Here is a 125,946-nt window from a genome sequence, read left to right on the forward strand (position 1 = left end):
TCAAACCTCCCATTTTTTTTCTTATCTCGGTCATTTTTCATATATATTTTAGACAGTTTTTCAAATACGTACCTTAAAGATATTTTTCTAGTAATGTATATCTAACGTGTTTCGGCGCTCCTTATCATTTGGCACGCTGTGCAATTGCACCGGTCACACCACTCTAAGACCGGCCCTGTATGCAACTTTACTCAATGTAAAAGAGAGAGATCGGAGCTCCAATGTATACGCACCTTAAGGAGAACGCGAAGAGAACTGTTTAAAGAATGAATATGGTCAGCTGAGTTTTGTCTGATCCAAAGGTGTTAAATTCCTCGAACGCTGTGTTTCGTATCTGGCAACGAATTTTATAAATGGCGCCTTTTAAACAATTGTTGTTTGTAAATAATGTCACACCTCTACGAATATTTGTTTCGCGGTTGTTTTCGGTAACACCCGTTCATTGCGGATTTTCAGGTTTCAAAATTCGCGATAAATTGTACAGTCGAAAAGCTGCTCAAGAATTTCTATTTCGCTTAAACCATTCCGAAAGAAGTATTTTGCTCGAAGAATTACAACGACTCGAAAACCAAGCATCGGCTGTACAAAGTTTGTTCATTTTGTTTATTGATGCAGTTCATCTATGTATGTAAAATGATCAGTGATTTAAACTGCATAATGCTAATTAGTAGTATGCAGCAATGCAATGTTTTAAACCGATTGTAAGATTTTGTAATAAATTTGCTGTAACGCCAGTTAGATGGTGATGATTAGAGCCCGAAAGTTAAGGCACTAAAAATGATCGAAATAGGCCGGCAAGAAGGCACTAAAATAGGCATTTATAATTTTTTAAGGAAGAAAAAATATCTAAAAACAAAGGTATTAAGGGTCCAAAAACTAGCTGAAAAATTGATTGCACTTTAATCCGTCTATTGTTTTAATTATAGTTTATAATAACTGCATTATTATCCGAGTTAAATTGATTTCAAACCTAAAATAAAATGTAATAACAGCTGCCCCTGTAATCATGTCGCCTCATGCCTGGCGCTGGTGACATCCTCCTCGAACATACTAAAGGGTTTACAAGTATTTAACATTGATGAGAGGGGCTGAAGAGGGCCACAGTCTGAAAGAAATCCCAGAGGGTAATGGGCACAAATGGGAAGCACCAGATTGGCTCATCTATCAGTGGAGAGTGATGCTTGATTACCACAATTGCATAGCAAGATAACAGCAGAAGCCCAGGAAAATTTTGTGGAATCACTTCAGATTGTTTCACTGCTACCTCAGGCTCTTTGTCAAAGCCACAAAAAGCAACAAGATGGGTCTAACAAGCACTCCATGCAAAGAACAACTGCAGCAAAACAAATGCAAAAGAAGTAGATGTAAGAACCTGATTTTTGAAAACAACAGGAACATAAAGGTTGGGAAAAAATAAAAAGGTAATCATTGATCATGATCGTTCTTTTGATTTGAAGAGTTTGAAGCTAGTGTTTTGTTTTCAGGAGTTGAAGATTGCTTTGGAATGAAAGACTTGATAAGAGTAAATGACTATCCTAGTTGGCTTGAAAGATGGAAAAAGGGAAAATATTTTCCATATTGGACTAGTCATCAGAGTTTGGGAGGCAATATAGAACTGTCCCTCACGAGAAAATAGAATAAAGTTATGAACTCATTCATTTGCCCTGCTATGCCAGACATTTCGGCAGTAAAAAACCACTGAAAGCATGAACAGACAAAGTGAAAACAATCTTATACGTCTTTTGAAACTGATTTTAATTTTAAGTTCGTCGAAATAATCAAAGTAGAAATTTTTCTCTCTCTATAAACTCTTATTTTGAAATTATTGTTTTTTAATGCTTTTTTTCCTTTTATTAATATTTCTCGTGCTTAATTTCCCAATGTTTCTCATCTTCAATATTTTTTCTCATAAATGTTTCATAATTTTAGGTTGTATTTTTTGTGATAATAAAAATCATTTCATAATTTCTTGATAATAACTATTTTTTTTTAATTTACAAATATTTTTCTTCCTTAAATATTTTTCATCATTCATGAACTTTTTGAACATAATGTATTTTTGTCAAAGCAAAGTTTGAAGATATTGATTTTAAACTTATTTTTTTAATAACTAGTTCAACTTGAGAAACAAGGGGTCCAAATTTGGAAATTAGTTTTCTAATTTGGATCAGTTTCATTTTTTCGGTTTTCATGATAACATTTAAATATGAAAGGAGATATGTTTTAAAAATCATATTTTCAAACAAATATAATACCTAACATCCCACTCAGTTTTTTGATTTTTTGACGAATAGTATGACAGTAATTTAGCGAAGGGAGTGGTCCAATTTAAGCTACTTTCCCTATTATTATGCATATTAATGAAACTTTCAATAGTTTAGATCCCTTGTTTGACTTGAGGGCCCACTTGTGAAGACACCAATTACTACAGTAATGGAATTTGCAGAAGCCTGTGTAAGAATTTTTTATGCTTTTGTTGTATGTTGATGGAAGTGTGAATTTCAAAGGGAACCCCTTTCCATCATTCTATAATGGGGGAAGCAGAGCTTACTTAATTTGGCTGACGAGAACAAGGGGAAGTTTTGCTTACTTTTGCTGACAAGTAGGAGGGTCAAAAATAGTTGAAAATATGCAGACGTTACACTTGAATGACCCCTTATGTTTGTAAACTGAAGTACCGTTCTGCAATTAAACAACATTTTTTACATATAATAAAAATATAGTGAAAAAAAGCACTGGGGAGGGAAGGGGCTCCAGGTAATGCTACCCTCTTATAAATGTGACGTATTTTAAGCCTACTGTATGATCTTTTTGATGATCTCAATTGAACAAAAACTTAACGGGAAGATATTTTTCCAAGCAAATATATCTGTGCAAAGTTTATTGAAAAAGAAAAAACATGGTTTAAAAAAGAGACCATGTCAGTGCCATCTTAATGCATGGGCCCACCCGGGCACCTCAAGAGAAGAGGGGCCTCACAAAAATGAGGTTCGGTTGAAATTTTCTAGAATTTACCAGGTAGGGCCTCAGAAAAACCACTTCGCCCGGGGGGGCCCCATGATGCTCTTAACACTAGAAAGACAGATGGGCGTCTTTATGACCCTGCATGCTGTTTAAGCTTACATATCTCTGCTAAGAATAAACTGAATCACCTGGAATTTCTCTACTGTTCCTGAATTAGCATGTTCTTATTGTATCCCAAAGTTTTTTGCGTTATCTTTTTTAATAACGAAGATACGAGCGGATATACCTAGAAAGACAGAAGGGGGTCATTGTGACCCTTTCTTAGGCCCTATATCTTAGCACATTATGTGGTAAATACTACTGTCATCGTCAATTGATTTCTAAGTAGGTTATCCTTCTGAAAGTCTTTTTTTGCATTTGACTTTCCGTGTGACCTTTCTTTTCCCCTCATTCTTATCTGCAAGTGGCCGTCATCAGGTGTGTAATTTTTGGTTTTTGTCAAGCATTTTTTCCATATTATCCGATAAATTGTTTGTCCTGGGACATAGAAACTTTGAGTGTATGTGATCATTTCAAATAGTTTAGAAATGGCGAGAAAACATATATTTACTGAAGAAGAAATACTCCAGGAGTTGCAAAGATTAGATGAGAGAATCTCTGGAAGCAGTCATGATGAAAGTGCAGAAGAGCATGAGATCCACCCTATGCCGAACTGTGGAGAAACAAGTAGCGGTTCTGGTGACAAAGATTTGAATCAAAATAAAATTATTTCTCCAATAGTGCATCAGTTGGTACAAAATAGAACACCATCGAGAAATAAGAAAAGTACAATCATGAAAAATGATACCTTGTTGAAGCCACAGAAACGATCTAAGATCTTGCTCTTGCATCTTTACTATAGAATTCATTTATAGGATTTCTATATCCGAGAGCTCAATCCATCTTTCGCTGGTCAAGAAACTGCAGCAGATGGGAGCATATGGAAAATCATAGCACCTTCCTCAACTTTAGGACGTCGAGGATCTCAAAATATATTGAGAGAAAATCAAGGCCCCACATTTTATGCGTCAAAAAACATAAATGAAAGTGTTCTGAGTTCGTGGCGCCTTATTTTCAGCGATAAAATTATGTGTCATATACAGAAATGTACAGAAGCTGAAGCTCATCGCCATCTAAATGAAACTTCTTGGTCAGTTTCTGTGCCTGAACTAGATGCAATGATATCCATTATGTACACATGAGGTATATATGGTGTAAAAAACTTTCCCCTGAATTCATTGTGGTCGTCGGTTTGGGGTCCTCCTTTTTTCCTAAACAATGACAAGAGATCATTTCAATGAAATTTTGAAATTCATGAGATTCGATTTTTAAGTTTGAAAGGTCTGAAAGATTGAAAACTGGTAAATTTGCTCTTGCATCTTTACTATAGAATTCATTCATAGAAAACAGTGCGGCTTGCTACAAACCAGGGCCCAATCTAACTGCCGATGAACAACTTTTACCCTCAAAAGCAAGATGTCCATTTACACAATATAACCCAAGTAAGCCAGATAAATTTGGGATAAAATTCTGGCTTCTTGTCTGCGTTGACTCCAAATATATTCTAAACGGTTTTCCTTACACTGGAGCAGATAACACCAGACCAGCAAATCAAAATGTCCATGAACATGTTGTAATTCAATTAGTCGAATCTTATCTAGGAAAAGGTCGAAACATAACAGATAATTATTTTACATCACTGAGATTATGTGCATTTTTGAAATCAAAATTGACAAGCTTGGTTGGGACCCTTTGAAAAGACCATTGTGAGGTGCCACCAACTGCAAAAAAAGGAAAACCAAGATCTATACTCGTCGATCATATTCAAAACTGGAACTGATATCACTCTGACATCTTATCAGGGAAAAAGAATAAAAATGTTCTATTTCTGAGTTCACTTCATACTGATGCAACTTTCAACGAAAACAAAAAAAATACCCCAGAAACAGTTGCCTATTATAACGAAACTAGATATGGAGTCGATCGTGGATCAAATGGTGCGATTATGCATGACCAAGACTGGAAGTCGTCGCTGGCCAAAGCATGTATTTTCTAACATTTTGGATATGTCAGCAATAAATGCTTTGATTTTGTACAAACAAGTCACAGAAAAAAAAAATCACTCAGAGAACTTACATATTGCAGTTATGTGAAGAACTCTGTGCTGAGTATTTCAACTTGAAACTTCAATTCAAAATGCGATAATATACAAAACACCTATTGATGGAGACAAAAAACGACAGAAATGCCAAGTAAGAAGGAACTGCAAAGACAATAAAACACTTCAATCTTGTACGCAATGCAAAAAACCAGTGTGTGGCAAATGTGCATGAGAGAGGTGATTTGTACAGAATGCTTTGAGTGCTAGATAAAAACCATAGGCGGAGATAGACTTGGAAGTCTGGGGGGGGGGCACGGTCATTATTTCTGGGGGGCACGATGATGATGTCAATTCATCTATACATATATGCATTAGATGAGTCGACTTCACCTTTGATGCTTGGGGGCAATGCCCTCCTGCGCACCCCCCCCCCCGTATCTTCACCCATGAAAAAAACAAAATATATTATTAAAAGGTCAGTGGTTTCACCCTTTGTTTTTTATATTATAACTCTGTTTTAAAGATGATATATGATGATTTGAAACATTAAGGTATCCGAAAATTGCCATAAAACTATGGGAGGTCATTTTAACCCCATCATCTTGTTTTTCTAGGTATACTCTTGCAATCTGTCTTTCTAGTGTTAAGATGGCCATGGATGCCAAAATTGAAAAATTGTTATTTGAATGTGTACCTTGAACAATTTTTTTTTTTCAGATGTTGGAAGCATTTGTCCACCCACATCGCAGCAGTTACGAGCAGTTGCTGCTCACAATGCAATGCCATTTATTGGTTTTGGGTTTTTGGACAATCTAATAATGATTGTAGCAGTAAGAAATACATTATTATCATTCACTTTGAAAATTATATCAATATTTTAATCTGTATTAGATTGAAAATTATACTTATCCCTATTTAATTAACCCTGCACAGAAATATGACAATGAGTAGAATCAGGGCCGCAACTAGATGCTTGATCACCCTGGGCAAGTGCGCATTTTGGCGCCTCCTTGTAATGTTGAAGGTAAAGTTTGAGAATGCAATTTGCCCCCCCCCTCTGGTCCAGCGCCCAGGGCACGAGACCCGCCTGTTCCCCCCTAGTTGCGGCCCTGAGTAGGATAGCTATTCAATACACACAAACCTTGGTGATATTTGTGCTGACTTGAAAAACATTACGTTTGAACAAAATGAAACAACTTAGATGCACTATATGCATTTTTTAATAATCTGAGTTTTCTTGAAATAAATAGAGACCCCAGTAGCACAACAACATATATAACAATATGGTCCCGATATTGTACTATCGGAATGTCAGAGGAATATCAGATGTCATAACTGTTATATAGGACGATCTTGTCCTAGCTCAGTTATGACAGTGCAAATTATTTATTGATTAAGTCTTTAATTTTTCAGTCGAATATGTATTTGGTTCCATATGAATATTCTTTGCTTTGAAGAACAACTTGGAATAATGTAATTATTTTAATTTAGTTTGAAATACATAGATCTATATCGTGAATGTGACAGATCTATATTCGGAATCTGACATAGATCTATATCGTGAATGTGACAGATCTATATTCGGAATCTGACATAGATCTATATCGTGAACCTGACAAAAAAATTTATATCTCATACACAATATCTTGATGATATATATGAAAAACATTTCATCAATTATAATTACTTTATCCGAGGTGAGACTGATTAAAGACGTGTGATTTTATTATATACTATTTATTAATGAAAACATAACGAGAACTAACTGGATTAATAAATGTATAGAATATAGACAAAGCCATAATGCAGCGACCTCCCCAATGTGACTGGGCATTGATACAGGACGTAAACACATAAACTGGATGGTCTTGACTACTGTTTTTACATCTTGTTGCCAGATACAAGAGTTCTCCCATGCTTAATGAGGCTTTTCGAATAGACATCATAATCATCATCAGCATCGCTCCTGAGGGACATACACTGGATGATCCCCATAGAGATCAATGTTAAAAATGCAGATTTTAGTATAGAAATGTAGAAATTCAGTCTTGTTTTCCGCCACATCAATAATTTTAAAAATTAAATTGAATCTTTGGTTTTCGAAATATTGAGCTCGCTTAGAGATATGAGGCCTAAAAAATTAAATATAAAATAATGAGCCAGACCCACTTTTGAGGTGGATATTCATGCAATAACATTGATTTCAAATTTATATTTATATCTTCTGAAGTGGTAAAATGAGAATTAATGTCTCTGTATTGTCTTATATTATCCAATTACATCAATCCATATAGTTTAGGATGTTTTTAAATTAATTTTGTAAAAATTAATACACCCAACGTATTTAGGTTTGTTTAGGTTAAATTTGTTGTTTAGTATTTTTTGAAAGAAAAAAAGGCAGATCGATAACTTGAAGTTAAAAAAGAATTCGAAATTTCTAGCTCCCATTAAAAAGAAAAAAAAACGATTCATTTCCATGTATCTTTAATTTAGATTTGTTTCTTTCATGAATCGCACAGGAAGTCGCTATATTGGTTACCTTGTATGTCCCTCAAAAAAAAAAGGAAAATATCACGTGATCCAAAAAGCCTCATTGAACAATTAATCTGTGACATACTCTTGCAGGTATGTGTTGCCATGTTGACCTTCGAAGCTGAGTATCAGGTTGGTCTGTGACTGGTACATCCTGACTGTTTCTTGGTTGCGGTTGAACATGTGAATTTTGGGAGTAATCAGGTTGTTGCTGATACATTCTTGGATAACAAAACTCTTGCCATCTGGGTTGTTGTTGAATCTGTTCGTCAGAGTCCTCATTGTCATTAAATTTTGTAGTTGCCATGAAGGAGACTGACTTTTTTGTTCTGACTTTTGTTCTTGACCTCTGTTTTTCTCAGTTGATCAATGTGCCTTTTGAAAGAATAGCCATCATCCAACTTCACTTGATAGTGAAGCTTTCCAAATTTTTGAATGAGACAGTACCAAGTTTCCATACAGTGCAATTGTTTATATAACAACAGGCTTGTATTCTGTCTCCCACGCTTAATTGTCTAGACTTGATTGTGCTTTCAGTGTTCTTAATGTGTTTCCTGAGTCGAAGAGCATGGAGTTGAATACAGATGTTGTGTTGCAAATACATTTCAGCTGGAGTTTTACCATTTGACAATGGAGTGGCTCGATATTGAAAAACTCTTTCTTTTTTGCGCCCCCCCCCCCCCCGAAAAATTTTGTGCACCTCCCTTGAGAAAAGATTATGGTGTATTTTTTCAGTAAAAAAAAAAAGAAACCCCTTTCGGGAAGAAAAAAAGTGGAATGCCCTTCCTTTCCCCCCCTCCCCATGAAAAAATCCAGCATACGATACGGCATTTGTATATGCAGCAAAACATCGCTACAACGATAATCGATAATAAATACATCTACAATGATATTTTTTTCAAATCTTGTTTGGAATTGCCTGGCTTAATGTTAAACTCTCAGTACAACGACATCATCTACTATGATAAACGCCTCTATAACACGATATTCTTAGGAGAATTTTGAAATCGCTACTACAATATTTTGCACTAAATGATCACCGAAAGCTAACGTTATTTGTATTGCTGCACTATGTGTACAACACAAAAGCACTATGCGGTAAGCTTCTGTACAGGAACAATACACATCTAAGTGAATTTTATAAATAAACTAATGAATTACAATTTTTTGTAATGAATAAATACATAAAAGCGCATTTTCCGATAATATTAACAATGCCGATATAGAAAAAAATGACAATAGCATACATTTGATCACACGTAAGGATAATGTTACCTCTTTAATCCCTCTACCACAATATTTTTTTTTTGATCCGTAGAATATTGTTATATCCAGGTTTCACTGTATAATGTTTCACTAAATAATAAAATATAATTGTGTGTGTGTGTTAAATATTATCACATTTCGAGATATGATTATGTGATTTGTATATAATTTTACGCAATACAATAGAGCTCCCCTATGGGCCAGTTAAAAGAACGAATTGGTTAGGCGATATGGTTTTCCCATAGAAATTTTTGATTGCCATTTTCACGAGGGTGGGGGGGGGGGGTTACGTTCTTTTTTCCAGCAATAATTTTATAATAATTTTCCCTATAATCTCGGCTCTGGGGGGGGGGGGGTTAGAACCCTAAACCCCCTCTGCATATGCCAATGGTGATCGTGATTCATGGTTGGCAGGCAGGGCCGCAACTGGGGGGGGGGGACAAGCAGGTATCTTGCCCAGGACCAGAAGAGTGCGTAAAATTAATCTTTTATAGCCTCTTCTTCAAAATTACGGGGGGGGGGGGAATGTCAATATATGTGCTTACCTCAGCTGATCAAGCATGTAGTTGCGGCCCTGATGGCTAGAGTTCAATGTCAAAGTCTCTCGATTAACGATAATACCTCTATTATGGTATTTTTCTTCGTCCGCAGAATATTGTTATATCGAGATTTCACTGCAGTTTTATCATGCATAATACTAGCTACAATACCCGGCACTGCCCATGTTTTCTTCATTTATTGGGAGGATTGGAAAAGTGACAAAACATTACAAAGGAATAAATATATAATACTGGCAGGATTAAAGAAGTGACAAGCCATTGTAAAGGGACATGTAAAACGCATTACTAGGGAACCACGGTAACCAAAGTAAACATTCCGAAAGTGATTGTTGAGGCCCAGAAATCATTGTTGCCCGACGATTTTTCGTCCATTTCAGGTGTCTGCCCTTCTCTGACGAACTTTTAAAGTAGCCTATCGTTCAATCCGGGCCCTGTTTGGTATATATCCAAATTTTGGCGACGATCGATCTAAAATTGTGGATTTGTATAGAGAACATACACACAGACAGAAAATCAATTATATATAGATGCTAGCTATAATACCCGACCGCTGTGGTGGTCGAGTGGTTATAGTGACGGACTCGCGATGCGAGGATCCGGGTTCGAACCCCACAGTAGTGGTTGGCTGAAGTTGGTTTTCTGTGGTTCCCAACTTCAAGGCGCGAATGCGAGCCGATCTCCCCGTTAAAAAGTCTCGCCACAGAGAGCAACAGGCCTACAACGTTACAAATATTCAATCATTACACTTCACTCACAATTTGAAGTATAGATGGCAGCACTGAAATATCATACACAACACTAGCTACACACTCACTTTGTTCCAGACTCTGCCACAAAGCTGGGCTGGAAGAGATCTCGGCAACGGGATAAGTCCGGTGGCAGAGACCCTGGCGTTCATTCATTCAGCTATAATACCCGGCGCTGCCTGGGTTTTCTTCAATGAGGCTGTTTGGATCACGTGATATCTCCCTCTTTCTTTGAGGGACATGCAAACCATGTCTAAGTTAACCAATATGGCGACTTCATGAAATAAACAAATCTAGATTTAAAGAAATATAGAAACGAATATATTTTTTCCCCTTTTTTTTAAGGGGCGCTAGGTATTTCGATCCCCCCCCCCCCTGAACTTTAAGTTATCGATCTGCCAGTTTCAGCTTTCAAAAATGCTTAATTGAAGCTGTGGAATTTCTTCGATGTACTTTATGGGCCCATAATTAATTTTAAAACATCCTAAACTATGAATTTATGCAGTTGAAATCAATGTTATTGCATGAATATATCCAACTCAAAAGTAGGTCCAGCTAATTACTTAATATTTAATCTCCCAGGCTTCGTATATCTCTAATTGAACTCAATATTTCAGAAATCTAGAATTCAATACAATTTTTAAAATTATTGATGTGACAGAAAACTCCACAAAATTTCAGCATTTCTACAGTAAAATCGGCAATTTTAACACTGATTTCTATGAGGATCACCCTTTTCTTGACCCTCAAAGCGATGCTGATGATGATTATGACGTCTATTCAAAAAAGCCTTGTTACTGGCAGGATTGAAAATGTATCAAACCATTATAAAGGCATAAACTATTATACATATGCATATACTAACAGAATTAAAGAAGTGACAAACCGTTGTAAAGGCATACACAAGTCTGAAACGCATTGCTAGGGAACCACGGTAATCAAAGTAAACGTTCGGAAAGTGATTGTTGAGGCCCAAAAACCATTGTTGCCAGACAGTTTTTTGCCCGTTTGGGGCATTTGCCCTGCTTTGACAAAATTTTAAAGTAGCCTATCGTTCAAGTCGGGTCCAATTTGGTATATATGCAAAATTGGGTGACGATCTATCTAAAATTGTAGATTTGTATAGAGAACATACACACACACAGACAGACAGAAAATGAATGTTATATATATAGATATATGCACAGTATCAAATTTATCCTTAGTTTCTCTCAGATAAAATATCCACCGCATCTCTATAGTTTCGTTGTTCCCCAAGCAAGCAAGTATACTCATACTACACCAAATGAAACTACTGTAGAATCTCTACACATGACGAACCAGTTTGAAACGTGTTTTACACAAAACAAAATTTCTATCCAAACGTTTAACTTCAATTTAGAACATCAAAGATTATTCCTATAACGCACGGGTTCTCAAACCTTTGTCATGGTGTGAGGTTTTCGAAAATATTCTTTGTTAAACAGCTCTGGAGAGCCGGTGGAGCTCGCGGATAAGCATTGAATAGGGGGAAAGGGTGCCTCAGGTGGAAAAAGTTTGAGACGCCCTGCTTTAACGTGAAGTTATTCCATGCAATGATTTTTTTGATAAAACGAAGCGATTCCGTTATGCCAGGCGATTCACTGCAGGCGTGCAAAAAGAATAAATAAATTTAGTGAATTAAAGAGTTAAAGTAATAATACTGAAAACTATTTTCATTGGCCTTGGTTGAAGCACCGGCCTGAAAAATTGTGTGTGAGAACTGAAATAATTCAAATATTTATGTTCACTTCATCTATTCAAATATTTATGTTCACTTCATCGTTTCAAATATTTATGTTAACTTCATCTATTCAAATATTTATGTTCACTTCATCGTTTCAAATATTTATGTTAACTTCATCTATTCAAATATTTATGTTCACTTCATCGTTTCAAATATTTATGTTAACTTCATCTATTCAAATATTTATGTTCACTTCATCGTTTCAAATATTTATGTTAACTTCATCTATTCAAATATTTATGTTAACTTCATCTATTCAAATATTTATGTTCACTTCATCTATTCAACTGAGCAACTTTACAATTCTGTTAGTCGTTTATACGACGTTCAAGAGGCCGAGTCAAAACGTTTTATGTATAAGTCGAAGTGAATATAACACATGGGCGGAGATACGGAGGGGGGGGGGCAGCATCACAGGTGGAGTCGACTGATCTAATGTATATATGTATATATGAGCTGACATCATCATCATCGTGCCCCCCAGCAATAATGGCCTTGCCCCCCTAGACTTCCAAATCAATCTCCGCCTATGATATAACAGCCTTTTTAAAAAATTATCCTCCCCTCATACATATAAAATGTTATAAAATTTTATGTGTGTAATTGCATTCCAATTCTGTTCTAAAAAAATATTTCATACTTGAGAGGAAATTAAATCAAATTTCAAATCATTTAAAGAAATAAAATTTGCCACAACATTACCTTTGGGACACGACATTGAGTACAAAATTGCAACAAAATCTTCTCGACTTGCGAAAATTTCCCCATCTTGGACTTTTTTTTTGGCAGTAGATGATTTTCAATCAGGAGCTTGCTCTTTGGTTGTTTCTCTACTTTATAATCGTTTCAAAAAGTTGAAACGAACATGTTCAACTGGTTTGCAAGCAGGGCCGTTATTTCAACTTTTTCCAAGGGGGTGGGCAAAATTCTTCCAGGGAGGGTCAAAACACATGTACTCAATGTATGTATATATATATTTGTACATATTTATACCATTTTTAGTGTATTTTCAAAAGCCAGGGAAGGCCGTTGCACTCCCCCTAAATGACGGGCCTGTTTGCAAGATGAACTTTCGTTATCAATTTAAAATTCTTCCAAAATTTCCAGTTTTTTTAGAGAGAGTGTTTTTTGTTTTTCCGACATTACGAACGATGAATTTGACACAGTCAGCAAGCAGTGCCGTCTGAACGCATGGACCCACCCGAGCACGGCCCGGGGGCCTCAAGAGAAGAGGGGGGTCTCACAAAAATGGGAAGTAATTGAAATTTTCGAGAATTCTCTAGGTTGGGCCTCAGAAAAATCAATTGGCCCGGAGGCCCATGATGCTCTTAAGACGGCCCTGTCAGCAAGCAAAGCACCACATCGAAAGAAAGTTCTACAGGAAATGATCGAAAGAACTTGCTGTGCATGTGTACCTATTTTCGGCTGACCTGTATCCCCCTAATGCTTACAGTAGACTTTCTCACCCTCTCGGGATAACGTTGAAAACATAGGGAGAGAAAAAATTCTGAAAGGTCATATGGCCGTCAAAACAATTGAAACCCATTTTTTCGGGACTCTCCACATCTGTGTATTCTCAGAAAGAGGCAATAAACAAATCACCTAAGTGTCCACTCTAAATGGTCACCAGCCATCTCACTGGCAATTTTCGTATATGTCAGCAATCACCCTAAAATTTATGTCTTTTGCGGTGACAATATGCTAGAACTGTTGCAGCAACGCTTTTTCACTGCATACAAAAATTTTGTGCGCATTTGATGGATATAAATTACGTTTTTCTTTTTTCAAAAGTTTCTGAGTTTTAGTCGAAGTGAAAACGTCAAATTATTGAGGTTTTACATTAAATAAATGAATGAATTATTTTAACATTAAAATGTATTTGTTGTGATGTTGTTTAAAATGTATTGTTACCAATTGCTACCAAAGTTAAACGTCGTATAAACATGAAAGTCATATAACTGAGTGATGTATGAACAAGATTACTCTGTAATTTGTAGATATGCCCTATTAAAAATAATCGTTTTTAAACTTTATGAAACACAATTCAACAAACATCGCAACTGGCCTTGATGCAGGGCCAAACTCTTCTGACATAGATTTATTATAGTTAACTCCTAATGCTCAAAATAAAAATTTAACAAAAATTCAAATTTTTAGCTTTGCTTACCGTTCTTTTGGGCTAGAACTGTAGGATTCATCCACGTGGGAAAAAAAAGCAATCCTTTATGTACACAAACTCGTTCAACTATTTTACTAAAAGATTTCGAACAACTGTATTTTTGCAGACGCGAACCATAAATATTTTTCTGTTCAACAATATCGTCTGTGAATAGAAGTTTTGAGGGGAGATGTGTCCTCAAGACAGTACAGCGAATAAAAAAGGCTGATGCGGAATGTAGCCTTTTTTTCAGAAGCAAGGAAAAAACCCCTTGATTTGTTCGGACTGGGAGAGGGAGGGGGTTACTAGAGGGGCCGTGAGCAAAATCATGTGATTCAGTACACACGTCATTACAGCCATTTCGTACAATACTTTTTGCGGGAAAACACTTTAAACGAGAAATCTCGAAGAGTATCAGTAATAAGAGTTGGCACCAGAGAGTCGCAGGACCCAAGGAGGAAAAAGTAATGCAGGGGCTGGCGGAGCTTCAGGCCTGAGGCCTGGACCATTCTGCAGCCTACGGCCCCTGTTCCAGGATGTGGGGGGGGGGTGGTTCATGTGCTTTATCGGCACCCAGAGGCAATTTCACTGTGGAATACGACGTCTGTTTACTCCAATTTTCATTCTATCAAGACATTATGGCCTTCTACGAACTGAAACAGCAGGGGTCGCATGGTAGCCCTGTAGGTCCCTACACACGCTCCACGACTAGATAAGGATTATTCTAGTGGCTATAGCGCTGAGTACACACAAAATGCTGGTGTCCTTGACGTCTCAGTAGCCATGACCATCACAATGTCTTTTCTTCCTTCCTAGGAGAACGACTGCCATGAGAGCCGGGGGAGGGGGCCTTGTACAATGTTCTTTTCTTCGTTTCTGTGTTTGTTTTTTTTCCATTTACTTGTACATGTGTATAGTTAAAAAAAAATTCAATGAGATCTAAGGTACGTAGTTCAAGATATCCGTCCATACGTGTACAAATTGGCATGATTGATATTAAAGAGTCCTGTCTATTTTCCTATGGGACATATCTGAAAGAAAACAAATCAAAAAGATCTTTCCACGGGCCCCCCCCCCTGACTCCCGGGCCCAGGGGATTGGAGCCCTGTCAGCCCCCCCCCCATGTGGGGGCCATGGTTGTATGCGTGTGTGCTTTTGAATCATCTGCCTGTAGATCATAAATATGTCACACATTTTTTCTTTTGTAATTTTTGTGTATACATAAAAATGAATAAATTTAATCTGATTTGTAATACAAGTTTAAAAACCATTACTTGTAAATTAATATTATAATAGTAAGATGTAACCAGTGATGTTGTGGGAACCAGTGATGTCGTGAGTGTTGTCAGTGGGTTGGAAGTCAGAGATAGAAAGTGTTCAGGGATCTGGGTTCAAACCCACCTACAGGAAGCTACAGCTTTTTATTTCTTCTGAAAGGGCATATGTTATATTCACGATATAGGTCTATTTATCTCTATGCGTTTTTTTAGCTAGAACGATATTGTCCCCTTTTCATTTTATGGGAGATATATGGACATTGGCGTATGCAAAGGGTGGGTTTTGGGGTTCTAATCCCCCCCCCCCCCAGAAGGAAAAAAAATCTGAAAACCCCCCTCGAGAAAATTCTGTGTACGCCTATGTATGTGGATGATACTTTTGTGCTTTGGGACAGTCCCAAAGATGACTTAGAGCAGTTGTTACTCATTATGAATGATATAGACCCTCTGTTCAATTCACAGCTGAATTTGAAACAAATAAGGAATTATCTTTCTTGAAAGTATTGTTAACTAAACAGAAATAACATTTTCAAACCTCTGTCTATCATAAGCCTTTCTTGGTCTCATTACCATCTCATTTTAGATCTTGTCATCCCATGCAACATAAACTCTCAGTGCTTCACACTTATGTAGCTAGAGCATTTAACATCTGCTCAGATAGAAACACACTAGACAGTGAACTTGAAACCATCTAAGCAATTGCTAAAGATGGGGTTCGACATGAAGATTGTTGACAAAATGACCAGAACATTTATGAGACTGGCAAGAGGAACCACTTTAGAAAATATCAGAGAGGCTACTCAATGAAAGTGTAGTTATACTCTAAGATTCAGTAATCATACTCAAGATCAAACTGTTTCTCAAAAAATTGAACTTAACAACTGTATATGTGCCTACTCACAACTTGTTTTAAACCCCCTAAAGATGCTATACCACAGCATAAACAATGAAGTATTTATTATTTTCCATGTGGTGATTGCCTGCTAGGTTACATAGGACATACAAGGAGACCCATAAAAACTAGATTAAATGAGCATGCTCGCTGTGTTAAAAATCAAGAATGTGAAAATGAGTGAGGCTCACTGCTGGCTAGAGCGATATAGATTCAAATTTCAGGAAGGGAGAGTTTTTCACAAAGTAAAGTCCTCGACCAATTTAGACTTCTATGAAGGCACATATATTTGGGCCTTCAAAAATAAAGTAGTAATCGACTATAACACACCATCCACACCACTGAGCGCAGCACCATGGCTTAAATTCATCATGAGTGGGAATATTGTAAGAAAATTCGAATAGACCAGTCGAATAGTTTCATTTTGCAAGCAGCTAATCATGATGTTGCAAAAGATTTACGTGCAGATGCTCTGCTTCATTCTGGTCACAACGTTTGACTTGGACAGACGTATGTATTTTTCATTCCGCTGAGCAACCATGATTGAAGATTTGGTAATCAATCCACAAGTGGGATACTTGGTCAGTGTGACATTTTTATCCTCTGAAGATGACACCCATAGCGTGTCGAAATACAAATACAACAACAAGCAAAATGCCAGCGAGGTGGCTGAGAAAAAGATGCCCATAATAAATATGGATGTCATATATTTCTCAAAAGAAATATACAATGCCCATAAGAATACTTATGGTTGTCTTATTCTAAGTATGGATAGCTTCTTGATTTACCACAACATATTTATCGTATTTCTTTTTAAACGTGTCAATTGTGTTAAGGGCCCTACACACGCTCAGTTATACCTGCGCAGTTATGCCTGTACAGGCCAACTGTGCAGGCATAACTGAGCGTGTGTAGGGGCCGTCAGTTGACCTGCACAGGCAACCTGAAGGGAATGGTTTTTCGATTCGGTATAACTGTGCAGTTATGCCTGCGCAGGTATAACTGACCGTGTGTATGGGCCATCAGGTATAACTGCGCAGTTTTTTTCCCCGCTTTCTTATATTCGCCCTTCTCTCTCTCTCTCTCTTTCTTCCCTCTTCTTTTTTCACTGATAATGTAATAGAACAACTGAATAACTTGTTTTGGAGAGGGATTCCATTTAATTAGAAGAAATTTTTCTAATGGCGTAATTTTCACGATATTTTCTTACAATTTCATATCGAATAAAAAAAATCGAAATAAAATTTTAGAAATATTTCGACCATTGTTGAAATTCGCAATTTTGTTTCTAAAATCACTCTTTTCAATAAATTTGCCCGAAATTATGCACCGAAACACACAAACTCTATATTCAAATAATGTGCTATGACTATTAATTGTTTATTGATTATTTAGAGAGGAGGTCTCTAACCAGGGTTCTTGCAGATTTTAGGGGCCCCGTGACATCAGATTATTTTAGTATTCTTTCACATGTACTTCCTTTAGAAATCAAGATTCCTAGAAATCAAGCAGGTGTTTATACAAGTTGGTTAATGTTTGCAATTTCAAACGCAGGATTCCCACTCCTTTCTTGACCGAAAACCAGCAAGCATCAATAGGACAAAAATCACTGTAATTTATTAGTTTCTTTTACATTTCTTTTGCATTTCTTTTACATTCAATGAATATCATTGAATTTGTTTTTTGGACACATCTCGTCAGATTGCAATGAATTTCAACTTTCATCTCAAACATTGAAAGAAAAAAATTCAGATGAAATTACGCTAGTTAAACGTAAGAAAACAATCGAAAAATTATTTGAGTGAGATATACGATTGATAATATAATTATATCATTGAGTAATACTATTAATATACATACTATGCTTAATAATAAGTCAATTTCTAATTGAGTTGAATTAATCGTAAGAGGTCGCGTGAAAATGCAGTTTTATTTCAAGGAAAAACACTACGTAAGTTGCATATAGAAATGTCCTCTCCACTTGTCAATACAAGATTCATCGAAAGACTGGTTATTTGTGGAGATGAAGATAACAAGGAAGAAACAAAGAAGAGCACTCGTCCGGCAAGCGAGAGACCAGGGTTCGAGTCCCCGTGGGGGGCAGTGATGAGTTTTCTTCCTTGTAATCTTCATCTCCACAAATAACCAGTCTTTCGATGAATCTTGTACTACGTAAGTTACCATAAAAATTTTCAAGTCAAAAAAATTATTATTTTTAAATCGACGCTATCGCGAGAAGCAAATGCTATCATACGATGCTGAAGGAGCATGTATCCCCTATCTGTATATTCAGAGGAGAAACGATGCTTGTTTTCGAAGATACAGTCGACGCTCGTTATGACAACTTCACGTTATAGCGATCATTCACGTTATAGCGACAAAGACTGGTAGGGTAAGTCCCAAATGTTTTATGTTTTACTTATATAACGACCGTCCCAATCAGGCGCGACCACAACCCCAAGTCTCCCCCTCGCTACGACCTTGCTCCAAATATAACGTCCATTCTCGATGGGACGAAGGGGTCGTTATATCAAGCGTCGATTGTAATACAAAAATTTCTCTTTTATTGCCTATACGTATTGTCATAATCACTGTAGATATGGATAGCATTCTTGATAAGCATGAGTAGGCAGTAGTGCCTTTTACTTAAGTCATGAAAATCGCTCATTATGAGAGGTTTTAGTAACATCAAAATACATTATTGTACTTATGGTGTAGATTCAACAAACATCTTCCATTACAGCAGTCTTCCTCAAAGTGTGCGTCGCGGCTCTTGGGCGTCACCCCCCTGCCCCTCCCCCACCCACATCCTGCCGCAGGGCACAGAGGCTATTCTCTTTGCCGAGCCGCCACTATAGTGAATTTTTTAACGTGGGAAAAAAGAATGATTGGAATCATCTCGGGCTCTGAAACCAGAATCCTGATAACAATCCCATCTTTGCGGGGGTTGGGGGGAAATGGCTCGAATAATGACAATATTCATTAGTAAAACCAGCCCCCGGGGATGCAGGAACCCAGATGGTGTGGAGATCTGTGACAGTAGGCTTTACCGATCAATTTACAGTTACAATACATCTGGGATGTACAGCGCACATTCAAAGGGAGAAAAAAACACTTCAGCTCTGATGAAACAAGTACGAATTTCTGTGTGTAATATTAGTTTTCTTTTTTTTTTTTTTTTTGCCCAAGGCCCATATTTACAAAGGCTTCCTTGGTAAAATGGTCTGAGTTTTCGAAAATTGATGTTTTCCTCTCGTCCCCCCATCACCCCCTTGTGTCCATTCATAGCCTAAATAGTCCTACTTTGGGAAACACCGATTTCAACACTCCACCAGAGTTTAGTTCAGAGTTCAGTTTAATTTTCATGACTCGAGGTTTATAATGACGAGTGATCTTCGAAACGGGCAGTGCGAATGTTTGGAAGAATTCATTGAAATGTATAGGAGTAAGAAAAGCTTGTGGCAGGTGAAAACTAAAGATTACCATAACAAAATTAAGAAAGATGATAGTTATGAGAGATTGGTGTGGAAAATGAGAGAAATAGATCCTCTAGCAAACATAGACAGTGTTGTTAAAAAAATAAACAGTTTGCGAAGCAATTTCCGAAAGGAATTGAAAAGAAAAAAGCTTTGAGTATCTTGATCCATTCAGAGAAAATTATGCCAATCTTTTGGTGCAAATCTCAATTCCTGTAATAATTTAACGTGCAAATATTGTTGCCTTTTTTTTAACCAATCTTTGTACCACGTTACCCGTTTTTTTATTTTTTTTTGAGTTAATAACTTTCAGTGCCATAACCAATCCAACTACACCCAAAGCATCATCTGTGGAAATCATACTAGAAAATTCCGAACTTTATAGACTATGAAAAAATTTGAACTGATCAAAAGACCGCGAAGACAGAGATCGAAGAATGAAAATATCCCCACAGATTGCCTAGAACCGGTTCCAGAAGCTTCACCTGCACAGGTATAACTGAATGGTGTGGATGCATCGAACCGTTCAGTTATGCCTGCACAGTTATACCTGTACAGGCATAACTGAACGTGTGTAGGCCCCTTTACAATTTATTACCTCCAGCGGTAAGCCAGGTCCGTCATTTAAGGGGGGGGGGCGACCAATTACCAATCGATACTGGTGTTCCCTTGTAAAAGCAGTCAATTGACGGTGTACTAATAATTTATGGTTCATCCTATCCATCCCGCTGAAAATTTTGAACACTTCGATCATATCTCCTCGACACCTGCATTCATCCAATGTAAACATATTCAAAAAATGAAGTCTCTCTTCATAACTCAAGCCCTGTGTGCCAATAAGGATATGCATAGCTCTTCTCTGCACCCATTCAACCAAGTCAATGTCCCTCTGTAGGTATGGTCTCCAAAACCTTACAGCATATTCCAGTCCAGGACGAACTAAGCCTCAAAAAAGCAGAAGAATGACTGTAAGAGAACGCGAAGATGCTTGAAAATGAGACCAAGCATTCTATTCACTTTTTTTACCACCTCTGAACAATGTTTAGAAAACTTAAGCCACTTTTCAATGAGAATTCCCAAATCAGTGACCCTAGTTTCATCCAGGATAGTGACACCATCAAACTAGCAAGAGAAACATGGGTTGTTCAAACCAAAATGAGCGACCATGCATTTGTCAATGCTAAACGTCATGCTCCATTCATTTGCCCATACGGCAATCCTGTTTAAGTTGGTCTCTTTCTCTCTGCAGCAACTCCCTATCGCTTTGATTCCAGATTACCCCTATTAGCTTCACGTCATCTGCGATTTTGCTAGCAATCCCATCGATACATTGATCAAGTTTATCGATAAAAAGTGAAAAAGTATGGCACCAATTACACTTCCTTGAGGAACTCCACTTGTGATGCCTGTCCAACCAGAGAATTCCCCGTTCACCATAACTCATTGTGACCTATCCCTTAACCACGATTCTATCCAATTCAGCAAGTTGCCCCCAATCCCAATCTCGTGTAAATGCTTCAAGAGTTTACGATGTAGGACCCGATCGAATGCCTTTTGGAAATCAAGGTAAACAACATCTACATTTTTGCCCTTATTCAAAGCCTTTGTCACGTGATCATAGAAGCAAAAGAGGTTAGTCACACACCCCTTCCTGAACCCATGCTGATTATCCGACAATACAATATTCTCGTCTATCCACTTCGCCAACTGCCTTTTGGTAATAATTTCCGAAATTTTCAACAGGGAGCTCATCAAACTTACTGGACGATAATTGGACACAGCTTCTCTACTATCCTTTTTAAATATCGGAACAACATTAGCAAGTTTCCAATCCCTTGGGACGATGCCCTCAGCAACACTACTCCTGTATATCTGTGCGACTGGCCCCAACAATTCATTAGCGCATTCCCTGAAGACCCTGCGATAGATATCATCTGGTCCTGGTGCTTTGCTTGCACATACATTTCTTAGAAGATTTAGGACCTCCACGTCTTCTACTTGAATATCTTTTATGGTATTTTTTATCCCAGTAACCATTGAATGGATGACAACAACGAAAGAAACAAGATTTTGATTAAACTATAAGCATTTATTCAATTATATATCAACTATTAATATAATGTTTTAACAACAATTATCACAATTAAACCTTTCTCTCAATATTATAACCGAACAATAAAACTGAACGGTCTCACTGCCATGTCCAGGTTTTCACGTATTAGTTCACATCGTCGATAGACACTCCCAGGTGTCTACCTCACAGCAGAAGACTCCCAGACACCAGCTTCAGACGGGTTTGGTAGCTCCAAACACACATTGAGGTCACAGCTCAGCCACTGCGTAGGGAAGTGGAGGCAAACGTCCACAGGTAGCTGGTCTGGCCACTAACCAATCCACAGGCGACGGGATCACGATGACATTGGGTTTTCGTGTGAAGTCCAGCGATGAGATGGGTGAGGTGCCAAGGGCACACCTCTACAATTTCAACTCATTGTTTCAGAGAGACAATCTAGCTCACACCTCAACAGGGTATGACGCCTTAGTGATTAAAACAAGACGTTAGTCGGAAGTAGTAGAATCGGAGCGTAAGTCGTAGTGAAGCACATCTCTACCTGGTTTTTATATAGGAGCATTCCCATAATGCTTTACGATAGAACCAATCACAAGATAGAAGGTGCGGTACTGAGCTTGCATCTAATTTACATAATTTCATGAGAGAAAAAGAAATATTGTAAAAATTAATACTGAATCTGGCAACCAAACATAACAGCGGCCGATCGGCGGACATGATCCTGCCGATTGATCCCGGAGACAAAAAGGTAAAACAAACTAAAATATATTAAAATGACTAGAATAAGGACGATTTCCGTGGGGGCCTAATGGTAATGTTACATCATATTAAATTCTTCCCATTGACATACCACCCCGACTGATTCCAACCAGTCTTTGAAAACATCCTCTCGAAACATCAAAGTTAGTTCTCCAAAAACAAGGATAGTAATGCTTTAGGTGTTTTTGTATTTCCTTGTATTGGCCTTATTTGTTGGGGTTTTTTTTTTTTTTTTGAGTATTATTAGGCAAAGTTATCTACTCTTCCATGTGTATTGTTTCACAGAAAGCTGTGAGAATTTTTATATTAATGAAAATTTTATTGTTGAAGTAATTGCATTGACAGTGGACTGACAGCACAGTAATTGTCTATGGTTAAAAGTGCCACTTGTTAGTTAAAAATATAACTATTGCAATAGTAAAATTTTGTGTTATTTAAAAAAATATTTTTCTGTGAAAAATACATGGAATATGCTCTTCAAATTGTTGAATATTTACTTTTTCTGTTACTTTTGAATCACCTGCTAGATGGCAGTGATAAACGTTTGTTGTGATCAGTAAAATCAAGTTAGCACTGTTTTAAAAGCATTAAATCTCTACCCAGACCAGTGAAAAAAAATCAGGTAAAAAAAATATGAGTAAAAATAGTGGTGGTGGGGGGGGGGGGCTAGTTTAATTTATTTTCTATTTATAAATTTTTTCCCCATAATATTTTAAAATCTGCGGTGTGCCAGATAGAACATCTAAGCAGGGTTTGCCTGTCAGTGATGTAGACTATGCAAAAACATGTTGATCGATGACAAGTTCATGAACACTACTTGCTTTTTTTTTTTCAATTTATTGTATAGATGCTGACAACTTTGAATGAAAACCATTAGCATAAACTCAAATAATACAGTGAAATAAATTTACGTGTACATGTACAGGCTTTTGGCAACAAATTTAGATGATCTCTATATGAAATGTTGGCAAATATTCTCAAAAAACTGGTTTCCTTGTTTGCATGGAAATAGAAGGAAAAAATTAGTATAGTTGATTTCTCTTTTGACCTCACCCTCTTTTCCTCAATCTATCCTATTTGCTCTTTTTCTATCTTATAAATTTATAAGTATGTAGTAGAAAGGTACATTATATGTGGGGGATCACTAAACAGGAATATAGGAAGAGTGGGGGAAGAAAAAACAACCTTCATTCATAGGGGTTACAATAAAGTTCTGCGGTGATGAGAAAAAAGGTAAAGAAAAAACAGGGTGAGATGCAATGAATTTTTTTCATTTGGATTTGGACAAGATATCTTGTCCATGATCATCAAGGAAAAGTCTGTGCATGCTTGTTGTATCTGATGTACTGTGCTCCAATTAAATTTTCAAAATTCCTCAGGAGATATCAACAATAGAAGGGCTGACGTTTGTAGAGGAAGGCCACACCATATTTTGCTCCGGCCGACGCGCAAATCGTCACAGCACTAGCGGCACATATCTGCTTCACCCCCGGGGAAAAAATTTCCCTTTTTACGTCAACCAACTTTTCTCTTGGTAGCACAGTGTCGTATATGCACTATCTTGATTTTCATTGCCATCATGCATTTCTAGAATAAACAATTAACCATGCTGTAATTAGTCAAATAACAACTGTTGGATTGCCGATTCAAGTGTTCTCCATCCATGCCCAGCTGACTTGAAACAGGCCGAGGTAACAGTGTCCAGACGACCGAAGTGAGCAAGACCAGTGCGACGCCAGGAAATCTTGACAACAGCATCACAGGGTACTACACTATTACTACTACTGATCACAGCACTACACGATTCCAGAAAGTTTGAGCAAACAATTCTGTGTGTGAGTCCTTTTTAGTTAATCAATGTAGGAATACTTCGGGTCCCGGAATATATTCAGGTTAGAGTTTAATATACGGGGTGATTATAAAAAAACTATCCCGACATATGGGCCCCTAACTATCATACCATTCACAGAAACTGAATGAAATTTTGGCATAAGGTATTTTGAGGTATGCGCTCAAGAATGATATGGAAAACAACAGTGTCACTCTAACAGTTACGGTTACAGTGAGAAAATTTGGAAAATATCAAATGGCAACACCAAGTTTTTTGTATTGGAATGCGATCTCCATACTGAAAAACACTAAATAGCGTTGGAATGACACCTGTAGCACGAAAATCCCTGGAGCTAGGCAAGGAAAAAGTAAAAAGAACTTTGCAGTGCACCAGAGCATTAATGTTCATTTCATTCGTCACACCGTTTCTTCGGCTGAGATCCCAGCCTGATTAGTCCTCCACAAAATGAGAAGAAGAAACCAAGAAATGCGAATTTCGGGTTCTACGTAAGACACAGTCATGACTGACGTCGTCACGCTAGGTGAAAGAAAAGGCACTGCGAAATGCGACCCACGTATATTGCTTTCTGCCATTCCGAACAAGATGCCGCTTTCAGAGAAAGAACGTGGGGAAATCGTAAAGATTTATTACCTGAATGGACAAAATGCCGCAGAGACATTGCATGTTTACCGCAGAAACCATGGATTATGGCGAGGCCCGTGCACTGTCAAAGCTGTATGGGACTTGATTCATAAATTTGAAGAAACTGGTTGCACATGCGATCGACCTCGGTCTTGACGACCTTCCGTTCCCATGGAAGCTGTTGCAGAAGTTCATCAGACGATAAGCACAGTTCGTCCCGCAAGTGCACGCGGTGTTTCACGTGTTCTGAATCTGCCGAATTCAACTGTCCACAAGATTCTGCGCTCTGTTCTAAACATGTTTCCGTATCTATTCCAGCGTGTCCAGATGTTGGAAGCGGGAGACTATCAATTGCGGCTGGATTTTGCAAATCAATTCCTTATCCGGTACGATGAAGATAGCAGCTGGCCTTTACGCATTCTGTGGACAGATGAGGCGCATTTCTCGTTAACTTGTGAATTCAAAAAATTGTGTGCACTGGGCAGACAATAATCCACATGATGTGCTTGCACGTCCATTACACAAGGAAAAAGTGACTGTGTGGTGTGGTATAACGAGTACGTTCATCCTCGGCCCTTACTTTTTTGAAGAGGTTACTGCCGGTGATCTGCAAACATGTACAGTAATTACAGTAATGAGTGCTCGCTATCTGGACATGTTAACTTGTTACGCGATTCCCGCACTGCAACGGCAAAATGCTCTATCTGAAGTTGTGTGGATGCAAGATGGCGCTCCTCCACATGTAGGGTCTTCAGTCAAACGTGTCTTAAGTCAACAGTTTGGTGACAGTGTTATCTCCCGTCATTTCCCGTTTCCGTGGCCACCAAGGTCTCCTGATCTCACACCAATGGATTTCTGGCTGTGGGGATATCTGAAATCCAAAGTGTATCAGTTTCATCCGCAAACTGCATCTGATTTGAAAGATGCCATCAGAACTGTGATTCAAGAGATTCCTATTGCCATGGTACGTGCTGCAGTGCTATCCACCATCTGCCGCATGCAAAGTGTCATCGTGTGTGAAGGAGGTCACGTGGAAAATTTGTGAAACACAATAAAATGCTTTATTTTATGCTGCTTCTCTGTCCTTATTGGTTGTCCTCACTTTTAGCCTATCTACCGCCGATGATTTTCATGCTACAGTTGCCGTTCGAACGCTATTTAGGGTTTTTCACAATGGAGATCACATTCCAATACAAAAAACTTGGTGTTGCCATTTGATATTTTTGAAACTTTCTCACTGTAACCGTAACTGTTAGAGTGACACTGTTGTTTTCCATATCATTCTTGAGCGCATACATCAAAATACCTTATGCCAAAATTTCATTCAGTTTCTGTGGATGGTATGATAGTTAGGGGCCCATATGTCGGGATAGTTTTTTTATAATCACCCTGTATATACAGGGCTGCAACTAGGGGGGGAGCAGGCGGGTCTTGTGCCCCGGGCAATGGACCAGAAGAGGCACAAATTTTATTCGCAAACCTCTCCTTCAACATTAGTAGGGGGCGCCAAAATGCTCACTTCCCCCTGGTGACCAAGCATCTAGTTGCAGCCCTGATCAAAGCACCCTCAACTTCAGCTCACCACCCTACCTCTTCAACCTCTGCTCAACATCCTATCACTTCAATCTCTGCTCAACACGCCCTCTACTGGTTCAACCTCTCCTTTCAACACTGTTAACTGTTCCCCCTCTCTACCTTAATCATATGCTCAACTTCTCTGTCTCAACAGACAGGTATACACCCTCCTGATACAAATAAAAAGCCTGATAGACGATGAGCATATACACAACAAGCAGGCCAAGCTCATGGCATTCCTGAGAGCCAAAGTTGATCTACCAGCACACATCATCAACATTCAAAAAGTAAGATCGATCAGGAGTGGTATAGCTATAGACCTACCCACTGAGGAAGACAAGCACCGCCTCGAGCAGCTACTAAAGAAGCTGACATAACACAACTCAGAATGGCAGGCGAAGACCCCATGATAACACAACCAAAACTCATCATATACGGCGTTCCAAGCAACACAACTGACCAACAAGTTATTGATGTCATAGCTACAATCTCACAGGCACCCGGGCTGATCAACATAGATTCTACAATCTTGACCAAACCAGACACAACACACATTGTAGTGGCAGTCCCTGGTAGAGTACTAGAATGCATTCTGCTGGCAAAATCACTTTTCATGCACTGGGAAAGTTACAGAGTGTGCGAGTACCTTCAAGGACGACGCTGCACAAGGTGGCAATCCCACAAACACTGCAGGCCAGTGCCAGTCAGAAACACCATATTGTGCCACTGTAACGTCTCTTGTGGGAGTTGCTTGCCTGGTTCGAAATATCCAGCAATTTGTAGAAGCAAACGACAAGGGGAAAATTAACACAACTCAACTTTCACATGAAAATGTTATTTATTAAGTTTGGACTAACGTTTACACAAATCAAATATTAGATTTTTCACCATATAAATACCCTTGATTCAAAATTGAAAGAATTGTATAATCTCACCAGTTTGTGGTCGATCAACTCAATAATCAGTCAATTTACACATTCATTAACTGCCGGCCGGACACTCGATGTAGGAAGTCTCTTCAGCGTAGCCCAGTTATTCAGTTCTCAGAGCCTCTCGGTTGAGGGCTGAGCCAAAACCAGGGGACCTCTTGGTTGAGGGCCAGATCAGCACCAGGGAGCCTCTCGGTTGAGGGCCAAATCAACAAGATGAAACGTTATTGCACATATCCTTGACAAGGCCAGCTTCTTTGTTATTTTTCATCCGACGTCACTTCAAGGTTTTTCATTATGAAAATAAAACAACTTTTTGATTCTGGACCCGCCAGGAAACAGATTTAGATAATTGAACTATCACATAATGATCAAACTATTGTATAACGTTCCCAGCCTAAGGCTAAATGAAGTGGTTGTAAGACGAACAACCGCCCAACTAGAGGGTTTTAGTTGAATGAGTATTACAAAGGCAAAGCATTGGTTAGCCAAAGAGGGAGGAATTTATGCACATACATTTTATAAAAATTTAGGACCACATGTCCTTTTAAAACCTTTCCGCCTCAACAAAAACATCACACACAAAAATATTATATTGGAAACCTGGCAACATGATGCAATCTGGAGAGCTGATCAGACTCTCCCGACTACGTCAACACTGAATAAACAGTACTGAAAAATGAAGTGTTCTGACGGAGGTCTGCAGCCCCCTGCCGAAAATAAGTGAGTACAACTCTAAGTTTTCCACACAATGAGACATTGTAATACCCCCCGGGAGGTCCCTTACTATTTTGACTATGTTTGTTCCTGTGGACTGAGGGTTTTTGTCACTTTCCATGTTTTTTTAAAAAATACTTAGAATATATACATCTCAACAGTTTTTTTTAGATAGAAATTTCAAACTCTTTTCTTTCATAATATAGCAATTATTTAATAGTACTAATAGTTAATATTTAATGGGAAATAATTAGAAAAAGTATGTTTTAGAGTTTTAAAAAAAGTTCAGCATGAGAAAACATCATTTTTTTAACATAAAATTTCAAACAATTCTGAATAAAAACTTATCCAAATGTTGTACAAATATCTAAAAATGGTTTTTATTAACAAAAACATCAAAAATATCATCTATCCATGTCATCAACATGGCTACCTTATCTAGGAAGACAAATGTGTTTCAACTATACTTCTACATCGTTTCATAAAGCTACATCCGTTGCTGCTGTCATCTATTGGTATACTATAATTTTTTTTTGGAACTAGAAGATTTATAGATTATGTTTAAACACACTGGAAACATATATATTCAGCCATTTTACAGCTACTAGAGTTAAAAGTTAAGCCCGAGTCGGACTCCGGCTTAGTTTCCTTGACCAAAAACAGCATCCAGCTCAGGCTTATACCCGAAAGTGTTAATAAAAAATAATAAAATATTTTAAAACGAACATTTAACTCTCGTCCCAACTATATGGGAATTGGAACCAGATCTCTCCACGAAAATAGCGACAATGACCGTCATAAGGGAAATTAATTTATATGGGACGTCAGCAGCCCGATCTCTGGCCGTTCTCGTTCAACAGCCGTATGACCCAGACTGCCAAATTAAGCGAACATTCTGGCCCCTACCGGTACGCCACCGGGTCCTCAGGTGGTTTTCGGTAGCTGAGAGGTCCGTGGGGTCTAAAATAAGGAGGAATTTCCCACATAAACAACAAGATCACCATTAACGTAGAGGGATCGGATCTTGATACGTTACATTGCCCCTCACTAACGGAAGAATTTTTCCTCAAAACAAAAAAATTCTACAGCTTAAAAACAATAACTGAAATTACACGATTACAATTAAGATACTGCACAAAACATCATCCGGTATATTAAATTTCCCACTAAACGAAAAGTTATCGACAGTCAGATCGGTATTGTGGCTTTCTAAGTATCGTGAAATTTTGACCCTGCTTCTGAATTTAGCCCTTTCGCGGGAGTTTATAATATACGTCGATTCAAAGTTCTTTTTTTCTCTTAACAAGAACCCTTTGCCGCCCTCTCTGAATTGGAACCATAAATTTAAAATAACTGACCGAAGATTTAATAAAATTTGTTTTTACCAATTTAGGAGTGGTCTCCTCCTCGGGATTTTGCCCATTAAAAGATGTACCAGCGCTAACACAATTGTCATAGCTCAATGGTGCTTGTGAAATATGACCCCGACTCATACAGGAATGACCTGACCATCCTTAACCAGGGCCGTCTTAAGAACATCATGGATGGGCCCCTGGACCAAGTGATTTTTCTGAGGCCCCTCTTTTCTTAAGGCTCCTGGCCGTGCCTGGGTGAGCCCATGCGTTAAGACGGCACTGTCCTTAACAAATTTTTTCAAGTCACATGCGGGGCGCAGTAGTCCAGGTCGCTAAGATACTCTGCTAAAGTACCGAAGGATGTTTAGGGGTGTCGCGAGTTCGATACCCGGTTCATCCTTGTCAGAAAACTTTGCTGACACGGGTACAACAGAAACGATGACATGACTGCAGAAAAAATTGATACCGCAGGGTGTCCCCCATTAGCGCACCAACCTCTCGACGAGTATAAAAAACAAGCCTGCCATTCGGAATCGGCAATAAATTGTAGGTCCCGGGGTCTAATTAGCCCTTGTGTGCAGAAAATGACCGTGGTGTGACAAAAATGATCAAATGATGATCAAGTCACATGCATTGACTTTGTGAACATTATCGTTAAACAAATCTACTATTAAATATATAACAGGTGCAATTTTTTCCAGGACCCTACAGGGGCCATCCCACCGTGGTTTCAACTTCACCATAACATTGACCTGTGCACTAGAACAAAAATGTGTTGTTCTCAAAGCTCTACACCTTAGAACACAAAAAGCCTCCCCAGATGAAAAACCCAGACTTTTTATAATATTTTAACACGAAAGAGCAAAATTTTATAAACTAATTCGTAAATCAAAAAGAGAAGCCTTCAGAGACTTCTGTAATAAAGCTTTTAATCCTTATGGTAAACAATATAAGACAAGTAAATCCAAAAGCACCATCCCTTCCCAGCTTTTCAAACGTCTTGGACAAGATGCACAAGGAACCCAAAGAGATTTTGCTAATATAATTCCCGAAAAACTCTTTCCCACACCACCTAACATATCCTCCACACAGAGCATGAACACTACGACATTATCGAACTACAATGACCCTCCATTCAGTCTGGCCGAAGTGGATAGGATTATAAAACTTATCCCCACAAACAAAGCCCCCAGTCCTGATAGTATTGACGACCCGATAATCAAACATGTACACAAACAATACCCAACTTTATCCTCACGCTGTTCAACAAATGCCTTGAACTAAAAACATTCCCCAACATCTTTAAGATAGGGCAAGTAATACTCTTTCAAAAACCAGATGTAATAGACTCGTATCGTCCAATAACCCTTTTGCCTGTAGGAGGTAAATGTCTAGAAAAACTTTTGACTCAAAGACTCAACTTTCACTTGGAATCTCAAAACTATAGCTCTAACATTCAATTCGGCTTTAGGTCAGGTAATTCTATAGACAATGCCCTCAACCTAATACTCACTAAAATTAACAAATTCAAGAGCAAAGAACTGGACGTCGCCTTTATAAGTATCAATATTAAAGGAGCTTTTAACAACCTTACCTATTCCACAATAAACCAAGAACTGTCCGAAGCTCCCCTCCCTAACAACATTAAATCAATATTTTCGGACCTCCTAGCAAATAGACATGTCTTAATCACAACACCGGAAGGCCTGGCGGTTAGAAAATTGGATATTGGCTGTCCACAGAGTTCGTGTAGAGGGGCGGCTTTGGGGAATCTTGTGGCTAATCAAGCCCTAAAAATCCTCCTCCCGGAAGATGCCCATATCCAGGCCTTTGCTGATGACTTTGCCTTTATGATAGGGTCAGTTAATGTATCACAGCTAGCGACAAAGGCAACTAAAATTCTTAATGATTTTTTGAATTGGCTTAATAATATATAACCTTAAAATCTTAACAGAAAAAACACAATTTCTCGATTTCACAAAAAATAAATATCCCCCCCAGGATAAAAATTAATGGTAACAATATTAAATTTGTAAACGATCTCAAATATTTACGCTTAACCATCCAGAAAGACCTTGGCTGGGAATCACACATCAATGAACGCAAACTAAAAGCGAATTGCTTCCATTTTAAACTAACTAAAATAGCAGGCAAATCCTGGGGCATCTCACAAAGCATTAGGCATACCATTTACACGATGGTAGTCGAGAGATTCTTAGCCCATGGCGCCTCAGCTTGGTATAAGCATCCAACAAAAAAAACACAACAAGCCTCTAGATAGCACACAGAGGAAATTTCTTTTAACAATAACCAGGGCCTATGACTAAGTAGTTTTTTCGAGTCCCTAATTGGTAAATTCTAGAAATTTTTTACTGGATCTCATTTTTGTGAGGCCCATGCATTAAGACAGCACTGCCTATGACACAACAACTATGCTCGGACTCCAGGTGATCACAGGCAACTGCCCACTACACCTAAATCTCCAAATGGAAGCGGTCTATGCAAGGGTAGTTAGGTTTAGGAAAAACATTCAACCAGAACTTCTAGACTTTGACTCCAATAACTTTGAAGCACAGGAGCATGGCTGGCACAACCACCCCTCCTGCTCAACTATCTCCAATCAAATTTCAATTGAAGGCCACGATATAAAACTAGCAAACACCCGCATATACACAGATGGCTACAAAACTGATGATGGCATCGGGGCAGCCTATTGTGTATACACAAACAATACAGAAAAGCAAACGTGGCAAGCAGCGCTACATAAAAACAATAGTAACTTTCAAGCAGAGTTGTTTGTGATAGAAGCAGCTACACAATACGCAATGGGAACAGAATAATGAGTTTTAATAATAACTGATAGCCACTCCTCCATTCAAGCACTTCTAGATCCAACAAATAGAAACACAATAGTACGTGTATTGAGGCGGCGTCTATTAGATAACCCAAAAATTTTCCTAGTTTGGACCAAGGCCCATGCATGGGCGGAGATACGAAGGGGGGGGCATTGCCCCCAAGCGTGAAAGGTGGAGTCGACTGATGTAATGTATATATGTATACATGAATTGACATCATCATCATGCCCCCCAGCAATAATGGCCGTGTGCCCCCCCCAGAGTTCCAAGTCCATCTCCGCCTATGGGCCCATGTAGGTAATCTTGGAAATAAGAGAGCAGACTCTCTAGCCAAAGCTGCAATCAACTGTGACAATAAACTTGATAATCCTTTCCCACTAACGCTCCTGAAGCAACAACTTAAACAAGCAACCCTCCAGAGATGACAGCAAATTTGGGACCAAGGAACATGGGCGGAGATACAGGGGGGGGGGGCATGGGGGGGCATTGCCCCCCCCCCCAGCATCACAGGTGGAGTAGACTGATCTAATGTATATATGAGCTGACATCATCATCATCGTGCCTCCCCAGCAATAATGACCTTGCCCCCCCCCCCCCCCCCCCAGACTTCCAAGTCAATCTCCGCCTATGCCAAGGAACAACAGCTAGGAAAGTGCATGAAATTGTCCCTCGAGTCACATACAACACAAACTGGAATAGGGAGGTGACTATCTTCATAACAGGACACGGCCCATTCCCTATATATCTACACTAACGGAAATGCCGCTAAACAGACAAATGTGCCTGCGGTATGGTGGGTACTTCTGTTCACTATGCAACAGAGTGCAAATTTACAAAGCATCTACACATGTACAAATATTCCGAAAACAATAGAAAACAATGGTTCACTCAAATAATCAAAAACACAGTAGCAAGGATTACAAGCCTTGTCAAATATATACATGCCAACAAAAAACAAAAAATCTGTCCACCAGATTTATAAAATAATGTTTTAAGTGTTAGGAAATTAAGGGGAAAAAAAGCAGAAATAGATAAAAACAACAACAAAAATCATATCCACATGACTGCCACCATGGCCCCCACATAGGGGGGGGGGCTGACAGGGCCCGGGACGATTATCATCATTTTTTGTTTTTTCATGCTATAAATTAGCTACAGAAAGGGCCTTTTAAAAGTCTGACTGAGGGGCCCGCAAAAGATCCCAGCCTAGGGGCCCTGCTACAGGATGTGGGGGCCATGACTGCCACTACTAAAACATAACTTACATGTACAAGATATATTATGTACTAATGAGATCCGAATAGGAATTTTTGTGACATTCCCGTTGTGCTAGGCGCAGGGTTGTTTGGTTTAAACCAAGTGGTTTTTTTTCAAAAAATCAAATAAAAGTGGCCTAAATATTTTTTCCTTGAAAAATGTCATATTGGTTTATTATTAGCCAAAATTTTTCATTTTTACCACATTTTATATTCTTGGGGTACATTCTGATGGTATATCTTTAAATGGCATAAGTGGTTTTTTTCAAAAAGTCTCATAAAAGTGACCTGAATATATATATTTTTTTCATAAAAAGTATCTTAGTTATTTAAAGTTATATACAGAAGCCAAAATTTCTCATTCTTACCACATTTTCTAACTTTTGGCTACATTTTGATGCTCTATCTTAAGCAAATTCATGAATAAGGATTGCATCACACATCTAAATGTAGTGGTGCATCATCTCACAGGGTTTCTTTTTCCCTTCACAAAGAAGCAGCAACAGTAGTAACACCATCATGCTATGGGCAGGTGGTCCTATAAGCCAATAAAGACACCGGCTGTCCTTAAAGAACAAAGACTACTGTACTAGTAGTTACAGTATTTTCATTTTTCTGTATACCTCACAGACATTTTCATTTTTCCCATAAGTACCACATCTCATACTGTATATCACCCAGTCTTAATATTTAAGGGTTTTTTATATACTTTCACTGTTAATCCCAGTTAATCAAGGTTCTACTGTATAGTAGTAACAGATTTATGAAAAACAATCAGCTATATACAGGGTGATTATAATTAAAGTTTTGATTCCAAAACTATTCAATAAGTACTGGTCAGAATGACTTGAAAATTTGCATGGATGGATACTCCTGAAGCAATGAAAGTTTCTTTCGCAAAAGAAAAAAAAGTGCAAGTAGTGCAAAATGTGCAAGTACATGATGCTGTACTTGGCCAGAAGTATAATCTATTTTGTGCAACCACATCATTTCAGCACTTCCACAGCATCAGTGTGTGGATAGAATAACTTCTATCAAGATGCACATTGCAATACCAGCAAAACAGCTGCTGAAGACAGATTTTGACAATAACAGGATGCAATTTAACCCTTGCAACTTCTGGCTGTGGGGTACCTCAAAAATGTTATGAACAGTGGTGAGATTGCGAACTTTAGTGAATTGCAATTTCCAGCGCATCCCCATGTTAGAAATTCCTCAGGAATATTAACATGGGGGCACGTTTGGTTTAATAAAGGTGAATTGCAAGTGCATCCACATCATGACCATGGCATATTCTGATCTGTTGTTGAACAAGAATTTTCATGCTTTCACCTCATAGCCAGAACACGGTGGACAACATATTTAACATTTCTTGAGTAAGTTGTAGTTATTTGTTCAATTACTTCATTCTTTTGTGATGTTTCCATGAATTATGAAATCGTGCAATGCTATAATTAAGTTATCTTTTTGCCATGACGGCTATCGTTTCCATTCTGTGAGCAAATTTCCCACGTGTTGGATGATGTCATTAATTTTACATTTTTAAGTATTTTTTCCCCTTTACCAAATAAAATTTCATTTCTTCAGGAATATTCATGTCAATTTTCAAGTCATTCTGACAATCATTCTTTTTTACAGTGTTGTGAAATCAGAACCTTAGTTATAATCACCCTGTATATTGTAAATCATCACTAATTAATCTGCAATATTTATGCTTCATTAATACATTATATTCACCTAATTTTTATTATAGTTTTTGCAAAATAGCTTCCTAATTAAGCATACTGAAAGTAACTGGAGAAAACATCTTTATATTATATATATGATTAATAATTAAAAAAATTTTCAAACCTGTGAAGTAATCCATTGAAATAAGCAAAAACAATTAAATTGCAAAAATTGGTTTTTGTTAAAATGTAAGAAATATTTATTGTGATTAATTAATATGGGAATAGTGTTAATTACATTAATAAACATTTATTTTAATTAATTATTAGAAGTTTGAATGATTTTTCAGAAATGTTATTGTTTTTAATGTTAATACTATTTAAAACAAAAAAAACGGTTTTAACCAAAAAACCACCCTGGCTAGGCAGGACACGAATGGTTTCATAATAACCATTACATGTAGTTTTTTAGTTTGTTATTGTAGTTTTCTTTAATAAATATAAACCAGCCAGAGCGAATCAACCAAAACAACAAGACCGAAGCTGATCCTTAGCTAAGGCTCTCTCCAGACAATCCCCCATTTAAACTAAGCTCACATTGCTCACCAAAATAGGTTTAGGGCGAGACGCCTTGACCTTACAGTTATATATATGTATATAAATACAAACACAACGCCGCAACAGGCAAATTGCCCAACGAGGTGGCTGACCCAAGAACATCATGGATCCCCGAGCCATTTTTTTGGAGGCCCTACCTACTACTGCTACACCACACATGCACCCCGCCCACACACCCCCCCCGCGGAACCCCCAACGAATCGGTACATGCGGGAATGTGCGTGTAATGAAACCTGGCGTGAAGTTTTTTGTTTCTCTGTAATGCTTGTTATGTGTAGTGCTGCCATCTGCCACCAGTTTTTCTAACTATGTGAAGTGTTATGATTGAATGATTTATCGTTGTAGGACTGTTGCTCTCTGTGGCAATACTTTTTAACAGGGAGATCGGCTCGCATTTGCGCCTTGAAGTTGGGAATCACAGAAAACCAACTTCAGCCGACCACCACTGTGGGGTTCGAACCCGGATCCTCGCATCGCGAGTTTGTCACTATAACCACTCGACCACCACAGCGGCCGAGTGTGGCCGCTGTGGCGGTGTGTGTATATGTGTATATCTCTTTCCTCTATTCAAGTTCTTCATGCATTTCATATCCACAACACACGTTCGTACTCATATTGTTGAATTCATGTTGCTCACCGAATAAGGTGCTAAGCGAGATGGCACTGGTGATCCCTAATTCTAATTGTATATAAAAATTCCCCCACACAATATTTATACTTTGTATTTTTTTCATCAAATCCACTGGAGCAAGTGAACTTAACCCGAAAAAACTGATGCTGGCTTCTAGTCCACAAGTTATAAAACCCATTTGCTCTAAGCGAGATGACTCGCTCGGATGGATATTTTATATTTCACAATAAGATTCTCATTTGGTTGTTTTTTTTTGTATCCTGTGTATATAATATGGCAAGTGTAAGATAACAGATGAGATGGCTTGGAGGCCCCCGTCAAATGCTTTTAAAATATACCTCCATCCTAATATGTGTACATTCATCTGTCTTAACAAAACCCCAAAACTTTTCTCCAACTCCCAACCCCATCTCACCTGTAATCACAGCAAAATTTGTTAATCGTGACAGTACCCGATTGGCATATTCAAAGGGGGTTTTGGGGTTCTAACCCCCCCCCTCCCCGAAGCCAAGATTATAGTGTTATTTGGAAGGAAAAATGTGCAAAGAAAAACCCCTGAGAAGAAAAAAAAATTGAAAACCCCTCCTTGAGAAAATTCTGCGTACGCCTATGCAGTACACAATTGTCCGGGGAAAATATGTTGTAAAAATTTTGTATGTTTTTTTCTTCTTTTTTTTGACACAAAATAAAGAGTTCCAGACTCTGCCACAAAGCTGGGCTGGGCTGGGCTAATACCGTCAGCAACGGTATTAGTCCAGTGGCAAAGTTCTGCCGTTCATTCATTCAGGAGATATCAACAAAAAAACTAAATTCATGCTATATTAAATTCAATTACACATTGCATAAGCCTGTTTTGTTTGTGACAATGTCAATAACACACTTTACATACAACTGCTATATACACTGAAGAGCCAAAGAAACTGGTACATCTGCCTAATATCGTGTAGGACCCCCGCGACCATGCAGAAGTGCCGCAACACGACGTGGCATGGACTCGACTAATGTCTGAAGTAGTGCTGGAGGTAATTGACACCATGAATCCTGCAGGGCTGTCCATAAATCCGTAGGAGTAAGAGGGGGTGGAGATCTCTTCTGAACAGCACGTTGCAAGGCATCCCAGATATGTTCAATAATGTTCATGTCTGGGGATTTTGGTGGCCAGCGGAAGTGTCTAAAGTCAGAAGAGTGTTCCTGGAGCCACTTTGTAGCAATTCTGTACGTGTTGGGTGTCGCATTGTCCTGCTGAAATTGTCCAAATCCGTCAGAATGCACATTGGACATGAATGGGTGCAGGTGATCAGACAGGATGCTCACGTACCTGTCACCTGTCAGAGTCGTATCTAGATGTATCAGGGGTCCCATATCATGCCAACTGCACACGCCCCATACCATCACAGAGCCTCCACCAGCTTGAACAGTCCCCTGATGACATGTAGGGTCCATGGATTCATGAGGTTGTCTCCATACCCGTACACGTCCATCAGCTCGAAGCAATTGGAACCGAGACTCGTCAGACCAGGCAACGTGTTTCGTGTTTCCAGTCCTCAACAGTCCAATGTCGGTGTTGTCGGGTCCAGGCGAGGCGTAAAGCTTTGTGTCGTGCAGTCATCAAGGGTACACGAGTGGGCCTTCGGCTCCGAAAGCCCATATCGATGATATTTTGTTGAATGGTTCGCACGCTGACACTTGTTGATGGCCCAGCATTGAAATCTGCAGCAATTTGTGGAAGGGTTGCACGCCTGTCACGTTTAATGATTCTCGTCAGTCGTCGTTGTTCCCGTTCTTGCATGATCTTTTTCCGGCTAGAGCGATGTCGTAGATTTAATTTTTTACTAGATTCCCGATATTCACGGTACACTCGTGAAATGGTCGTACCTGAAAATCCAAATTTCATCGCTACCTCGGAGATGCTATGTCCCATCTCTCATGCGCTGACTATAACACCACGTTCAAACTCACTTAAATCTTGATAACCTGCCATTTTTTGTAGCAGCAGTAACCGATCTAACAACTATGCCAGACACTTGTTGTGTTATATAGGCGTTGCCGACCGCAGCGCGTACTCTGATTGGTTCCATATCTCTTTATTTGCATACGCATACCTGTACCAGTTTTTTTGGCTCTTCAGTTTAAGTTAATTTCAAGACCTTGCTTATAACATGCATGTCGGTTATAACACACAATTCTTGTATTACCAAGGGTATACGTTATAATCAAACTCGACTGTATTTATATATGATATTCATTTGTAGATAAGTATTTATAGATTACATATTCAAAATGAGAGATTTTGTATTTTTATTTCCGATAGGGAGATTACATTGATGCTACAATAGGAGTTACCTTAGGAATCTCAACGATGGCAGGTATTGTAAAGAAATGATTCATTTTACAGAAATATTATATAAACAGAACACAGGTAATAATATTAGTTGTATACTAGGTAATTTTATGAAGAGAGACTTCATTTTTTTAACATGTTTAAATGGGAAAAATGCAGGTGTCGGGAGGATCTATCAAAGTGTTTAAAATTTCCAATGGGATGGACCATGAGTTATTAATACACCATCAATTGAGTGCTTTGACAAGAGAGACACCCATATCATTTGGTAAGGGACAACTCCTGATTGTGGTGTCACAGGTAATTTTTCTCTAATAGGGTTGTGAATAAATGTAATAGCTTACCTCTAGGTATTCGTGAATTCTACATGAATTGACATGTTTAAAAAGAAGTATGATATTCATATTGGGATAAATAGAAAAGTTATCCCTTCTCCTACTTAGATAAGAAAACCATAATTTTTTATGGGCAGTGTATTGTATTTTTTCATAATTATTAGCATTTCGTGATAATTGCTCTTCTTTTGGGTTGCTGTATTACAGATATATTTTATACTATTTTTTTTTTGAGCATCTTTTTTTCAGCCACCTCATTCCACATTTTGCCAGTTGTGGCCTTTGTATTTTTACAATGTACAGAGTGTTTCTCTGAGTGTCAGAAAGGAATATTACTGAAAGGAACCTTACAGTTTATTTTAAAATCAAAATGAAGTACGGAAAATGATCATGAAAACACAGCAATTCAGTTATGATAGAATATATACAGGAAAATGGATTCAATGTAGAGATATTGATTTTTTGAAATAAAATTTACTTACCTCCATACAGGAAATCGAACCACCATCCCCAGCTGTGATTTTCAGACCACCTTAAAATGATATTCAAGAGAAACTTAGACTGGAATATATGGGTGTGTTGGTTCTATGCATCCAAGCACTCAGTGACCACAAGTCTATTGTACTATTCCCAAAGAAAGGCTCTCTTTAAGAGTTTTAGCTGAAACCAAGATCAGCAAAAATCTGATGGGAATGTCTTAAGCACCCATCATAATCAAATGATGACCCAAGTGTACAAATCTATGTGCAAAGTACATTTCATATTCACAAAGGAAGTGGTGAGTAGCTGTTTCTTCCTTATATAAGCAACCTCTGCAATTTGGTTGGCTACTAACTCCTATAATATTAAGATGACCGCTAAGAGCAAAATGACCAGTAATTAGACCAACAGCTCTTTGAATATCATTTTTACTGCACTTTATCAGCTCCTTCCGCCTACAGCCAGTCACACTTATCTCTTTTTACTTGCTTCTAAGCTTTATTGTTCAGCCAGTCTGGGAACAGTTTTTCCCTGAATGATTAAAGGACCATTTACACGTACGCTTTTGCGCATGATAACTGTAAACAACTTCAGAACTGCCTTCAAGAGTGTGCGTGTAAAGGCAAAAAAAGTGTGCGGTTAGGAGTGCGCGCTGGAACTAGTCATTTCAGCATTCAATTGCGAACTCAAAATCGTACGTCTCAACACAAACCAACCCTACAGGCAAAAACGGGGTGAATCCCTCGTCTCCTGCGTCGTCTTCCTTCATTATCGTCTAAAAGAAAGAGATGTATACAATGTAAATAATTTTTTTTACTGATAACATTAAATGCAATTTTTTTTTTAGAGTCTATTTGACAATTTTTTTTTTTCAGTGAATTGTTTTTTAAAGAAATGATAAATTAGTTTCAAGTGCCATAATTACATTTATTAGGTTATTGTAATAATTTTCAAACTTTGATTTGGTTCCTTTATCTACTAACATTGTTATATAAGATTTATAGATATGTTAAATTAATATTATTATTTTGATAACTTCACAAGCTTTCATTTACCCTCAGGGTGTGGGAAAAATTTAAAATAGTTTATTTAAGGGCTCTTTTAACCTATAAGTTCTCTTTTTTTCTTTTTAAAGAAAATAATTGCTTTTTTAAATAAATAATTGCTTTTTTAAATAAATAAAATATTTTAAGAAAGATCAGTTTGCAAATTTGAAATTAACAATAGAAGTATGTGCATAAATCCATAATTAATGCAAAATAATGCAAGAATTGATGAAAGAAATTATTCCAAAATTAATAAAAATCCAGAATTTAAAAAAAAAAAATTTCAGAATAGATGAAAGCCTTTCAATAATTTGGGGCCCCTTTTCGATTTGGCACTGGTTCCATTTCCGTTCACTCACCCATTAAGACGCCTACCACTGGCTGCAGAAATTTTGAAAAAAAAACATTTTATTATTTAGAAATTTATTGAATACACATTTTTTTTAAATTGGAAATAGATATGGGGAACATAAAGTTGATGTTGATGTTTATAAGTCGCTGCTAAAAAAGTTAAGAACATCTGATTTAAATCTGATAGTATAAATTTGACTTCAACACACTAGAAAAAAAAGAAAGAACTTTAAAAGGGATTTAGGGTTGTGGAAAAACTTCCATTATCTGAATGTCTGAAGGTTAACAATGATGCTGTTTAAAAAGAAGCACCCTATTCATTAGATCCAGCCAACTCTACATTCATAGCAGGTATTCAGTGGACAATGTGCTGTACTTTTTTGTGATAAGATCACAAAAGATGTCCAAGGTCAAGTGATGTTCAAAATACCAAGTAAAAGGGATGTTTCTTGTTATAAGATTTTCACCGATTTCATTTAAAACCAAAAACCATTGAATATCATGAATGATATCCAACTAAAAATGTATTGCTATTCACACTTTTAATTTTATTGCTGTCATAGCATGACACACAACGGAATGTTTCACACGGGTAAGAATACATGTATAGAGTTGTATAAAGTTTTGAAAAAAATTATGCTTCAATTTATTTGTTATTTTTTTGTATTGTTATGAACTGCTTATGCTCAATAACATTAATTTGGTAGACTGAAATGATTTTTTAAGGATATGAATACAGCCAAGAGAAATTTATCAAGAATTTCTTGAAAATATCTGAAATAAAGCCCTACAAAATAACACCATAATTTCAAAAAAGTGCAGTGAAACCTCGATATAACGATACTCAGCGGACCAAGAAAAAAAATAGTAGAGGGATTATCGTTTTATCAGGAGACAGCAGTTTAACATTAGAATACAAACATTTCCAAACAAGAGATATCTTTGTAAAAGGATTTATCGTTGTATCGAGAATCATAGTAGCGAGGTTTCAATGTAATAATTTTTTAATGCTTTATATCTATTTTTCTGGCTTAGTACAGAAAAACATCAGCTACACATTGTGTCAATAATTGATGGAATTTCTTGTTTTGTTAAAATTATAATAAGTATATAACTGATTAAATTCAGAAAATGTAGTTAAGAGCTAATTACAGCAATTAAAGTCAAACGAACAAATGAAAGGCGAATAGAAACAATAAAAATTTGAAATTAACGATTACAGAAATTTTATTTCTCAATTTCTTATCAATTGTATAAAAAATTACCATAAATTAGTAACAGCAATTTCAATTAATAATCATTAAAATTATTTTTAAAAATGAATAATCCACATAGTAATATATATAATAAGCTTTTGAAATCTACATTTTTTCCATGCAAATGTCAGCCGAATTTGATCTGCCAACAGGGAAAAACTTTGGCCAGGAACGTGGAGTGTTGTGCTTCCCCGAAAGCATATGAATTTTGCCATATGCTTCCCTTTACACACACAATACTGAACAGGGCCTTCTTTCATGCAGGAAAGAGAGCGCGCAAGAATGTGTCTCTTTTTAACAACACACTCTTGAACACTGCGTTCCTAACCGCCCTGCAATCCTTCGCGCAAAAATGTCCTGCTCCTGTCATGCGGGGAAGATTGTACGTGTAAAGCGGCCTTAAAACAGTATTTCCCACAATTCACATGAAAGGACTAATGAAGAGGTCTTAGAATCCCTTATAGCCAGCTTGTCAGCCAATTCATTACCTGAGATATCTGAATAACCAGTTACCAAGCAAAGATTGGCTCTGTTGATGTTGGATATGGTAACTGTGCACCATCTCCAAACAGCATGCTCCAGTACTGTTCCCAAGCTTAAAGCTATCAGTAGAGTAAGATAGGAAAGAGCACACCTCCCTGTGGGCATTCAGCTTGTGCATGAATTATCTTGGTCCCATGTAGAGATGCATTTATGCAACTAAAGGATTATTGATCCTATTTGTAATTGTGTCTTAACACTTCCTCTCTCAAGAGTTCAAAGAATTGTGCCAATAGGAAACTTATCAAAGGCTCCCTCAGCAGGGTGTGCACTGGACCAACATTTGGGGGGGGGAGGGTTGGGAAGAGCACCAAGGATCTATTCTATACCCTCTTGCTTACAGTAGCACTCAAAAGTCTTTTGAAAAATGCAATAATGCACCAGCTCATTTGCATACATTGCCTTGACTTTAACACATGTAAAGCAGAAAGGAGATATTTATCAACACCTGCAGCTGAAATTTATTTGTTTGGGGTTAGTAAGCTTCTATTGTCTAACTTTTGTTTTCAGGCAGATCAAAAGTGTTTTGACAAATATACTTTAATCAAATACAGAAGTAATTTAAATCATTATGTGTTGTAAATAATAATATACCATTGCAACGACAAACTGAAATTTTTACTATACCACACTGTCGAAAAGAAGCTTTCCGGAAACATTTTTACTACTTAGCTCCTAAACTTTACAATGCATTTACCTTTAAGAAATTCAAATACAAATACAACGCCACAACGCCCAACGAGGTGGCTGATAAAAAGATGCCCATAAAAATATGGATATCATATATTAAAAAAAAAAAAACAGCAACCCAATTAAAAATGCAATTGACACAAATTATAAACAATGTATACACATGATAAAATATTATACAATGCCCATAAAGAACACCTATGGTTGTCTTATTCTAAGAATGGATAGTTTCTGGATTAACCCCAACATGTTTATCGTATTTCTTTTTAAACGTGTCAATTGTGTTACAATTTACTACCTCCGGGGGTAAGCTATTCCATTTATTAACAACCCTATTAGAGAAAAATTCCCTGCGACACCATAGCCTTGCATTGTCCCTCACCAATCGATACTGGTGTTCCCTTGTAAAAGCAGTCAATTGACAGTGTACTAATAATTTATGGTTCATCCTATCCATCCCGCTGAAAATTTTGAACACTTCGATCATATCTCCTCGACACCTGCATTCATCCAATGTAAACATATTCAAAAAATGAAGTCTCTCTTCATAACTCAAGCCCTGTGTGCCAATAAGGATATGCATAGCTCTTCTCTGCACCCATTTAACCAAGTCAATGTCCCTCTGTAGGTATGGTCTCCAAAACCTTACAGCATACTCCAGTCCAAGACTAATCCTCGAAAAAGCGGAAGAATGACTTTAGGAGAACGCGAAGAGACCTTTTTGAAAATGAGACCAAGCATTCTATTCGCTTTTTTGACCACCGCTGAACAATGTTCTGAAAACCTAAGTCGCTCGTCAATGAGAATTCCCAAGTCTGTGACCCTAGTTGCATCCGGGATAGTGACACCATTCAACTCGTAAGAGAACCGTGGGTTGTTCAAACCAAAATGAGCGACCATGCACTTATCTACGCTAAACGTCATGCTCCATTCATTTGCCCATGCTGCAATCTTGTTTAAGTTGGTCTGGAGCAACTCCCTATCGCTTTCATTTCCGATTACCCCCATTAGCTTCACATCATCTGCGAATTTGCTAGTAATTCCATCGATACCCTGATCGAGTTTGTCGATAAAAAGTGAAAAAAGTATGGGGCCAAGGACACTTCCCTGAGGAACTCCACTTGTGACGTCTGTCCAACCAGAGAATTCCCCGTTCACCATAACTCGTTGCGACCTATCTCTTAACCACGATTCTATCCAATTCAGCAAGTTGCCCCCTATTCCAATCTCGTGTAAACGCTTCAAGAGTTTGCCATGTTGGACCCGATCGAATGCCTTCTGGAAATCAAGGTAAACAACGTCGACATTTTTGCTCTTACCCAAAGCCTTAGTCACGTAATCATAGAAGCAAAGGAGGTTAGTTACACATGACTTCCCCTTCCTGAACCCATGCTGATTATCCGACAATACATTATTCTCGTCTATCCACTTCACACACTGCCTTTTGATGATAATTTCCAAAATTTTCGAGAGGTAGCTCGTCAAACTCACTAGACGATAATTTGACACCGCTTCTCTACTACCCTTCTTAAATATCGGAACAACGTTAGCAAGTTTCCAATCTCTTGGGACGATACCCTCAGCAACACTACTCCTGTATATCTGTGCCACTGGCCCCAACAATTCATTAGCACATTCCCTGAGGACCCTGGGATAGATATCATCTCGTCCTGGTGCTTTGCTTGCACATACATTTCTTAGAAGGGATTCTAATCAGGGATTATTTCCTGAATCTAGCACATCACAAAAAAGTCAAATTATGAACTCTGCTGAATTTAAGCAGCTTAGTGTATTTTTTACGGATTTTCTAAAGACTGCTGGATTCACTACTCACAAAATTAATCGAACACTACAAGCTCTGATTGAAATCCTTCTTCTCCCTAATAATTAGTAATTCACGGGATACACTACCACGCCCCCTCATAGTTGCATGCCCCCTCAGCAACACTACTCCTGTATATCTGTGCGACTGGCCCCAACAATTCATTAGCACATTCCCTGAGGACCCTGGGATAGATATCATTTGGTCCTGGTGCTTTGCTTGCAATTTAGGACCTCCACGTCTTCTACTTGAATATCGTTGAGGGTTTTATTACCCCATGCAACACCCGTATATTGAATATCATTATCTCCATTAAAAACTGACGCGAAAAAGTCATTGAAAGCACTACACATGCCTACATTGCTCTCTACCCTAGAGCCTCCCATCGAGAGGGGGGCCAACTGTCCCCTTACATCCATTATTGACGTATCGAAAAAATTATTTTGGGTCAGAGCCAATGTTATCTGCCAACCTAGATTCAACTTGCTTTTTACTATCCCTTATCGCTTTCTTCAACAGTCTTCTTTTATCAGTAAACAATGATAGGTCACCTCACCCACTTTTATACTCTCTGAATGCCATTGTCTTTTCAAGATAAAGGTTCCGCACGCTATCCGTGAACCATAGAGGGTGCGATGTACAAACACGCTTTTTTCGAACAAAGGGTATGACGTCGTGCAAAACAGAGGACAGCTTCGTACTAAATTCTTCCCATTGACTTACCACCCCTACTGATTCCAACCGGTCTTTGAAAACTTCCGCTAACCTTCTTCTCAAAACATCAAAGTTAGTTCTCTGAAAACAAGGAACCAAACTTTTGTTATCAACCTTCCCTGAGGAAAAGTTACCGTGAAATCTGATGATACGATGATCACTGGAAGAAAACTCTTCCCCCACCAAAACATGTTCAACTAGATCCTCAGAACTAGTAAGAAATAAATCCAAAATAGCAGTACCCCTAGTGGCTTCTGATACATGCTGATACAAAAAATTTTCGAGCACCAACTTAAAACAGTCTCTTTCATACTGATTTCCAGATGAAAGGTTCTCCCAATCAATACCTGGGTAATTGAAATCGCCTAGTATGAAAACCCTCTTATGCTTACACATGTAGGGAATTTAATCATGCAATTTGGCGATGTAGTTTGGATCCCTATTCGGTGGATTGTAACAAACCCCAACAATAAGTTTATGATGTCTTTTGTTCTCAAGTTCAACCCATATGGTTTCAATATCACTTCTCTGCACGTTACACTCTCTAGCCTTCAAACCGGATTTCACGTATATCAACACTCAACCCCCTTTCCTATCAGATCTATTTCTCCAAAAATTCAAAATATACTTACCTTCACAAAATGTAAAAAAAAAATTCAAGTTATTCCCTTATCAATAGACGATATTGACATATATTTTCAAATCCAATAGCAAAATTTTTATTACTTTTATGCCTGCATGTGCCAGAATTCTATCTAACCCAGCATCAGAAATATGAAATTCATTTGAATGCATTATATGATAATTATATTTGAATGCATTATATGATAATTATATTTGAATGCATTATATGATAATTATATTTGAATGCATTATATGATAATTATATTTGAATGCATTATATGATAATTATATTTGAATGCATTATATGATAATTATATTTGAATGCATTATATGATAATTATATTTGAATGCATTATATGATAATTATATTTGAATGCATTATATGATAATTATATTTGAATGCATTATATGATAATTATATTTGAATGCATTATATGATAATTATATTTGAATGCATTATATGATAATTATATTTGAATACAATGAATGTAATTGTATGTAATTACAAATGTGTGTGTATATTTATAATTATTATTTATACTGTTTGATGTATGGATACATTTTCTTTAACACATTTAGCATCTACTCATTCCTTTTACTTATAGTTTGATCATAAAAATTGTCTACGGTCAACTGCACAGGCCCTGGCCTCTTAACGACTAGTAATATATTATGCATTGTAATTTATGACATATCTTGAACAGGAATAAATTGAATTGAAAAAAAAATTAATTCTTAATATGAAGTTATGGTAGGATTATGCAAAATACATAATGAGCACTCTAAAATGTAAAGAATATTTGGTGGATTTTTTTGGGCAAGTGTAATTAAGGCTTTAGTTATGGAGTGAAGTTCAGCTCAAGTAGCAAGTGGTTTGACATTTCAAGATGGTTCATAAGTTTGTGGAACCATGTTTAATAATCTTGGAATCTGTAAAAAGAATTTTTCTTTCAATACAACCAAAGAAGACAGCAGATAGGATAGATAAACCTATCAAAATGCAAGCACAGAGAGAACCTTGAAATGCCCACTAGGCGAAAAACCTGATGAATTTAATTCAAAACACGGACTGAATTTGAGTGTATCACTTGTAAAACGTTGAATTAATATTATGGCTTGTTTTATTGTCTTCCAAGCAAAAAAAAAAAAAATCATTATTTAATTACAGAAGGGCAAGCGAGAGGGAGCATTATACCAATCTCCCCATTGACAAGAAAAACAATCCAAAGTACAAATAGGTGATATGTTACATATTTTTATCTGTGCCTCTGTATGGATTAGATGCACATTTTTATGCTCCGGAGTATGTGTTCTGTTGTTACAGGGATTAATAGCTTTTGTTTTTGGTAGATAAGGAGCTTGTATTGCACATATTGCTTTTCAAAGTTAAGTGGTTTTATTTTTTCCACCAGTTTTTATTTTTCCATTTTTTTTTCTTGTATTTCATTTTGGGTTTTTTAACAAACATTGCATTTAATTTTTCGGTTTCCTAGCAAACGTAACATTTAATTTTTAGGTTTTCTAACAAACATAACATTTCATTTTTGGGTTTTCTAGCAAACGTAGCTGTTCATTTTTGGATCTTATAGCAAAGGGCAGCAGTTCATTTTTGGGTCTTCTGTTTGCTCAATTTAATTTAATTAAGTGTTTAGTTTTTCACATTTTTAACTTAGTGTGCAAGTTTAATTTTGTGTTTAATTGTTTGTTAGCTTTTTGCGAGCTCCGCTAAGATAGTGATAAGTAATCTCTTCTATTGTAAATTTAGTGCTATATATTTTCTCTTTCGTTGCACAACATTAGTGTGGGTTATTTTTCTCTTATGTTACACATAGTATAGTATATTTATCTTTGCCTTGATTAGTTATTATGCCCAAACTAATCTCTTGTAGAGGGGGAGCTGCAGGGAGTGTTTTCCGAGTGTTTGAGGGGGATTGCAGCAAGTGAGTTTAGGTGTGAGGGCTGTGTAGCCAGGGCTAGGCTAGAGGTGTGGTAGTTACCGGAGAGAATCTGGGTTTTAGAGGGAAAGGTTCCAGGGCTAATGGAGCCACCTGTCCATGACATCAAAACTTTTGGCACTTCAGAGGAGGATTGGGTGTTGGGGGTAGATGAGGTCATGGGTGAGGATCATAGGCGGAGGTTGACGTGGAAGTCTGGGGGGGACAAGGTCATTATTGCTGGGGGACACGATGATGATGTCAATTCATCTATACATATATACATTAGATCAGTCAACTCCACGTTTGACTCTGGGGGGGGGGGGATTGCCCCCCACGCCCCCCCCGTATCTCCGTCCATGGTGAGGATGGTAGTGATGATAGAGGAGTTATAATTGGGGATTCTATGGTTGGGGGAACAAGGTGTGCAGGGATTTCCTGGGTTTCGAGTGTTGTCTTCCAGGAAGAAGATTTCTTATGTTCAAAATGTTTTTGATAGGCGTAGGTTCAGGGGAAAGGTAGTCATATGGGTTAGGACTAACCTGGTAGGAGCAGATATTACTGAATATCTTACTGATTATAAGGATTTGTTGGTATTTGCTCTGGAGTGAGGAGGTTTATGATAGGCTGAGGTCAGGTTTTTACTCCCAGACCAGTTAGAAGGGAATATGGGGTAATCAGTGAAAATGATGAGAATATAACTGAGGAATTATGCAATACTGACTTGGATGGCTTCTTGATTAACAACACTTCATGGGGCAAATTAAAATGGGTTTTATGTTATATAGATATTTGACTGTTACAAATTTATTAATTATCAATTAATTCAAGAATTTAAGTTTAGGGGGAGACCGTGATTAGAGGAGATGGGTTCAAAATATCTACATCAATGTTCAGCAAAAAACAATTATTTACCATGATCTAAAAGAACCACAATCTCAACAAACAATATGACACAATAAATCGAGCAAAGCAACATTTCAATCAATTCCTTGAATTTTAATGAAAATTTAAGCTGTTATATCTAGGGCCCCCTATGGAATTATAAGAACATAAATAACACAATGAAATATCACTTGACATATATAGACATAAAATGAACAGCGGCATCTCTGTGTGAAGATTCTGAATATTTTTAGATTTTTATATCACCAGAAGGTGACTGAGCTAAGGGGGGGGGGGGTATATGAAAAAAGGTGATTTTAGTTTATGTTACCAGGACTGTCCATCAATCGAGATGACAGAAGATAACTCACAGGGTGGAGTTGTGACTGTTCTATGATGGAGGATGGCTGGAGATAACTCGCTTTCAGGGTATCGACTGTCCATAGATGGTGGATGGCTGGAGGTAATTCACGGGCGGTGTATCGACTGTCCATTAATGGTGAGTAGCTGGAGATAGCTCACGGGTGGCAGGGCCAACTTAAGAGCATCATGGGCCCTCTGGGCCAAGTGATTTTTCTGAGCCCTACCTGGCAAATTTTCAAAAAAATTCAACTTAGTTATTGAGTTACTTGACAGGCAGTGAGGCCACTGGGCTTATCATCAGGACACGGTCGCTGATCCATGGCGATGTCAGTCACAAAAATCTTTCCGTATGTGTCATAGATTTGATTAGTAGGAAGGGGGGGGGGACATCTCGACAGATGGTACAAAATCATTTATGAGACTCTCACATGGTTGGCTATGTTGTATTCTCCTTGCATAAACTTGGTGAGTCAGAACATGATAAACAGGAAAAATGCCTCTATTTCCAGGATTGTTGAGAGAGAGAAGGAGAACTTATTGGACATTTTATTTATTTTGGTTTACAGGGAGGAAGTGGCACAAGGGCCATGCAGACTCTTCGGTTCTCTCCCTAACAGGTTCATCTCTTCATGAAAAAGCCCTGTTTTCATCAGCTCCTCTCTCAATCTTCAACTTTTTGGCCCACCTGATAGGTCGTGGCGAGGGTCAAATGACCACATATACATCAGTGTATGATGTCACTTGGTCTCCACCCTTTCTTTCCCAAGAGCAGGAGGGGAGAATGTGTTTTCCCACATTTTTGCTGGACAGGAACTTTCATGTTCTAATCTATTAGAGTGTGGCAATGAATTTCGACGAAATTTTGAATTTAAGCTGAAATTACGTGCCAATTAATTTGAAATTTTATATTTGGGTTCCTTGAATTTTTTCCCATCTTTTGGTATCACTCATGTCCATAGTGAACAGAGTTAAGTGTCAAAAAATGAGGATTTACTTTTTTGAAACTATAATAGCACCACCAAACAATACAAGGTCATAGCTGCCAAGTCTCCTGAATTTTCCGGGAGTCTCCCGAATTTTAGCTTCATCTCTTGATTTCCTGAAAAGTTCTTAAATCTCCCGAATTTTTACGAAAATGAAAAAATCCCTAATTGTCCCTAAAAATTCCCTACTTCATCTGAAAAGAGTCCCCACTTCTGAAAACAATCCCTAAAGAATTTCTTGTGGGGCAAAACGTTTCTGTTTTTTTCCCCCTTTCGAAATGACGTCACACGTCGTAAATGGGGGATGTTGGATTGTTTTCCTTTTTTTTCCCCCTCTCCATACACGTGCGGGAACCGGTTGTTCCGACGCTATATGCAAATCGGTGGCGGAGTGTTCTCACCCTCGGGAGCACGGATATATAGACTGGTTTTTTTCTCTATATGTGAGATGTCTGTATGTCGGGATTCGATTTGTCTCTCCCTTTTGATTGCCGGCCGTATTTTCTGATGAACGTAAATGATCTTTTTTTTGCAACTTTTATAGAATAAAAGTTCGAGTTCAAAATGAACTTCCGATCGTTGTTTTTCTTTCTTTAGCTCAGTCGGCACGCTCTGCCCCCAACAGGGGAAGAGTGAGAAATTCCTTTTTTTAAGGAAGTTTTATACAAGTCCTCTGATGGTAACAAGAAAAGTTGTTTGTCTTATTATGCAGGGAAATAGCAGTCAATAGTCCTGGATAAGAATTGAAGATTATAGTGATGCGCATGTGGTCAAAACTTCCTCTTTTTTTTGGTGAAGTTACGTACATGAACAAAACATGAATACCGATAAGAAAAAAAAATTTGATCAATTTTAAAGATACTTATTCTCCCCGATGAATTTCCTTTCATCAAACGCCCCAGAAAAGGGCAGACTTTTTCTTTTTGTACAAGTTATGTTACGGACATAAACATCGGTCATGGTGGAAAGACTACTACTAAACCAGACATGCACCTCGTCCATATTCCTCTGCAGAACCTCTAACGAATTGGTACATGTTGATGTGTACGTGTAGTGAAATCTGGCGTGAAGTTTGTTTCTGTGTAATGCTTGTTATGCATGGTGGAAAGACTGACATCACCCATGTGAAGTCAAAAAACATCAAGCAAGTGTGACAAAAAGTCAGTGTTCTTCAAAAATTGATTTTTTTTATTTCCCTTCATCTTCTGATGATTTTGAGGTCATTCGCGCAGAATGTTTGTTTTCACATCGTTTCTGATTGAACACTATTTTTTTTACATCACCATTGAAGTTTTTGTCTCAAATTTCACTTGTTTTTTGCATAGGGATTTTATTCCCAATGGTTTAACTTCCATGTGTGTAAAATCCCTATTTTATTTGACTTCAATTTTTGAGTAGGGATTTTATTTCCAACGTTTTAACTTTTATGTGCGGAAAATCCATATTTTATTTGGAAAAATCCCTTTTGTATTTATTACGGAGTGGTTTTAGTATAAAATATATATGGGTCCGCACAAAAAATTCCCTAATTTTCATTTTCACAAGTTCGTAGCTATGCAAGGTGCTAATTAAGATGATTAATGAGTGTATGAGTAGTGTTCTTTAGTGTGGAACACAGATTTCAATAGTTGAATTTAATGTGTGATATGTGAATGTCAATAATAAAATAATAAAAAATGATACACGTCTTCAAATTCCATGGAATATTGTACCGTTAAATTGCATTCCCAGTTTAATTGTTTTTGTTTTCTGAACAATTAGTTCACTAGCAGATGACAATAAATTGAATGACAACTTTCTTTTCCACTTAAAACATTTATTAACAGTATTAAATTTTAGACTTAACACAAAAAACATTTTAAACTTGATTATCGCAGAGTGATAATTTTTCTTTTAGAGTTATTAGCACTGAAAGTTCAACAAAACGGAACGTTCTCACCAATTTGGTCCAACGAGATACCTTTCAAGACCTCTCCATCACGAGAAACACAACTTCTCGATTTGAATGTTCAGTCCCAGCACTTGGAGCATCTACTGGCGATGCGAATCCAGTTAGAACAACGTTAAAGAATCTAGGGAAGACGTAGTATGTCTCAAAGTTTAGCGAGATTGCATCATAAGCAAAAGACGTTGCCTCGATCTTTTGCATGGAGACTTTCATACAGGTAGCCAGATGGAGACCAGGAGAAGAAGCAGAATGACTCGAACAGCGCTGAAGCATGCCACTGGATCATCAATGCATGGTGACGGAAGAAATATGATTCAATGCGCTGTTCTTGGAACGAAGTGAGACAAAATGCCTCAGGAATGAAATGTGGTGAAATAAAATGCAATGCAATCATACTCAGCACACTTCTGGTATATAAAGAGAAATTTTCCCATCATCCATTATCACAGGGACGAAGCGGGGTGGAGGATTGGTGACACTGAAATTAACATGGATATTTTGACAGACAATTTCTTATGTGCATATTTTTACGAAATAAAACATTGCACAATTATGGCATTTGGAATCTGGAAACACTGAAAACATAACATTGAAGACCTGGCCAGGGTCTACAACATTGGGCCTATTGTAAATTGAGAAAATTGATGATAATATTGACCGTAAGAGTGGTCCATGGCCCACCATCGGCATGAAGGTAAATATTGCACATTTTAAGTATAATTATATTTCCAAATTAAAAACATATTGCACATTTATCACATTTTAACTGAGGTAGACGACAACTCATCACGAGGCTCCCACCAACGATCTGCGGAACCCTCATATTATACTATTGGAGATTTGCGAGCCCCTCATGTTACATTACATAATAATAGCACTTATGACATGAATGTATGTGTAGTGTTCTTTAGTGGGACACAGATTTCAATAGGGAGATTTTTATGTGTGCACATGTGAATACCATTAATGAGTGATAATTATAAGCATGCTTGCCCGGTATGCAAGAGGGCCTGGGTTCGAGTCCCGGCTGAGACGTGATGACTTTTCTTTCCGAGCTCACCTCAGCATAATATCCAGAAAATAACTGTTTCCTTGATATAACAATAATAATAGCATTTTCCTTCAACTTCCACGGAATATGTCAAAAATAATAACAACAATAATAATAACACTCTTCAGAGATGCCAGTGACGCGCTATAATGCGTTAAATACCCACAATTTCGAAAAAGGACACATAAAACTTTTGTGCATGCGTCTTCCGGGACGCGTTCTTTCCCAGTTCTAAGAAGAAGGAAAAAAGTAGAGAAAACCTCCCAACTTTTTTCCCTTTCTCTTTTTTTTTTTCCTTCCTTTTACCATGTATCATGATCGCGCTATCTTGACAAAGTGGTTTTACTACTTTGTCAAGGTCGCTTTGCATTTACTACTTTGTATACTGTACTGTATTGATATACACGCGGGTTGAATAAGATGAGGATATCTAGTTGCTTCCCTGAATGAGGGGCCATGTAATTGTCAAATTTTGGAGTTTTTATTTCCCTGTGGATTTTCTCCCTTCTGGTTACATACCGGAAATTACGGTACTTTCACGGGTATCTGCCGGCATTCAAAGACAGCGTCTATACGGCATAAATTCGCCTTGTTCTTACAATATTGTGAATGCACATTTTTTTTAAAAATCGTAAAGGATTGGAATGCTTTTTCAAATTGTAAAGCATTCCCGAGATCGTGGAAAAAACCGAATCTGTAAAAACTCTACCTTCAATATTCACAGTTTTGTCATCTAGCTGCTATGTGGTAATCACCATTTCGCATTGCGAAAATCATGGGTGTGTATGCAGAATCGGCTTTCAGAGGGGCACAAGGATCTAATTCTTCACAGAAAGTTTGGGTCACTAACACTTGAAAACAATTTTAAATTAACATATAGTATAAAAGAAATTATTTTATTCCAATATTTTAATTCTCTACAAAAATATTTTTAATTTTTGATCTGGGGGGGGGGGCACTATAAACCCCCCCAAATTTTGCTTCTGGTGAAAGTCTGAGTTTGGAACTCGCGATTGTGCAATGGTAATCTGCTAAAAATGTGATTTTCTAAGATTTTCAAATTTTGAGTTGCCTATTCCTTTGAAAAAAACTTCTGGTTGCCAAAGCGATCACACAGACCTACAACACAAATATGTATACATTAAACTTCAAATAAATCAACATCGCCATGGCTTAAATTCATTAATAGTAGGAATTTAAAGAAAATTCTAACAGACCAATCGGATAGCTTCATTTTGCAAGCAGCCAATCAGGTTGTTGCAAAAGACTTACACACAGAGACTTTGCTTCATTCTTGCCATGACGTTTGACTTGAACAGACGTATTGTTTTTTCGTTCCGCTGAGCAACCGAAATTGAAGATTTGGTACTCAATCCAAGTGGGAAACTCTGTCAGCGTGATACTCTTATCCTCTGAAGATGACACCCATTGTGTGTTGAAATGCATTAGGAATTTTTTAGTATTTCCTGGTATTTGCCTTATTTGCTGACTATTTTTTTAGTATTATTAGGCAAAGTCATCTACTCTTCCATCTACTGTATTTGTATGTAATACACATATGTGTGAGGTATTACAAGTTCTTATCGATAGTTATAAGTTTTATAGGTATTATAGGTTCTTATTGTTAAACACCAAGGTGGAAGGGGAATGCTTCTCTGCTAAAGATATTGGTCTTTTTCACCATCTGAAAAAAATACAAGAGACAGGTTTTGTTACTAAAATGTATTTCATAACCACATGTCATTCTTAATGACATGACACATGCCACTATTACTGATCTTCCAGCAAGACAATGATTGTAAATATCGCTCAAAAGTTATTAGACATTAAAAATACAATGCCACAACAGGCAAAATGCCCAATGAGGTGGCTGAGTAAAAGATGACCATAACAAAAATATGGATGCCATATATTTCAAAAACACAGCAATTACAAAAACTAGAAATAGAATATATACATGAAAAAACATTATAGCTTACCCCTGCGGGTAGTAAATTTTAACACAATTGACACGTTTGAAAAAAAATATGATAAACATGTTGGGGTAAATTGAGAAGCTATCCATACTTAGAATAAGACAACTATGAATACATTTTATGGGCATTTTATAATATTTTATCATGTACATATATATTTTTTATAGTTTTGGTGATTGCATTTTAATTGGGATGCTGTAATATATGACATCTATCTTTGTTACGGGCATCTTTTTCTCAGCCACCTCATTGGGCATTTGTGCTGCTGTGGCCTTGTATTTGTGTATACGATGCCCATAAAGAATACTTATGGTTGTCTTATTCCAAGTATGGAGGGCGCGGTACCCAGGTCGATAAGATACTCACCTAAAGTACCAAAGTATGTTAAGAGGTGTCGTGAGTTCGATACCCGGTTCATCCTTGTCAGATGAACCGGGTATCAACAAAAACGACAACATGACTGGAGAAATAATTGCTATCGCAGGGAGTCCCCCGTCGATGGGTGTAAAAAAAAAATCCAGACACTATCAATTTCACCGTATAAGCCGCACTTCGCGATATCTGTCGGGATTTCCGTTTGTCACCGCAAGTGGTTTGTGACGTATACCAAGATCAATGGAGATCAATAATTTGGAAATTCATTTAATTTTCTGAAAAGCAAAGGATTCAGGGTTGCCTTTTTATGGTATTTATCGCTTTTTCTATCCGCCACAAACATTGCGATTCCGTATGATTTTCTTTGAGAATTTTTTGAAATTGTTTCTCACTCAAGTTTCAAATAGACTTTAAATGCCAAATAATATTGCACAAAGTTAGACCGTATCATGAAGATCTTAATTTAAAATTTTCAAGGTTTTTCGAAAGCAGTGTAATAGTAGAGAAATCTTTTAATTCATACATATAAATTTACATGTCTTGACAGCCTAATTCACTGATTCATCGCCGAGCCGCAACCACTGAAGCTCAGGCCCAAAGCCAGAAATTTCATTCAGAGGGGGGACAAAGTGGTCAAATAATATATATTTGGCCATGTTTTCCCTTATTTCAATCATTTTCTCACATTTCGAAGGGACCGGATCCTCAATCTCCCCCTCTCACTATAGCCTTGCTGAAGCTATAAACATAAAATTCTGTCAGTAGTTTTTTTTATATTGTTGAGACTCTCAAAAAAATTTCTCAAAATTCAACCTCTAAGTTGGAATTAAAGAAGAATTTACAGATTACCAAATCCACGCTAGTGAAAACGCGTGTAAAAGTTAGTTCCTTTATTCATGGATATTCCCCCCACTTTTGAATCATTTTGTACTTCACTATAGACAGAACCCTTTCAACCCGTGTACACGGGAAAGTGTTGTTCTTGGGGGGGGGGGAAATTAGCCCATAGACGAGAATAACGGTTTATATGTTACTGCCCAAGCCCGAAATTGCCCACTTCGGGAACTGACTAGCCCAGTTGACCCTTCCAATGTCCGAAATACGGGCTTTGGTCAGCCTTTGTATATCGATCCCTATGGTTCGAGGTTATCGCCACATTGGAGTATTTTTTGTGACAGTTATGGCGATTTATAATTAGCTGTGGCAACTCTAGTGGAATCAACTCTCTAAGGAATCTGAATATCGATATCTTAGTGATCCAGGATCGCATGTAGGGCCTGGCGAAAGCCTGTAATTCGGACATTGGCCGGGTCCACTGGGCTGGCCAGTTCGGGAATTGGCCAACTTCGGGCTTTGACAGTAACTTATATGAATATATTTATGCATATGCGATCATCACTCGATATAACGACCCCCTCGTCCCTTCAAAATGGACATCATAGTGGGAGGGTCGTTGTATCGAAAATAAAATATATATGATTGTCGTTCTATGAAAACATTTGGGTCTTATCCCACTATATATATATATATATATATATATCGACTGGCCGATAATTAAATTACACACATGATTCCTTGTGAAAAACTAATGTCAAAAAGTGTTTTTTCCGTTTTAGGATCAGAATATTAAATGTATTATAACATTTTGAACTTTTGTGGTAGTAGGTACATTGTAACGTTACAACGTACCATTTTTGTAATGGCCACTTAGGCGCCACACAACCAACGAAAGTTAAATTCTTCCCCAGCGGAGGGTGGCGGGCTTTTTGAAAATGAACTGAAATATTCAATCACGTTAGAAGCCAAGTTCGATTGTCTTCTTTCACGATTGGCACTTGTCCTCTTCGTGAGGATTAATATTATAACCTTGTTATTACGTAATAAATTTGATCACTATAGAGGCAAATTGATCACCAGATTTGTAGTGTTTGCCAAATAAAATTTTTTTTTGAAGAATGGTTTTCCCAAAATCGAGACTTTAAAAATTTGATTTAATAGTGAAGGTGAAAAAAATATCACATTTTGGCAATTAAGTCTCGATTTTGGGAAAACAATTTTTCAAAAAAAAAATTCATTTGGCAAACACTACAAATCTGGTGATCAATTTGCCTATATAGTAAATAAATTTGTTTTATTCATCAACGTGTGATCTGATGAAAACGGATATATAAATATTGTGCTCCCTTTTTTTTTTGTTATGCTTTTGTTTTCATCAGATCACACGTTGATGAATAAAACAAATTTATTGGGGGGGGGGGGCTCAAATGGACTCAGCCTCTAGATTCCGGCGCTTATGAGCCTACGTGAGAATTGGGAACTTCTTGAGCATTTTTTCAGATGTCATTTCATTCATCTGCACATTTATAAGGAGGTGGTTTCCCCGAGCCTCTCTCAGCAGAGACGGACCTCAGGCTCTCGCCGTTCTAGGCACTTCTCATTTGGCTGCCCCTATGAAAAATGCTCTTATTATTCGTTTCCTTAATTTTCCCCCCAGAAATCATGTTCCCCCAGCTGTAAATTTTCAAAATGAAAAAGACATTTCTTAGTAGTTATTCTTCTAAATATGGTTTTGAGAATTGGGCTTCATACACACACTCATGACATAAATGGAGATCCTGTAAAATGTTTTATGTAACTATTTTTTCTTCGCCTTAAAATTGGGAAAATTTGTGTGTGCGTATTGCAGAATTACAATCAAAAGCTGTAGCACGCGCAACCGTTTCCTGCCCCTGCCAGTTAGGCTGGTATCTTTGCCCCCCCCCACATTGCATTATAAAGTATGCAGAACAAAAATTATGCACAGTCGTCCCGAGCCCCAGTGCTGGTACCCTTGTAGGAGCCATGATGGCTCCAAAATACTCAAGGTCATACGCATTGCCCTAGCTAGTTCATTTGTTGAAGGAAGCCCTGACCAGGACCGTCTCAATAGCATGATACCCCCCCCCCCCGGGACAGGGCCACAACTAGGATTTTAGCCACCCGGGGCAAACATGATTTTGATGCCTCCCGAACTTTGAAATTCGATAACTTTGCGAGAGTGTTCATTGTTCTCACCTAAAACTGCTGCCCCCTAAATTTTTCCGCCCGAGGCAGTTGCCTCCTCCCACTTTGCTAATTCTGGCCCTACCCCGGGCAAAGGGGTTTTGTGGGTTTTTTTTGGGGGGGCCCCCACTTGATTAGAAACACCTGATAACCAATTTACATTCTAAATGCCGAAAATTTTGACCAGATCTCATTGTCACACACACACACATGAGGCCCTTCCGTATATTTTTTTACATTATAAAATTGGTGAATTACTAATAAATGATGAAAATTCTCTCATTTTCATGATGATTTACGTACCGAAAAAAATCATTTCAAAATTGACTTAAAAACTGAAGAAATAATTTCAACTTATTTCAGCGTATTTTTTATTAATTTGACAATACACAAATATACATATGAAATTGAGCGCGCGCACACAAACAATAAAGACATCTGTGTGGCCCCAAGGGACAATTGTCCTTCCAAGAAGACTATAAGATTTATATCTTCTCTGTTTACACAAGCAAAATAAGAGAGAAAAATAATTAAAAAAGAAAGAATAATAATAGTAAAAGTAATACAATGAGTGATACATATATATACATATTTTTCACTTCTTTTGAATATTTCTATTTTTTTAGCCGCCAATTTGAACCAAAGTACATTACAATGTTATTAGGTTTTTTATTTGCATGAAGACATAAAGCAATGAGATAAAATTTATCAGAGAAAAAATATAAAATAGACGATTGTAATTTCACAATTATGAAGGTTTTGCAAAAAGTTCAAGAATTATATATATTGTAGGTGATTCAGTGTGCAAGACATAATTTATGTGATAGTGTCTAGATATGCTATTAGCTGGGCATGTGAAAATGAAATAGAACAATCAAAACATTTCATAATGCTAGGAAATATCATTTTGATTATTTTAGACGTTTTTACATTTTGATATATTTCATAATTTGTTAGTGTTGTTAGTTTTTTGGTACTCTGATTGTAAAAAATTCATGATTTTAGGTGCATTGAAAGAGAAACTTTTCTGGAAGAGATGTTTTTTAGTTTTTGGTATTTGATATTCGTTTTTAAGTCTTACCAAGGTTCTATTTGTTTTTCTCTGTAACCATTCGTTGTTTCTTGTTAAGAAGTTTATCATTCTGTAAATATATAGCTGTCTCATGTTAAATATATAGCTATTTATATTATTATTGTTTTCACAATATGTGTCCATTATCATACTTCTTATTTTATTATATATGTTGCTTAGTTTTTCAATGTTAGTTTGGTATGCACCTCCCCAAGCACATAAGCCATAGGTTATTATTGAGAAAACCCAAGCATAGAAAATATCTTTTAGAAAGTCTGCATCTATTACGTACTTCAATCTATATATCAGGATTGTGTGTAATCTAAGTTTTTTGACAAGTTTGTTGCAATGAGCGCTCCATTTTAGGTCATCTTGAATGATTATTCCTAGATATTCATACTTGTAAACTCTTTCTATGAGTTCACAATTACAGTTATGTTGTTCCTGTGGGTGACAGCTATGGATTTTAAACCCGCAAGGGTAAAAGGCTTACATCCCTGGAGGGACAGAGTCTGGGCCGTGACTGGTTTGTCAGCTATGGATTTTAAGGTGAATTTCAGTGTCATCATGAATGCTTCATGTTTTTATGCATTGATATTTTGTTTTACTAATGTTTAATTTAAGTTTATTTTTTGTCATCCACTGATTGATATTTCTAAGGTCATTTTCAGTTTTTATTAAGAGATTAGTTATATCGTCGTCATCTATATATAATGCTGTATCGTCTGCAAAGGAGATTAGCTGTCCGTTCAGGTGCATTTTGCAAAAGTCATTTATATCAATTAAAAATAATGTGGGACCCAACACTGATCCCCGGGGAACACCTTTTGTGGTAATCACTCATTTTTTTATTTATAGTAACAGCTTGGTGTCTATGTAAATAATAAGTTTTGAACCATTCAAGTACATTTCCCCTGACTCCAGCCTTATGTAATTTTACTGTCAATGTATTTAAGTTTACGTTATCAAATGCTTGCTTTAAATCCAGATAGACTATTATGAAATATTTGTTATTATTATAACCATTATTTAGATAATTACAGACTTTTAATATAGCCATTTCATTATTTTTGTTTTGCTGGAATCCATACTGGTTGCATGCAATAAAGTTGTTATGGTTTAAGAAGCTAATTAGTTTCCCATTCATATGTTTTCAATAACTTTTGAAAATATTGGAAGAATTGAGATTGGTCTGTAGTTAGCCATATTGTTAGGATCTCTTTTTGTAGATTGGATGTACGAGGGAGAACTTAAGTTCATCGTAAAAATGACATTTACTTACTGAAGAATCAATTAGGTTTTTCAAGAGAGAGATATCAATGTGGTATAGTGCAATAATTTTCAAAATTTTTGGTGTTAGCTCGTCATACCCACTTAATTTATGCTCATTTAAATCATTTATTAATTTTTTCAAAGTGGGTATTTCTATTTCCATGCTGACCATTGAATTTGAAACAGTCATTGTCATCTTCATACATGTGTTCATTATCTTCTCTATCCAGGTTTCTTGTAATAAAGTCTATGTTAAATTCATTTGCCAATATTTTTGAGTCTTGGTGATTTGGAAGAATTTTATTTCAATTATTTTTGTTGAGTACAAAGTTGTTTATATATTTCCATTGTTTTCTTTTGTCTTTATGACATTCAAAAAATTTTTTTTTTTTGATATTCACATTTGGCTTGCTTAATTTGGTTTTTCAGTGTCTTATCATAGTTTTTGTATTCCATTTCATATGTAATTATGCCTGGATACTTTTTGTATTTTTATATAATTTTTCTTTGATGTTTATTTTTTTTATGAGCTCTTTTGTAATCCATTTATTTTTACCTGTTGATCTTTTTGCCTTTTTTCTAGTCCATAGGTTTGAGTTAAGTGTTATAATATCTAGAAAGCGTTTATATTTTTGATGGACCAACTTCTCATCACAGACGTTTTTAAAAGAGATATTTGATATAAAGTTTTCAAATTTATTATCAATTATGGTTTTAGTACATTCAATATTATTTGTTACTTTTTTTATATCTTGAAAATCAATGTATCCTAATATTAGATAATTTCAAATTTTCAAATTTCCTTTATTTAAGATTTTTAAACACAGTTACAAAACATTTAGGGGCTAAGCAAGCTTGTGAGCCCACAAAACAGTATCTGATACATATCTGTCGGCATAAATAATGAGAGAAAAAAAGAAAGAAAAAAACACACATATACACTGCTCAAAACAATTAGGGGAGCAAGCAAAAAAGTGAAGAAAACTGTGCGAGACAGCCACGTATTGGCATACAATGGATAGCACACACGTATCAATGCGCAATACAGAAAAAAGACGTTAAAAAAATTTGGAATTAAGCTTTAATTCTTTGAAAATATGGAAAAAACATGAAAAGATGGTTTAGGGCAACAATTTGGTTACATGTAAACGATAAAAAAAGTACTGTTTAGACATGATGCATGAGTTTTAATAGGGCGTGTGGTCTCTTCGAACAGCTAAGACTGCTGCACACCTGTTTGCCATGGATGCGATGAGGTTATAGATCAGACTTTGGGGAATACTGTTACACTCCTCAAGAAGTGCAATCTGCAAGTCTCGGACAGTAACAGGCGGCCTTGGTCGTGCAGCAATGCGTCGTCCAAGCATGTCCCAAACAGGCTCGATTGGATTCAGGTCAGGAGAGCACGCTGGCCATTCCATACGCTGTATTGTTTCAGCTTCAAGCATGTTCTCCACCAGATGAGCTCTATGCGGTCGGGCATTATCATCCTGGAAAACAAAGGAATCTCCAATGGCTCCATCGTAAGGGATGACATGAGGTCGCAGTATCTCATCTGCATACCTTCGGGACGTCAAAGTGCCATTCCGAATGATATGCAGGTCCGTACGTCCGCCTATGCTGATTCCACCCCATACCATCCAACCAGCTCGTCTGTATTGTGACCTTTCACGAACGAATGCGGGGTTATTTCGAGTGCCCCTGTCCCTCCATACCAGAACACGTCGGGTGTCACACTCCAGACTGAATCGGGACTCGTCTGTAAACAGCACTTGGCTCCAATCATGTTGCTCCCAATCTCGATGTTCAGCAGCCCATCTTCTTCGGGCCGCACGGTGGCGTGGGGTCAATGGAATGCAGACCATTGGCCTACGTGCATAAAGCCCTCCCTCATGAAGCCGATTACGTACTGTTTGGCTGGACACCCTTCGTCCTGTTGCCAAGAGCAACCATCTTTCAGCTGCGTAGCATTCTTTGTTCTGTTTCGACGGGCTGTTAACCGTATATACCGGTCATCAGTTGCTGTAGTGGCGCGTGGCCGACCTTGCCCTGGTCGACGTCTAACATTTCCTGTTTCTTGGAATCGATTCCACAGCCTTGCAACAACACTTCTGGCGACTCCAACAGCGTCCGCGACACTACGTTGTGTTTGTCCGGATTCCAGTCTGCCTATAACACGCCATGCCATGGATTCCGGTAAATCACATTGTTGAGACATCCTCAAGTCACCTTGTCTCAAAAAAAAATACTGCGCAATCAAATTTCACAGTTACGGCAGTAAAACAGACGTTTCTGCAACATCCCGATTTCTGCCCTTATCTCCTTTTTCTGGTTTTTGACGTCATGAACTTTGATTTGCATATGAAGTTTTCTTCTTCCGTTTCCTGCTAGGCTTTAAATTATGGATGATTCATTTTATGTTATTTATCGGTATACATCTTAGCGTAATTTTGTTAAAACCATGTGCTCCCCTAATTGTTTTGAGCAGTGTATATAGCACCAAGAAACAAGTGCATTAAATTTTTGTGTAGTATTTTTCTTCGTTCTATAAAAAACATGATCAATACACGTGCCTCCTACTTCAGTTTCTCTAGTAATAGATTCCTGTAAGGACACAAAGCCACCATCAGCCATTATATCTAAGTAATTAGAGATTTTGTTACTATTTTTTGTATATATTTCAGAATTTTTGACTTTTTCTAGAGATTTCTAGTCATATTCTGGGGTGTTTAATGCATATTTTGGTATTTTAAGTGCACATTTTGGCATTTTAAGTGCACTATTTGTATTTTAAGTGCACTATTTGTATTTTAAGTGCACTATTTGTATTTTAAGTGCACTATTTTTGCATTATTAAGTGCATATTTTTGCATTATTAAGTGCATATTTGCATATTTTACCACTTTCTTAGTGCATATAATCTGGGCTCTAGTAATAACAATCCATGGATACAGGCGATCATGGGAGCACCCACCCCAATATCAAAGATGTGTGCAGGTGATCTAATATACATGTGCATATATGTATTGGCACCATCATCATCTGGGTATCCCAGGCCTCCAAGTATATCTCTGCTTATGTAATACAGACATCTTGAGATGCCTGATATGTTACTAACTGCATCATTTGTGATCATACATTACAAACATTTTCTGTTTTAGTATGATCTATTGCCCCTTAAAATTTGTTCAGCTATTTCAGAAATGCCCAGTATATAAAACAATGAGGAATGAAATCTCTTCATTTTTGTAATTTGTATGCACCTGAACTTGAGTGGCTGAAGTCCTTTGAGCCCCCAATAGTTCATGAATATACTATCAGCCAGAAGTCCCCCATGTATGCCCTTGAATCCTGTATAGTACAGAATGCCTTGGAACCCTGAGCCCTTTGTAAGGTTTACTTCTTATTAGCTCCTCTGCTTCAACCATGTACAGTTTGCAAAGATTTCAACATTACCACTCAAGAACTGATATTTTGCAAATGTCTGAAAGTATCTAACTCATTAGAATTATAGCAGTAGAAATATCAGCATAATAGCACAAAGACACACCAGCAACCAGGAGTTCACTTCAAAAAAATTACTAATATCATAATCAATGGCATACTGTTAACAAATTTTAATTTTTTAATTCAGTCTGCTGAATATGTTATTTCAATAAAAGATAAAACACTGTATATATTTACAAGAATTCATTAATTTCTTTTAAAGCTGCTGGATTAGGAAATGCTATGTCAGATGTTGCAGGAATAGGGTAAGTATTAGCATTTTTTAGCGATAAAATTCTTTCATATACAGGGTGTCTGTAATTGAAGTAATCATGTTCTGAGCTGTCTACAGGCTTGACTATAGTTCATTTCAGGTTAACTTTGCAGTGAGGAGAAAGGTAGAGAGTGTATTATTTTGCCGCAAAATATAGTTCCCATACATCGGAGGTTTACGATGATCCTTTATGCAGAATATTTCAATTTTTTCTATGGTTTTGAAAAAAATACTGAAAAAATATCGTTTTGAACCGATGTTTAATCGTTTAAAATTTTAAATTAGAAAAAATATTGGTTACCATTATCGAAAATCCATAGCAGCGGCAACAACATTCTGGCGCGATATCCTAGAAATTTTCTCCGCCAATATATATATCACTGTCGTGCTTTTTTCGTTACACCAAATTATATATACTGAAATATACACTGCTGGCCACCCAAATTGCAACACCAAGGAAGACAAGAGATATCGCAACAATATTTATTTTGTAGATAACATGTTGACCAAGCATCAAATGATTAAATTTATAGACTTCTGTGAAGTGTGGTTCCTGCCAAAATCAGTAGCCAGAGTAGCCGCCATTGTTGGAGATCACCGCTGCCACACGCCTCGGCATTGATTCAAAGAGACTTTGGATGTGTTCTTGGGGTACAGCAGACCAAGCAGCTTCCACGCGTTGCCAAAGTTGATCTGGTGTGGCAGCTGGGGATGTAATCTGGGTCAATCGTTGAGCAACCATGGACCACATGTTTTCTATCGGCGAAAGATCCGGAGAGCGAGCTGGCCAGGGAAGCAATTCAATCTGGCGATCGACGAAGAACCTTTGGACAATGCGTGCCACGTGTGGTCGAGCATTATCCTGTTGAAATATGGCTGTGGGCAAGCCCTGAAGGTAAGGAAGGGCAAATGGCTCCAACACCTTGGAGATGTAGCGCTGGCTTTTTAAAGTACCAGCAATGCGTACTAGAGGAGTGCGAGAGTGATATCCAATACTGCCCCATACCATAATACCCGGTGCAGGACCAGTGTGGCGGTGCATAACGCAGCTGTTCAGCATCCTCTCTCCACGGTGTCTCCAGACTCGAATCCGACCATCGTGGTGTTGCAGACAGAAGCTTGACTCGTCAGTAAAGACAATTTCATTCCATTGTGCCATCCACATCCTTCTTTCATCGCACCATTGGCGGCGGAGATATCTGTGGTTCTGCGTCAAGGGTAGATGAAGCAATGGACGTCTTGCGGACAGACCACTCTGCTGTAAACGGCGTTGAATGGTACGCGCAGACACTGGATGATGTGGTACAGACTGAATGTGCTGTGCTATGGTTCGTGATGTGGCTGAGCGATCCATCACTGCCATACGCACAATACGCCTGTCATCACGTGAAGTGGTGCACTGAGGTGGATGCAATCGAACACGTCGGTCCGTTGTACCCTTGCTCCTGCATCCAACGATCACATATCCGCATTACAGTTGTTTGGTTTCGTCCAACACAACTACCGATTTCTCTGAAAGATAATCCACAATCTCGGTAGGCCACTATCCTTCCTCTGTCGAACTCGGATACTTGATCAAAAGATGATCGCTGTTTTCTACGAGGTATAATTGATCGTTTTTTTGAAAAAACCGCAAGAAAAACACAATTGCCGTACTTCAAATCGTCGAAATCTCCAAGCCTTAAATAGCGCTTTGAAGTGGCGTCACAGGCGCGCGTGATGTGCGTCTGCGCTGAAATTCTAATCATTTGCATATCTCACCTCCGCTAATGCATGTTGTAAATTTCATATTATTTGCATGCTTCCTTCAGGGTGTTGCATTTACGGTGGCCAGCAGTGTAAATAGAATAAATCATAAAGAAAATTTATACAAAAAATACAAAAAGTACCCAAATACGTATTATTTCATACGAGCAAGAGTACAAGGAATATTATAAAGAACTCAAAAAGTATATTAGAAAAATAAAACAGGAGTATATTAGAGATACTATTAGGAAATGTGAGAATAACAAAAAAATGTGTGTGTGCAATTGAAATGTATCAATCACAATATACTGAATAAAAATGCAAAGCAAAATATAATTACAATCTCTGATAACCATAAAACATTTAGCAACGAAATTAACGAAGACTTTATTACAAGAAACTTGGAAGAAATAGAATTAAGCACAGTTTGTGATTGTGAAGATGAGCAAACAATAACTAATGCCAACAGCTCTAATGTATTTCTTCGAAATTAACGACATTATATCAGAATTAAAAACTAATAAAGCAAGAGTGGATATGACCACATAACTCATAAGATGATGTACATACATATTTTACATCGCTATTCTCGGTTGAATTTTTCATAACGATACAATTTTCTATTCAGTTTTACATGCAGTTATAGGCTTACATCAATGAGAATATTCAATAAGTTTTTTTCTCCCGAAAATAGGCTTCAGTGAATTCAGATATTCACTCGTAGATAACAGGAAGTGTTTCTCTTCCACAAGAGCCGTCGATACCGTTGTGAGAGGCTCTTTATGGGTGCAGAAGTTTTTGGTTTTAGATGCTCCTTTTTTTAATTATTTATTTCTTGCCACCTTCTTGGGAGAGTATAGTGGTTGTTGAATACCCTATTGTCAATCACTGAGAGTGTTGACACGAGTCATAACTCACACGAATGCCATGTTCCATCCAGCAGGGCCACCTGTTTCTCCAGATGCCCCTTGCCTTTTTCTCTTCAGATAAAATAAGTGAGGGGGGCACAGTTGGTTAGGCTTTCATCTTTTATGTGACAGTTATATCTCTCTTTTCACGCTAAAACCGTTCTCTATCTCTTCCTTTCTTGAATACAATTCTCCCTGTAAACAAAACTCGATAAGAATCATCCATAATAACCCCATGAGCGGGCACATCAACGTAACAAAAGACTAAAACTCGTGAAAACAAGTGTCATCGATGTGATGTGTATACCGTTCGGGGAGGGGGGATGAGCAATGGAAATTTCGGCAAGAAAAGTGAGTAAAAAAATTCTAAACTTTTCCGTATTATTATTTGGTGCTATTACTGCATTTTCACGTGAAAACAGAATTAATCTGCTTGTTCTTAATTTCTTTTTTTTTTTGATTGGCTTCAAAAATTTTATTTAATGTGCATTTTTTTCATATAAATTGAAAAAAAAATTAAAAATCCCCAAGTGTTTGAGAGCCATGGTTAATATACAGTATTTTAAAATTATACGTTGCTTTCGTATTATTGTTTTGGAATTTTTTTTATAAATAAATTTCAGCTAAGAAGGAAGGGAAATATTGCAGAAAAATATTAATATGTTTTTCGAAATTTTTTTAGTGTTACTTACGGTACATCAATATGAAGAGTAAGTGACACGCTGATGTAATATAATTATTTTTCTAAATATTTAAACACTTTCTAATAAAAAAAAAAATTATTTCAAAACCTCACTTTAATTTCTGAAAGTATCGGCACTGGTTTCTTTTTTTTTAATTCTATAATTATTACTAATTTACTGTGCAATTTTTTACACTGATTACGTTACACGTAAAAAAAGATTTTTCTCATTGGCGAGAATCGGCCATACCTTACCAATCTCAAAGCCGTGCATCGATACATTAGTTAAGAGGCTTTCGTTCCCATAGTAACGAGTGAGGCGGTTCCCTCGTAGCTTCCCCTTCACTGCAAAGTTAACCTGAAACGGACTATAATCAGAAAAATATGAAATTTTAAGAATGTCTTAATGGAATATTAAACTTTTTCAAAGCCCCTTTGCAGACAGAAAATCATTGTACAGCTTTTAGTGCATAATGGCTGTTTTCATAAAATAGTTTCACTAGCTAGGCACATTCCTGGTAACTCAATTAAAAATTTTAAGCTTTTGGAATCATTTTTGAGCCCACACTTTCATGAGTGTGTGACAAAAAGGTCTGCATTGAGTAACATCTGTGGTTGGGTACAAGAAAAATTATTGTTCCCCTTCTGTGAAGGCCGGATTGAGTTCCAATGGGTATTCTCTCAGTCGTATTTTTACAGATTCCAATAGGGCACGGTAGTCCAGGTTAATAAGATACTTGCCTAAAGTACTGAAGGATGTTTAGAAGTGTTAAGAGTTCCGTAAACCAAATTCATCTTTGTCAGAATCTTTCCTGATACAGAGGCACAAAAGAAATGGTGACAGCATGACCACACAGAAAAAGATTGATACCGCAGGGAGCCCCCCCACTGAGAGGTTAGTGCACCAAGTTGGTCAGCACTAACCTCTCGGGGGGTGTATTGTGATAGGCCTCCTTGTGGTGCACTCTGGGTAATGCCAAATCTATCACACGTCATTGTCATCGCTTATTTGTCCTCATATACTTCACCTCCAATAGCCCAGATTACATGTTTATTTTTACACATCTTGCAGTACATGTCTTGCGTCTCGTTTTGTCCTGTACATGTTTTTGTCTTTTGTGTCCAACCCCTCATTGTGGGCCCCGCTCAGGTGTCCTCCCAGACGGGGCATTGCTTCTAGCATATGCTCTATGCCTGATGCGCTAGCTTTGGCCTCGGGTTCAGCCGAAACGGGAGGCTTGGATTAGCCCGGTCCAGGTCAATCAGCTGTGGTCGCCTCGGTGGCTGAAGGGGTTACATTACTGGGCAGGTAGAGGGGCCGGGCCTGCCGGACGTTGTTGAGGTTTGTTGGTGCTGCTTCATGACGATCTTGGATCTTGAACGCGTCTACTCGCCTGTTTCGGTGGTGTATAGCTCCCACCTAATCTGACGTTGCTACTAACCTTCATTGGTTACGTGTGCGCGTCCCCTCGTAGGGCTCCATGGTTGGCATGGTGGGTGGGAGTGGAACAATACCCATTTAAATATGGGAAAAATTCAAAATGCACCAAAACGTCAAAGAACAGCTTCAAATCAAACACACGTCAATGTAACTGCTTCAAATTCATCAACTGTCTCATTTTACTTTCTGCACTCTTCAGATGCCGAAAAACAGCTGGCCAAAGTATCATCATTTCTAATAGATAAAGCTCTCTATGGCACAGTTGGTACCTTAAAATCAGTGAAGGCCCTTCGTTCAGGAGACCTTCTCATCGAAACTAACACATCCAAACAAGCCGAACTCATTCAAAAGCTCACATCTCTCGGAGACATTTCAATAACGGTCAAAATCCACCCCACGTTGAATTATTCACGTGGTGTTATTTCAGATACTAACTTAATTAACATGGATGAAGAAGAACTGACACAAGAGCTGGCGTCTCAAGGCGTAACATCAGCCAAACATATTATGAGCCGCAAAGATGGCAATCCAGCTCCAACACGTAATATAATTCTCACATTCTCTTCACCAACGTTGCCGAAAGATATCAAAATAGGTTTTTATAACCTCAAAATCCGGCCATACATTCCTAACCCCGTTCGATGTTTCAACTGCCAAAAATACGGTCACTCACAAACGGCGTGCCGTAGTCAACCCACTTGCGCAAAGTGCGGTGAGAAGGACCACATTTCGGACAACTGCACTAATTTACTATTCAAGTGCGTCAATTGCGGTGGCGACCACCCCGCATTTGACAGAAAGTGTCCAAAATCCAATGAAGAAAAAGAGATCCAGAAGATCAAGGTCCTCAATAACATCTCATATATCGAAGCACAGCGTTGCATAACCTCTAACCAAGCTCCAATAGGTACTAGATCATACTCTAATATGGTAACAAATCCATCATCAGCTAATACGACTAACAATGTCACCAAAGCATCTGTAACAACTCAGACTGAACCAATAGCTGACACATCAACTCAAACATCATCATCTAATCAACCGTGCAATAGTCGTGGCTGCTGTTGCTCCGCTGGATTCCAGAGGGAGTCCACTACCTCCGAAGAAGAAGCGGGAAAAGCAACGGCTAACACATTCAAAAAATCTGATATTAAACCCAAGATCAATTCTGGAAATAAATCTAAAAAGAAACAGGTAAAGACCGGATATTCAAGAAAAGCGATACAGAGAGCAATTAAATGTCCCACCCTCCAGAATGTATCACTAATTGATGACAAGTCAATTGGTGACATGGATCTTGATAATCCGTCAAAAACTGGTGGTACTCGCCGGAAACTAGACCGAAATAAATTTAAAGACCTTGAACCATCTACTTCTACTTAATTTATGGCCAACATAATTCAATGGAACATTCGTGGTCTTAGATCCAATTACGAAGACCTCAAGGATTTGATCAATCGTTATCATCCTGTTTGCGTGGCACTCCAGGAAACTTTCACAAAGCCCTCGGAGACATGGAACATTAGGCGACATTCCCTGTTCCGTATTGATTACGATGACGGGAGTAGGGCTTGCCGCGGTGTTGCTCTGCTGGTTCCACATCATGTGTCGTCGCACGTTTTAATACTGCACACGAACCTGTAAGCCATCGCGGTGGAAATCTCTACAGGCCTAAGAATTACCATCTGTTCCATTTATTTGCCACCAAATGACACCATCTTACAGACAGATCTAGAAGATCTGATTGATCAATTACCTCCGCCATTTTTTCTTCTTGGAGACTTCAATGCACATAATATGATTTGGGGTTCTAACAGTAACACAGTAAATGGTTGAACGACTGTTAGACGACATGGACCTCGCCATTATGAATGATGGCAGTTTTACCCATTTCCATGCCCCAAACAATAGTTTCACTGCAATAGATCTATCCTTATGTTCACCTACACTCTTGCCCAACTGGTCTTGGTCGGTTGATCCGGACCTCCACGGGAGCAATCATTTTCCTCTAGTGGTTAAGTGCCTTGATCGACGCCATAGCATACCTGAGGGACCTCCCCGGTGGAAGCTTGTGGCCGCCCGTTGGGCTGACTTCACGATCAAGGCAGAAATCACGGAGGATATGGTCTCGCAACCCGACGTCGACCACTGTGTCGACCTTGTGACCAGTTGCATGATCTCTGCAGCAAATGAAACAATTCCGAAAATCTCCTCGAAACTTCCTAAATTTCCTAAACCTTGGTGGAACCCCGAATGTAGTCTTACAATTAAAGCGCAAAAGAAAGCATGGAGAGATTCCGGCGGTACCCTACCCATGATAATAAGTTGGCATTTTTAAAAGCAAAGGCGATAGCAAGAAGAACCAGGTGCCGGGCTCAACGTGAGTCCTGGCAAAAGTTTACGACGGGAATCAATTCATCTAAAGTCATTTGGGACCAGATCCGAAAAATAAATGGTCATTATCAGTCTCATCCTCTCACCATTTTAAATACCAATGGCACTATCATCAGCGATGCAAAATATATTGCGGATACCATCGCCGCCCATTTCGCCACTGTCTCCAGTGATGCGAACTATCCCCCATCGTTTCATCCCATTAAATCATCGGCCAAACGTACATCGTACACCTTCCGGCCTTTTACACTGGAGGGATACAATTCATTGTTCACCTTTCATGAAATGATGACGGCCTTGCAGCGAAGTCCTGACTCAGCTGTAGGGCCCGATGCCATTCATTATTCCAGGATTCGGCATCTCTCATCTGAATCACTCTCACATTTACTCATATTATTTAATCGGATCTGGGTCAGTCATTCATTTCCTGACACCTGGCAAGCAGCCATTGTTCTTGCATTCCCGAAGCCTGAGTTAATAACCTAATAGTTACAGACCTATTGCTTTGACCAGTTGTCTATGTAAGCTCATGGCACGCATGGTCAACTATCGCCTTATGCACTACCTTGAGGTTAACAATATTTTATCTAAACATCAAAGCGGCTTTAGACGGTTCAGGTCCACAACATGCAATCTGTTACACCTTGAGACATCAATAAGACACGCGTTTGTGAAGAGGGAGCATATGATAGCCATATTTTTCGATATAGAAAAGGCCTACGACCGTACTTCGAGGCACGGAATTCTTTCTGACCTCTATAATTGCGGCTTGCGGGGCAACTTGCCCATTTTCATTAAGAACTTTCTTGCTCGCTGCATCTTCCAGGTACGGATCGGAAGCACATTATCAGCTCCCCAAATTCAAGAACAAGGTGTACCTCAAGGTAGCATTTTAAGTGTTACACTTTTTATTTTGAGACTCAACAGGGTGTTGAACCAACTCCCGTTGTCTGTCACTGGCACACTTTATGTGGATGATTGCTGATATCGTATCAATCAGTGAATATGAGGTCAGCCGAGAGACAATTACAAACCGCTCTCAACAAGATCAGCAAGTGGGCTCATGATAATGGCTTCTCTTTCTCCGCCGACAAGACTGTCGCTGTGCACTTTTGTCGATGTCGAGACCTTCATGATGACCCACTATTGTTTCTAAACAATGGTCAAATACCAGTTGTAGAAAACACCAAATCCCTCGGCGTCACATTTGACAAAAAACTTACATTTAAACCTCATATTGCACAATTAAGAGCTCGTTGCATGAAGACGATGAACCTCTTGAAGGTTATCTCGTCTACATCATGGGGAGCAGACCGTAAGTCGCTCCTCCACATATATAAGGCCCTTTTAAGATCGAAGCTTGACTACGGTTGCTGTGGTGGTCGAGTGGTTATAGTGATGAACTCGCGATGCGAGGATCCGGGTTCGAACCCCACAGTGGTGGTCGGCTGAAGTTGGTTTTCTGTGGTTCCCAACTTCAAGGCGCAAATGCGAGCCGATCTCCCCGTTAAAAAGTATCGCCACAGAGAGCAACACTCCTACAACGATAAATCATTCAATCATAACACTTCACATAGTTAGAAAAACTGGTGGCAGATGGCAGCACTACACATAACAAGCATTACAGAGAAACAAAAAACTTCACGCCAGGTTTCACTACAAGTACACGCACATTCCCGCATGTACCGATTCGTTGGGGGTTCCGCGGGAGGGGGGTGGTTGTGTGGGCGGGGTGCATGTGTGGTGTAGCAGTAGTAGGTAGGGCCTCCAAAAAATGGCTCGGGGATCCATGATGTTCTTAAGTCAGCCACCTCGTTGGGCAATTTGCCTGTTGTGGCGTTGTATTTGTATACGTGTCAGCACCTTGGAGCTATCTGAGTGCGCTCGACCCAGTTCATCATCTCGCTCTCCGCATTTGCTCTGGAGCTTTCCGGACATCTCCTATGGAGAGTCTGTATGTTGAATGCAACAAGCTATCTCTTACAACAAGACGCGGACAACTTTCTTTGAAACATTATGTCAAAATGAAGTCTTTGCCAGGTCATCCACTTCATAATGTCACTTTCAATCCGTCATTTCATAGACTTTTTGCTGCTCGCCCTTCATGTGTTCCATCCTATGGTCTTCATATGAGGGCACTCATAGAAGAACTACAAATAAACATTAGTCGCGTGGTGCCAGTTGCCCAGCAACTGGGGCCACGCGACTAATGTTTTCTGCCAGATGTCTCTCTATCATTATCATCATATCCTAGAGCCACCACAGCAGATGTCATATATCGACAGATATTCTTTAGGCACAGGGGTAGGTACAACAGGTACTTCCCGATATATACCGACGGCTCCAAGGGCCCTGGGCATGTCGGTTGTGCCTACATCTGCTGTGAAGAGACATCTTTCAAACTTCCCGACATATTTTCTATTTATTCAGCAGAACTGTATGCAATCCTGCAGGCTCTACGTCATATAAGATGCAAACGCCACCTACGATGCATCATTTATAGTGACTCTCTCAGCGCATTGCAAGCACTGTGTTCCTTCACTTTTCACACTCATCCATTTATTCATGCCATTTTTCATGAATTGAATCACCTCATTCATCATGGTACCACAGTAAAATTTTACTGGGTACCAGGTCATGTAGGAATACCGGGCAACGAAAAAGCAGACACCACAGCTCGAACAACAACCAACATTGATAATAGCCTTTTGGTACCTGCCAGTGACACTTTCTCAATCCTCCGAGAAGTGATGCATCGCCGCTGGCAGGATCATTGGATCAATCAAATAAATAATAAACTTCATGCCATCAAGCCCACACTTGGGCATTGGCATTCGAGCTGCAGAACTAACCGAAAGGAAGAAGTTCTGCTTGCCCGATTACGCATAGGACATAGTCGCATCACACAATCATATCTTTTACTACGAGAGAGTCAACTGCAGTGCCCTCATTGTCAAAGTCCATTTACCATTGCTCATGCTTTTACTTGTTCGCACCATCGTCATCATTTTACGACCGCTTTTGGTCAGAATCATCTTTCACTTCATGACATTTTATCTCACCATTGCGATGCATCTCGCATTTTTCAATTCATCAAAGCCATTGGTTTATATGACAAATTATAGTGTTTTACAATTCATGTCATTTTTTATGTTTCACACATAGTTTTATTTTCTGGACTTAAGTTTCATCATTTGTTTTGGTGCATTTTGGCCTTATTGGCCCTTGCACCATTAAACTCAACATCCAATCCAATCCTAACCTCTCGGTGAGTATAAAAAGGGAAAAAGTCAAATGCTGCCTCTTGGAATCGGCAATAAGTAGGTCCCAGTCTAATTTCCCTCCATGTGCAAAAAGTGACAGTGGTGGAACAGAAATGATAAGATTGTAATGTAGGTCATAAAGATCAGCATTTTGATATGTAACATGGTTGGGGAGGGGGGGGGGTTATCTGTAGATATAAGAAAATCAAAGTTATGTAATATTAATTACTTAGTAATATCAGTTAGACTACACTGTGCTACAGTAGCACTGTAAAGTCTTTTGACAAATGCAATAATGCTTACAGCCAGGGTTGTTTGGTTTAAACCAAAAATCACATAAAAGTGGCCTAAATATAATTTTTTTTCCTTGAAAGATATCACATTGGTTTATTATTAGCCAAAATTTTTCATTCTTACCACATTTTATATTCTTGGGGACATTCTGATGGTATATCTTCAAATGGTATTAGGTGGTATAAGTGTTTTTTTTCCAAAAAGTCTCATAAAAGTAGCTTGAATGCATTGGCATATGCAAAGGGGTTCTAACCCCCCTAGAGCCAAGATTATAGTGTTATTTTGCAGGAAAAAAGGAAAATCCTTCCTTAGAAGTGAAAAAAAATCTAAAACCCCCCTCGAGAAAATTCTGCGTACACCTATGCCTGAATGTATGTATTTTTTTGGTATAAAGTATCTTAGTTATTTAAAGTGATATACAGAAGTCAGAATTTCTCATTCTTACTGCATTTTCTAACCGTTGGCTACATTCTGATGCTCTATTTTTAGCAAATTCATGAATAGGGATTGTATTACACATCTAAATGTAGTGGTGCATTATCTCACAGGGTTTTTTTTTCCTTCACAAAGAAGCAGCAACAGTAGTGACACCATCATGCTAGGGGCACAGGTGGTCTTATAATCCATTAAAGACACCAGCTGTCCCTAAAGGACAAAGACCAGTGTACTTACTAGTAGCTACATTACCCCACAGACATTTTTTCATTTTCTTTCCCATAAGAAGTATCACATATCTCGTACTATATATCACTGTCTTAATATTCAATAATTTTTTTTTTTATACTTTCACCATTAAGCCCAGTTAATCAAGGTTCTACTGTATAGTAGTAACAGATTTACAAAAAATCAGCTATATACAGGGTGATTATAATTTGAGGTTTTGATTCCAAAACTATACAATAAGAACTATTGGTCAGAATGACTTGAAAATTTGCATGGATACTCTTGAAGCAATGAAAATTTCTTTGGCAAAAGAAAAGAAAAAGTGCAAAATGTGCAAGTAGATGATGCTGTACTTGGCCAGCAGGATAATACCACTATGTGTAACCACATCTTTGCGGCACTTCAACAACATCAGTGTGTGGATAGTACAACTTTTATCAAGACGCACATTGCAATACCCTCGAAGCAGCTGCTGAAGAACCATTTCGACAATAACAGGATGACAAAAATTCAAATAAAATGCAAAAATATTTTTTTCTTCAAGATTTAGTAGATTTAGTTACAACAGTCATGTTTGAAACAAAGCAATTTATTGTAATTGGTAAAAAAATAATTAAAATTCATATACCAAAATTTTCATCAATATTCCACTATTTATTTAATTTAACATTGAATCCAATTAAATTAATGTATTTTTAGAATGTCTGCTTTGCTAGGTTGAATTTTGGGCAGGCATTATACTTACTTTAGTTTTTTTGTGAGATTTTCTATTTGTAATAAATTTCTGTTTTTATTAATGCTAATTACAGAAGAGATTGCTTTGCATATAAATATAATAATGAGAACAAAAGTATTTCTATCCCTACTTTTTTGTAATGCTTGGAAATTCTTCCATCAAGTGATAAAAAAATTACATATATCTATAGCCAATATTTCAATAGCTACCTTCTTTCATATATCAACTTTCCTCTATTCTGTAATATTTAAATTAGCTGTTACACAATTTTACAGCACACCAACCAATCTCTCAGGGCACACCGGTTGAAAAACTTTGATGTATAAGTAACGTTTATTTCCGTGCGCCAAGTATGCAATGTGTTAACACTTTAATTTGCCATATAAACGTGGTAAATAGACTTCAACACATTTATTTCACAGTTGTGTCACTGTTTTGTAATAGCATCATTTCATATAAGTTAATATTTTTTGTGGTTAAAACACGGTAGAGAAACAAAATATATTCAAAATACTGTATAATAAAATATTTATTAGCATAAAAACATTTTTTTATAGAAAAACTAATAATTTCATTTATTTTGCTTGATATTGGGTATCAATTATAAATTGGAACTGAAATAACAGATGGAAGAAAAATAAATCTTCAGTACAGCTGCAGTTCTATTACGGATGGTTTTATACACTCACTAAACACCAATCATACATTTAGTCCGAAAAAACATATTTACCATAAATATATGAGCTGCAGCAATGAAATTATCATGAATCTATCAAAAAAAGTAAATTCCATTACTTTTTCTAGTCCAGTATAAGTCCATGATGTCTATAAGACTCTTGAATATGCAGACACCTACTATATAAGCATTGGATTCTAGAGGCCACTTATGCACAACCCCTAACTGCAGCTATTGTCACAGCTCCTACATGCAAGGCAAAACATGAAAAAAGCATTCTTCAGCATACTTTTCACCAGTATTCAGTGGTAACACAGTTATTCCACTCTGTTCAGGCCTTGGAAGAGGCAGCTGAAGATTGATTTCAGCAAGCTTTCACTGCAGACAAAACTTACAAAACATTAAAATAAATTTGTCAAGAGAATGCTTAGCTGCTCTCACCCCTAGGTGTAAAATTATTGGAAATATTGGGAGGGCTCAAACCTATAATATTTCTATAGGTTACTAAGGAGATGGTGACAAATGGTGAGGGGGGACTCTGGGCCCATAGGGCTGGACATAACTTTAAGCCTATGCCTCACTCCTCAATCAATATTTGTTGAATTCCTGAAAGTATTTAATAGGTATCTATTGAAATATATTTTAGAACCACCAATATTTTCAATAACTTTACGTCCATATATGGAGATGTGAATAAATACATTCTGTAGCATTAAAACAATTTCAGAGACATGAACACAATTACCATAAAAATTAAAGCAACTGTACCAGAATTAACCAATTGTGAAAAATATAGAAAACACAGAACACATTCTTTCTTTCTTGCTGTTCTCTTCAAAATAAATTCAGTTTTCTGAAGTAAAAATGAATAAATATCTAGAAAAATATTGACAGTAATAAACTATGTATGTGCAAGCATAACATTCTGCTTAACTTTGATTGTTTAACTTGTACCCATTTCATATAAAAACTTAAAACAATGTTTTGCTTCAAGGAAACACATTTTTCTGGATTTTATGCCGAGGTGAACTCGAAAAGTTATCTGGTCTCAGCTGGACTTGAACCCAGGCCCTCTTGCATACCGGGCAAGCAGGTTGCCATCTACACCACTGAATGAATGAATGAACGCCAGGACTTTGCCACTGGACTTATCCCATTGCCGAGATCTCTTCCAGCACAGCTTCGTGGCAGAGTCCAGAATACTTTATTTTGTGTCGAAAAAGAAAAAAAACCACAAAATTTGTACAACATATTTTCCCTGGACAATTGTAATTGGGTACTGTCACAATTAACAAATTGTGTGGTGATTTCAGACGCGATGGGGTTGAGAGTTGGAGAAAAGTTTCTGGGTTTCGTTAACACAGAATGAATGTACACATATTAGGATGGAGGTATATTTTAAAAGAAATTGGAGGGGGGCCCCCATGCCATCTCCTCTGTTATCTTACACTTGCCATATTATATATACAGAATACAAAAAAAACAAACGAAATGAGAATTTTATTGGGAAATATAAAGTATCCATCGGAGCAAGTCATCTCGCTTAAAACCTTATTGGTGAGCAAATGGGTTTGATAACTTGCAGACTAGAAGCCTGTTTAAAGAAGATTCTGTTGGATCCCAGTCATATGATCAAATTGATCTGAAATCTCTTTGCATTAAAGGAGATATTATATGATGGCGATGGGAAACCAATTGAATGGAAACATATCTTCTTTGTACAAACTCCAGAAAGACGAGGGCATGCATTTGGGAAATAAACTTAGAAACTGACATATTGAGTGGGCAAGGGAGAAGATGGTGAAATTAGCAACACAAGAGTGTTGCTGATACTCTTATGTATCTCTGTCATGGCATAAACCATCCAAATTTTGAAGGATGCTAAGAGACCATTGAGTTCCTTAAAGTTTTCAATGACCTTTTTGACATTTTCAATAGTAAAAATTTATTTGCAAAAGGTCGCATGTCTCCTGCACAAAGCTCGAATAAGGCTGATATTTTTGATTTTTTTGAATAAAGTTGAGACATACATAAGAGGCCTGAAGATCTCTGGTTGCTCAGTATTAGAGAGCATACGAAAAACAGGATTTCTAGGATTTCTTGTGAATATTTAGTTTGAAAATGTTATACATGCATATTGACAACAGCGATTTGACATTTTTGATGACATATAAAATTTCTCAAGATCATCTAGAGATGTTTTTTAGCATTGTAAGAAGTAAGGGTGGCTTCAACAATAATCCAACAGCGAAGCAATTCAAAGCCACATACAAATTCTAACACATCACCAACTACACTCTTCTGCTTATGCCAATTGCATTCCCCTAGACGATACTAATATCTTAAATGTATCCTTGCGCCCAAATTTATACCATGATCATTTCCAAATTTCAGACACTCAAACAGATCAGATTGAAAGTGACAAAAATATTAGCTCAGACATTAACAATAACTTATCACTTCCCAATAATAACACTTTCAGTTACATAGTTAAATATGTTGTAAAAATTTTTTTTTCTCTTTTTGACACAAAATAAAGTGTTCCAGACTGCCATGAAGCTGGGCTGGAAGAGATCTCGGCAACAGGATAAGTCCAATGGCAAAGTTCTGGCGTTCATTCATTCATGTCAGTTACATAGCCAGATTTATAATTAAAAAATTCAAGTCATCAATAAAGTGTCACATTTGCCAACATTCTTTAACTCTACGTCCAGTATATTCAGAACTAATTGAACAAAAAACATAAAAAAAAACATCTGAGGAAGATCAGCATACCCTGGATCGAATACTGAAAAGTTGTGTAAAATTGCGGAGAAAAAAGTAAAATCATGTACAAAAGAAAATCTAATGAGAAAAAATTTAATGCATTTCTTAATTGTGAACACTTTGATGGACATAGACGAAAATCTATTTGACGATTTGAATAACCATATGTTAGAACAAGAACCCTTAAATGATCATAAAGCAATTTTGATGAAATGCATTTTGTTTGAATACTTCGAACTAAGACTCAACCATATTTCCAAATCATACACAGAGGATTTACAGAGATTTAAAACCAGAAGCATTAATACAAAAATTAAGTTATTTAAAGGTCAGTAATGAGCAACAGAGTTTATTTTGTATATAATCTACATTAAATGTAATCAGTAGAGTGTATGTGTGACAGTAAATGTGATAAATCCTGCGATTATGTCTAATTATGTATTAATCTCCGATTTATCACATTTACCGTAACATATACATGTTGCATATAGACTGTCATTATTTGCAAATATATTCTATATTTCATTTGCGTATATACTTCATAAATGTATTTATTGGATGTACTGTGTATATGTTATGCCCATAGTAAATATGATAAATTCGGTTATTATGCATAATAACTATACATATAACTACCTATACATGATCACTGACCCTTTTGGTTTGATAAATTTCATTGCATTTATCACTTTTTACCGGTGATTATGTATAATCCTCAGATCGTATTGATGAATGGGATAAATCATCAAACAAAATACTTAAATTTTTCAGACATTATGCTCAAACTTTCGTCTAGGAAGATGAATTCAATCAGTAATGTTGGTTATGTTTGCATATGTTGATAAATACAGCAAAAGCCAATATGAACTAGGCCAATGAAAAAAATATGCCTCTCTCTCTCTCTCTCTACCTTCTTCACACTTATTTCAGTTTAATTTAATTTTTATGGCAAAATATGCTTAGTGCACGCATCTCATATGGACAGAACTGTTGAGTTGTTGAAAAATAAAGTGATATATTTCTGCATTTCTTCCATATTCATCAAACTTACTAACTCCATTTGAGAATTATTCGTTCATTCGTTAAAAGTGATAAATGCTATGAAATTCATCAAACTTACTAAAAATATTGGTAAGTATGCATAATTTCTGATGATTATGCATAATTACCGATTTATCTCATTTACTGTAACATAAGCATTATATATTTGTTGTATACAGTATTTTGTTTCCTGTGTGTGTACATATTTAGAAAGCTATTAAAAAACTGTTAAATTTCACGAAATTTATGTTGTTTATATTCACTTCCTTAAAATATTCATAAGAATTATAATTTAAAAGCTCAAAAGTCCTATTAGAAATTATTAGGAAGTATCCCTTATGGAAAATAAAAAATTTGTTCTTCAATATTTGTTTATATTATAGAATTTATTTTATTTTTCAAATCTGATGTTCCCTAAATATTTTACAAAAGAATGAATGAAATTCATTGAACAAATGAAGGAAAGTTTTCACCAACTTGATCGAGTCAAATTTCGTTACAGCAACATCCTAGCATTAACACGAAATCACTAGGTTCTGCGAAAACGTGCCAAATGTAATAGCGCAGAACCTGTTTTTTCCCCGACAATACTGTTTATCTTTTCTTCACATTCGACAAGTTTTATGAATAGTGTGCGCTGTCTATATATATCTTTATTCTATGGTAGGGTCCCAGTTTAAACTGGGTACCAGAGGCGCCAACATGAAAAGAATTCTGAGGGGGACTGAAAATCCCTATACTTAAGCCCGTACCAGGAGGCAGAATGGTGCATTATATATTCATGAATTATTGGGCAGGGTTCTAAGCACAAAATGTATTGGGGAGCTCAAACAGAGTCGGCCCCCAGGTTCTGGTAGGCTCTATCCTGGGACTACCCTTTACCATTTTTTTTCCACACTTGTAAATTCACTATAGAGCAGGACCGTACACTGCCCTGGGGCCCCGAGCCATATGGAGAGAGAAATAAATGTACATTATAAATAAATGATATATAAATGTACATTATAACAAATAATGTACATTTATTTTGTATAATTTTTTCTCTTTTAAGGGCCCCTCCCCCAAGAAAATGTCTGGCCTGTTTTAACTTGTCCTATAGGGGCCCGCCGAAGATTACAGTCCAGCAGGAGTGGGATTTATAAATTTAAATAACAAAAAACAATGGTGAAAAAAAATGAATAAACATCGACAATATCATGGACAATTTATCCTTTAACTCTATAATGCCCAGATCGCCCGAAGTCGGCCGAGTAGGTTAATGCCCATAACCGCCTCAAGTCGGCCCAGCTAGGGGGTATGGGTATGTTTTGGTGGGCTTTTGTCACCAACGGGGAAAAAGATGAAAGCTCTTGTCAGAGGCGGGAACGGAACAGACAACTGCAACGCCCTATCAGTGGGATTTTAAAAGCTGATGTACTAGAATGTTCCTTGAGAATGGACTAAGGGTACTCAATGCATTTTACAAAGAGATAATACTGTGAGGAAAGGGGTGTTTTCAATATATATATATAGACAAATTATCTCCCGAAAATCCATTGAAATGAAAGGGTGAACGTCAATGCAAAGGGTGGCATGAATAGAAACTCATAGAGAAAGGGTGGGGAGAGGGAAAGTGGCCGAAATTCGGACGAGTCCACTTCGAACACAAAAAACTTAGTATTTTCATGACCCTCCCAGGTTTTCTATCTCGGCGTTAAAGAGTTAATTTAGCAATAAAATAATGCTTACCTTTTCTATAATCGGCGTCTTCTGTGTGAGCGATTTTGTCTCGGTTGGCACTTTTTTGTATTAGAAACACTATAATTAGTTTAAAACAACCCGAAAATCGCTCGTAACTACATTATGCAGGAGATGCTTTCAAAATGGCGGTCTCCTTTGTTAACGCTCGACTCACTGGAAGGAAAGCCGGGAGAGGAAGAAGAAATGAAAGTCGTTTTCCGTCATTCTTTATGGCAATTCCGACGTTATGGCATGCAAAAATTTGGATTATTTCAAAAATGTCTAATTATTGTACAAGTTATTCTCCTTCGAAACAAAAAGCTGTAAAAATGAGAGTAAAAATATTTTAGAGAAAAAAAGAAAATTTTGCACTTATTGAGTAAATATATTTTTACTATATAGTTTGATATATCGGACGCGTAAAAATTTCCGACGTTCCAACATTGGTGTGATATCGTTGTACTACTGGGGTTATAGGTTATTACTGTTAAACACTAAGTCGTTATGGTATGAGGATGAGCACCATTCTGATATGTCCAAGTTCATTTTAATTTTTTTCCCTATAGAAGCTGTCTCTCACAGACGACATCACACACATTCAAATTTTTCCACCTGAATATTTATTAATAATATCAAAATATTAAATTTTGTATCTAACAATTTATCTAAACAATCTCTTTCAACAATTTAGTTTTTCGACCTATGAAATTCTTAGAACACAATATTTACAAATTATAATATCACAGGCAAACTTTACGATCTCACCAATATTGCGATTTCTGCAGTCTGGGAGTTCAAATCAGCTTGTTTTCACTATTTCACACATCTAAATGTGTTGACCTCATGGGAAGATGAAGGCAGTCTGCATATCCATATTTGTTCTCAGGGACCGTCCATCCCTTTGGCAAAGAGCGCAAACCATCCCAAGATGGTCTCTCTGGGCTGTCATCAGTCATGTCTGTCTGTCTGCATATCCATATACAGCCTTGGCATATCTATTCAGACTGTTTCTAATGTTAGCAAAAGTTCAACTCCAGCCGAGATGGTCTATGGTACTACTTTACGAGGTCCTGGTTCGAACCCCACCATCGCCACAGTAGTGGTCGGCTGAATTTGGTTTTCTGTGGTTCCCAAATTCGAGGTGCGAATACAAGCTGATCTCCCCATTAAAAAGTCTCGCCGCTTAGAGCAACAGGCTTGCAACAGTAAAATCTTTAAACATTACACTTTACTCATAGTTCGAAAAATATGTGGTAGATGGCAGTACTATAACAAGCATTACACAGAAACAAGCTTCACATTAGGTTCACAACATGGACACGCACATTCCAACATGTACCAATTCATTACCACTCTACAGTCACTATAACCACTATTCCAAAAGTCATTCTTTCGCTTTTTCGACGCTTAGTTCGCCCTGGACTGGATTATGCTGTACGGGTTTGGAGCCCATACCTACAGAGGGACATAGACTTGGTTGAGGGGTGCAGAGAAAAGCTGCGCGTGTTCTTATTGGCACACGGGGCTTGAGTTATGAAGAGATACTTCATTTTTTGAATATGTTTACATTGGATGAACGCATGTGTCGAGGAGATATGATCGAAGTGTTCAAAATTTTCAATGTGATGGATAGGAGGACCATGAACTTTTAGTATACCACCAATCGACTGTTTTTACAAGGGGACACCAGTATCGATTGGTAAGGGACAATGCAAGGCTATGGTGTCGCAGGGAATTTTTCTCTAATAGGATTGTTAATGAATGGAATAGCTTACCCCCGGAGATAGTAAATTGTAACACAATTGACACGTTTAAAAAGAAATACGATAAACATGTTGGGGTGAATCGAGAAGCTATCCATACTTAGAATAAGACAACCATAAGTATTCTTTATGGGCATTGTATAATATTTTTATCACGTGTATATATAGTTTATAATTTTTATTAATTGCATTTTTAATTGGGTTGCTTTATTTTTGAAATATATGACATCCATATTTTTATGGGCATCTTTTTGCCGCTGTGGTGGTCGAGTGGTTATAGTGACGGACTCGCGATGCGAGGATCCGGGTACGAACCCTACAGTGGTCGTCGGCTGAAGTTGGTTTTCTGTGGTTCCCAACTTCAAGGCGCAAATGCGAGCCGATCTCCCCGTTAAAAAGTCTCGCCACAGAGAGCAATAATCCTACAACGATAAATCATTCAATCATAACACTTCACTCATAGTTAGAAAAACTGGTGGCAGATGGCAGCACTACACATAACAAGCATTACAGAGAAACAAAAACTTCACGTCAGGTTTCACTACACGTACACGCACATTCCCGCATGTACCGATTCGTTGGGGGTTCCGCGGGGGGGGGGGGTGCGGGCGGGGTGCATGTGTGGTGTAGCAGTAGTAGGTAGGGCCTCCAAAAAATGGCTCGGGATCCATAATGTTCTTAAGTCAGCCACCTCGTTGGGCAATTTGCCTGTTGTGACGTTGTATTTGTATTAGAAGTTCCACAGAGGAATATGGACGATGTACTACTTTACATCTTCCATGCAATTTTTTCAGAGACTCTAGTCAAAATGTGTCTCACTCAGATTTCGTCCTGAGACTTTGCAGAAAGGTGTCTGAACTGTGTCCAGTTCCTTCTAGCCACTATAGTTCAGCCAGCCAGACATACCAGCCCAGCCAGCCATCCATCCATCATCTTCAAGATCTGATGAAATGAATATCATTGAAAGGCACAGCAGCAATTTAGTTAGATCATCTCGGTGAAATATTTTTTGACATTGGCTTGAAAGAATGGAGTGGATATGGGTATGTACATTAGTTACACTGTAATGAAAACAACGGTAGAAAGAGAGTGTGATATAATAATTCACATGTGGTATATAAGGACGTTAGTCCTGACTGCAGCTGGATTGCCAGAACCAATCATCAAGGAAAGCACATCTCAGAAATTAACATATCAATTTGATCAATAAATATGCAAAAAAAAAATTAAACTTTTATATACATATTTTTCTAGATTATAATATATGGTTAGAATCAAGGGGGGAATTTATGAAACAAATGACAACATATGTGGTGTCATTTGGTGGGCGAGGATCCGGGTTCGAACCCCACAGTGGTGGTCGGCTGAAGTTGGTTTTCTGTGGTTCCCAACTTCAAGGTGCAAATGCGAGCCGATCTCCCCGTTAAAAAGTCTCGCCACAGAGAGCAACAGTCCTACAACGGTAAATCATTCAACCATAACACTTCACTCATAGTTAGTAAAACTGGGGGCAGATGACAGCACTACACATAACAAGCATTACACAGAAACAAACTTTACGTCAGGTTGCACTACACGTACACGCACATTCCCGCATGTACCTATTCGTTGGGGGGTTCCGCGGGAAAGGGGGGTGCATGTGTGGTGTAGCAGTAGTAGGTAGGGGCTCGGGGATCCATGATGTTCTTAAGTCAGCCACCTCGTTGGGCAATTTGCCTGTTGTGGCGTTGTATTTGTATTTGTATATCTTTAAATGCATCCTCATGCTACCTCCTCCTTCCACCATCTTCCCTTGTTACTTCCTCTCCGTCGGGTTCCTTGGTGTCTTGGCAGTCCCTTTATTTTCTTCATGACGCCATCTTCCCCAAGTGGGTTCTTTTGATAGATCTGAACCTCAAAAAGCCTTAAATTATATTGATCCTCTGAAAGAAATAAAAAATGCAGATCTGGATGCTCTCACACAGAATGCATATTTTTTTCCTAGACACTTTTATCTGTATTCATTTAGAAATTCCTATTGAAGAATTTTTTCATACGAATAGGTGTATATAACAATTCTTTTTTCATTATACATGTATTCATCAAAGTCTGAAAAAAAACAAAAGTTCGGAAACATGTTTTTGCTCATACATGTGAAGTTTATGCATTATAAAAAGGAGATACTCAATACTGTACTTGGGTGATGACCTTGAAGAATTAAAAAAATTCTCTTTATTAACTGAGCAAGATAGCCAAATATTTCCAAACAGAAAGGTGAGCATCTTTTAATTAGTATGTACCCAAGATGGTGAAAAATTAAGAGTATGGATATAATAATGTTGCAAAAGTTACAAGTTTTATATCCTTCGTCGGGTGTGATGGAAAAGATCAGTATTGACAAACACAACCCTTAAAAAAAGTATTTAATAATGGGACGAGGAAATCAAAATGATCAACAGAAACATCACAAACTAGTGAATGAACGAAATGAAATTTATAGAATAAGAGTGAGAGCCCTGAAAATGATTTGTTGAAATTAGACAAATATAGCTTCAGTTGAATTTGAAGTAATGATCAAACAAAACATTGCATTGGAAAAAAGTATCTAATATTGAGTTTTTGATGACGAAAAATATCTTGTATTGAGTTTATGCTGGTAAAAAAATCTGATATGCAAATGAAATGAGATGCAGAATTTTTTTTTCTTGCAGCTGGTAATATGCATGAAAAGGATATTCCAGTCCTAGCATATAGTAGATGAGCCATTCAAGTTGTTTTTGTGCTGAAATGTTTTTAAGTATGGCCAAATGTTAAGAAATTGGTAATAACATTAAAAAGAACATTGAACACATATTAGAGGATGGTAATACATAAATAGAAGAGGTAGAATGAGAGATGAATTTTCACTAGGAATGATATCAAACTTAATATATCTAAGGACAGAGTCAGAATGCCCTTATTTTATTATGCTTTTAAAAAATTGTTAAAATTATGCTTTTGTGCACTTTTGCATTGCATATGTATTGACTTCGCACGTTGACAGGATATAGAAATTCATAACCTAGGGCTATCAACACAAAAGAGATATATATGAAATTTCTTGCTATTCCAGTTTTTAGATCAAGTTATAGATGGCTTTAAGTGTGTCAGTTTGATTATACGCTCACCCTGTATTTGATTTTAAGTTATTCACAAGCAATCATAATTTGTTAGATTTTTGAGTTATACTGAAATTTGCTTTGTACTAAATGAATTTCATGAATTTATTTTCTTTGCATAGAAGCAATTTTTGATTAATTTTAATGTTTTCATCATTTCAAGAATGAACATGTAAATTTTGAATGAGAGATTATCAGAAGCAAGGGTGAATGCATTATTTTCAACCATTGTCTGTATCATGGTCAAAGTGCCTATCTCTGGTTAAATAGCAGGAACTATGGAATCTCTTAATCATATGACACATGTTTCGGTGAATGCTGGGCAGCGTTTTTTTACTATATGGGTCATTCCCAAAAAAGTGTACATTCCACTTTTTTTGAAATTAAAAATTCAAAGTTGAATTTTCAAAATTAAATTGATCTCAAATGATTTGAAGTTTAATATTTCATAAATATTTTTCACTTTTATTTTGCAATAATATTTTATTTTTTGGGTTTTATGACTGAAAGTCATGGATTTTGTCCAGTCTGTTACGAAAACAAATATCGCTGTAAAAAGAAAAATGTTATTTCTGCTTTTTTTACCCCTCAAAATAATGAAATCAGCTTATTTCTTACACATATGCTAAAAAAGGCAATTTTAAAATTTTTTTGACCTTTTTTCTGTCATTTTGATCATTTTTCATGATTTTTTTGAAGTAGCACATCGAAAAGTTTATTTTATAACTATATTTAGTGAACTGAACTCAAAACTTTTTATTATGGTGATCAATTTCAATTTCTTCATATGCAATTCAGTAAACAGATATTTAAAAAGTGCTATTATAATAGCCATTGATTTTTTAACATATTTGTAATTTTCACAAAATTTATGTATATCATCTTAAAGAAACATTGATTAAAAGAAAATGACTATTTTTTTGCCAATTTTTAAGAACATGATCGCTGTGCCACTTATTCTTAAAAATATGGTTATTAAACTGAAATTGTAAAATTGGAATGTCTAAAGATTAGAAAATCCTGTTGCAGAAGATTCAATATTGATTTTATCAAGTCCTTACAAATGGTCAATCTGAAAAATGGATCTGGGTCTTCCTAAAACTTGTTTATTAAAAATTTCTTTATTTGAATAAAGATTGTTGTTTATAGATCATGATTTATTTTAACAGGTCTGCTTATTATGTTGAGACTGTAGCGTCTAAAATAGGTGTAAAATCACCACCACTTACTCCTGTTCAGATAACAATGGCTCGAACAAGATGGTGTGCAAATTTGGTATATGAATTGTTTCTATTATTTTTTGTGATGACTTTTTTTTTCTGAAATTTTAATAACACAGAGTATTTCAGTTTGTTTAGTTTTGGTTAAACCTATCAGTCAACTACAATTTTAGTGACTAAGTATTGCATTTAAATTTTGTTAGTTTTGGTTAAACTAATGAACTGAATTAGCATAGCAGAGATGCCACTGACGTGCTATATCTTATCAAATACTCCAAGTTTTGGAAAAAGACGCATGAAAATTTAGTTCACACTTCCCACGGGACGAATATATGCATGAATAGTCCGCGACTTTAAAGTTACACACCAATGAGCAAAAAAGCTCTACTTTACACGTTTCCGTGTTTTCTTTTCATGTCCTGCAAAACGTCATGTTCGCTCTTCCCTCTACTTCATCTATATACTTCCTGCAATATACCTAACAAGTCCTAGCTAGTATCGGTAGCTAATCCCTATCTTGACTTTATTAATTTCTCTTTGCAAAACACTACACTTATCACTGTTGCACCAGTGTGAAAGCGACATCAGTTGCAAGAACTGTGTAGAAGTAAATAAGACCAAGAGTCTTAACCTTGCGACAAATACAAATACAACGGGCATTTTGCCTGTTGTGCGGTCGTGACCGTTTCGTAATGCGAAATCGAGGATGTACGCAGAATAGGCCTTTGGAGGTATAAGGATTTCAAATACAGTATTTAAAAATGTTCTCAATTTTTGATCTTGACGAGAAGGGGGGGGGGTGGCATGGGCCCCCATGCCCTTTCCAGATTTCACCTTGGGCGAAAATCCGGGTTTGGAACCCGCGAATGCGTAGGGGTCATTGGCGTACGCAAAGGCCCCCCCAAGCCGAGATTATAGTGTTATTTTGCAAGCAAAAATGTAAACCCCCCTTGAGAAAATTCTGCGTACGCCTATGGTAGGGGTAATCGGTGAAATACGATTCTAAGGTTGTCAAACTTAAAAAAAAAAAAAACTGTTGCCACACAAACGATCGCACAAACCTACAGCACAGTTGTGGACCATCAGGGAGAGAGAAGGAAATCGGTCCGTAAGGATTTATATGATTAGGGAATTGGAAGATACGCGTCAGAATCATTTGTTTTAAATTTAATCAGAAGATATTATTGAAAGAGCTAAGGTTTTCCGAAATGGAAAATCTATCGGAAGAGAATTTATAGATTGATTTATTAGTAAATATATAGTATATGTGTGTGTTCCTAGCTTGATTATATTTGTGTTAGATTTAACAGGTTATAGCATTTTACTGGTGAACCGTTGATCCTAGAGGTATACGTCCCGTTAGAAAAAGTTTCCAAATAATGTGTAGTACTCGGATATGTCATTTATGTTTTAAGTGGTTGTATAGTTATTAAAATAAAATAAAAAACTTTTTGTACAGTCCCCGTGTGCCTGTCTGGTGAAAATATGTTGTAAAAATTTTGTATCTTTGTTATTTTTTGACTCAAAATCAAGTGTTCCGGACTCCGCCACGAAGCTGAGCTGGAAGAGATCTCGGCATAGGGATAAGTCCAGTGGCAAATTTCTTTCGTTCATTCATTCAGTTCCCGTGTGCCCCAAACGGGAACTGAATTAACTATTATTACTTTCTAATTCAGTTTTTGAACGCAATTAGGAAGTTGTTGCCCTGTCTCTTCTGAAGCCGACAAAAAATTCCATGTGTCTAAGTGCAATATTCACTGAGATATTTGAATTTGAAAAACGGAGGTAAGTTGGGAAAAAACAGCTCTAAATGTGGAAAAACCCGCATTTAACACGGTTTTTCCCAAATTTCCTCTGTTCGAATTCGAATATTTCAGTGAATATTGCACTTAGAAACATGGAATGTTTTTGTTGGCATCAGGAGAGACAGCAAAAACTTTCTAATTGAGTTTTGAAGCACACGGGGACACTATAAAAAGTTAAATTGTTTATTTTAATAACTACACAGCCCCTTGAAACATGAATGACATGTCCGAGTAATACACATTATTTGAAAAAATTTTCTAATTGGAAGTATACCTCTATAGGATCAACAGTTTGCCAGTAAAATGCCATACCCCGTTTGCTATGTACCCTGTATATATATGTTAAATTCTCAGTGTTGATGGTATCTTTTCGAGCTTTCTCTACCAGTATACAATGAAATTGAAAGAATCTAGTTATAAGCTGGTAAAAAAAAATTGACCTTTTTCTTAATTGAACCTTTGGATCGAACGTGTTTTTAGAAATGAATTATTTATTTGATTCACAGGGATACCGTCACTTTATCCGGAGACCCTTGGTGCTCATTTACATAAAACCATTCTTTTCCATTAATAACGCAAGTATATTTGAATGTAGCTTGACAGTTTCATCGCATCTCATCGGGCATATTCAAACCATTCTCGTCAATGTCAATCTAAGGTTTGCTGAAGTTACTATCTCCATCCGTAATTTCAGAAGTTGGGGAAAGCCCGTATATAGTTAATTTTTAGTTAAAATTTTTTTATACAGCATACAGGGTGTTCGTAAACTGTTTAAAAAAAATTAATAGATTAAGAAAAATATTTACAATGGAACCTATGGTCTCAATCCACATTTTCCCCCCAGAAATTTGACATGCACCATGACGCCCATGAGTCTATTTGAGCAGTGGTTCCTAATCTTTTTCAGTCCGCGTACCCCCAGCTGGCTCGGTTCCTTTTTGCGTACCCCCCCCCCCCCCCGAATCCTTCAGACTCCCCCTCCTCCAATCATTTTCACCCATTACAGTTTTCAAAAAACTTCAAAAAAAGGTACACTTTGAATTAAATAAAATAAATTCATTATTTAACTTTTTTATTTTCCAATTAAGCAAACAAATTAATACAAAGATTGGGAAAAAAATTAATGGGATGTTTGGGACTGTAAATTGAATTACAAAGTTTTGAAAAATTAAACTCAAAAGAGGATAACTGCAAACTCAAATCCGGAGCTGCGTTCAATTTGTTTTAGTATACGAAGAAAACGCCTGTTCAACAAGCTCCGTGCTAACAGACGGCAACAAAAACATTATGGCTTTTCTAGAAAGTTCAACGTATTCTCACCGCGGCAAGCCCAAAAACTGACTAGGTTCACCATTCCGTCATTGAAGAGGATCTTCAGAGGGGTATCTGCTGCAAGCTCTAGCGATTTCTCCTTTTCTGGAATCAACAATGAAGCCGGTTCAAAATACTCTTCTTTGAAAAGATTAGATGTCCATCGATCACTCATTTCCGGCTCTGAAAAATATTTTTCAAACGAGGATTTTAATCCTTCCAAGTGGTCGACTGTTAAATTTAGCTCAGCTTGTGACAAGAAATTGTGAAGTGTTTCAAACACTTCCCAAAAAAAAGGCTACCTCGTGCCGAAGTTCGAACAGCAACTTAACCCCGGGACAATCACCTAACTTCGGTGTGCAAAAGCAAAGCATTGTGAAGGCTGTCCATGTCTTCATACAACAATTTATAGTTGGTAGGATTCACCTTAACAAAGTTGACAACCTTGACCGCTTCATCAAGTACGTTTCGCAAATTTGGAGGCAACGGTTTCGATGCAGGGGTCTGTCTGTGAATATAGCAGTGAGTCCATTTCATTTTGGGAGCGACTTCTGCCACGCGTGCACGACGGCCTGAGTAGTAGCAACCTTCCATGGATTTTCCTCCATCTGTTATGAGCCCAATGCATTGTGAACATTGAATTCTTTTTTCAACGAAATAATGATCAATTGCTTCAAATAAGTCTTTAACAGTCGTACAACCCCTTCAATGGGTTACAAATAAAAAGATTTACTTCGAATTCTCTTTCAAGTACACGTAGCAATTACAAGTAGCACAGAATATTGCGCAACGTCAGTACTTTCGTCTACTTGGATAGACAAAAAATTCACAACCTTTGACGTGACTTATGACTGTGCTCTCAACATCGTCTGACATGTCCTGTATTCTTCGAGACACCGTATCATTTGACAGAGATATTAAACTCATTATAAGAGCACTTTCCTCTGCAAACGTGCATCTGACAGCATCTTTTCACCAATAGTGTGATTTTTTCCTCGTCTCGCAATACGATAGCTAATGTAGTAGGAGGTTTCGGTAGCTTTGGCAGAATCACTTTTGGAAGATTCAAAATATGTTTTCACGTTTACAGGTCCACGGTATTTCATTTTGGTGTTTCAGTCCGCTTCCGCGCAGATCTAATTTTTAGCCACTGATCCATAGCGCAAATCACGTGAGTAGTAGGTGCTTGGTAGAAAAGCTGACGTAGAAAATTGTGGGAACAACACGCACACTCAATACACAATTGCCCACAACAAAAGTTAAATACAACACGAATTAATTCTTCGCTTTTATGTGCAGCCCGGCATGTGTCAACAATCAAATCTAAAACGCCGAAGAAAAGTGAGTCGAGAAGAAGGAATTCACGAATCCCGATCATAGGTTGGGCGCGGGCGGGAGGGAAGGCCGAACCTTCCAGCGGACGCAACCCTTCTGTTATAGAAGATTTTATTGATAGGGAGGTCAATATATCACAACTGACAATATTAGTAAAAACCTCTACCTACATTAAAAATTCTTTTTAATGTTTTTTAATTATTATTTTTCTTTTTTTAGATGGATGGCCGCCATTACCATTTTCTTTTCGCGTACCCCACATGGCCCTTCGGACCCTCCGAAGGGGCATCCGGTCACGTGATCATCTCGTGTTTCAGTACAGAATGTACTGAGATTCTTTCACGTGACCAGAGCGTGCTTGTTAAGAGAGAGCTAATGTGCAAAGTATAATAATACATATAAGAATATACGGGGTGATTATAAAAAAACTATCCCGACATATGGGCCCCTAACTATCATACCATTCACAGAAACTGAATGAAATTTTGGCATAAGGTATTTTGATGTATGCGCTCAAGAATGATATGGAAAACAACAGTGTCACTCTAACAGTTACAGTGAGAAAATTTCGAAAATATCAAATGGCAACACCAAGTTTTTTGTATTGGAATGCGATCTCCATACTGAAAAACACTAAATAGCGTTGGAATGGCACCTGTAGCACGAAAATCTCCGGAGCTAGGCAAGGAAAAAGTAAAAAGGACTTTACCGTGCACCAGAGCATTAATGTTCGTTTCATTCGTCACACCGTTTCTTCGGCTGAGATCCCAGCCTGATTAGTCCTCCACAAGGTCATGTGGAAAATTTGTGAAACACAATAAAATGCTTTATTTTATGCTGCTTCTCTGTCCTTATTGGTTGTCCTCACTTTTAGCCTATCTACCGCCGGTGATTTTCATGCTACAGTTGCCGTTCGAACGCTATTTAGGATTTTTCACAATGGAGATCACATTCCAATACAAAAAACTTGGTGTTGCCATTTAATATTTTCGAAATTTTCTCACTGTAACCGTAACTGTTAGAGTGACACTGTTGTTTTCCATATCATTCTTGAGCGCATACATCAAAATACCTTATGCCAAAATTTCATTCAGTTTCTGTGAATGGTATGATAGTTAGGGGCCCACATGTCGGAATAGTTTTTTTATAATCACCCTGTATATTGAGGCTCTACAATACCCCCTCCCCAGTGTCAATGTTGGACACGATAAAAATCCGTGAACCGACCTCGACGTCCAGATCGTGTGGTCACTGGTGGTTTCGATTTCGTGTTCAAGTTCTCTGACATAGAGTCGTTAGTTTGCGTTTCCGCCATCAGCGGCGTTGTATCTTCCGAGAGGGAGAATGCTGGTTTTAAGCGATCGATGGAAACCGAAACTGTTTTGCCATTGATGTCAAGTTTGAACACTTTTTCATTTTTGTCAATGACAAGAAAGGGACCATCATATGGTCTCTGGAGGGGTCGACGGATACTATCACGACGTAGTAATACGCGAGTAGCATTCATCAGTTCTGGATATACAAATGTAGCACGTTTTCCATGATGTTTTATTGGCGTTGGACGGAGCTGCTGCATGTGGCCCCGTAACTTATTTACGTAGTCACAAGGGTCAATGTTGACATTCGTTGAGTCGAAAAATTGGCCGGGAAGACGCAAGGGTGCACCAAACACGAGTTCGGGTAGCGTACACTGCAGGTCGAATTTTAGAGCGGCTCGGTAGCCCAGAAGTATAGTTGGTGATACTTCGGTCCAACGTTCGGTGTTATGGCATTTAATGGCCGTTTTTAGTGGTCGATGAAATTCCTCAATCAAACCATTCGCTTGAGGATGGAAAGCGGTAGTTCTAGCTCTTTCGGTGCCTAGAAGTTGTAGAAGAGAGCGGAAAAGGTGGGACTCAAATTGTCGACCTTGATCAGTTGTTATAACTGATGGAGCACCATAACGGGATACCCAACAGTTATAAAAGGCTTCCGCTACAGTTGGAGCTGTGATGTCTTTTATTGGTTGTGCTTCTGGCCAGTGGGAAAAACGATCGATCATGGTCAAACAGTAGGAATAACCATTTGATGGAGTTAATGGACCCACTATGTCCAGATGAATGTGGGCGCAAGATGGCATAGGAAATTCTTTCAAAGGAGATTTGACATGTCTGTGAATTTTACTTTTTTGACAAGCCATGCAAGTTTTTGCCCATTTTGTTATTTCCTTATTGATACCAGGCCAAACAAAGCGAGAACGGATTTGGTGGATCGTTCTTCTGATGCCTGGGTGCGCTAAGTTATGAACGTGATCAAACACCGTTTTCCTATACTGCACAGGAATGTAAGGACGCGCACTTCCAGTGGAGATGTCACGAATTAAATCTATGTCAGATTCGGGAAGTTTAATTTTTTTCATTTGTAAGTCAAAATTTGAATCAGCCATCAATTTTGATAATTCATTATCTGTCGCTTGAGCTTCAGCGATTTCATTGTAATTAATTGGGTTTGGCATTGAAATAGCACATATGCGGGACATTATATCGGCTGCTATGTTTTCTGAGCTAGGAATATGACAAATATCACTCGTGAATTGGGAAATGAAATCCAAGTGCCTGGTTTGGCGAGGCGAGCATTTGTCATGCTTCTGCCGAAAAGCATAGACCAAAGGTTTCTGATCTGTAAATAGAGTGAACTGACGTGCTTCGAGCATGTGTCGAAAATATTTTATAGAAGAATATGCAGCCAATAGTTCTCTGTCATATGCGCTATAGCGTGTTTCCGCTGGAGTGAGTCTGCGAGAGAAAAATCCTAGCGGTTGCAAAGAATTGTCTACTACCTGGTGAGATGCATCAACATGAAGTGCATGCTTTGCAGATGTGGAAGGATGAGCTAATAGAGTGACGTTAGCTAGTTGCTCTTTGCATTGATTGATTGAATGCTGCGAGTGCAGAATCGGTCCATTCAATTTTACGATTATCTTTTTTAAGGCGGGAGCCCTTTAGAAAATCGTGTGAGAGTATTTGCGACTCTGCAGCATGTTTTATGAACCTTCTATAGAAATTTATGAAACCATATAATTATATACCTTGAAATATAATATTACTTTCACTTTGCTAGGTAATGGTTTAATGCCAAGAGGAGGGATTAAATGACCTAAAAATTCTAAATTATCTACACCTAATACACATTTAGAAATATTAAGTTTCAAGTCATACTTGTGTAAACGCTCAAATATTTGCCTTAGGTGATTTTCGTGCTCTTCAACAGATGATGAATATACGAGGATATCATCTATATATGCATAACAAAAAGATAAACCTCTCAACACCTCGTGCATAAAACGCATAAATTTTTGAGGCGCATTTACTAAGCCAAAACAAAGCCTAGTATATTCGAACAGACCCCATGGTGTTGTCACCGCTGTTTTAGGAATATCAGGTTCAAAAATAGGGATCTGATGGTACGCTTTGAGAGAGAGAGAGAAAATATCTAATTTGGAAAAAATTGACTTACCATGAAGTGCATTGCTGAAATCACTTAAGTATAGGATGGGATAGGAATCTAACTCTGTGACAGAATTTAATTTTCGATAATCTCCCACTGGTCGTATAGATGTTTCCGACTTCGGAACAATATGCAATGGTGAAGACCATGAACTTTTTGAAGGACGAATTATTCCTTGTTGTAACAAAAAATCGAATTCCGTCTTCACCTTCTCAAAGTGTTGAGGGTGAAGCCGTCTCGGTCGAGAACATATTGGAGGACCTTTAGTCACTATGTGGTGAACTGTGTCGTGCGATGCAGGTTCGCTTATTAAGCATGGATTTGTGATGTCTGGGAATTCAGAAAGAATTTTCTCGTACTGAGATGGGCCCACTGTGGAAATTGGGAGATGAGCCGTTTGATGCAATGATCCCAGTGAATGAAGTGATGTGCTAGAGCTAATGAGACGACGCTTTTTCAAATCTACCATGAGATTGAAATTGCGCAGAAAATCTGCTCCGATGATAGGGCACGAAACCTCGGCGATGAGGAATGTCCATGGAAAATTTTGTCGCAAACCCAGATCTAGAACAATATTTTTGGTACCGTAGACCGGTATTGACGTCTGGTTTGCTGCGTAGAGACGAAATGTGGAGCAAAGAGTGGTGGAAGCAATCGCTGACGGCGGAACGACACTAATTTCACTGCCCGTGTCAAAACTGGAAACTTGGGGAGCGGTATTGTCCCCTTCTGCTGCCATCATCCTGTTGCTTGAGAGAGAAGAGAAAACCAAGAGGTCAAGCGGAAGTGACCTTATGAGGGAGGATGCTCCGTGGTCCACTGTTGCTGGGAGAAAAATCCTCTGTTGCTGCTCTAACCGTAATGGCGTCTTTTGAAGAATATTAAGAAGGCATCATTATTTGCGTTATCACGTCTGCGGTCACCAATGCTGATGCTAAGTGGTGACGGTAGCGCATCCGAGTCCGTATGGATGTGATTTAGTTTCAGGTGTACATTATATTTAATTATGATGCTATAAAAACAGATATTTACATGGTACATACACTGAAGAGCCAAAAAAACTGGTGCACCTGCCTAATATCGTGTAGGGCCCCCGCAGAAGTGCCGCAACACGACGTGGCATGGACTCGACTAATGTCTGAAGTAGTGCTGTAGGTAATTGACACCATGAATCCGTAGGAGTAAGAGGGGGTGGAGATCTCTTCTGAACAGCACGTTGCAAGGCATCCTAGATATGTTCAATAATGTTCATGTCTGGGGATTTAGGTGGCCAGCGGAAGTGTCTAAAGTCAGAAGAGTGTTCCTGGAGCCACTTTGTAACAATTCTGGACGTGTGGGGTGTCATGATCGCAATTTCCACTTTAAAGTATTCATTCTAAAAATCTAAAATCCCATTTCAAATATTAATTTAAAACTAACATGCAGCGCATTCATTTCATTTATATTAGATATAACTTGCTGGGATCCGTCAAAAACATTGACGCCAATATATGAAAGCATAATCATGACATAGAAGTCGTCACGCCATAACATACTTGTTTTTCAAAATATCTCTGGCATTAGAAAAGATGCGACGTTTCATCTTATGAATCATTGCTATGCCACGATCCGGATTTTACCAGTTGAAATCCAAAACATCATCTCCTTTTCATTCTTTGGTTTCTTAATATGTGATGAGTGCAAAAGCACCTTATTAGCTATTCACATTAGTTGTTCATGCGAACAAAGAAAACTGAAACTAAAGTAATTCTGATTTTGTCTGTTGAGACAGACAGAGCTCACCAAGTTTTCTACCAGAGAACACGCTCGTTCTCGTGAGTTCAATGAGGGTGTAGTCCTTAGTGTTGAAGTGCTAGGCACTTCGGGTGCTTTTGTGAAGATGTGTCTTTAATTTCTTAAAGCGCTAAAATGCGCTCAGTGCGTGGAGTGAGATGAGGGAAACTAATATGTGAGGTGCTGTCAAAGAGGGATACCTCGGTGAATGGCGTAAAAGGCCATCGCTCCAGGTGGTGTCTGGTGAGTGATTAATATTTTCTTTTTATATATATTGTCTTTGAGGGTGAGTGAGATAATGATGTTGATAAGTAATAATATAATATGAAAAGTTAAGAATAAACTTTATGCGGCACAACTATTATCTTGATTACGTTTTTGAGCAATGTCGATATATTTAAACTTAATATGATCGCGTCAGGGGTGTCGCATTGTCCTGCTGAAATTGTCCAAATCCGTCGGAATGCACAATGGACATGAATGGGTGCAGGTGATCAGACAGGATGCTTACGTACCTGTCACCTGTCAGAGTCGTATCAGGGGTCCCATATCACGCCAACTGCACACGCCCCATACCATCACATAGCCTCCACCAGCTCGAACAGTCCCCTGTTGACATGTAGGGTCCATGGGTTCATGATGTTGTCTCCATACCCGTACACGTCCATCAGCTCGAAGCAATTGGAACCGAGACTCGTCAGACCAGGCAACGTGTTTCCAGTCCTCAACAGTCCAATGTCGGTGTTATCGGGCCCAGGTGAGGCGTAAAGCTTTGTGTCGTGCAGTCATCAAGGGTACACGAGTGGGCCTTCGGCTCCGAAAGCCCATATCGATGATGTTTCGTTGAATGGTTCGCACGCTGTTGATGACCCAGCATTGAAATCTGCAGCAATTTGCGGAAGGGTTGCACGTCTGTCACGTCTAATGATTCTCGTCAGTCGTCCCGTTCTTGCATGATCTTTTTCCGGCCGCAGCGATGTCGTAGATTTAATTTTTTACCGGATTCCCGATATTCACGGTACACTCGTGAAATGGTCGTACGTGAAAATCCAAATTGCATCGTTACCTCGGAGATGCTATGTCCCATCTCTTGTGCGCCGACTATAACACCACGTTCAAACTCACTTAAATCTCGATAACCTGCCATTGTAGCAGCAGTAACCGATCTAACAACTACCAGACACTTGTTGTGTTATATAGGCGTTGCCGACCGCAGCGCCGTACTCTGATTGGTTCCATATCTCTTTATTAGCATACGCATGCTGTACCAGTTTTTTGGCTCTTCAGTTTATTTATATCATATTAAGGAGAGAGAAAGACGACGTGGATGCATCTCGTGTGAGAGCTGGAGCTGATCTGATGTTCTCACACAAACGGCCCTTCGGACCCTCCGAAGGGGCATCCGGTCACGTGATCATCTCGTGTTTTAGTACAGAATGTACTGAGATTCTTTCACGTGACCAGAGCGTGCTTGTTAAGAGAGAGCCAATGTGCAAAGTATAATAATACATATAAGAATATATATTGAGGCTCTACAACTTCATCAGAACATACCAGGATTTCCTCGTTAATGATGATTTCCTCCCTCTCTTTCCAACACGCCACCTATTTCGTCAACTTGGACAGGCTTCATTAACCTCAGTCGAGACAGAATTTTCAACACTTTGGAACAGATGGCGCCCCAATTCGCATACAAAGACCACTCGGACGCAACAAATACAAAGGCGAACTCTCCGGATGACCAGACATAAACATCACCCCTCCACGACTCATTTGTGTGAATTCTGACCACGAGGTCCTGATGACGGCTTTCCATTGCAGAGCCAGAACGCGTCGACCATTCGACCAATTAAATTTTGTCTTAAAAACGTGTCAATTTTTGTATAAATTTACTTTACGCTTTTCTGATGCTCTGAGTGGATTGTGTTTAGGTTCCATCGTAAACATTGTTCGTCTTGATAGGTATTATCACCCCTCCAATTTTTTTCGAAACAGTTTACGGAACACCCTCCATATGAAAAGGTATACGAGTCCAAAGTGTTTTTTTTTTTCTCTTTTGTGGCAGTCTAAATATTAAACAAAAACTGAAAACATGATTTTTTTGCCAATAACTTTTATAAAACTAACTACGGTAACTTCATGGTTTATAGAATGATTTTTTAATATAAAAAATTGTGTATATTTTTCTTAAACAAATTGATCTGAATTCTAATAGAATTTTGTAAATGTTCTACAGTTGGTGCATTTTTTCAATTATTTTGTTTCGTAACCTTTTATAAGCAGCTCCATTTTTTTTAAGGGTCGTGCTCTGGGAGTCATAATTGGATGTATGCTTGGAATGTTTCCTCTGCTTTTTCTGCCTTCCAAGAAAGCTGTGATAGAATCAGACAAATAGACGATCGAATTATCAATATCCATAAAAAAAATGACAGTCTATATTTCTCTATTTTTCACTCAAGCTAGTTTGTAGCTTTTATAGTGATATTCGGATTGTGTCTGTTATCATAGTTTGACCGATGCAGTTCTCAACTATTACTGTGCATTACATCGTTTAGCAGCTCTTTTTAAATGTAACAAAATATTTGCATTAATATAGTCAAGGTTTCCTTACATGAAAATGTAAAACTCTATTTCACTTATTTATCAGTATTTGCATTTTGTTTGTTTTTTTGTAAGAGTGTCTTATAGCAGCTCATAAATTTTATGAATTTTTGAAATAATAAAAGAAAATAGACTTTCTGCTTTGAGTGTACAAGTTGTTTGAAGAAACGTGTTTGAAATGATATAAATAAAGCTTGATGACGGTTTGTTCCGAGAAATAAAATAAATAACAGCTTTTATATAACTCCTTCACATGCGAGCCAAAACTGACTTGAAAAAAAAATTTTTTTTGATTGATTTGTGTTTGTCAAAAAGAAAAAAAATGCCTTTTAAAAATAAATTAAAAAAAAAAAAATTAATTTTAGTCTATAGCTTTACTAGGACCATTTGAGTTAGGTACACATATATGTGTACTTCAGGTCTTAACTTGAAAAAAGAATCATTAAATACCATTTAAAATGAAGTACACAGTGGCGTCGGAGCCGTGGGTGCTCAAGCACCCACGGTAATTTGTGACATGGATCTGAGCACCCCCAGAATTGATCCAAAAATTAAAATTTCCGATATAAAACTAAAGACGAGCACCCACAGTTTCGAAACACTTCCGACGCCCCTGGAAGTACATATATGTGAACCTCTGGAGGGAAGAGGATGAACCACCTTAAGCCGGGTCCAGACACGACCACCTAGATCAGCAATTTTGCACTTCATGATTAAATTTCGATATGGAATAGCCTTCAACATTATCAAAGCTAGTAGACTAACGCTTTTATAACCAGAAAAATTAAAGAAATTTTTTTAAATAATACAAAAACGTTCTTACCTTACTATTGCTGGTTTGGGTTATGAGGTTGCGTGATTTGAATAAAATGTTGGATTCAGGATAATTGATAAATTTCTAAAAATAATTATTTATTTACAACACGGAACATAAGACGAAATAAAAAAATCTACGGAGCGACATGTTAAGCTCTTGAGGGTTCGATCGCTTCTCCCCCGATTTCCCGCGTGACAATCCAATGGCGTTAGCTTTACAAGTGCCGCCATCTGTGAGATAAAATACAAATCGAATCTCACCACATGAGTTTCCCCCCAGTGAAGGAACATGATGAGAGAACGACAAATGAGATACAAAATGAAAATGTGATACAAAAAATTAATCATAAGATGCAGAATAATAGATGTGCAGATAATGTGGTAGCTGACGCTCTTTCAAGAATAGAAATCAACTCGATTTCCAAATCACCATTCCTGGATTTTGACCTTTTTGCAACTGCTCAACGAGAGGATCCTGAATTAAAACAGTTACAGCAAGACAACTCTAGTTCACTGACTTTCAAGTCAATGCCAAGTCCATTTACCGCAACAGAACTGGTATGTGATGTGTCTACAGGCTCACCAAGACCATTTGTTCCAGCGAGCTTCCGCAAGACTATTTTTCATCATTTCCACAATCTTGCTCATGCAGGTGTAACATCATCTACTCAGCTAATATCTACAAGATACGTTTGGCCTAACATGAGAAGGAACATCAAAGATTGGGTAAAGTGTTGCAATGAGTGCCAACGCTCAAAGGTTCATAAGCATACCAAAACACCTTTAGGCACCTTTGCAACACCCGATGCAAGATTTTCTCATATTCATATCGATCTGGTTGGACCTCTGCCTCCTTCAGAAAGGATCACGTGTGCAGAGGCCGGTTATATAGTAGGTGGCGGTCCAGACCGGCCGCGCAATGGTACGCCAAACCGAGAACACCTGTAGTTCAGTAACTTTTTACCAGCACTTACATCAACTTGTGAACAGTGCTGTCAGCAACGCCTCCAAAAACCTGTTTGGAGGCGTTGCTGAGAGCAAATGTTCAGGCCATTCTGAGGCAGACTGCGCAATTTAGCACAACTTCACGCTCAGATGAACACGATCCATCGGAAGTCGGTAAATAAAAGAAATTTGCTCGTTCGGACCGGCTTCCACTACCGTTCGCCATTGCGCCAAATCGTGACAAAGTTTCATTTGGCATGTAAATAAAAGATTGAATTCGCCAATGTCACTAAACAGCACGTGAATTTGTAAACTGGTGTTTTTGTCTGATAAAAAAATCGGAGTGCCATCGCAATCAAATTCAACACTGACACTGATAACAAATATCAGTATTGAATGATGAACAAATTGAAAAAAAAAATCCAACAGTAAAGACCCCTCTTTTGCGGACACTCGCGGGACAAAAGAATTCGTCCGTAAAAAAAGGGGTGACCGCATCAAAGGGAGTTCCTATGAAATACAGTATTAACAATAACTGAAATGGAACTTTATTTGCTAATGAATGAAATTCTCTGACAATATAAGATGCGTTTAAAGGCATGAAAGTACATAATTATTGCACAGATACACAATCAAAATTACGAAAGAAATATACTGAATTTACATCTTTTGGTAAACTTATCAATTGATGTTAGGTGGGTCTGGCGGCAGATCCGCACGGTGCATTTCCGCATAATCAAGCCCCTTCCCAAGTATCTTCTTTTTTTTCTTTCTAACCCCTACTTTCTTTTATTGCTTTCCTGAAGTGGATAGGAGTTGTATACGGGCTGTATCCACATTACATTGGTGTAATTTACTTCAACTATTTTTTTTTATCACTCGAATGTCGAATTTTTTTGGAATATTTCACTCCAAACTATTTTTTACCCATAAATGTTACGGGAAGTTGCTAGAGTTGTGATTATGCATAATCACTGATCGCCTCGGTAAATTCAATGAATTTTAATGTGTTTATCATTTTACCGGCGATTATCCATAATTCCTAATTGAAGTCTGTATATTTGATAAATGTAAAAAAAAAATTATCACTTCTCTTGTTTTCATTTAACCTGTTTATTAGTTGGCGATACGTCCACGACACGTATTTTTCCATAAATATTAAATTAAAATAAGTGTCGACAGATTTTCTTCACACACAAATAAAACCAGCATTACCGATCGAATGCATAATTTTTGGTAAATTCAATTAATTCGTTGACGATTTATTGCATTTACCAATACGACCTTATGAACATAATAATCACCGATTATTATATTCACTATAACCACTTATGATTATTATACGAATATAATAATTACATACATAATCACCGATAAATGTGATGAAGTCTTGGTATATGAACAGAATCTACTAACTAACCAAAATGGTTAAGCATAATGGATCAAAATTTGCATTTACAAAAAGGTCTCTTCGCGTTCTCCTAGAGTCATTCTTCCGCTTTTCTGAGTCTTATTTCGTCCTACACTGGAGTATGCCGTAAGGTTTTGGACACTATACCTACAGAGAGACAGACTTGGTTGATGGAGTGCAGAGAAGTACTGTGCGTGCTCTTGTTGGCACACAAGGCTTGAGCTATGAAAAAAGACTTAATTTCTTGAATGTGTTTACGTTGGAGAAACGCAGTTGGTGGGAGTATATAATCAAATTGCTTATATAATACACTCATGTCCATAAATTAAGTATAATTCAGAATCACACGGAAATCGAAATCTAAAGTAAAAATTTCACCTGTAGAATTATCACACACATCTGCAAGAATGATATGCACATTTCAGGAAGCCACCAGATGATGCCGATAGTACGTCACAATGACGAGAGTGACGCTCAGTGCCATAAGCAGGGACGCCGGAACATATTTGCTGGTGTTGCTAAAGCAATACCAATCATTTTTATGGTATTTCTCAGCAATACGAATCATTAGAGCCCGGAAGTTCAGGCAAAATGCCCATTTTTGCCTATTTTCAAACTTTTTTGGTAAAAATGCCTTTTTGAAATTTTCGTGCCATAAATGCCTATTTCAACATAGTTTCAAGTTTATTAGTGAATTTCTATAATCTGTAAAACTTGGGTATTTTGGGCATTAAAAACTTCAAAAAAATCGTAATTTTTAAAATTTTCCAACTTTCAGTATTAATTATTATTAGAAAGTTCCCCCCCCCCCAGCCTATTTCACGCAAATAAGTGATCTGACAGACTGGTGTTGCCCTGCATTAACTTTGCTTTGGCCAGATGGTGTTAGATGTGAATGATTTTGTTTCAGATGAACGCAGCCCGTGCTAGAAAAGCAGAGGAAAACTAGAAGTTTTTGTTTCTCTCCCGCATGCTTTACATAATGTCTCGGCCAGGCATTGGACTGCGTTGTATGTTCATAGCTGGCTGATGGCTGTTCCAAGAGGTCATGAATTGACGTCATGGCTCACACAAGGCGGAGTAGAAGCAGACGGGGCCCATGGTGTTTTGATTTTATTTTTTGTACCATAAATGCACTGCAAACAACCATGGCTATTTATTAAACATACATACAGCATTAAATATTCGATTAAATTGATCAGAGTGGCCCTCAGGGGCGTTTGGCAGATACGACCACACGGGGCCCCGCGTTTGAAGGGGTCATGTATTCATTGGCGTACACAAAGGGGGGTTTTGGGGTTCTCACCCCCCTGAGCCAAGATTATAGTGTAGCAGGAAAAAACTAATCCCCCCCCCCCAGAAGGAAAAAAAATCTGACCCCCCCCCCCCCCGAGAAAATACTGCGTACGCCCATGCCTTCATATGTGGTAATATTTAAAAAAGTTGTTCTATTTTTGTAAAAAAAATGAGATAGCACCGTTTTTCAACTATAAAAAATGATAATGATTATTCCAAATAATACAGCAAATAAATGAGAATTATTCGCAACTCGAAGGAGCCCCACAGATTATTTTCTCTACCGGATCCACGTCTGGTAATGGCGGGTCCGGGAATTACCTAATCCTGATGATCTACTAACATTTTATTTTGGGCTTGAAATCAATTTAACTTAGATAATGCAGTTATTACAAACTATAATTAAAACAATGGACGGATTAAGTGCAACCAATTTTTCAGCTAGTTTTTGGACCCTTAATATCTTTGTTTTTATAATTATTTTTCTTCCTTCCAAAACTTATGAATACCTTTTTTAGTGCCTATTTTAGGCATTTTTAGTACCTTTTTGCCTGCCTATTACAATTTTTAGTACCTTTTTGCCTGCCTATTACAATTTTTAGTGCCTAAATTTCCGCGCTCTACCACATCATTTAAAAATAGCTCATATAGTACACTGAAAGCGCTTTACTATATTTGCGTGAGAAAAAAAGAAATTTTAAATTGTTATTAATTTCAGTGATTTTTTTTTCGCCTCTTTTACGCACTACCAACATCTACCAATCTCCCCCTCTTTCCCGGGAACCTATCAATTGACGAAAACCTTGCATATCCAAAAATGTCTAGCACTAGCTCATTAGCCCTGGGGATGACAAAACAGTATTTGGCTAAAAAGGCATCCGTAAACGAATGCCATTGTCATCTACTTCCCGATATTTCTTGTATTCATCCTTCCCCCCCCCCCCCAGGGATTTGCGTCCTGTTGTTGGAATTGTAGGAAAAGAAAAACCGGGGGAAAAATCCCCCACTCTTTAGCAGACATTATTTTTGCAAGTTATTTTTGGAATTAAAAAAACACTTTTGGGAATTTAAAAAAATTAGACGAACCTACCTAACAAAATAATAACACAAATAATAAGTTAAATTGAAAAGTTTTTGAGAAATCAACTTTACAAAATGTCTGATCTTGTAAACGCTAAAATTAGAGGCGAGAGATTGACGAGATATTTTGTTAGTTCCGCTTTAAGGGGTGAATATACGGCGTGTATTTCATTAATTTAATAATTTATCTATTAACACTATTAATTGTATTCAAAATTGATTGATTACAGTCATAGGCGTACGCAGAATTGTTTCGAGGGGGTTTCAGATTTTTTCCTCCTGAGGGGGGGGGGTTACTTTTTTTTCCCTGAAAAATAACACTATAATCTTGGCTCAAGGGGGGTTAGAACCCCCTCCCCCTGCGTACGCCAATGATTACAGTTTATAAAATGCATGCTTCGATAGTGATAAAAATTTCTTAGACATGTCAAATTCAGTACAGAAATGTGATGTCCTTCAACTTTATTCTACTTCCGGGATCCCGGAAAATGAGTTCAGAATCCAGGGAAATTCCCGGTTGAATTCTAGGTGTGGGATCGCGGGAAAAATGGATCACAGGAGAGAAAATCTAGTGGGGACTTGGGATCCACCTTTCCCTGCCATATAAGAAAATTACCGATATGTACGAGCAGGGCCGCAACTACGGGGTTGCAGGCGGGTCTGGTGCCCTGGGCGCTGTACTAGAGGGAGCACAAATTTCACTCTTTAATCTCTCCTTCAACATTATGAGGAGGCGCCAAAATGCTTGGTTGCTTCGGCTGACCAAGCATCTAGTTGCGGCCCTGTGCACGGGATGAAAGTTGATTCTATTCTGTCGCTTTGGTCGTCCCCTCACGAAAGGAATTTCTGGCAACGGCACCTGATAGTATGTGGCATAAGTGTGATATATATTTTTTTCTTGTCAGTTTCTAAATCCTTAATTTTAGTTTTTCATTTTTTTCCTTTATTTATAAATGATTTTTTCTTGATGCCCATTTTAAAATTTTTTCTTGCCTATTTTACTTTAATCATAAAATTTTATAGGTTTAAAAAATTGCTATCCTTTTGAAGCCTTACATTTTAATTTCTTAAACGAATGAACAAATTTTCTGAACAATTCGAAGGAGCTTATCAGAGCCGGTTTGAAGTGACAGAAGAATAGATTATTTTCTTTGCCTTTTTCTAATATGTTGGGGGCGAAACCGGACCTCCCAGTTCCCCCTCTCGCCACGGTCTTGCAGCTGCTGTCCGTGATTGTCTTTTGCCGATGGCTATCCATGCACATAAAAGCATGCACCCAAACCCCAATTGGTGACAAGTATCTTTCTTGCACAGCAGGTGACACACCCGCCCCTAGGTCGGCGTCTGAACTCAGTAATTGTATTGCAATGCCTTTTTTACAAAGTAAAAAGAGTGCCGCTGATCATCCTGCCTATTTCTTGGTGACTGTATAGTAGAAAAAACCTACATTGCTGCTGTTGTTGAAAACATGTTCCTTTATTTTTGTTTGGACTTTCCCTGCCCAGTAGAATGCATTATTTGTAACATGAAAGCACAGAGCTGAAAGAAAAATTTAAAATTTTTTTCCTTAAAGAAATTTCATATCGGCATTTATCAAGAAGCGGGTCGCACCTCATGTAAGTTCACTTTTATATTAACAAGTTTTATCAGAACTTTCCTTTTTTTTATGACTAACTTCGTGTTAGCTTTAACTGACCATATTTCTTTTTAACTATATAATCAAATTTGTGCAATACCAGAGGTAACCAGATTGTACATCACATTGCCATGGGGCAGATGCATACGAAGGAATTGGAGACGGGTATTTCTCCCAGAAAAAATTTGCCTTTAAGAAGAATTTAAAACAAACCGAAATAGAAAGAAAATGCATATAAATGCTATATGCAACTTCTGTCGATATATTATATAATTTATTAAAAAAATACTCTAAATTTTTGATCATCTTGAGGCAGACATCCATAGATTTACCATATTTTACTGAGGCCACAAAAATCTTTTTCCACAAAAGTAGGTTAAATTACCCGTCATCGCTGAAATCAAATACAGATTGAGGATAAAAAACGGGACATTCTAGTTAGTTCAAAAAGGGACGTATGGTCAGGAGGAAATATGTATTATGACACCACACATACCCCCCCCCCCCCTTGAGTAATGTCCCATAAACTTTGAGCAACACCAATCATTTTTGACTTCCGGCGTCCCTGGCCATAAGCGAATAGTTATGACACAGAGGACGCATGTGGATGATTTTTTACGTGGTAGAATTATCGGCCACCTGGAATGTGGGCGTACTCAGATGGAAGTATCCGAGGAACTTGGAATTGCCCAAAGTGTCATCTCTAGGCTTTGGCAACGATTCCAAGATAACGGAAATGTCAGTAGACGTTACAGTACAGGTCGCTCCCGAGTTACAACGCCCAATGAAGACCGGTATTTGGCAGTAACTGCCAAAAGAAGCAGACGGAGCACAGCATCCGACCTGTCTCGTCAGCTATCTGCAGCCATGAGTACCACAGTTTCAAGGCAAACCGTGTACAGACGTTTGGGAGATATTGGTCTATATGCTCGCAGGCCTGTCAGATGTGTTCCGCTCACGGCAACTCACTGTCGGCAGCGATTAGCCTGGAGTAGAGAACATGCAGTGTGGACATCGTCACAGTGGGCTTGTGGGATGTTTTCCGACGAGTCTAGGTTTAGCTTGCAGTCTGATTCGCGTCGGACTTTCATACGGAGAATGCCAGGTACCCGTTACAACCAAGACAACATCATTGACACCGTTACGGTGGTGCAGCATTGCTCGTTTTGGGTGGAATTATACTGGGTTCCAGAACAGATCTGCATGTTCAAACCGGAACCATGAAAGCCCAAATTTATCGGGACATCATTCTGGAACAACATGTACGTTTGTTTAGGGGTGCCATGGGCGCAGAATTTGTGTTTATGGATGACAACGCCCGTCCTCACCGAGCAAACATCGTAAACGAATGCCTTGAATCTGAGGATATAACCCGTATGGAATGGCCAGCATTCTCACCTGACTTGAATCCGATAGAGCATGTGTGGGACATGCTTGGCCGACGAGTTGCAGCCCGTCAACCACCTCCTACATGTGTACCGGAACTTTGGAGAGCAGTGGAGTGATCTTCCCCAAGATCAGATCGATAAGTTGATACTCAGCATGCCTAGGCGTTGTACGGACTGTATTTCATCGCATGGGAGACATACAATGTATTGACCATCATACCAACCATGTAATAGTAAGTTTTTGTAAAGGAGATATTTTTTACAATTGCTCCAGGGAGCAAAGATCGTAGTTTTTATGAATGGTATCATACATGCACCATCGTTTTTGTTCTTTATCTTTTGTTTAATAAATGGGCTTTATGAATAAGTAACGTTTGTTTTGTTTCTGAACCTTTATTTGCCGGAGCTGGCATTATCCTTAATTTATGGACATGAGTGTATATTTTATAATAAAACCATATGTTATAATGTGTGATATAAAATTCCACCTATGAGTCTGTATAATACGTTGTACACGTGTGTGTTAATTATTATGCTTTCTTTGATCCAGCCCACACGATGCCTCAGTCGTTGGCAGGAGAGAGAGAGATAGGCCACATGAAAAACAAATCTTCCTAAAATAGTTTTTCGTCTAACTGGACATCAGTCATGTTTAATATACATTTTAGGACATCAATTAACTCATAAAATAAATCAATAATTTACCGATTTGAAATCTGAATATTTATGCTGATAAAGAATCATCATTGTTTACAAAATATTTAAACCCTTTTCTTTCTTCAAATGAACAGTTTTGTCCCTTCAGTCGGAGGTGTACGTCCTAAAATTGATCACACTTATTGATTTAGCGTGTAAAATGAATTTGAATCCTCAACATAAATATTATAATTGAAAATAGTGTGAAATGCAAAATTTTTACTTTCTTGTCTGAAAAAACCTTGTTTTAAAATTTTTCAAAAGCACATTTAAATGATGCAGGAAAAAAAAGCGGAGCTCCAAATAAGAAATAATTATTAAATAATAACCGTAAAATTTGCCTGCAAAATATTTTTTTTATGTAGAAAATATAGTTTATTAAGAAAGAAAGAGAAAAAAAACACAATATATATAAATATTGGGTTTTTTTATTATAAAAATAATTTTATAATTATTTTTATAATTATTTTATATTTTACAATTAAGAAAAAAATATATATATACAATAAATTTCATTTATTAATGCAAAAATAATTCTGTGCTATAATGAAAAAGCATGAAGAATATTTCGGTTGAAAAAGAGAAACATGGTTAATAAAATCTAATTAGCTATGAAGTATTGTGATCATTTTTTCTTTGAATATTTTTTTATTTCCCGGTTATACATGTTAAAACACATACTAAACTTCTGTTGCAAAAGTTTACTCCAATTTTGCAATATAAGCTAGAGACATTTTTTGATATCTTTCGTGCTTGCATAATTAAGCAGAATGTGTGAAATACGTCTGTCCAGTTTAGCGTACCTTGCGCATCTTTTTTGCCCTCTAAATCCACGTTTGCTCGACTCATGTAGAAGTCACTGTATTTATATTTCTCTTTCATGCCCAGGATCAGCATTCTGATCTTTGGATTTGGTTTACCCATAAATGGAATTGAATCTCTTATGCCATCCTTCTAAGGCGTTGTTTGTTCTGTGTTTTCTTTTATTACAATTCCAAATATTGTTTTCAACACCAAATTTTCGAACCACTCTTTTACAAAGTGATCATAAAATTCTTGCAATTTCGGGTTTATAGGAGAGTTTTCCTGGGTGGATAGACACCTTTTAGCTACATCTTCCAATGGTAGATGTGCTAATGCTGCACACATACGCACATGTAATCTTACTTCATCATTGCTCTTGTAATCATTTACCAGCCCTAAGGACTGTACGTGCCGCCATAAACATTGGTTGAAATGGAAATTGCATCCGAAAATTTTGGTTAGTGGGAAGAGTCTATCGAGAGCCTTTATTAATGCAATTTCAAAATCTACAGTCACTGACTGAGGATTCCATCTGGCTTCTTTTAAAACAGTAAATAGCTTTGCATAAGAATCCTCCGTATTTTTTTTCAAGCAAAGCAAATACTATAGGAACTATTGTGACTTCTTCATCATTCCTACTTATACTAGGCGATGACGTCACTCTCCGCTACCATATGAAGGTTCGATTCTCCGCAGGGGCAGTTGAATTTTCTCTCTTTCCAAAATATATCTTCGCAACAGCCAGTGGTTAAAACCTTCGTATTCCTACTTATGTCTGCATGAATCGTATACAACTGATAAAACTGCTTACTACAACTTTTAAAAGTCCCATCTGCGAAAAAGTTCTTGAAGCTTTGAAGACCATTTCGGCCTTTGTCACAAGCAAATACTATAAATCTACAGCAAACGTATGGTGACAAGCGTGCGACACTGTCTGTCCAGCAGCCATCTACAATCTTTTGCACGAGAGCGTCATGGTGCTCAAGAGTTCTCGATCCTTTGTGCTCGCGGATCAAGTCTTCGACTATCGAACCTTTCAAGTTTCGTTAATGGATGTATTTCAAATTTTTGCAGATATTTCCTGTATATACTGTATATTGTGGATTGAAATACAGTACTTTTGCTAATCCGACACATATCAAACCGGAGTGTGCCGGATTACCGAAATCGCCCGCATACTGAAAGTTAATTGAAAAAATCCATTTAAATGATATAAAATTCTTTGAAAAGACATGCAGTGACATGATTTCCTCATCTGCGCACGAAGAAGCCACTCCTAAAAACGCCGGATAACTGGACCGGGTGGACTAGCACACCGCCGGAGTCTATTGTAAAAATTTTGCAAACAAATAAAAACCCCTAAAATATCCATGAAATTTTCAGTTTCAGAGGTACAAATAGAACTCATCTCGATTTGAAGAGAAATGTGTCCATGTGTCAAATTTGAAAACATGCTATGGATGTTGCGGTAAGCGAATAAAGGCTCTTCGAACGGGAAAGGGGGGATTATATAGTGAACACGGGGGGGGGGGCGATTATTCACCTCCGCCCTTTTGCCTATTGAAGAATTGATTGAAGAATCAATTTCATGTAGTACATTGCGTAGGAAAAAAGGTAAGATATTTTACTGCGCCTACTGTGCAAGCCTCAGAAAGAAGCGTTGTGATTTGGAGTTTTTATGTTGTTCTGATCTACGGTAAAAAATAAAGTGAATATATATTTTAGCATGTACAATAATGATGTATTCACCTATTAAAGGTTGTTTTCTTATATATATATATATTTATTTATTTAAATTATGAGAAATTAGTTGAAAAAGCACGAGTCAAAGATTATTTCAGTGGCACAATTTCATGAGGATACAACCCCCTTACAGACCTCGCAGTGCTCCTATTTTTTAGAAATGCCTTCCTATTTTCCTACTTTCGTCGCAGTTGTCCTATTTTATTCCAATTCTCTCCTACTATTCCTATTTTATCCCTCCCTTCCTTTTGTTTACAGCCAATATCTCACTACGAAAATTCCGAGAAACCGCAAAATGTCACTGCTTTCCATCCCTTTTGACTTGTTTTATTTTCTTCACAACTCGCTACTGAAAAAGAAAAAAGATTTTTTTTTTTAGGACGATGACAAGCGTATCTTTTCGCCCCCGCGTCCAAGTACTAAAACTGAAGTCCAGTGGAGAAAGCGAACCTGTTTGGGAGATCGGTTGCCGTAAATAAGAAGGCAAAAACAGGGACAGGCTCTGTCCAAACACAAGAGACTATAGGTTTCTCTCCCCGTATCTCGTAAGGAGCGTTCGAAGCCAGGTTTTCCTAGTAGGCGTTTTGCGCCACGTGAACCGAACTGGATTATTTCGCTTCAGCTGTAATGTGCTACATTATCAAACTACGCATTTGTGTTTCCCAAGCGTGGCGCATCAGATCAGTATATTATAGTATATGGCCCTGGAGTCAGCTACTCTATCGGCCGCATGCTCCGGTTTCAAAGGAAAGGAAAGAGAACACAGAAAAAATGAAGTGAAGATCGGTGGAACGCGCGGCACACGACGCATTTAACTCCCCCAGAAGCAGTCCACCTATCACGCCCGACGTAAAGCGCTGTCGTGAGCCATATTACGCTCTGTAGTACTGCTTTTCGTATTGGTGAGTGGACGGCGTATCGCGCTAGGTGATTCACGTTGCGCGCGGCATAGAAAACCTGCTCCTAGGAAAACCCGGCTTTACGGGACAGATCCAGAGCCACGTCTGGTTTTACGGGGGAGAAGCCGATTAGCCGCTTCCTAAATCCAGTTTTTTTAACGTCAGGAAATAACTTTCGGGTGTCTATGCTCGGTGTCATTCAAGTATTACGTCAGCATCGATGGTGGTGGGGGGGGAGGGGTTTCTGATTTGCGGCTTTTTGATGACGGGGGAGGGGTGTTAGGATGATTACTTCATCACCCACCCTTTATAAAAATGTGAAATACAGTATTCTTAATGGCATCTTACTCGTTGCGCCAAAAACGAGAAAAACTTTTCGCTAGTTTGTGTGCACCTGAACTAACATTCTCCCTATTGAGTTCCCTACAGAGCCACTTTAATGATCTATAAATACTTAGCGGATCTAGGTGCTCTGGACCTGTGCCGCGTTTATAGCAAACAGTGCAGAGGCCTATCTCTAGGAAGTGCTGGTCCGGGCCGCTTAAGTGCTCCGGAACCGTGCCACGCATCACTCATGTGATCCGTAATTATTCCATGGATCACTTAATTATACAATACATAATTATACAAATACAACGCCACAACAGGCAAATTGCCCAACGAGGTGGCTGACTTAAGAACATCATGGATCCCCGAGCCCCTACCTACTACTGCTACACCACACATGCACCCCCCCCCCGCGAAACCCCCCAACGAATCGGTGCATGCGGTAATGTGCGTGTACGTGTAGTGCAACCTGACGTAAAGTTTGTTTCTGTGTAATGCTTGTTATGTGTAGTGCTGTCATCTGCCCCCAGTTTTACTAATTATGAGTGAAGTGTTATGGTTGAATGATTTACCGTTGTAGGACTGTTGCTCTCTGTGGCGAGACTTTTTAACGGGGAGATCGGCTCGCATTTGCGCCTTGAAGTTGGGAACCACAGAAAACCAACTTCAGCCGATCACCACTGTGGGGTTCGAACCCGGATCCTCGCATCACGAGTCCGGCACTATAACCACTCGACCACCACAGCGGCCCACATTTAAGTAATCTTAGAATTTTCCGCGGGTATCAGAGTGATGTAGAACAACACTGGTGGCCGCGCCAGTGCTCTAAAACTGTGCCACATGTCATTCAAGGGACCTCTAAATGTGCCGCTTGGTTCATTTTTACAAAATTAGGTTTGAGAGGGTCAGGCCACATTTGGTCCGCACCGACGAAGTGTTTACCGCGGGTCAAGGATTATCTATGGGCTTATAGGTAGGGTCGCAATGAATTTCTTAAAAAGAAATTTTGAATTCTTAGCCTTCAAATAGTATTGAAATTAACAGAAATTTTCACATTATAATAAGATATTTTCTTTCGAAATTTTAATTCTGAAAAAAAAAAATTTGATTAAAAAATATATTTTTGATCGTCTATATATATAGATTGGGGAGGAGGGGTAGAACGACCACGAGCCCCCAACCAAGATCCCTTCCCACGTACGTCTCTGATCCAACCACTATGCGTTAGGAGGTGGGGGGCAGAGCGCTGAAAGGGGAGGGTAAGAGTTTTGCTGATTTCTAACAAGGGAGAAGAAGGGGTCAAAAATCTCTAAAAATTTGCTGACGTAATACTTGAACGGCCCCTTATTTTAAGCATGTGCTAAACCCATGGCCTAAATATGGCGTGCCTCAAGTGGCCTCGGTACACTTACAAATGAATTAAGTGGCTCGCGGCACATTCTTACCTCATTTAAATGACCCACTGCATATTTCCAGATCACTCAAGTGGCGCCCGGTGCATTCTTACTTCAATTAAGTGGTCCGCGGCACATTTCCAGATCACACAAATAAATCTGTGGCGGTGTTCGAGATCACTTAATTCAGTGGCCCGCGACACGTTTTCAAATCAGTGAAGTGGCCCCCACACTCTTCATAAGGTTGAGTTAAGTTGTAATGTGCCGGGGGCCGCTTGAACCATCTGTAAATGTGCCACAAGTCACTTGGATGATCTGAAAGTGTGCAGCAGACCACTTGAGTGGAAATGTGTCAAGAACGCCACTAAAATAATCTGTGTGCAGCGAGTCCCTCAAGCGATCTCGAAGCGTGCCGCGGGCCACTCAAATGATCTGTAAATGTGCCTCCAGCCACTTACAGTAATCTGCAACTGAACTACGAGCCACGTGAGTTAACTGAGGGTTTGCCTCGGGTCACTCAAGTGATCTGGAAATGTGCTTGGGGTCACTTAGGTGATCTGGATATATGCTGTTGGCAGCATAAATGATCTGGAAATGTGCCGCAAGCCATTGAATTAATCTGGAAATGAGTCCTACTTAAATGATTTGATGATCGTTCTTGAACGACTTGTGTGGTTTTATTATTTGTTCTGGGCCACATAAGATAACTCTGAGGGCCATTGGTTAGCATGTGTGTTTTAAGGCATACTAGGGGTTTGTGTGCATGCTATTGATGACTGCCGTTGTCTTTGGAAAAAAAAATAAGATGGCATTCATGAACATATGTGAGTGCTCTGGAACAGTACCGCGGCGATCTGTAAATATGCTGCGACATATTTACTGATCAGGGAATATGCTGCGGGTCACTTGAATGACGTGTGAATGTGCTCCAGGTACTTGAGTGGTCTGGAACTCAGCAGTGAGTCACTTAAGTGATCTAGGAATGTGCCACGGGTCACTTAAGTGGAACAGCAGCTGAGGTAACTTGAGTAATCTGGAACTGTGCCGTGGTGATCTGTAAATGTAGTGCGAGCCACTTGAATGACCTGAAACTGTGCTGCAGGGTCTCTTGAACAATGTAGAAGTGTTGCTTGGTTCATTTTTACAAAATAAGATTTGAAGTTGTGAGATACAACAGATGACTCCGGGGCCACATTCTGCCCGTGGGCAATTGGTTAAGCATGCATGGGTTACATTTCTATGGCACCTAGACTGGTTTTTTTTCTTTCTTTGAAAAGCACAGGGCAAAAATGGATCACGATCAATAGTTGGACTTTTCAAGTAACAGTAGAAATTCGATTAATTTGTTTTTAGTTTTGCCATTTACATTGTTTTCGATACCGCACATTCTGTGGAAATGAAAGATTTTTAAATTCATTAGAACTTGAGTTTCTTAAAATATTTTTAGATAATGCTATAATTAAAGTATATAAAGTGTGAATCTCAATGGCTACAACATTTTTAAATGCCATAATAATTCGGGAATTCCATTTTTTCCCCTCCTATTTTTTTCCAATGATGTTCTTATTTTTCATACTTTTTTTTTCCAAATTTTCACTTCTAGGCCTGCCCTTATAACTTCAGGCCATTTATGGTAGGGAAGAGACAGGAATAAAAACAGAAAAAGAAAGATAAGAAGGACCTTTGTTTTCGCAAGTGCGGGAATGGGCTGTGCGGAATCGTCCCCAAATTCCCCATGCACGGAAATGCACCGTGCGGAACTGTCGATACACCGTTTGGTGTGGGTTTTGCGGAATATTGCAACTCCTTCAACCACTGACCGCATGCGGCCCGCCGGTCAGCTGTTGGCCCTGGTACACATCATTGGCTGAATATCGATAATTTTTTGGCAGTTTTTTACTTCATTTTGTTCAACTTCATCATTGACACATCAGCAGATTCACCCCCACAATTCCTTAAATTAAGGGATTGGATTCCTTAACTATCCCAGGGTCCGCGGGGAATGTGCTAATGAATTGATGGGGCCAGTCTCACAGATATACAGGAGTAGTGTTGCTGAGGATATCGTCCCAAGAGATTGGAAACTTGCTAATGTTGTTCCGCTATTTAAGAAGGGTATTGGAGAAGCTGTGTCTAATTAACGTGCAGTGAGTTTGACGAGCTCCCTGTTGAAAATTTCGGAAATTATTATCAAAAGGCAGTTGGCGAAGTGGATAGACGAGAATATTGTATGGTCGGATAATCAGCATGGGTTTAAGAAGGGGTATGTGACTAACCTGCTTTGCTTCTATGATCACGTGACAAAGGCTTTGAATAAGGGCAAAAATGTAGATGTTGTTTACTTTGATTTTCAGAAGGCATTCGATCGTGTCCAACATGGTAAACTCTTGAAGCGTTTACACGAGATTGGAATCGGGGGCATTTTGCTGAATTGGATAGAATCGTGGTTAAGAGATAGGTCACAATGAGTTATGGTGAACGGGGAATTCTCTGGTTGGACAGACGTCACAAGTGGAGTTCCTCAAGGAAGTGTCCTTGGCCCCATACTTTTTTCACTTTTTATCGATAAACTCGATCAGGATATCGATGGGATTACTAGCAAATTCGCAGATGATGTGAAGCTAATGGGGGTAATCGGGAATCAGTGCGATAGGGAGTTGCTGGTTGAACAACCCACGGTTCTCTTACGAGTTGAATGGTGTCACTATCCCGGATGCAACTAGGGTCACCAATTTGGGAATTCTCATTGACGAGCGGTTTAGGTTTTCTGAACATTGTTCAGCGGTGGTCAAAAAAGCGAATAGAATGCTTGGTCTCATTTTCAGAAAACATTATATATTAAATGATATATACTAAATGGTTTGCTAAGATTCAAACGGCATCATTAATTAAGGAATAATTAATACAAAATATCTTCATCAATGCACTTATTTTTTTTTCATTTTTTAACATATTCAGCAAAATACGACATTTTCAGGTGTCAGGGCTGCCAAGACAAACAAAAAAAGGACTCTGGAATGTGCTGTCTGTGCACCCTCAGAATAAGGGGTGAAAGGAACCACCTACATATTTTGGTCGGACAGAAAAGATGAAAAATTAATCAGATTATTTCTGCCCGTGCATGATACGTGCACTACACACATTTTGTAATAAAAATTAAATATGTGTAGTGCAACGCTAAACACATGACGTTTAGCGTTGATAAGTGCATGGTCGCTGATTTTGGTTCGAACAACCCACGGTTCTCTTACGAGTTGAATGGTGTCTCTATCCCGGATGCAAGTAGATTCACCACTTTGGGAATTCTCATTCACGAGCGGCTTAGGTTTTCTGAACACTGTTCAGCGGTGGTCAAAAAAGCGAATAGAATGCTTGGTCTCATTTTCAAAAAGGTCTCTTCGCCTTTTCCTAGAGTCATTCTTCCGCTTTTTCGAGGCTTAGTTCGTCCTGGACTGGAGTATGCTGTAAGGTTTTGGAGACCATACCTAAGAGGGACATTGACTTGGTTGAAGGGGTGAAGAGAAGAGCTACGCGTGTCCTTATTGGCACACACGAGGCTTGAGTTATGAAGAGAGACTTCACTTCGAGGAGATATGATCGAAGTGTTTAAAATTTTCAATGCGATGGATAGGATGGACCATGAACTTTTAGTACACCGCTAATCGACTGCTTTTACTTCCTTTCACTTTTCGGGTGAACGTCCTAGACCACTAGACTACAGAGGCACCGAATCTCTCAATCTTTCCTTGGAGCTCGTGTACACTGAAAGACACCGTACATGGACGGCCGGACCAGACTCAGACCAAGCTCACAACTGCTGACGCTGCCACCAGATGGCGACTTATACAAGGATGACGTCACTCTCCGCTACCATACGAAGGTTTTTTAACAACTGGCTGTTGCGAAGATATATTTTGAAAAGAGAGAAAATTCAACTGCCCCTGCGGGGAATCAAACCCACGTCCTTTCACTCCTCAACACCTGCGTTCATCCAATGTAAACATATTCAAAAAATGAAGTCTCTCTTCATAACTCAAGCCTCGTGTGTGCCAATAAGGACACGCGTAGCTCTTCTCTTCACCCCTTCAACCAAGTCAATGTCCCTCTTAGGTATGGTCTCCAAAACCTTACAGCATACTCCAGTCCAGGACGAACTAAGCCTCGAAAAAGCGGAAGAATGACTCTAGGAAAAGGCGAAGAGACCTTTTTGAAAATGAGACCAAGCATTCTATTCGCTTTTTTGACCACCGCTGAACAGTGTTCAGAAAACCTAAGCCGCTCGTGAATGAGAATTCCCAAAGTGGTGAATCTACTTGCATCCGGGATAGAGACACCATTCAACTCGTAAGAGAACCGTGGGTTGTTCGAACCAAAATCAGCGACCATGCACTTATCAACGCTAAACGTCATGTGTTTAGCGTTGCACTACACATATTTAATTTTTATTACAAAATGTGTGTAGTGCACGTATCATGCACGGGCAGAAATAATCTGATTAATTTTTCATCTTTTCTGTCCGACCAAAATATGTAGGTGGTTCCTTTCACCCCTTATTCTGAGGGTGCACAGACAGCACATTCCAGAGTCCTTTTTTTGTTTGTCTTGGCAGCCCTGACACCTGAAAATGTCGTATTTTGCTGAATATGTTAAAAAATGAAAAAAAAATAAGTGCATTGATGAAGATATTTTGTATTAATTATTCCTTAATTAATGATGCCGTTTGAATCTTAGCAAACCATTTAGTATATATCATTTAATATATAATGTTTTCTGAAAATGGAATTTAAAAACGAATAACTCTTTAAACCTCCACACTTGTTTTTCGATAAAGCCATAAGGGGTCATTGAAGTATCTTGTATTACGTCAGCATCGATGGGGGTGTTCCGATTTGCTGACTTTTGATGGGGAAGGGGAGTTTGGATGATGCTCAAGCCATCAACCACCCTTTATAAAAATATGAAATATTCTTGATAGCATTCTGAACTGTGGGTTGTGGGCACAATCTCCCTATTGATAAGTTTCCTAGAATCTCTAAATGTTTCGTGGATCCTTCAAGTGATCTAGAAATGTGTTTGGGCCACTTAAGTACTTTCGAACTGAGCCACGCATCATTCAAGTGATCCGTAATTATGCCGCTAATCTGGGAATGTGCCGGAGGTAACTTGAGTGATGTAGAGCCGCACTGGGAGTCGCTTAAGTGCTCTAAAACTGTGCCAACTGTTACTCAAGGGATTTCCAAATGTACCACGGATCGCTTAAGTATTCTGGAACTGTGTCGCGGGTCACTTAAGTGATCTGTGAATGTACCACGGGCCTACTTGAGTGATCTGTGAATGTACCAAGGGCCTACTTGAGTGATCTGAAAATGTGCCATGGGCCACCTAAATGCTCTGGAATTGTGCCATGGGTCACCTAAGCGATCTCTGAATGTGCCGCTTACTTAATTTTTTATAAAATTAGGTTTGAGGGGGCAGGCCACATCAGATAACCCCCACGGGCCAAGGATTTATCATTATATGGCTTAGAGCAGTGTTTCTCAACCGCTGGGCCGTGACATCATTCATACCAGGCCACGACTGATCTGCCGTTTCCTTTTCCCAATTCAGGTTCCGTTTATCATGTGTTTGGCCGGGCCTTCCACTTACAAAAATAAATGAAACCGGGCCGCGGTATCCAAAGGTTGAAACCACTGGATTAGAGGGTGGGTCCCAATGAATTTCTTAAAAGGAAATTTTGAGTTCTTAGCCTTCGGAAAGCATTGAAATTAACAGAAATTGATTATAACATATAAAGGTATTTTCTTTCTCAATTTTGATTTAAAAAATATTTTTTGCATTAAAAATTTTTTTGATGCCCTCATGTCCCCCCTTCCCGCATACAGTCTCTGATCCCACCAATATGTGATAGGAGGGGGCAGAGATGACGAAATCTTTCTGACAAGGGGGAGGGGGGTCAGAGTTTTGCTGACTTTTGCTGCCAAGGGGTGGTGGGTCAAAAATGGCTGAAAAATTGCTGACGTAATACTTGAACGGCCCCCAACACAAAATCAACAGTTCTGGTTTATCGGACCAGTCATGATGTCTGTGGACCAGTAGGTTCTCATATATTCATTGGTTCGTGGGACCAATGACTTTAATTTTTTAATTCTAAGAATACTGAATACACAGAGGGAAAAAATTGCCAAGGAGAGCCAATTTGCTCTCACTGTTACGTAGTACGAATCATGTTAGCATATAGATGATGATAATAATAATAATAAAGAATAATATACACACGAAGGGAAAAAAAACTGTACACACAATACTTAATTAGTCATGGTGGTCGTGATGATGATATTCTGATCGTATAAAAAAGTTATAAAAAAAATTTCTATACCTGAAGTTCATATGTAATGGAAAGGCAGAAAAAAAGTGGGAAAGTTATATATAAGTATATAAAAAGTGGATTTAAAAATTAAAAAGATCACAGCATTCACGTTTTTTTTAAAAGTTGGAAATGAAGTTTTATTATTAAGGAGCTTATTATGTAAAAAATTATAGAATTTTGGGACAAGATATGAAAAATTTTTTTTACCAATCATTTTATAGATTCTAGGGACAAAACGTATGACGTTAATTCTTGAAAAAAAGAAAGGGGTTAAAACGTAATGTGTGTGTGTATACGGTGGTTTTTTTTTTTATTAATAACTAATTTCTTTGGATTCAAAGAAATAGAGATGTTACAACGGTGAAATATTTAGGGAATGAAAAAGTTCAAGTAAAAGAGTAATATTATTAGAGAGAATAATCAACCTGATTACTTTTTGTGCAAAGTGACCAAAGAACTTAAGTTAGCAATGTAATCACTTCCCCAAGCGGAGCGGTAAATCCATAGAGTAGTTGTGAGTGAAAAAATGTAATACAAAACTAAACGAAAAGAGGAATTGACGTAAAATTTGAGGTAAAAAAACGTGGGTGACAAATAACGAACAATATGAAGTTTTAGAATATGAGAATTTCATTTTAGGTTTCAATCAACATACACACAAAGATATTTGATGGGATTTACTTGTTCAGGAGGATTGCTTATACAATCGCTAATAGAGCAGCTAGAGTTTATTAAGAGAGAATGAGTTATGTAATAAAAAAATGACGAACTTTGTTTTTGATATGTTAGCGGTTACTTTATTAGCTGAAAACCAGTTACGTACTTTAATTAATGGTTAATTGTGTTAGTCTAAGTTTTATAATCTTTTGCACTGAAATTATAGTTGTATCATCAGCAAACATGATGTTACCAACAAAATTGAGGTTGCAAAAATTACTGATGTGAAAATGAGTAATAATAAGTGGCCAAGAACAGAGCCCTAGAAAACGCCATTAATAATTTTCATTATATCACTATGTTTATATACAAATACAAAAGCCCCAACAGGCAAAATACCCCACGAGGTGGCTGGAAAAAGATGTCTATCAAAAATATGGATATCAATTATGTCAAAATACAGCAACCCAAAATATTAAGAATTATCACGAAAAACCAATAATAATAAACGTTAATAATTATAGCGAAATATAATATACTGCCCATAAAAAATTACGGTTGTCGTATCTAAGTATGGATAGCTTCTCGATTTATTCCAATATGAGCATCGTATTTCTTTTTAAATGTGTCTATTGTAGTAGAATTCACGACATCCGGGAGTAAGCTATTCCATTTATATGTGTTACTGCCAGAACGAAGTTGGCAGGTTTGTGAACTGGCCGGCCCAGTTGACCCAGCCAATGTCCGAAATTTGAGCTTTCGCCGGGCTTTGGTCGGCCCCTATATATCCCTATATCGATCCCAATGATTCGGGGTCATCGCCACGTTGGCGTATTTTTGTGATAATTATGGCCATTTATAATTCGCCATAGCCAGGGCTGGACAAATCCCAGGTGCAAAGTCGTCATGGTGACTAAAAAACTGGTACTAAAAAACGGTAAATCATTCAACCATAACACTTCCCTCATAGTTAGTAAAACTGGGGGCAGATGACAGCACTACACATAACAAGCATTACACAGAAACAAACTTTACGTCAGGTTGCACTACACGTACACGCACATTCCCGCATGTACCGATTCGTTGGGGGGTTCCGCGCGGGGGGGGGGGTGCATGTGTGGTGTAGCAGTAGTAGGTAGGGGCTCGGGGATCCATGATGTGCTTAAGTCAGCCACCTCGTTGGGCAATTTTCCTGTTGTGGCGTTGTATTTGTATTTGTATTAGCACCTAAAATATTCTTTCTGTAGCTATACTAAATTGCAGGCTGAGAGCAGCATATCTGCCAACATGAAAGAGGGTTACTATGCCCTGAGAAAGGCAAAAGAAGCATTATTTTGGACTTTTTTTTCGGATAAAATTTTTTTTGGCACCTAAACATTTTTTTCTGCCACCTACATTTTTTGCGATTTATCCATGCCTGGCCATAGCTAACCATAATTATTATGATTAGCTATGGCTAACGATCAAAGAAATCTGAATATCCATATCTTAATGATACATACATAGGGATGTATAGGGGATCGACGTATAGGGGCTGGCCAAAGCCCAGCGACAGCTCGGAATTCGGACATTGACCGGATCAACTAGGCGAGCCAGTTCACGAACTGGCTAACTTCGGGCTTTAGCAGAAACATTTATAACCATGTTAGAAAAAAATTTCCTGCAACACCATATATAACCTGGATTTGTCCCTTACCAATCGATAATGGTATCTCTTGTCAAAGCACTCGATTGACAACTAAAATGGGGATGGTCCATTCTATCCATCCCTTCCAACATTTTAAACACTTCGATCATATTCTTCCGACACCTGAATTTTTACTTTGGCCCATTTCACTTTTTCCTATCTTAAAGTATTAAATGAAGAGCTAGTGCCAAAGAAGACCTGGGTTCATAACAAAACATCAATTTTTGAAAATCTTATCTGAATCTTATGCATTACAAATAGCGATCAAAAAAGACCTGTTTTAATAGGCTCGGTTATTGGAATTATTGGGAGCCAATAATCACACATTTTGTCAACGTGACTCGGAACTAAAAACCTTGGGATGACCCTGTTTGCTAGAAAAGTTATTTTTAATTTGTTTTTAATGGTGCTTCTGGGTATTTTCAATTAATCTGCAGCTTGTCTTTTTAGGTCATTTCACCAGATCTAATTTCATCTAAACAGTTTTGAATGGGTTCA

The 125,946-nt window shown here is 38.0% G+C and overlaps 1 protein-coding gene across 5 annotated transcripts; it reads left to right on the forward strand.

Moving 5' to 3' along the window:
• Positions 1–347: 347 nt before the first annotated feature.
• Positions 348–102,441, forward strand: LOC149084774 (transmembrane protein 65). 5 transcript variants are annotated; one of them, XR_016192757.1, is made up of 7 exons: positions 348–588; positions 5,822–5,934; positions 38,994–39,048; positions 64,368–64,425; positions 65,492–65,534; positions 89,941–90,046; positions 102,001–102,441. XR_016192757.1 is itself a non-coding variant. In XM_089232516.1 (6 exons), the coding sequence occupies exons 1-6, from the start codon at positions 354–356 to the stop codon at positions 102,094–102,096; spliced, it is 648 nt and encodes a 215-aa protein (XP_089088642.1). In that variant the 5' UTR covers positions 348–353; the 3' UTR covers positions 102,097–102,441. The 5 variants fall into 5 exon arrangements, 4 of the variants coding, with proteins under 4 accessions (XP_089088642.1, XP_089088643.1, XP_089088644.1 ...); XM_089232516.1 differs by lacking the exon at positions 64,368–64,425; XM_089232517.1 differs by lacking the exons at positions 64,368–64,425; positions 102,001–102,441 and adding an exon at positions 61,182–61,342.
• The last annotated feature ends 23,505 nt before the right edge of the window (positions 102,442–125,946 follow it).

The sequence above is a fragment of the Pholcus phalangioides genome, unplaced genomic scaffold, assembly GCF_987345545.1.
Source record: "Pholcus phalangioides strain wild (caught in Gottingen) unplaced genomic scaffold, Ppha-v1.0 ptg000007l_1, whole genome shotgun sequence".
Classification (NCBI taxonomy): domain Eukaryota; kingdom Metazoa; phylum Arthropoda; class Arachnida; order Araneae; family Pholcidae; genus Pholcus; species Pholcus phalangioides.

Excerpts from the sequence above, each read along its gene's own strand:
- LOC149084774 (XM_089232516.1), top strand. The coding sequence starts at position 354 with ATGGCGCCTTTTAAACAATTGTTGTTTGTAAATAATGTCACACCTCTA. Across the intron at positions 5,935-38,993 it reads ATCTAATAATGATTGTAGCA|GGAGATTACATTGATGCTAC; the intron begins GTAAGAAATACA and ends TATTTCCGATAG. Across the intron at positions 65,535-89,940 it reads TCAGATGTTGCAGGAATAGG|GTCTGCTTATTATGTTGAGA; the intron begins GTAAGTATTAGC and ends TTATTTTAACAG.